Consider the following 133,885-nt stretch of genomic DNA (forward strand, 5'->3'; position numbering starts at 1 on the left):
AAACATCCAAAATCATCTAATTTTTTGGCAAACCCTTTTCTACATAGCATTTGAAAGGGAATTAGAAAGTCGTAAGTATCTAGACTGATCCCTAGCTACAGGAATATGAGAAAAAAGTTGCTCTTCCTGCTTTTCCTAGGGTGGCCCAGGGCTCCCTGTTGCCCACTGCGCACTGGGGTCTGCCCCATGGCAAGGGTTTCTCCAGAGACCAAACCCTTTCAAGTGAGGGGGGTGGTGTGGCTTCTGACCTGCGACAAGGTGTCACCTCCCCACTTTTCCTCGGCTGAGCTGTCTGTGGGGTGCCACTCAGTTGTAGGTCGTTGAGGTGGAGGGGTCATGCATATTTTGTGGAAGAATCATCCTGTTATCGCATGTGCCGTTTGACTTCAGTGGCGGTGGTGGAATTAGGGCCCTGGAGAGGACTTCAGTACCCTGTACCTGCATGGCTGTCATGAGATATCCAACTCTTGTCGAGGATTTTACTGCTTGATGCAGTACAGGCATCCAGAAAGGACGGTTGTTGATGCTGTGAGTTGAGTTCGGGTCCCCTCATCCTTGCCACTTCCGTGTCAGATGAGGTGTACTGCTCTGTCTCAGCCTGTCACCCACCCCGCTGCTCCCCACGCAGCCCAGGTGCGAGGCACTGCCCCTCCTCGCCCCCCATTAAAAACAGCCCTGACATCAGTAAAATAAAATGCCAATGCTTTGGGCTGGTCAGGGCAATTTTGGAATAGCAGTCCTTGTCTTCAGGGACAGATTTATTTTCTCTCTCGTAGCACTCTGGCTTTTCTTTTCCCAAAAGGATTAGCCTTTCAGTTAATTTACCGAAAGAGCAAGGTGACGGGAAGGCACTCGGTGAGAAACTGGTGGCTGCAGCTGTGCTAGTTATCTGGGAATAAGCAAGCGGAGCAGCCCTGTCTCAGTGGGCAGCAAGCTCTGCCCCTGCGGGAGCCCCCGACCCACGTGTGGACCGAGCTGGGCAGTGGCCACCCCCAGGGGCTTCTTTGTGGGTATAAAAAGGAGGTGGCCTTTAAGGCTGTGGCATGAAAAATCCCTGGTACTTCACAAACCATGCACTTTATGTTGTTTTTCTAAGTTACCTAAATTTTCCCCTCAGTTTCGGGTGGAAGTGAAACTCTACTTGCTGTCAAAAGTTGGGGGGGGGGGGCGGGGCGGGGAAAGGGGGGCTTAATTTTGCACGGCAACATCTTTTTCTCAAATGGGTTATTTGATCAAGTAACTGCAACTCACAGGTTTCCAGTTGCTCCTAAAACCACCCTCTGGCCTGTACCACAAAAGAAATAAACACATTCAGCTCCTTTCTCTTACAGGAGAACATCTGTGACCCATTAACGTCAGATCCTGGGCTGCAAAGTCAGCTCTGGAGCCAGGCCTGAAGCACGGCTCGGGCAAATCCTTCATTCGCTTCTCCAGGAGTTTGGCATTGCTGTCCTCCAACATTTTATCGGCATGTTTATTTTCGTTATAGTAGCACTTCAGGAGTTCAAAAAAGAGCTACAGCAATATTTTACTGTGTTTAAGTAAGCTTTTAACAGTAGCTTTTCCAATTCAGATGCATTTTGAAATCTTCCTTATTTTTGTGCTGTGTTTTTTTGATGTCATCAGTGCATCCTTCTCCCTCAAATGTATCTACATATATATGTGGGATGGTTGCATCCTTGACAGCTAAGCTTTTTCCTGACATACTGCACTATTAAACTGATTCTGGCTGCTTTACACCTTTAGCAGGCTTTAACCCTTTGGGCTAAAATTTCCCATGCCAATTATCTGCCTCCAACTGGTTTATTTTCCCTAGTTTTAGTTGCAGAGAAAAATAGCTCCACTGGACTGAGGTTAAGTAAAACTACATCTTAACCCGATTAAAACCTTCTACAGCTACTGAAGTTGAAAATTAAACCACACGGTAACTCTGCCGTGGCTCACACCGTCCCTTTTTCCGCTCCATCAAGCTTCGCCTGCAGCTGCGCCCAATGAAATACCGTGCTCCTACAAATGAGATGCAGCCCGTGAGACACGACGTGGCTCTCCAAGCGCGCCTTGGCACTGGGGTTTGCCCAGCTTTTATTGACAGTGTTTGTCATCCCGTGGCGTCCTATTGTACTGTTTTATTTCTAAATCCACTCCGGACTGATGGCTTCTCGCAAGGCTGGTATTTATTACACCCGTTTGCTATGGACCGTCCTTTTGATCTGCTTATGGGCATCATGGTCTATAAGGTGCTATGGATGATTCCTATTTTTGTGTGCGCTTCCCTCTGCTCATCCTTCTTGCTGCTGTCTGAGGTGGCCCAGAGGGTGCTGCCCACGGCCGAGCACCAGAGATTTCGCTGGGGACCTTCTGTGGGGACCACATGTGACCTTCACAGCCCAAGCAAGTTGGCATGGGTAGAGTGGACGCTTATATTTGGGACTCGAGGGGATGTTTTCCTCTTGCCTTGAGATGTTATTGGTGCAGTTTATTACCACGGTTATATAAACGATGTGCCCTTGCCTAGAAATAGTGACAGGCAGGGTTGTATGTTGAAAAATGAGTGCCTTTCAGGAAAGCGCAGCTTTCCTGACGCCTGTTTTGCAGTTATTTCCCCCAGCTCATAGACAGCGCAGTTCTGTGTCAAATGCTGCCTTTCGCTCAGGCCAGGGATGTGCAAACCACAGACACCAGTGCGGTGCTGCAGGATGGAGGAGCTGCAGAAGCCAGACACCTCCTCTTTGCATGGCTGCTGCGTTGCCGCTTGTTTTATTGTGTGCGCTTCGGGGGTTGTTTTCTTTTATTCGTAACAGCTTCGAAATGCACATAGCAATGGCTTAGAAATCATTCCAGCATGTGAGAATAAATATGCATGGGTACAAATCTCAAGGGCAGGAAAAAACTGAGGATGATTTTCTTCTCTTCGGTGCAGACGTGACCCTCAGCGAGAGAAACAACGCGTGCCCCAGATTTCCTGCTCCCCCCCTCTCTTGTGCCTAGGTACCGCAGGGCTCCCAGAGCAGCGTGTCATGTTTTCTACATGATGCCATCACTTCAAACTGTGCAGTGAACTCATGGGTTTAGGGAGTCCAGCGTCATTGTCTCTGAAGCTTTCAAAGCTTCGCTTTAGTTTTAAATGCCTCTTTAAGCACAGACAATGCTCCAGCAGGCTTGCTGAAACTAAATGAAGCTTATAAAGCTTTGAACGCTATTGTAACATGGTGGGTCCCGCAGGAGACTGCAAAATCCTGCTGTGTGCAAGGATCCACCACGCTTTCAAGTGGATGTGCTAAAAAATGTAGGCAGAGCAGGGCAAGGAAAGGACAAAGAGTGTCAGCATATTTTTTGAATTACCTAGCATTTGATTGATACCGCAACGGTAACATTGCTCTTTAAAATAAAATAATTCTCTATCCTTTCTTCTTATGTACACAGAGAAGTTTGGGATAGAGATATATTATATATACACTGTTTTCTTATTGGAGATTCCAGAGCAAGTAGCTCTTTTTGAATAGATTGCCTAACTATATTATTTTTTTTCTCAATCTTTCATAAGCTGCAATATTAAAACAACTTACTATTGTCCTGCATTCATCAAGTCTTTTATGTGATTATATAGATGTTTGTTTTACTGTGCAAACTTTCTCCAATGAAAAATGCATGAGAGGGGGAGAAATGAAAAAAAGTAGGCCAGGTAAGCACCCAATTTTTCTGGCTGCGTTTAATCACAGCCCAGAAAGTCAAAGCAAGCTGGCAAAAATTCTGCTTAGAAACAAGAGCGCAATTTTTGTCACCCGTGGTAATGAGTACGGTGTCATTAACAGCTTACTGGGGCACTGCTGCGCTGCCTGTTCGCTTTCCCTTCCTCTAACAGGCGATGGGCTGCTGACCCAGATCAGGCGCATCAGACGAGAGCGATTCCTCCCTGACAAGCCCCAACAGTGACAACCACTCATTAATTGTAAAAATTCTGCCAGTGTGAGGTTTTAGAAACAATTTGTACTTCTTTAATTACTCTGCCAGGGCAGGCTTTGTCCTGGGCGCTCTTATCAGGCTGAATTAGTCTTTAAAAGAATTAGGCTCAGCCCAGCAAGTGCTGCACTCACCGTCTTCACTAAAAATCTTTGCTGGGGACGCGAAGGAGGGGGAGAGGCGCGCGACGGTAATTGTCACCAGAAGGAAGAGAGAATCTCTTGTTCCTGTATTGTTTTATTATCCTAACGATGCGGAGGCACCCTGACGGAGATCGTGGCCCCGCTCTGCTGGGAGTTACACAAACACTGGGGTGGCAGGAGAGTCTCCGCTCTCAGAAAGCTGGCAGGCTGAGCAAGCGAGCTGGGCAAATACCAGGGAGAAAAGGGAGGGCTGCTTATCTTCAGTTGTCACACGGGGAACTGAGCACAGAAATTTATGGCTGTGCCCTGCCAGGTCCTCTTTTTCTCTTTTTTTGGTCCCTCCCTGTGCACTCACCCATGAGCTGGTCTTTGGGGGGCACGTAAGCCCCATGGCAGAGGTCGGTGGGACTCTGCTTTCCTCGGGCGGGACCAATCCCCTGGTGATTTTTCTGGTCACCCGGCAGTGGGTCTTTGGGGACATGCTGCCCCTTTGATGAAGAACGAGGTAGCTGGGTGAGGAGATGACCTGAGTGAAGGCATTATCACCCCTCGATCTCTCTTTGGGATTTGTGGCTTTATCAGGGAGGACTGGCCATTGCTGCACTTGCCGATAGGGCCAGCCCCGGGTGTGCGGGGTGGGTGTGGGGATGTGCAGCCGTGGGACGATAAAGTGGAGCCCGGGGAGGGAGGGAGGCAGCCAGGGAGGGCGAGAAGAGGCCCTGGGTTCTGCTGGAGGCTGCTAGAGACCCCAGGACAGGCATATTTCAGACCACGCCAACAGGGCTTATCATTGCTGATTTCCCAGCTGGGGACGGCAAAGAGAAGATAACACTCCAGAGCTGGCTGACCTGGGGCTTTTTTTTTTTTTTTTCCAAATATGTCACTTTCAGCACATACCATCTCTCAAACCGCACCTAATGGAAGACTTTAAATAGTGGACCAGTATACTTATTTTGAGCATTAACTACATGTCATGCAATATGTAGCTGCAAATAAAATGATCGTGTACTTCAACTAGAAAGGCTTCTGCTGGGCTCAATTCCCCCAGAAATTAATTTTGCCTAGTGTTTCCATAAAGTGTCATGTCTTTTTTGAAAGGCAAGTAGCTATTCCCCTGCCGAAAGTAACGGGGATTTGTAATGGTATTTAGGGCTGGATTAATTGCTGTGTGCTTTACGATTTGCAGCGGTATCTCCAGGCTGCTGTAGATAAAACTCACCTCCTTTTCCTTGTAGTTGTAGTTCAAGGGAAACAGTAAAAATAAATATTTCAGCAGCACATCCTACTACTGAAAAACAAGTCAAAGATCTTAGAGTATGCCAGCACAGGGATTTGTTTCACATGAATAGTAAGCATGTGTATAGCCTCAAAAAAATCTTTCCTAGCTAGAAATCAGCATTGTCAATAGGTCTGTGAGCTTTGGAAGAGCACTGACACATTTGCAGGTAGCTGGGGGAGCTGCACGGGCAGGTCCACGTCGGGTTCACGCATCACCTCCCAGCGTGTCACCCGGCAAGTTCCTCATCCAAATGTTTTAGCGGTTGTTTGCTTTTCCAGGTTGAGTAGGGTGAATCTATCGGCTCCAGATGAGTCACTAATTTTTGGGAAATGGAAGAGTACCATGGTGGCCTGTTGAAGGGGACCAGCAGGGACATGCTGCAGCCTTTTCCTTCCCCTGCTGTGTCCTGTGCACTGAGCTCCTTCTCACCAATAGGTCCGCAGCCAGGCTAGCGGAGCGAGGCTGCTCGAAATGAAATCAAGCTGCAGCAGCGAGAAGGCGGTGAATGTAGGTCGGATGCAGCTGGAAAGCTGGCGGTGCCGGCGTCGATGTGCACATAACCAGCCGGTGAGGGATGCGGTGTGAGGGGATGCCCAGGCTGCCTAAAGGTGATGTGAGCAGAGCACGGGGTTGCATGTCACGTGCTGGCTCTTAGGATTGCAGAAGTCACTTAGAGACTTTTCTGGGAAGAAAAGCTTCCCCCTCTGCTTCCCTTCTGCTCTGCCCACCCAGCATCGTCCCTGCCCTGTCTTCCTGTGTTCACTCTGTGGTGGGTGGCAGCTCTCCAGGCTGTCCTGAGGCTGGCCCGAGTATCTCTGTGTATTTAGCAGCAGGTACATTTCATTTCATTTCATCTCACACATGAAGAATGATCCCAGGGATATTTTGCTGGTAAAGGGCTGCACAGAGGCACAAGAGTGGGAATGTAATTAGGTTGCCTGCTCCCATCTGATGTCTGTTATACAACATGTATCTCCCCATCTGATCGCAACATCTGCATCATGGCCTTGATTTCCCCCCAGTCCTGCCTGTCACATCTGAAAAAGCATCTAGAAAGCAAGGTGTTCAGCCCTACTGTTGAATTGGTGTGGCTCTACCATGCCTGCTGAAAGCCCCTTGCTTTTCATGAGGGAAATGTCTCCCAGGGGAGCCCGGTCCCAGCCTGGACTGTGGCTCAGGACACCTCTCTCACCTAATGTTTCAAAAACCCATTTAGCTAAACCAGTCTCAGGACTGTCTAGGAGAGTTTTCCTCTAAACACTGACCTACTGCCAGCCAGGCCACTTTCTGCAGACATTAAAAATGCAGTTGACTTTCAGACCCAGATGGGCAAAATCATAAGCTCGTGCTGACATGTTTTTTTAAAAACTCAGCAAGAAAAAGTTAACAGTTTAAAATAATGCCAGTCTATGGCTTTAACTGGGACCAGTTGCAAAAGTGGTGGGAACAGTTCCCTACTGGATGCGCACTATGTTCATCGTGATTTGCAGCCCCCGGGTGGGGTTGTTATATAAAGTTTGTGCCATTATAACCCTCCTTGTCTCTAGAGCACCCATTCAAGCACCTGTCCAAGAGTTGCTGCACATTTTCTAGCACATAAACATCCAACCCATCCCATTTTAAAGGGTGCTGGTCTGCAAGCTCCGGGGTGCTCAGGGGCACAGGCAGAAGGGTGCTGTGGGGTGCACCCACACAACCGGGGCAGTCATTCCTCTGCCCGCCTGTGGGGAAACACAGGCAACACAGTTAAAGATGCAGAGGGGCAGGGTGGAAAACAAAAGACTTCTCCAACAGGCAGAGAGCAGGAAAAAGGGAGGGGGGGAAGAGAAGAAATTGAGAGGATGTGGGCAGGAGACAAGGCTGCACTGCCATACGTCGGCCATTGTGCAACATCGGCGAATGCCAAAGTCTTCTCCTTTAGGGAAATGTGCTCCCTGCACTCAGAGCTGCCCTCACCCCGGCTGCTCAGTCAAACCTGGGCAGCCTCTGGCTGGGAAAAGCTTTTACCACCGCTAAGCAGAGGGGGCATCGCGTAGCTGTCCTGCTGCTCAGGGGGATCGAGGTCTCAAATGGTCTCATGTGTTGTCTCAGTCCGGGGCTGAAAATGGGTTTTGTCATTTGTCTGCCTTTATTTATGAGCCTTTGGTGAGTAAGCACCATATTTCCATTGTTTATGTGGAGTTACTATGGGCGATCAGTAGGGAGAGAAGCAGATGCAGTTTTGGGGTTGTGCAAACCTCGTTAGCAGAGTTATTTGCTTTCTTTGTTCCTTAAGGTTTGCAGAACTAGTTTAACAACTGTTTTTTTCCTGTAATTTAAGCATTTGAGGGTTTATTTTTTGAACAAAAAGGTCAAGTGCTTTAAAATACGATCAGAAGGGCGTGTGAGACATGTTAAAACCGCATGACCAGCATACGCAATTGCTGGGCCCTGTTCTACGCTTCTGTTTTATAAATGCCATAATTACTGGAGAGACCCATCAGAAAGCTTTAGGCACCAGAACAGTTACTTAAAACCAAAACAGATCAGAACGGCAGCAGTCACCCTCCAACGCACAGTGCTGCTAAGCATTCAAGGAATACCAGGGCAAACACAACCCACTGCCCATTTATTTTCCAAACCTTACACCCGTCGTTTGCTTTGGCAGCATCTTCTCTAAAGAACATCTGCAAAAAGGTCACCAGATCGGGGCTATTTTTTTTTCCCCTCTCCCCACCTCCTCTCTCTCTGCGTTCTCACCTCCCCCTTCGCGCTGCCTCCTGCTTTTCTTCCTTCGCTCACTCTTTTAATGCTTTTTTTCTAAAAGTAATAGTGGGGCACCAGAGCCCTGGCCCCATGACACCCCGCAGGACGGAGGGGAGCTCCCGGTCCCGCCGCAAACCATGCGCCAGCGCGGCAATAAAACCGATTTTGCATTATTTTTCCCCAACGCCCCCCTGCCTCTTGCGTTTCCCTCTCGCTTTACGGGGGGGGGGGGGGGCGGGGCGGGTGTTTTTTTCGGGGAGGAGGGAGGGTGGTCCCGCCCGGCAGCGCGCCATGCGCTCGGCGCCCCCCGCGGGTGGGCGTGGCCGCGGCTGGGGCGTGGCGACGCGCAGCCGCGCGGCGTGGCGGTGGGCGGTGCCCGCGGCTCCGGTGGCGCCGCCCCCTTACCGCCCCGCCCCGCCCAGCCGCAGCACGGCGCGGCACGGCATGGCGGGGCTGCGCTTCCCGCAGCAGAGCGGCTACTGCCGCGCGGCCGCGGCCATGAACCTCCTGCTGGGCGTCTTCCACGTCCTCCTGCCCTGCTTTCGGCCCGGGGAGGCGCAGGGACAAGGTGAGGGCGCCGGCGGCGCGGGGCGGGGCGGGGGAGGGAGCGGCGGTGCCGCCGCTGCCCGCTCCGGCTGTGCGAGCGGGGCCGCCGCCCCCGCCGCCGTCCCTGGGGCGGCTGCCGCGGTGGCAGCCCGGGGACACAAAGGGAGCCGGGACGCGGCTCGCACCCCTGCCCTTCCTCCCGGCCCGGCGCCCCGCCGCGCCCCCGCCGCGTCCCGCTGTCAGCCGCCCCGCTGCGGGCCTGCCCCGGCTCGGGCAGCCCCGGGCCGCCGCCGCCTGCGGGCTCCGGCCCCTGCGAGCGCCGCCGGCCCATCCGCGGTTTCTGTCTCTCTGCCCCCGCAGCCATCGAGCCCATCCCCGGCGTGGTGGAGCTGTGGCCGGCCGAGGAGGGGGAGCTCCTGCTGCCCGCCCAGGTGAGGAGGCGCTGGGCAGGGGGGGAGGCGGTGGTTGGGGCTGGCGGGGGCGGGGGGGCCGAAGTGGAGCCGAGGCCCAGGAGGGTCGGGGGCTATTGCGGGGCCCTGAGGTGCCGGGGGAGGCGTTTGGGCCCGGGGGGAGGTGGCGGGGCCGCGCTGGGGCCGGCGGGGCGCAGGCCGGCGGGGGGGCCTCGCCCGCTGTCACCCCGCAGCCCCGACCCCGCGGCTGCCCCTCCCCGGGGCTGCAACCGACGGCCTGACTCTTCGGCTTTATTTTTTTCCTGATTTTTTTTTTTTTTTTTTTTTTAGCGTTTTCTATCTTCTTTTAAATTTTTTTTAATTAATGTATTTGTGCACGGTAAATACGGGATATGTGTATAGTGAATATGCGTATGTTCATATCTCAGATCTGCTCAGGTGAAGCTATTTTTCCCCCTCAAATGGCACATCTTTTATGATGTTGTTCCCCTCGTCCCAGCGCTTTTTTGGTTTTGTTTAGCCGCTTTTGTCGAGTGCTGACAAGATTTGTGAAATTCTGGATTGGCAAAAGGAGCCAATGTGGTAAAATGCGTGGCCGGGCTGGTAGGCGAGGAGGGGTGCTGGAAGCCGTGGTCTGGAGTTTATGGCATCTGAGGCAGGCATTTAACTCGCGCTGACGGACTCTGCCATATGTTGCGTTGGGCCTTCCTAGACTTCAAGGCACCAGGCTCATAAATGGGAAGAAGCAGTCCTGAGGGACATTGTCTTACATGAGAGAGAAAAGAGGGTAATTTATTTCTCTTAAGCCGTTATATCATTCTCTGCTTAGTGCTCAGCCATTGATACCCATTAACACAGGGGAAAACCAGCAGAAGTGTTGTTTTTTTTTTTTCTCAGCCAGCTAATGGTTGTTGCTGCTTAGCAGGGCCCACCGTTTTATATCATGGTGTTATGAAAGTGTTATCTATTGTATATACAAATAATTAAAATGTTTTGCGGTTCAGAATTTGCCTGGTGAAGATGTGGTGGTAGCCAAGGGAAGATGCAGAGTCTCTGTGCCCAGGGATGCTTAAGGAACTCGGCCTTTTGCTTGTGCATTCTTTTACCATGAAGATATTAAGATGCATTAGGTGTAAAACCATGTAATGCAGTTTTTTATAGTTGCTTCTCATAGCGAAGCTGCAATTGAGTGATGATGACGTGATGTTTACTTCCTGAGGAGATTAGGTCCTCTTGGAAAACACTTTGTTCTCGAGCATCCTCATAAAAATGAGCTGTATCTTGGCTGAAGGAAAAGCAGGCACGGATGGCCCGTGAACTTGGCATGGTTGAGCGTGTGGTCCTGCCGAGTTCTTGCAGCAGTGAAAGGCGAAGGTAGAGCTGCTGCTTCTCTGTCAAATGTTTCTGTAGATGCTGCGTTAGGTATGCAGGAAAGAAAACAGGTCTTCTGGTTTCAGTTGTGACAAAGTGAGAAGTGAAAGTCGCAATAGGCTCACTGAAGTAAGACATGGATATTAAAAGCCAGATGAACCCATCTCTGAGCATGAGTGGTGCAGTGGCTGTTCTGCATGGCTTTCCCCTCTGAGTTTGGGGACCACAGCAGCATCTGATGCGTCAGTGACTGCTCAAGCTGAAGCAGAAGGGCTTGTGTTCCTCAAACAGGTTTTGAGACCAAAGCTTGGTCCCAGGCCCAACCCTGACATACAAATTTATGTTCCCTTGTTGGCTTGGAGTTTACCCAGCACCTCTCAGGCCTGGAGCCTGTGTCTGAGTTTGAAGCCACCTTTTCTGGTTGTCAGAAGGAGGAGGTGAGGAGACTTCCGTCTGTCCCTGTGGATGTGGCAGCGGACCATTCCAGCACTACTTCCATGGAGTGGTGGCACTGCTTTGCCATGACTGGTCATGGCTCTCCTCTGGACACCTGAGGAGTCAAGGGTCACCCACTCTACCACAATTCCCTGCCATGTCTATGAGGTCCTGAAGGCAATTCAGCATAGTCACCCTCCTGGGTGGCTGTTCTGGGTCTGGGGGGGGCATCAGCAGAGATGCGGGCATTAGCTCTGGAGATTTGGAAGCCCGCTTCACCTGTTAACGTCTGACTGACCTTTTTTTTAATAGAGGGATGCTTAAACTTGCAAGAGTTTGTTGCTTGTTGGTCTCAACGCTGCAGAAAAAAACCAGTCTCGCTTACCACTGCAAAAAGGTTGTCCACGTTCTCTTTCTGGCAAGAGTAGACTTCCTGACTTAAGCCCTCACAGAGGGTTGTTGCCCAGCATTGATGTACCACAGCAGTGGTGATGTGATGGTGAGGGTCTAGTAAGAGGAAGAACTTACTGCCTTTAAGTGGATAATAAACATTGCTTGATGGGGCAAATCCAAGGGTTGCTTTGTTCATGTGTTTAAAGATAGGTCTTGGGGAAGACTTTGGGAATGGGAAGTGTCCTGATTCTTCAATCTGGTTCTTCCTGTTCCTTTTTGGAGGAGGGCAGGCAGGAGCACAGCACAGGAAAGTGAGGACTTCATATGCACAAGTGAGAAATCAGAGAAGGAACTGTCCGTGCTCCTCACCCAAAGCACCTCCCTCCCATCTGCATGTCGCAGGATTTGAGCAGGGGTATGGATTAGGTTGCCCTGTCTGGCCAGCCTTTTTGCCTATTTCTGGCAGATTACCAACACTGTCTCATGGATGCTTTTCCCTTTCTGTCATGGCTTTGCACTATTATCTTATTTTTCATGCATCATCAGCTGCCTGTGACAGAGCAGTTTTGAGCATTCCTTGCTGCCTGCAGAATTTGAGGATGAAAGTTGGGTGGGTTGGTAGTCCATTCAGCCATCAGGTTGCCCATGTGTGCTTTTGTTCCAAGAGCACATACCGAATAAAGACATCGTGTTAAGAAGCAGGGGCTGGGAGTGGGGAGGAGGGCACAGGACCACAAAGCATTTTAATATTTGTAGTTGCTTTCTAGGCCTCTCACAGCATCGCTTTGTCTACGTGAACTGCATGAATTTGCATGCTGGAGCGCAGCCGCCCTGGGCCCCCACGCCTCCACCCCGGTCCGTCGTTCTACCTTCTGTTTCCTCTTGCTTCCCTTTCATTGTTTGTGCTTCTCGCATGCCACCTCCCAGCTTCCTTCTCACATGTATTTGTGCTTTTTCTTCCCCGCCTCCCCTCCTCCCCTCCCATGCTTGTGATCTTTTGATTTCGGTTTCCTCCGAAGCCTGCAAAGCTGCTGGGGGTGGCTCACCCACCGCTCTCGCTCCGCCACCGGGCCTGAAGGGTGCCTGGAGCGTTGCAGTCGGTGAGGGTGTGCGTGGGCTTGTGCGCCGGAGCTGAGGAGGAGCTGGCTGTATCTAGCATGATGACAGTCTTCCAGTGCTGACAGTCTGCAGCTTCCTCCAGCGTTTTAGTGTTTCTTCCTGGGTTCCCTTTTTGCTTTGAGTCGAGCTGGGTTTCCCGGTCGGATGCGGTGTCCGTATTCCCTTGCGCCCCGTTCCTCTTTCTTGTTGAGGGTGGTGTGAAGTGTGGGGTAGCCGCAGAGCTCCTGCCTTGCTCTCCTACTCCTTGCCCTTGACCTCCTTTATATAGCAAACATCCCTGGGGTGGGTGGCTGGATTTTTGTTTCAGTTTTTCTTCCCATCATTTGTCCTCAATGTGGAAAAATGCACAGTCTTGCCTGCCCTGATGGTTGGGAGATAAATGGAAAAGCAGTGGGATTGTGACATGGAAAATCTCAACTCCGAGAGGCTTGATTAGAGCAGTTGTGGTTTTTATTCTGACTCCTTATAATTTTGTGGTTTTGCTTGTTTGTTTGTAACTTGTTAATACTTACTTAACTAAAATGCTTGGGAGAAAAGCTCCTTTGTGTAGGGCTTGACACCCAAACCCTTCACCATTAAAGGCTGAAAAAGCTCCAAATATCAACAGCCATGTTGGAGCACTTCAGTGCAAAGGCAGTTAGGTTGTTTTTTGTTTTGTTGTGTGGGTTTTTTTTTTTTTTTTTGTTCTGAAAAGGAGAGGAAAGAGTCCAAAGAAAAGCACAGTAAGGATATTAGGCCTGCTGTCTTCATGGCCACAAGTGTTTGAAAGGAGAAGCACAAATGCCATTTGTCTTTCATGGTGAACACCATTTAAAAGAGGTATTGGAGAGTCTTGGTTGTGTGTTGGGTACCCGCAGATGGTTGCGGGTTGGATACCTGCAGATAGGGCATTCAGCCCTTTCCCTTCAGCCCCTTTGGTTTCAAGGGAGGAGCTACTTCAAAATGACATAATGGAAGTTAAGTTCTAGGTCTTGTTATCACAACTGAAAATGACACTAAGTCATCAAAGGCAACTTACACCAAACTTTCTTTTGGTGTCAGTGCCATGTCTGTCTGATATGGTTGTTTTTCTGCTGTTCCTGTATGCTGCATGTATGAGATGAACGAGATGTTTCATTAGAGGTGTGCCTTGTGTACATTTCAATTTGCTTGCAGATACTTTAGAGATTATAGTGGCTGCTTATTTACTGTGATAATGTTTCAGGTGCTTGAATTTTGGAGAAAGACTCCACAATATTTGCTGTATCGTAGTCATTTACAGAACACTGGGCAAATATGGAGCTGCTGCCTGGGTTTTCACTTTAAAAGTTCTGCTCGGTTCTGAAAGATTATTTTATTTTTTTCCCATGTAGTAGCGACGTGACTTCAGTTCCTGTTCTTCAGTGCAGCTCACGGGCTAATAAGGTTAATTGTTCTGCTGGTTTCGAGAGCTGATGAAGACCTTGATCTTACATATGTGTCCAAGATATGTGGCACTGCACTATGTCATTAACAGAGGTGCATCCCATCAGATATGCACAAATTGAATGTATGGAGTCACCTACTTCAAAGTGGAGTTCGTCTGAAGGCGCACAATTTGTGTGAAAGCCCGAGATAGACTTGGGGTGGGAATTGTGTTCCTCTTTGGGCTGTTAAAAGGCTACTGCAGCCTCCCAGCTGAGCTTCTGGATGGTGCTGATAGGACTTGGGGCTGGTTGGCCTTGCAGATTATGCAGAAGCTGTCAGCTCAGGCTCTCATGATTTGTGTGACACGAAAGGGGTGCTTTCAGGGGCTTTCTAGTGCAAGATAAGCACCTGCCTGTATTCAGGATGAGGTTAGGAGGAAGAGGATTTTTTTTCCCTTGGTGTGGATAGGCTGCTGGAACCTGCATTTTAGCTTCAGGAGCTGTTCCTTTCCCCCCATCCTCCTATAGTACTTATCTGACTATACGGTAGTTTGAGAAGGCTTGCTTCTTTTTTTTTAGACTCCTCAGTGCAAGCGTACTTGTAGCCTGTGGCATACAGAGGAGAGAGAGGAGAGGAAGTAGGAGAAAGCTGGATGTGGGGCTCTGTGTGCATGTTCATTCAAGGGTGATTTGTTAAAAAAAATTTCTTTTTTTCCTTGCACAATTCCGATTTCATGCTGTGGCTGTGCCATAGATTGGCAGGGTTTTCTTCATTGTCACTTAACAAAAATGAAGAAGCTGTCAATGCTAGGATAGCTAGGGTTAAGGGTGAGCACAGTGTAATGACACAGTCACAGGTTTCTGATGCTTGGCAGATATTAAGCCATTTAAAGTAGGAGTTAAGCTGTTTAAAATGAGGATGGCTTGCCAGCCTGTTGTGGCAGAGAAGCTGTTTCAGGAAGAGGTGGATGGGGAGTCCTCGAATTTTGCTTAGTATCGTACAAGTGCAAAAGAAGATTGGAGAAGCTGGGAAACAGATGATGGATTTGTATTGTGCCTTACTGGTAGAGTCTAACAGCAAGGCTTAGCTTAGTCATTAGAGGAGATGGCCAGGTCTTCATGAGGGCCAGATGCTAGAAACCCCGGGCAGGTTTGTGCTGAAGGACCCAGATTCTGGATGATCGTCACGGTGTCTCCAACCTCCCTTTAAGGGCAGGTATATAGGAAGATTGTTGAATCCTCAAATTAACTTGTACTTCCCTGTCATTCTTATTACAGATTTGGTTACGCTATGGTGAAAGCTGTGCTGGTTTTGTTGGATGAACTGCTTGTGACAAAAGATTGAAGTTTAGATGCATCTGGTAGCTTTTGGCAATATCTATAATAATGTTAGCCATAACATCATTATTTTAGCCATAATGATGTTAATTTTGATTAATGATATTAACCATGTTTGCTGTCTTAGCGTAATTGTAATTTTTTTTTCCCTTCACGCGGCTCAGGTCTCCCGAAATCCTGCTGTCTGTCCCGTTCAGTAGATGAATAGGGCTGCCTGGTCTGCTTAAGCATTTGAAGCCTGTAGAAAGATGTTCAGTGTTTGTGCAGGTGAAAATAGGAGTATGTAGTGAAAATAGGAGCTGGAGTCAAAGCTGGTGACTTGGGGCATGTTCCGTGATGCACTTCTGTGGAAAATGTGTAGGAGGGGTGGTGGAAGGTGCACCCTTTTAATTTCAAAAGAGTTTTTTCCCTACCTTTTCATTGCCAAGGTCTGTAGCTTGTGTCTTGTGACACCATCACCTGCTTCTGCAGTAGATGGGTCAAGTTACCAGCTGTGCTTGGTGGGATAACTATGACCTCTTTTTGAAAAATGTTAATCTCCCTAAAGTTGTCCCCAGTTTCATCAGTGTGGGTTGGGTGGCTATAACACGCTCCATTTTGAGTTGTACCTAAAGCTTTCCTGGAGATCTTGGCCGGTTCAGAGCGGCTACCTGCTTGTTTTAAATGGATTTCCTGCAGGGAGCTCATTGAACCAGCGCTTGAGTTCATTTCTGCAGACAGCTCAAAGCCGTCAGTTGCAAACTGCATGCTGGCACAGTTTGTTAACTACGTGTCTCAGAAATGACCTTAGTCCAGTAACCGAGCTAAGCTGTTGTGTTTAAAGCTTCTACTCTCCACAGTTTCTATATGTGTTTCTGATCATTGGTAAGATCTGGGTTTGGAATCTCACCATCTCCATTGGAACGTGGTACCTTGGCCTTTGCTTTTGGGGTTACCATGTGGTCCGAATTTCAAGGCATTCTGCATACTATTTTCTCAGGTACTGGCTAATGAAATTTGCTGACATGGGGCAGATAAATTGAAGGTGAATGAATAACCTTCCTGTAGTTTAAGGACAATTGATAGTTTTAGATTGAAATTGTGCGTGTGAGCAGAATTTTGTATAGGTGCATTTGTATAAATGGAAAATTAGTCTGTTCGGTCGATGTTTAGAAAAAAAAATAATGGACTAGCCATGTTAAGTCACCATTTATCTTGGCAAAATGAGCTGAAACCTCAAGTGGGATGGCCAGCATCTACCTCACATGAATCGTAAAGGAATCGCTGAAGGAATTTGAGATTTGAGTTCATTTTGCAAGCAAGTCATGCGAGAGTCCATCTTTGGAGCTGTTAAAAGTGGTACATATGTCCAGTGCACCCTGTCGCAATTCTGAGATCCTTACATAGTGTTTTCTCTGTTTGTCAGGCTGACTCAGAGGAGGATGTGGAAGAGCATTCACAAGAGCAAAGGTAAGTAAAACTCAAATGGTAACAAGAGTAGTGAAGCTCATTTTGGATTTTGCTTTAGGAAATAGTGAAATGTAATTGGGCAAACTACTAAAAATGATTTTTTTCTGCTTCATATTAAATACACTTCCATTACTTGTAGCTTACAGTTTTCTCAACTAATGTTAATATTGTTAGCAAAGCCGGAAGATAGTGTGCAGTGTATGCAAGACTGAACTGCCCTCTTGCATCTTTCTCCTTATTTTATCTCTAATCCGAATTAACTTTTAATTGCTTTTACACACATACACACAAAATCTGTGTTTATTCTGCTTTAATTGCACATTTTGTAATTCATTTCTTTAAACTAGAGTGCAGTTTTCAGTTCCGAAATTTGTAAACTTAAGTAGACTTGGAGTGTTAACGGGTATGGGGGCGGGGAGGGACGTAAAGAAGATTTAAAGCCAAAGGCTTCATAATGTATTGCTCTGGAACAATAAATATCCTGCCTTGTTTCTTGAAATCAGATAAATAATAAAGCTCTTAAGAACTGTAGCCTCAACTTTGCTGTTTCTGTTAATATCAGGCCTCCTCTATTTTGAAGGGCTGGGTAAATAGCATCACAGATTATTTTTTAAATACACATTTTGCTTCCTCTGAGCGTCCAGATTAAAATGCTTGGACATCTACCAGTGAAACACTTCCTTCCTTTGGTACGTGTTAATGTGGGTACTGCTTTCGGTGCCATGCCAGCCAGAAAGATCACAAGACTTAAAATAAACACATGTAACACCACTGCGCTCCGATGGCTGCAGCTAGCCAGAAATGCTTTTCTCGTTTATCTCCCCTCTTTGCCCTTAGCTTGTGTTTGAGTGCGAATAGATCTGATAAAACACAAGCCTGGCTGGGAGCTGGCAGAAGGGGCAGATGTGGGGGTTGGAAGGGGGTGGTCAGGATGAGTCTGTCCTGCGCTGCGACGCTTTGTGCAGCTTTTCCTCCTTGTTCTGCCCCATTGGGAGCTGTCTAGTCCGAACCCAGCACTACATTAGGGCTCCTGTGCTTCACGTCCATGGGAATGACAAAGAGGTAGAGACACAAGGTGGGAGAATTACTGCTGCCTATGACAGCTGGTGCTGATGGTTTCTGCTTACTTACCTATGTCCCCCAATTCCTAGCTGCATAGGGGAGTTGTTTTTCCCCTCCTGGCCTTGCAAAAAGAGGGGTGAACTACTGAAAGCTGGCATTTTCCCTGCACAAATACAGAACTTTCAGATTTTCAGCTGGAGACTGCTATAGTTTTGATGCAAAGTTTTCACTGTGTGCCTAAGCATGCTCTCCATATTGAGAGGCAGTCAGAAGACGGCAGTCTCGAGTGCTGTGCTTGAGGTGGTTTCTGTGATTTTTTGGTTAGTAGGCAGAGAGATGCAGTTTAGGGGAAGAAAAAAATCTCCACCTGCCTATTTTTCTCCGGAGGTAGATGGAGTAACTGGCTACTATGGCAATAATAAAAATATTATTGAAAGAGAAATAGTTCTTGAGACTCAGATAAGAAATAGGAAAAAGTGGTTTGAGTATTTTTTTTTTTTTGTCATTCAGGTGCTTAAAATTTTTCTAGTAATTATTCATTTCCAAAAATGAACTTCCTTTCTGAAAGTAAAGTTTATAAAGTTCACTTGCATGGATGGAAACATCCTTCTGTTGTCATACTGAAATGCTTCAGGAAGCTTGCCTAAACAGACACTGTTTTGTGTGCATCTTTTAAACTGTTTTGGTTTGCTGCCATATGTAAACACCAATCTGTGTGTGCTCTGTATACTGAAGGAACACTATCGTGAGGAAGACCTAGCAAAGGTATGATAGAAAGAGTAGAATTCATTAGTTTATTTCCAGATAAGGATTAATTCCCTTGGCTTATGTTACTATATGGTGAAATCATGGGGATTTCCTTTTCCTGTAGCAGCAAAACCTGAGAGCTTGCAGCATCTCCGCCTCATTGTCTGCCAGCGTGCCCTAGGGAAATCAGCTAAAGCTACTGAAATTTGATGTGAAGCCCCTAGAGCACCAGAAGCAAAGCACCTTAAAGTAGCAGTATGAACAGAAGTTAATGGAGATAGAGAATTCTGAATTTTCCCCAGAGCTGAAGAAAGTAAAAACAATTCAGCATCTTGGGGCATAAAGGAGAAAGTCTCTTCCCCAAACATTGTTTTATTCATTTTTTTTTATTCTAGGTTAAAGGGCTCTCTTGGGAGCTTGCTAACCTACTTTAAAAAAAAAAAAAAAAGTAAAGTATTAACTTTCTGTTAACTGACTTCTTGTGCATGTGCATCTCAGGACCTTCCATTTGGGGCAGGCTTCTTGGCTTGCTATTGTTGGCAAGTGCACAAGGAGGATGGATGTAGTCTTGCTATTTCTGCCTTAGGTTTAGCTTTAACAAATACAGAAGTTTGCATGGAGGTGAAAAAGACATTGTCAAAATAGCAAGTTTTGAAAAGAGCTATTTTGGAGGTGAATGAGAAGTGATTGATTTGTAGGTCTGTGGGTTTGCAGCTGCCCTGAGTGAGAAAAAGGTAATTAGCAACTCCTTAATTTCCAGCCTACAATTCCTGCCTTTCTGATTGCTTGGATGCTACCATAGGTTGCTTTCTCTCTGAATCAGACTCTGAAATAAGAAATGCTGGACAGTAGATACTTGAGTTGCTGGATGTACTACTTCAGGCCCCAGTCTTTGACAGAATTAAAGCCATGTGTGTTTGGACTAGCCTATTAAAAAAGCTTCAAGTTTCCTTAAAAAACTGTTTCCTACATTCGAAAGTCAGCGGTAAAAAGATGCCTTCTAGAACAACTTTGGATTAGGAAGTTTTGTTAGAAGAAAGTCAATGACAGATATTGACAGAAAGGTTTTTTGGTTGTGTGTGGTGGTGTGTTTGTGTGGTGTGTGTTGTTGTTTTTGTTTTGTTTTGTGTTTTTTTCCTTCTTGCTGGTGACTGTTCACTTCTGTTCACTTGCCACAGCAGGCAGTGGCAAATTTTGAATATGTAGGTTCTTGCTTTTTTATTATGCTTTTGCTAAAGCAGCAGAATGAGTCAAATGCAAACGTCTGACACAGATAAAGGGACAATACTGTTAGGTGATGTGGACAAATAATGCTATTGAAAGTTTTAGTCTTCCACTTCAAGGAAGCAGATGTTGGATTACCAAAACTAAAAACAAATTTCCACATGTATGGCATTCTTAATCCTTGGTTTTGAGGACTTCTGGAGAAAGGCCTTTGAGGATCCAGTTTCCCAGCTGACATTTTAAAGAACATTTGCACCAGAATAAACTACTGTACTCAAGATGTGGAGCATGTACACTTAATATGTGATGGGCATTAATAGTCCATCAAAAAAGAAAGCCATACAATATTAAGAGTATGGTATGTAATTAGCGTTTTCCAGCGTTTACCTGTGACAGTTATGGCATATTTTGCTTTGAGTAGATAGATATCAACTGCTAGGAAAACTACAAGTGTGATGCAGTTAGCTCAGTGAAGCGTTTCTGTTGGACCTTTGCCTTTGATCACCGGGAGAGTGTTTGACCCCATGGACTGGAGCTGCTTGGGGCAGGAGATGGTATTGGCTCCTAGGGGATTCCTGCCAGGACCGGGGTGCAGCCCCGGAGTGACAGCAGAGTGACAGCTGGCACCCGGCACTTTGACCTCTCCTGATTGCCAAGTGGGATTACTCCTAATCCTGTGACTTTTGCCGTGTCTGTGAAATAGTGCTCCAGACATGGAAGAGAAATTGGAAGGTGCAGGTAGCAAGGGGGTAGTTTACTAATGGCGTGGGAGACAACAAAGCCATTAAGGTGCACAAGCTGCAAAATTAACCAGGGATTTAGCGGATACTTTCGAGATGTAATTATAACTTTTGCTTCAGGAGAAATTCAGGGTGGCTGCGGGGAATGAGCCTGCTTCATGGTGTGAGATTGTACATGGCAATTTCTCACTGGCCACAACTTCATCCCCTCTCCAGTCAAGAGGCACAGATGAGTCTGGTGCTGTGGATGGGCTGTTAAGACACTTCAGAGGTCCAAAAGGTTACGAGTGACTCGTCCTTCAAAAAAATCTGTGGTCTTAGTGCCATAATTTCTGACAGTCCAGTTCTTGGAAACTAATGGCATGGGACTGGTGGTAAACCTGTCTACCAGGTAACTGGCTTGTGTGGCAGCTAGGCCAGGAAAATTGGTTAGGATCAACCAGATTTTTTTTTTTCTTACTGAAAAGAAAAAAAGATTTTATGCCAGAAGAAATATCCAAATAGCAAAAAACCTCATTGTTTTATGTTGTGATTACTTTTTAAACATCTTTATTGAAGTCAAATCGAGGAAGTGTTTCAAAATGAAAAGCTGAAAGGTAGTTCTGAGAGTGTCAGTGAGTGCTTAAACTATGTGAAAGGAACCATCCTAAACCAATGTTTTCAACCTAAGCTTGTATTGGGTGCCACTGATCATTTAGATTGTCATTAAACTTAGCCCCCTAAAGTATTTGGAAAATTTTGTGAAGACTTTTCCTAGGATATATGCTCGGTCCTAACTTGTAATAGCAAAAGTTGCTTTTATTAAGTTTTTAATAGTTTTAAAAAAGATGTATAAAAGAAGCAGAAATCCATGTGTGCATTAAAAAGAGCTGCATTTCTTGGGGAAAAAGCTTTTTAATCACCATCAATACATTTGCGTAAAGTAATACATTTGTCCAGTGTGCATGGAATGGGTGTTTCACTGTGTTGCACCAAAACCTGCTTTGATGTTGGTTGGCTTTTCTTTTTAATTGCTCACTGCTGTTGTATCCTACTTACGAGTTCACCAAATCACCAGGGGACTGCTCATTTTAAGTTTTACTGGAAGCCTAAAGAAACAGATTTCACTTTATATAATCCTTAGAAGTAGAGGAGTGGAAATGAGATGCACAGACCTACCTGTTCTGCTTGGGTGAAAATCCCTAAGGACACACCTGTAGGGAACACAGAGGATACTGTTAAGCTAGAATTTAAAAACAAAACAAAACACCAAAGCAACAAACAAACTACAACTTACTTGGGAAAATTGTTAGGTCAACAAAGCTGGAGGAATCTCCTGTAGATGAAGAAACATTGTTTTGGAAGGAACTATCAGTGTTACTCTTCCTCTCCTTCCTTGCACTCCTGCCAGGTACAGCCGGGGTTGCAGGCTGAACTCTCGCTGCTTTAACCTTTTATCTCTGTTTTATGTGTTGTAATTCATTCACTGATGAACTTTACCTTGCTGAACTTTGTATTACATGCCATTAGGGATAGCTGTGCTCTCATGTGCATTGCTTATTCCAAAATATTGGTGCTTTTGCAAAATTTTGTCGCTTCTCCACTGATAGAGGGAGTAAAAAAAAGCCTTTTTTCTTGTCTTTTTTTTTAAATTTCTCTAGGACATTGCATGCCAGTGCTGTGTGCTAGCAAATGAGCCAGCTATCCGTTTGTTTATTTCTAAGTTGCTTTCAGGCATTTCTGAAACGAGAGCAGCAGCCTAGGCCAGCAGTGCTGTGTTTGACACCAGACTGAGGAGCTGATGCTGTGGCTCTCTGGGGTCTGGAGTTAATGGCAAATGAGACCATCCTGCTGCGTTTTGCAAAGAACTGTCAAACTTCTGTTCTCAGATTAGGTCCTAGTTGACCTTAACTGAAATATTTTAAAGGTGATGCATGGCTAGATTTAATTACTCTTTGATATGCTGTTGCAATCTCTGCTTATCATCAAAATCTTGTCTGTTTGTATTGAAAAAGCCCTGCTGGTATGTATATATGTATTTCCCTGGCTGTTGTGAGTCCTCTTGGGCTGGAAGATGCCCATGACCAGATCAGTGACTGATCTGTAGGTCGGCTTGTACACTGGCCTAAAATGGACTTTCTTATCTATGGGTGACAATGTGACTTGGAGAAATGAAGACAATCTCGGTGTGGTGATTGAGAACTAACACTTGTGCTTTCATATGGCTCATGCTGCCTTGAAAAGCCACACAGGCTGTCTTCACCCCAGTTTCTGTACTGGTAAAAATAGCAGGCAGTGAGAGTCTCCTCCCAGTTGGGGCTGTGAGGTTATTGTTTGCTCAGGGATTAGTGAATGTGAAGAAGCTGTATTTGGATGTGTGCTACTGGAGTAAACTTTTTCACATGTAATGACCTATTTTAAGTGGACAAATAAACTTGGCTTTATGTTTTGGTGTCCTGGATCTTCTTTTAATTTCACCTTCACTTTCTTTTCTGACTTTCTCAGCTGTCTGTCTCTCCTGCAGACCTCTTGTGTACCTCCTTATGGCATCTCTTCTTTCTGTTTAGTTTCTCTCCGGGCCTGAAACAGTTGTGGTTTCTGTACTGCAAGATGAAGAGACTGTCTTGCCATCTGCTGCCACGGTGCTGTCCCCTGCCTTGTGCAGCCCTGCGGGTCATATCAGAAAGCTCCTCTGGATTAAAAGCACTTTTTTTGTTTTTCCCCTTCCCAGGTTCATGTTTACTTGTGGTCATTCTCTGATCAGATTCCCTGTTGCTTTCTGTGGCAACGTCAGCTGAAAATACGCACGACTTTGCTCCCTTGCTCTTTTCCTCCTGCTGTGCTGGATGAGTGCCGGACCTGGCACTGGAGCTACGTCTGGCAAGGTGGTTCACCTGCAGGACAGCATCTCTCTTGTGCTCCTCCCAAACTGCTCCCAAGGAGCCTGCCTGTGTCTTGGTGCACCTCTGCTCCAGACCTCACAGTGTCATCCTGCTTTTTCTTCTGTCGCCTCTCTTCTTCCACCTGCCTTTTGGCCTGCAAGTGGGGCGGGTGGTTGTGTGGTGGTACTTGTGCCAAGACTGAATCTCTGCTCCCTTATTTTCTGCAGTCCGGGAGGAGCCCGGCCAAATCTGCTGCTCTGCTCGCTGTTGGTGAGATAGATGAGCAGGTTAGTCCCCAAAAGTGCCGGGCTGAGAGGGGGAGCATCTTGTCGTATGTTGGGAATAATGTCGTACTGAATCAGTGGCTGTTGCGTAGGAGGATTTGCATCTCTCTGATGGATAGCCTTGGAGGCAGTGATGGGTTTTGGGTGGATGGTGTGGCGAATCATGCGGCCTGCCACTGTAGGGAAAGTTGGGGCAGGTGCGTGCACACGTACATAATTTATTGTGCACAGCTTTCATTTTCTTCAGGCTGTTGTTAAACACCTGTAGCCTATGATTTGGGTCAGAGTCCACCCAGCATCCATGGTCTTTAGAGGCAGGACAATCTTGGTCTGAGCAGGTAGGACAAAGGCATATGGTGTCATTTCCCGTTCTGTTTGTTTCAGCACTGGCTGCAGAGCTGTGCAGGAGCAAAGACAGCTCCTGTGGTGGCACAGGCTGTTGGTGATAGTCATTCAGCAAACACATGGGGAGCATCAGCTCTTAATGCCAAGCAGCTGCATGCTGCGAGTGCTCTGCAAGTCTCCTCTGGAATGTGGCATTTTTCTTGTTAAACTTAACCTGCCTTGTTTTGAAAAAAATGGGCTGTTAGGACACATTTTGTGTGTTTAGAGGGGAAAAAAAAAAGAGGAAAACAAACAGCTGCTGAGGCATGTTTGTCCTTGTCCTAATCATTGTAAACTTAGTGTCCCCTTAGTCCATACATGCTGCTTCTATAATACAGGTAGTTCAGAGCAGGACTTCTCTTCTTATGCTTCTACTCTTATATTTTAATACACTAATAATGAATTTCAGATGTGTGTTTAATCTCAAACTGATCCTTCTGATTTGTGAGCAGTAGGCCACACAAGATTTAGCTTTATATCTGTACATTTATTATTAATAAATTATTTTTACTTCCCTAATAGCTGCTTCTTAGTTGCCCTTAAGAGGGCTTAACTTGCAGTCATATTAATTTTACCATTATGCAGTTAAATTATAGACATCTGGAATAATAGACTGTTGTGAGCAATCTGAAAATCGATATCCTGTAAGCATTTAGAGTAATGGTTTTTCTGCTGTTAATCTGCCACAGATTGGCAAAGTAGAAAAACCCAAAATAGCAGCTTGCTCACTTTCAGGAATTTGCAGACTGTACTTTTGCATCATCAGCCCCAACACACTGGAATGATTATTCCGAGCCGAGCATAAAGTTACCTGAGATCTCTCTGACACGGTGTGATAAAGTGTTATAGGTGATGCTGTTACCTGACTTTCATTTTCCCGGAGACTCAAAAGTAACACAAACCTAGCTTATAATGCCTCACGTATTTTAATTGGAATAGGAAATTGCTCTGGGACAGGTACATTCCTGCCCTGGCTGTGGCTCTGAGCGTATGGCTTGTAGGCAAGTAAGTGAAGGAGCCTTTTTAGTAATTTTGGTGTTTGCCGTAGTAACATAAGTAAAAACATGGCAGGAAAACAAAGCACATAGCTCATCTGTAGCTCTTTCAGTTCAGTCTTGGTTATAAATTCAAGCCTAAGTTTTAAACAAATCTTAGTTATGTTGTCCTAAACATTGTTTTTTTAATCCGCTTTTCTTAGTGGCTGCTTTGGGAAGAGACTTCTTTGTGGTGGTGGTTGCAGAATGACCAACTCCCCTCTTCATGACGACAAAATAGTCCTCTCTACTTCAGGGAGAGGAAAAGCGTATCAAATATTATACTTAAATGTGACGACAGTGTGCATTAACTCTTTTACAGAGTTCTGAGTACTCACGGCAAATGTTTGCTTTGTATTTGTAGAAGAGTTGGCTTTAATCAAATAATCTAATAGCCTAGGAGAAACACCTGGTTGGTATGATTAATTTAGGTGTCTGCTTGTCCTCTGAGGGTCCACCATTCTGTGTTCTGTCCAGGCTGCCACCTGAGACAAAGACGATAGAGGGCAAAGCTGGGGTGTGTTAATAATCACCTGATCTCCCTCTCTACCTTCCGACCCCCAAAGTGGTGTACAAGTGTGGCTTGGTAACTTCTAGAAAGTGCAATTAGACGAGGACAACTCGGTATTTTTTGCATGTGTATGAACAAAACAGACCTTGCTTTTTGTAGAATAAATGAACTTTATATGAATTTTATACATGGGAATTCCTCAATCAGAAACAATCACTGGGAAGAAAATGTTGGTTTTGGGTTTTTTTTCCCCTCAGAATTATGAGGAAAAAGACGAGAAAAGGGAAAATGTTTTCCAAGAGGAGGGTGAGAAATAGCCCTCTGTTCTTCTTTTGTGAAGTTCTCATCCTCTAGTAACCTTTTGTGTGCTTCAAGATATCTGCTGCAGTACCTAGTGGGCTGTAGTTGGTGGTTTTACCATCTCCCCCACCTATACACCAGAAATCCACAGACGTCAAAAGTAAGAAATTCGAAGTGCGAAATAATGCTTTTTGGTTTTGCCAGATAAAAGCCAGCTTTTATTTCAAAACTTTGTGAAGACGCATGAAGAAGCTGTAAAGACTTGGAAGTAAAAAGGAGAAAGTTAAAATGGTGTATAATGTTCAGTGCTGTTGAAAGTACAGACTGTGGTGTCTCTGGTTCATGGTTTTGTTGTGTTTACATTCAAAGTTGGGCTTTCTGAGCAAGAAAATTTTTGTTAAAATGTTTGTTCGCAAAAGCATGCTCCTTAGGAAAACATGAGAAATGCAGAAAACAACTCACTATTTTATAAGCCTAGATTGGTTAGAAACTGTTCTTTTGGGTGGTGGGATGGTGACACTTGAAGTAATGTTGCTGTGCGTTCATTATAAATTACCTCAGTTCATTTACAGTCCTAAGATTTTAAACTGTTCTGGCCTTCTAGAGGCTTGGATATCAATAAGGTGATAAATCCAACACACTTCAAAATTCCTGTGAAGACTTTCAGAAACCTGAATGATATATATGAAGAAGAAAAGGTAACCTTAAGTCAAAATTGTTCTGACGTATCAGTATTTCTTTTGCGTTTATAAGTTGCTTTCCAATTTTTTGGATTACTGTTCATTGTTTTAATGTTTCTCTCTGGCGCCTGGTTGTTTTCTGTGAGAGACCGAAGGATAGTTCTGTTGTCACATACCTCTGCACCTCTATCTCAAAAAAGTTAATGCCGAATTAAATAGGCAGTCTCAGCATTACAAAGTAGATAAAGAGATAAATGACCGGTTTGTAATCTACTTATCTTCATTTCTGCTACTGTCTGCATTGTTGGTAGCATGTATATATTTATCTCTTGAGTGGGAATTTCTAAGCTTTTTTTAAATCATGTGTGAATGCTGATAAGTGATCTAGTGGAAAGTTACAATCTCTCCTATTTTACTGTTCTTTGTTCCTCTCTGTGCCCCCTGAATGCTACCATGTTCTTATGGCCCTGTTTCCCCTCCTGATCTACTAGATGGCTTCTCCCACTCACCCATACGGTGGGTGCATGCTTGAAAAGCTTTTGCGAGTCCTGGGAGAGGGTCCAAAACAGGATAGTTGCACAGACTCTCAGGCATGCAGAAGCTCTAGAGACTGGCTTTGAGTCACTGCAAATGCTGCCATCAACTTCTGCCTGCTTCTTCTAGAGCTGACAGTGTTTGGCAAGCAGTGGATCCAAATGTTAACTTTTTTTTAAAGTTTGTTGGTGTACTGAGGTCTTGACCTTTCCTGTGAAGCTGCTTCAATTATTTCTGTATTCTCTGGTTATGAAAATTAAGCAAAAAAAAAAAAAAAAAAAAGCCACGTGTCATCCTGCTGGTGCTCTTTTCCCTGTGAGCACTTCTGAAGAGTTCCTCCGTGGGCAGCATGTGGGTCTGGTGGGATCAGGCAACTTTTTGCAGTGCTGCAGCTGTGGGTATGTTTCTTATCACTGAGAACAGAAAGGGCTTCAGCAGTTGTGTATCAAACTGAAATTAGACCATATGAATACATGTGTATGTGCTTGAATGCCATCTCCTGGCATTTCAGACGCTGGTCCCCGTTTGTCGGAGCAGCGTGTTGTGGGAATACACACACCGTTGGGAATACACTTGGAACAAAGAGAGACTTTGGAGACTTCTTTGACTCTGAGCCAGCAGTCTCAGTGTGATGTGTTTAGCACTGAAGAGAGAAAAAACAGATGCATGCTTGTTTTCGGATTATTTGTGAGGAGGATCCTTTGTATGGTTTCCAAGGTCTTGAGGTTCCTGTATATTGTGCTGCCTTTCAACTCTGTTGCTCAGCGTGCTCGGGTGAGAGGTGCAGTTTCCACAAGCAATTGAAAATGCACGCATGTGGTTTTTTTTAAGGCTCTCGGACCTCCTCGCTCTTGTGTGTTGGAGTGCCAGAGCAAAGTGCACAGTGCTCTCGGCTTTTCTTGTGAATATGTAAAAGCTGTTAATTACTCATCTGTTACAGGCTCGGTGTTTATAAACAGTTGAGGTCTATGGGTAGATTTCACTCAAGTTGAAACCCATCTTGTACATTGTAGTGTTAGCAGTTGTTGCACGACAGAGCTGAATCTTGAGAGAGCTGTAGGATAAAAAGCAAAACTGGTTGACTTTTAGTGAATTATCTACCAATACAGTAGTTTTCTTCGAGGGTAAATTACTGCAAATCATTTAAAAAGTTGGCTATGTTTGGTAGAAAATAAAAACAGTAATATTAAAGTTTAAAGCAATTATACTTTCATGACTGTTGCTGCTGAGGCACTGCTTGGAGCATGAAGATGTACTTTGCATGAAAGTTCAGAGCTTTTGATACCAGATATTGTTCTGAAAGGTCTGACTGCCTTTGCAGCAGTTCATGCAGAAATTGCTGCATGAAGATGTTTGCTCTCTATTTGAAAAGTGAGACAGTCTGACAAGGATTATTAGGAGCGTCTTAAATGTAAAAGGTTTGTGTTTTTAGCTTAGGACTCTACTAAAGTTATTGGCAAGTGACTGTCGCCCACAGGGCTGGACACCCACAGTTTTGGTGCAGCCACCTGGCTGAAGTGGTGATGGGGTAGCAGGTTGGCTCCTGCACCGTGCACTAGCTGCAAATCCCAAGTATTTCGGAGTAGTGATGCTGTCAGTATTAATGAGTACTCCTCAGTGTCATGGTTACCTTGGTGTCTTGAGATTAAACCTCTGGGTGGAGAGGCAATGGGGTTTTGATGTGTGATGTTGGAGGAGGAGTGGTTTTCTTTCTCTTCATTCCGTGCCCACTGTTTGGCTAGGTATCCAGTGGTGCTCACCTCATAACTACACTGCAAGGTTGTACTGAGTGCTGTTTTTTTCCCATTTTGGCCCCTCGGGGCTCATTGGACCCTTCTCCCAGCACAGCCCTCTACAGAGAGACAGCTGCAAACCTGTGGATGCAGCAGCCCAGTCCCACTCCCTGGTGGGGGAACAGAGAGCCCGAAGGGCTGCACATCCGAGGGGAAGGAGGTGGCAGCAAAGTAGCAGCTGACAGGGGAAGCCAGTAGTGTCACTGAGGCCATGAGACTATCGCAGTGTTGTTGCCCTGTAATTATAGTGTTGTGTGGTATCCTGTACACTTACAGTGCCATCGTGGCATCTGTGTGTTCCCCATCTGTTGCTTGAAAGCAGCTCAATGTAGAGGGTATGGTAGTCGTCAAATTGCACCAATCATGATTTTAAAAAAAAAAAAAGTGTTTCAAAGCAACAGAAGAGCTGCAAGCACAGCAGCTGGGCAAGGTTCACCTGCCCTGTGACCTGGAGCTGGCCCTTGGTGACTGGCAGGATCCATCCCCACCACCAGTAAGTGATTTTATCTCTTGGGAAGCTTCCTCCCCAGGCACCTGAGCAGTGGTGAAGGAGTAATTTCAGAACAGAGCTCTAGATCTTGGAAGGCCGATCACCTCCAGCTCCTTCTGCAGTGAGAGAGAGGGAGGTTTTACCAGAGAATGGCCAAGGAGCTTAATTTAGCTCCTTTGAATCATCCTTGGGAGCAGCCTATTTTTCCCAGTCCTTCAGAAAGAGAAGTGCCAGGTTTCCTAATTTCAGAGCCCAGGGTGAGGGAGTGCTCACGTTCCCCACCAAGCTGTCTCGCCCCCGCTGCTTCCCCTGCTACGTGCAGCTTCCCCTTGCTGCAGAGGGCCAGGCGGCAGGTGAAGTCGCAGTAACTTTTTCAAACCTCCAGTGTTTCTGACTTGCACAACAAGGCTGACCTGCCCTCTCTAATTAGGTTTTCATACAAGTTTAGAGACTTGAGATGGCCGGTGTCCATCTGTGCTGTTCAGGGGCAGAGACTGTGGCTGGCAGTCTGCACCTCGGGTACTGCAGGGCTTTCTGCTGTAAAAGCAAAAGACACCTGTGCAACCACCAGACCTTTCTTGGTGAGCGGTGCAAGCTTGGGACAGCTGGTTCACATGCCTCCTGTCTGCTTCGCTGCACAGGGCGCAACTGTTCAGCCTGCTGCCTCTTACTGAAGCTCAGAGCAGCGTGATGGTTAGGGCAAAACCTTACTGAAACAGGATGTCACCGTCCACGCGTGGTCGCCTGGCTGCGGAGAGGGACGCTGGGCATCCGGTGAGTCCGCACGTGATGCTGGCGAGACATCTTGCCTGACGCTGTGCTGGAGGCCGCTCAGGTGCTACGCAGAACCTGTCTGGGCTAGAATTTGGCAGTGGGGAAAGGACAGGGTGTAATTGCCAGAGAGGCGGTGGGGGGGAAGTATGGTAATAAGAGAAAAAATGACTAAAGACTGTGAAGAGAAGAAAAAAAAACTTGCCTCTGATAAAAATGCAAAGTGAACAAAGATACTGGTAGGAAGGGAAAAATGAAAGCTTGCTTCTTTCAAGTGATAGGCAAAACTGATAAGGGCCAACAAGAGATTGCAATCTAACCATGAAAGATACACAATAGCAAAAGGGAAGTGAAATAAGAGAAAGGAGGGAGCGACGGATTCATAACTGATTTCACCTTGTGCAACCACCACCTCAGTTTATGTAAAATTATTTTAAGGGTCTGTGCAAAACAGAATCAAATCTCCCTATTCTGGCTGGCAGAAGTGTGCAACAGTCTTGCTGCACGGTCATTTAATGTCAGCTATTACACAGGGTACAAAGCAGTCAGCATGTCATCTCCGTGGTGACATTGTAGGTCACCCCTTATGTTTTGCCTACATATATATTTTTTGTGCTGAATTACGTAGTTCTATCAACTGAAGATGTGGGCTAGCATTTTAAAATTAAGGCCTCTGCAATAAACACATTGATAAATACACAAACAGTAAAGACCTGAACATGGAGGTGATGCATATCATAACCATACATAAGCATAAACCATGTAATTCACGTTTGTTGGTGTTGTGTGGTTTGGGGTTGTTTTTTTGTTGTTTTTGTTTGTTGGTTTGTTTTGGGTTTTTGGTGGGTTTTTTGGTGGGTTTGTTTGTTTGGGGTGTGTGTGTGTTGTTTTTTTTTTTTTTAAATGAGACTGGAGCAGCAAGGAGTACTGTGCTGCTCCTGGGAAGTAAGCAGCCATGTAATACTGTAGAATAAGTTTTGTAGTTCCTTATCGTTGGATTTGACATGCCTGCTTAAGTTTTTGTGCCTGCCTGCTAGTGCTGTTTGCCATGTGCATCGCTGGTTTGTGTCTAAATCTTGATTCCTGGCAACTGGAGGAGGGAAGGGAGCTGAAGGGCCTGTACTTGACCGACTCCTTGACCCGTGCTTTACGTGCTTTGTTGCTATTAACTGCCTTTCTTCAATAGCCATTGTCTGATTTCTGTCTTGGCGTGTTCTGTCTTTTATTCCAGTCCTTTGCTGCAAGCCTGCTGCCTGCAGCCCCCGAGGTGCCTGCTGCATGCTTAGGTATTTCTGTGGCCTGTTGCTGACCCAGTTCCTGCAGCATAAAAACTGCCTTTTTGAAAAGGCGGCATTTCTGGCCTTTGTGAGCATTCCCAGTGTTGCTGGTGTAATGTGGCTGATCCCACAGATGCGGGTAGTCACTTGAAAACAAACACACAACCCGGTCCCCATGCTTTCAGTCTTGCTTGGATTTTTTTTTTCTCATTGTAAATAAAAACAATTATTAATGCTTTCTGGTCATTGAAGCGGTGGGCTGCATTTTGGTGTATGCTTTCTTCTTGGAATAATTACTGAAATGTTTGCTCTGCAGGGAGGGGAGGGCAGTGCCCAGCCATAGAGAGCGTACACTTCCAGATTATAAGATGGAGACCTTTGCTTTTGTTACTGAGGAAGCTTGTTTGGGACTTGAAGAACTGCAAGTTGCCCCATGTCTGTCGTGGCTTTGTCGCAAGGTCTGGCTTGGATGTCAGGTCATGCTGCGTGACAATGACACTTGCTTTGAACATTTGCACCTGTGTTATTTTACCTCTATCGGCTGAAATTTTACGAGCTGTGGAAAAGTGAGATGAGATGTTGAAAACATGACTCTGTGGTAGCTGAAAATTCATGTGTTACCTACTGCTGGCCGTGGTTTGGGGCAGCACCTCATGTGTACTTATTCCCTTTGTCTTTTTGCCATACTCCTGGCAAAAGCCACATCTTCCATTTTGAAAGAGGGATCTGCCTTACAAAGCCTCACTGCTCCTTTTTTAGTGTTAAAATACTGCCGTGGAGTGACATGAGGAAGCCTGTTCAGAGACTGAATGCACTTTTTTTCATGCACTTAGGTCACACGTGGGTCCGTACTTTCAAATTTGCCCCTAAGAAGGGGGCAAAGCTCCAGGCTGGTCCTGCTCCCCAACCCAGCCCCTCTGCCCGCAAAAAGCCCTGCTGGCTTCACCAGGACTTTGTGCAGGTCCCGGTGGGCTCCCATTTATCTTGCAGAGGAAGAAGCAGCGAGGGACACACGGCCAAGCTCGGTTAAATACACCTTTGGGCTTTAGAGAGGCCCTTGGCCTCGCTGGAGGAGCTTTTCCCCTCATGGGCAGCTTGAGAAACTCCATGTCAAACAGGTTAATGTGTGGAGCATGCAGAAACAAAGTGCATCCTTGCTTGCAGTGGAAGCACACCTCTAGTTTGAGGCTCGTTAAGAAACTAAAAATGGCATTGCTGATTCTTTGCCCTTAGTTTCACAGGTGAAAATTTCAAGTTGGTGAACTCCACTCAGCTTCTTAGCTTTGAAATAAAGGAGGAAACGCAGGAATCTAGGGGAGGTGGAGTCTCAATATAATACTTGATTGCGTGTGTGGTGTGTGGTGTTTTTTTTTTTTAATTAATACAAAATAATCAAAAGCTGACTTCCTCCTATTTTTTTTTTAGCTCATTTTTCTCCTCTTCCTTCCCCCACCAGCTGTCCTGCTGAAGGAAACAAATGTTAACCTGTTGGCTCAAGGTGCCCCTTGCTGGAAATCAGAGCTCTAGAGTTTAACGTGCCAGCTGTAACATACCTGAGGCTTTTTTTGGTGGTAGACATTTTGTTAATAAACCTGTGAAACAGGGTGTGTTTCATATGGTTCTGCTTTGTTTAATAGCAGAAGGTTGCAGCATTTTGCACGTCAGAAGAAATTGTCTCAGAGCATATGCTGTGCATTGGCTTTGGTAGATCCCAGATGTTTTGTAAGGGCCTGGTAATTTCTGCAATAAGCATTGTAAGTACTAATCCTGGTAATGACAAAATTTTTGAATTTTTGCCAGTTCGAATTTTCTGGTGTCAATTTTTTCTGTATCTATGTTTTCTTTAACACTGTAATCTAACGAAGTCTAAATATACAGTGGTACTTAGGAGTAGGTCACAAATACACTGTGAAAGTGCTTCCTTTTATTAATAGCACCAAATGATGGAGCTGCCTTTCCATTTTGCATACCGCGACCCAGAGCGCCGAGTGACACAAGACAGGCGAGTGCAGCAATCTGCTCATTTCCAAAGGGGCAGCCAGGGGAATTCGGCAGGCTGCCTGCCTGGTGTCCTGCCACCATAGGAGTTTACCGACTTTGGGTGAGAAGTGGAAGTGATCTGATGCTGTGGAGGATTCTCCCTTTTTTTGCCCACAGAAGGGGAGGTACTTGAAAATATAACTGGAGTTTTGTATGGCGAACTGGGAAGGAATTTGACTTTAAGAACAGGTGTATATAACATGACTATTGAAGCATATAGTTGATGATGAAAATACACAGTGCAATCAGTTAAAATGTGAATGAACACTAAAAGTAGTCTGCAAATTTTTATTGCTATTGGAATTTTAAAAGGTTCTTCATAGGAAAAAGTTCTATATTTTTCTATAGAAAATACATGTCCAGTGTAATAAATAATACAATGCATCACTTCTGTAAAATAACGTAGATCCAATAGGTTACTGCACCAGTACAAAAAGCTTTGTCAAGTGACACAGAAACATTTGGAGGGCGACTGAAGAGGATGTAATACATCCCAACTGGGAGGAGTGGAAAGCAAGAACAAAAGATCTCCTGTGAGATGAAGAGTTGATGATTTTGGGCTGAAGCTACTTTTTTGGTGTTGCCGTTTGGTTACTAACTTAAATCTTTAACTTTTCCTCCTTAAGATTTGGTAGTGGCCCCTGGGGTGAGCAGCTTTGTTCCCCTGCTCTACGTGGGATGACTGTGTAACCACAGCTTCACTGTGCAGCACCGTGCTGAAAGTACCTTTAAAAGGGGTGTAGCATTGCTCCTTCTCTTTGTATTTCTTTCTCCTTTACATTATATTTTTGCAGTCATATAGTATGGCCTGTGAAAATGCTGTTCAGTGACATGAAAAATTAGGTGTTCCTAGAAAGGTACTATATGTAGTTTAAATTCTGGGTGGTTTGCACATGCTTCAGAAAGTCTTGTATGAAGTTTCATCTGTTAGAGGAGGGAATTAAATTTTAAAAAAGTCATGCAATAGCAGTAATTTTTTTTTTCTCCTTATAAAACTGAAACATGCACTGAGAAGGGTGATCTTGGTGTGTTACTCAAACAAACGCCTGGTACAAGGATTTTGAAGGAGATGTGCGTATCTGAGTTTTCAAGAGGGACTTCCACAGTGTCTTACCAGTTTGTAAAATAATTTACTGCATAGTGCCTCTGAACTGTGTATTGTAGTGCTTGCTTTTCCACAGTAGTAGCATTTTAAGCTATCTGGTAAAGTACTGTCTAGCTAAGTCGCACAGTTTTCTGCGTTGAACCCATTTTGGTTGTCTGTCTTCATATGCTGGCTTGAGCAAGGAGTGGTATTGGATACCCATAGGTAAATTGCTATGCTTAAAGGTTGATCCCTCAAGATTATACTTTGTTTTTCAAGATTTGGGCTGAAATTCACAAGAGAGAAGAAATGCAAAGGCCAGGCTGATGTTTTCCGCTATTGTGTCAAACTTGGTTTTTGCACTTTGAGACATGAACTTACTGACTTTTCCATGGCTTCTTTTCAGGGCAGGTGGTATTAGGTCCATGGTCCAGATCAAAGACAATCAATTAAAAGCAGAAATTATTACTGTGTCTTTAAGTCCTAGCTCTGAGTTTTCTTGCATTTGCTTACTTTCCTTTTTAGTTAATGTTCTTTTTTTTTTTTCCTGTTTCAGAGGGCAGGGGAGGAAGAGAAAGGGATTTTTTACTATTTAATGGGTTCAATGTAAAGGTTTCCAACGGGCTGTTAAGATCTTCCAAGCAAATCTGTGCCTTACCTGTCCCACAGGCCTGTACTCTTTCATTATAAAAAGAAACTAAAAGACTTGCATTAATGCAGAATGAGCACTAGGCAGTCACGTAGGAAGATTATCTCTTAATTGCTGTAGGAAGATTATCACTCTTAATTATTAAGCAGGTCAAGCTTATCAGCAACCACAGAGCCCTTTCATGCATTTGCTGAACTCTTCTAACATAAAATGGTTTCTGCCAAGATGGAAGCTTTTGGCTGGGGCTGTAAATAGCGAAAGGAAATGTCTGGGTGCAATGGTGTTTGACAAGAATGCAACTTCCTACTGCCGTGAGCTTTGCAGCCCCACGGTGCTTCCTGCCTGTGGCCTCTTCGCTGTGCTCGGGGCAGGAGCCAGATCCCCCAGACACAGAAATGCCAGAGAAATACCGCGTTGCCCCGGCATGTGAAAGTGAAACACTTGAAGGAGGGTTGCTGCTGAATTGACAGAAATTGGCCCTTTGCTCTTTGGCTTGGGGAGGGTTTTTTTTTTTTGAGTAAAATTGTGTGTGGTTGATTAAATGAATTTTTCTTTTAACCAATGAAACTAGAATTGCAGTTGATACATTAAAAAGGCAAGGTCCTTTTTCATTTGGATCTCTTCCTTCTATACTGCTAATTGTCCTGTAGACACTCTGCAGGAACAGAAAACAAGTTCATTGTTATTTTAAAGGGAATTAATTTAGTTGAGGCAGGTGTGATAGAATCGGGATTTGTTTCTTCTGGAATATCTGTCTCTTCCTCTGTTAGATTCCTAATTACGTTAGTACAGGACTATGCTTAAAAACAGCCCTTGCCACTAAAATCTTCTGTCATGGTTTCACCGTTGCAAGGACAGAATTAAATACTATCTAGTAAGTAAAAATAAGTGTGCTCTCCTTAGGTAGAAGGCAGCTGGGTTTGTGGTTTATCTTCTGCCTTTCTTAAGGTTCTTTTATCCTACTTCTTTCATGGGGCCATGCTGTGAAATTTGACTGCTTTCAGTGAAAAATGCTTTGAAAACTGTGGGCTGGGAATGGTCGTTTAAATTTCATGGTATTTCAGCACAAGGTTTGCACCTAGTGCTGTGGTTTGAGCTGGAGAAAGCAGCGTCTGACACAGTGCAAGCCTCTTCTCTAGGTACTTCTCTCTCTCTACAATTCATGTTTTCGATGTGTCTGAAAAAGGCTGTGCGGCAGCACATCTCTACTTGAAAATCTTTCATTTTGAGTTCAGAGACTCTGAGCAGGGGCTTGGCTAAACAGCATGTTCTTTCAGAGGTGTGGAGTCTCATAGCTCCTCTTGAAGTCATTTTTGAGTTGCGAGAGTTGAACAGCATTCTTCAAAAAGCAGCCACTTATTTACATGTATAAAGCAGGCCAGCGTGCTTTCAGGTTTGACTGCCTCTCTCAATGCTTGTTCATTAAGATAGGCAAAAGTTAACATCGCAGAATTATTTGTGATCTTAGCATTAGTTTTTTGAAGAACAAACCTGGTGGTTATGCAGGCAGTTCAAACGTTGGTTTGTTTGTTGGGGTTTTTTGGGGGGGTTTGGCAGCTACAGGGTAAGCAAATTACTTGAAAAAAAGTAAATTTTGTTAAAAAGCTTAGCGGCTTAAAAAGTAAAAAAAAAATAGCATGAGCTACTTTGTATGCCTTTTGAAATTTATGTTTTTATTTTGCATACTCATGGACTAAAAACATTCTTGAAAAAGACATGAAATGCAGTATTTCCTCATTACCAGGTCTCAGACTTCTGGGGTTATTTGAGATTAAAAGTCAAGAATGCCAAGGCTCCTTGTGGAGCCTAAAGTGTATATTTGTATTAGACAAGCAACTCTTTTAATTTGTTTTAGGAAGAACTAAAAAAGAGTAAACTTTATAATTTCTTCGATTTTAACAGAAGATTGCTGACTTTTAAAAGTTAAATTGTAAGGAAGCTTAAAAAAAGAAAGGCAAACTAAAGGGTTTATTTCAGAGCAGTTATCATTGTCTTAAGTACTTGGAAATCACCTTATGAAATATTGCAAAAGGAACAGGCAATTATTAAATTATATAAAGCAAAAAGGAAAATGAAGGTGGATGTTCTGCTTGCCGGGATATTTGGGATTTGCTGCCAGTGGTAGAGATGCTTCAGAGAAAAATGTTTGGTGTGCATTTTGAACTAGTGGGCCCCGTACACTCATCCAAAACAAATAACTTCGATATTTCTCAGCCTAGCTGAAACAAGACTCCTTTTTTTTGTGTGTGTGTGTCTACAAGTAGTTGCAGGTTCAGCTTAGGCCACATGGGTGCCCGGTTTGCATGCCCAATTCACTGATAAGCCACTTGCTGTTCTCCCAGATGTGTGCTGGGGGTTTCTAGGGATTTATATACTTTTTGATGCTTAAAAAGTCTGCCTTTTTTTTCCCATCCTGTTCAAGCAGACTGTCTGTCCAAGATGCCTAAAAATACAGGGTCCCCCTGCACCATCTCTAGAGAGCGTTGGTTGTTGCTTGAAATCTGGGTGGCTAAAGGATTTTGGAAGAAGAGGTTTCAGGAAACAATTTCAAATGAACTCAAGTCATTGTGAATTAATTTCTTAATTTAGTACAGATTTCAGTTATTTCAGAAGTTGAGGACTGCTTTATGGGAGGGAGTAATTTGATTCTGCTGTTACACACACTTTATTGTGCTGCTGCTGCTGAAGTACAAACCACAGGCACATCTGGAGAAGAAAGCCTTTTCTTTTCACCAGGTTGCTCACTGTAGTTCTTTGTGCCTTGCTGCTTATCCTCTCCACTAGTTTTCTTCGTGAGTCTTATTCTAATTTTTATCGGGGTCCACATTTAGCTTCTTTGGACATTTTTCAAGGCGACTGGGTGTGAGCATAGGCAGAAAAGCCATTTTTTTAAATCTGTGTCTTTCAGTTTATCTCCCGTTGAGAAGTGTGACTTCATAAGAGCTATACCCTGAAATACTGTGAGTTTGGTCATTGCAACTTTGTTGTTGTTTTGTAATAAATAGAACTGAAGCACTGCTGGCTTAGGTAACTATTCTGCGAAGGGTTTGTATAAGCCTTATTGCAGAATTTTATAGGAAGAGGGAGCGCGGGCAGCGAGAGGAGAGAAAGTGACCCAGAAAGACACCTGATGGCAGTGGAGGGGGCTGCTCAGGTTGCTGGAGGAGAATGATGACCAAGGGGCTGAGTGGAAGCAACAGAGAATAGTTTGTCCTGCACACATTGAGCTGAGTTTACCTACCTCTTCATCTCTGTGCTTTTTGAAATAAACTAAGTATTAGCCCAGTGAAACTTTAGTGAGCAGCTCTTGGCTATATGCTGCTTTGTCAATTTCAGAAGAGTGTGTGTGTGTGTGTTTGTTTGTTTTTTAAAGGAAAAGATCGCTAGATCTGTCTGCCCCCTTAAATCATGACCTTGGCCATAGATCATGGGATTTGTTTTTAGAGAGATTATCTGGTCCATTTCACTGGCTTATTTTGGTTTAGCTCCCCTTTCCAATTTTCCCGTAACCAAAATAGCAGGCACGCGTGCACACGTTATTTGATCGGTAACACTGTTCTGGGCTTTCCTGCTTTCCACAGTCTAGGTGGCAGTCCTTGATGTACATAGTGTCGTTCAGAGGAAATAAAGATGATCATGCTTCTTCCAGCAGCAGCACAGCTCTCTGCTAAAGCATGCAAGTGAATTCCTAAAGATGGGTCGCAGATCCCAAGCATTCAGAAGCAGTGAGTCAGTCCTCCTCCTCTTCCCTAAACAATGCAGTGCTAAAAATACTGGAGTTTTTTGCCTTTTAGGTTTCCAGTGTTTAAAATTCACATTTTTGTTCTTTTACCTTCTGGACATTTCTTTTTCTTTAAAAAATAAAAAAATCTGCGAAGACTGAGTGGTTCATGTGCTATCACCTGAGTCCTAGGTCAGTACAGGGCTTCGGAAGTCTCTGGAGCTGAGGTGACAAGCGTGGCAGGGCTGAGGGAACTTTGCAGGAGCTTCTCCACATGTCACAGCGCTGAACTTATTTTCTGATTTCTAAGGACTCTTTCTGCCTCTAGGAAAGAGGTTAAATTTGGTTACAAAAAAACCATAATGTAAAAATATTCCTGTTCCTGTTTGCAGCAGAGTTGCCTTGATCAAGTTGTAATTTCATGTTTCCAAACAATAGTATCAACTCTTTCAAAGCTGCTGTGTGTCCTTCAGGAGCTGCAGTTTGTAACCTTTCTAACTACTGCTTGGTGCCTTTGCTGCCTTTGGTAAATTGGGAGTTTAAAGAAGGGAGGGACTAGGGACTGTGATAAACCAAAGCTTTGTATCTGCTCTGCAGAAGACTTTGGTTCAGCTGCTGTTTCTATTTCTGTGTCAATTTCCTCTTCATTAACTGTTTGCATTTTTCAAAATAATTTCTTTGCATCAGCTGTAATCAAAACTATTAAAAAGTGTTTGGGTTTGGTTGTTTCTGTGTGTGTGAATCTTATTCTCTTAGTCTGCTTTTTGTTTATCAGGTGTAATCTAGAGGAATTAATCTAAAATTAGTCAGTAAATGAAGCATTTTAAATTTCATTTCTCTGTTTCAGTTTACACATAAAAATTGTGCTTTCCTCTACAATACCTACATGCTTTTGTACCTCAAAACCTCATCCTGTGGGTTCATTAGTATTCCTACACTGAACAAGTGGCAAAATGCTTAAGTCAAATTTTATTTAATCAATATACTGAAAAATAAAACATAGTGCTGCCTGAGCAGAATCACTCAAAAAGGCCCACTCGTACATTAAATAATCTAGTTCTTTTTGTCTGCTGCTTCCAAGAAAACCCTGCAACCATAAAGAAAAGACCTGACAATAAAATGCCTCCCCCGACTTGCTTTTTCTTCATCTGCTGTGAACAAAGGGCACAGAAAGAAAAGATGAAGAAAGGGCACCAAGTAGCAAGTACAATTATTTTCAACTACAGATGTTGCTGTCTGAATCATCAGATAATATGCATCCTAAGATAATCTAAGGTAATTGATTAAGGAAATAAGGATATGAGAAAGACTTAAAGGAGCAGATGGAAGAAAAAGAGACACTGGGATAAACTTCCAGGAAACTTTCCTCTATTTCTGCCCAGATTCTGCTGATTGCTGAGTGTTTTATATGCATAATTAACTCAATCTTGAAGTTTTCTTTAAAAAAACCCACATGACACCAAACAATTTATTCAGAGTAGATTTGGTCTTTTGTTTGAATTTTTGGGAAGAATACTTCTCTTTTGATTTTGGTCAGTGAAGTATGAATAATTCTGTTGTGAAGAAAGATCTTTTTTTCTGTTGGACTTTGCAGGAGGTGAAAGGGGCTTTACTTATTTGGAACAGATGTTTTTGTATAATATACATTGCATATATATAGATATATTAGAGTTTAGGGCTATAAATAAATATATAAAAATCTGACCTGGTTGTTTATCTGTTTTCACTAATTACGTCAAAGCGTAACAGAACTGAAAGAAGAACAAACCAATTTTGTCTATGTATTTAACAGCACTCTCAACATCCCTGTAGTAGTGTCTCATTTTTTTAGTCCTATGTCAACAGGACACCAAAATGTTCCTTCCTGGAGCAGGAAATGTAAAAGGCTGGAACTCCTCCATGATCTCTGATGCCTTTTTCCCTACAGAGAAGCACCTCTGGGGCTTCTCAGTGGAGGGAATATGATGGCTTAAGAAGTTACAGCTCAGGCTCCTTTTAAAAAACAACAACAAACCAAAAAAACCCCCAGACTGCTGCCCACATACTTTGCTTGCACAGACGGTCAGGGGTTCTTGCATTCCTTCATCCTGCTCTTCTCCCCTGGTGTTATTCCTCCTCCTCACCCCATCTTCCCCTCCAGTCCCTTTTTGTCTGCTCCACATCCACCCGGTGCTGCGAGTTGGGTGCCCAGTCAGGATTAGTCCCTCTCTGCTGGGTGTTTTCTGTGAATCGGGGTGATAGACTGGAGCTGTGGGTCTCTGGGGCTCACCCTCTCCCCCCATCCTCCCCCAGAGCCTGCCCCCCATCTTCCCCTTGCCCTGGGCTCTCTGGGTGACCTCTGGAGCCCTCCCTCACCTCCCCAGTGTTTCAACCGTTCTTACTCTTTTTTTCCCTGGAGATGGATGGTCCAGGGTGTCAGCGTTTGAAATAAATTGTGAGGATGGAGAGGAATTGTTGGGCTGGCGAGTGATAATGGGACAAGTTAAACTACTTTTTTGATACAAAGTCAATTACTACTAAGTGTTCAAAGTGGATGCCAGGATCTCTCTTCCCTCTTCTGTTTCTTTCTCCCATTTCCCTCCAGTTCTGTTCACTTGTACTTAAAAATGTCCCCTGAAATGCTGGAATTGACCTGCTGTGTGGAAGTTTAACATTCAGAACTCGATGTGCAACTGGTCTGGCTGCAAAAGCAGAGATGCCATTGAATGTGAAGTCTGGCTTTGTTAGATGGTGTGCTTAATGTGATTTTAACTGATTTTAAAAGCAATTAAAGAATAGTTGGAAAACAGGCATTTTCAATTATGAAGAGAACTGTTTCTCCACATTTGTTGTTTCAAGACTTCCATTCCTCCTCTAATATTTGTGCGTCTTTCCCAGGCCTGTAACATTCTCATGAAATGACCCGTGTACTTTTTTGGACATGTTGTCTGAAGCCAAAGAAAAGTTTTTGGCATAATTTGAGGTGAATCCATTATTGAGCTGAGTTTAAAAAAGAAATCCAAAAAGTAAATGTTTTCTTTTAAAAAGTAACTTGAACTTTTAAATGTCTTAATAAATTGCCTTTGACGTTTATTTCCCTGTCAGATCCCCTGCAGAGATCTGAATATATTGAGTTGTGTTTGGAGAGCGAGGATACAGAAGGATGTTCTGCCAGCTTCCAGCTGGCTTTGAAACTTGTGGTAATACATTGGGGAATTACACTTCTAATGTATTAATAGATGGGCCAGTCCCTTTCTCTATAGTGATGGGCTTTAAAATGCATCCCAGTTGTTCAGGTGCAGTGGGCAGAATGATCCCCTGCTCATTCCTGCTAGTCCAACCTGTTGTCTTCTCCTTTTGGGGAAGAAGAAACCCGAGATGGTGGTGGATTTCTTTTTCCACTAGTCCTGCTGTTGAATAAGCTGAGCTCTCAGGTTTGGGGCTTTGGGGCTGCTGATCAGTGGTGCAGATGCCCTGGAGTGGGCCAGCGGGCAGGTTTATGAGCACAGCACCATAGGAATGCGGATGGTCTGCTTTTAAGGCCAGACTGGGGCTTGGAGCAATTTTGCGGCTTTTGTGGGGTGCAGAGCAGAAGCTGGATGTGTTGTAACCATGGGCCCGTTCCTGGGCCTGCTGGGGAGTGGCCTGCAGGGATGCTCTGAAAGTCACCTCGATGCTCGGGAGTCAGAGCCTGCAGAGTTCATCAGCTGAGGCTTAGCTTCAGCCATCCCACGTCCAGGCTGCCTTCTCCAGAACGAGTGGGATGGCAGGCTGGGGTTCCTGCTGCTACTGCTCTTCATTGGGCTTTTTCCGTTTTCTGGCAAGCAGATTGTTGGCCGTGATTGTTGACTGAACAGTAATATAGCGCTTTTTTAAGAACCAGTGCTACAGCATGGCCTTGTTCACCCAAACCAAATGAAACAGAGTCTCCTACATCCACAGCTGGGTTTGCATCCAGTTGGTGCATTGAGTACCCGTTGCAGAGAGTGAGGGTTGAGAGTGAAAGAGCCAATGCTGCTAGAGCTCCCCAGAAGGGAGATTAGTAAGTCTTGGAGAGCCGCTACCAATTACACAAATTGGCGCAGAGGAGCACTCACCTTCTTGCCCTTCTTAGCAAAGATTTTTCTGGTGGGAAAAGGTATTTCAAGCAGTACCTGTAAGATGTTAGAAACTGAAGCAGTGACAGGGTTCAAGGTGATACTGTAGCGTGTAAACCACTGGCTTAACTTTTATTTTGCTATATATGTGTGTGCATATAAAGAAGGGATCTGAGGACCCTTGGGAAATGTGCCTTCCCCCACTGAAATAGTAACTTTAATTTGTGTGTGTTTACAACAACATTACTCAGACTTTCCTTCTGGGTACGTCTCCGAGGATGACTTTTGGAAGGGGAAGAAGATGCTTATTGCTGTGGTTTTTTTTTTAGAAATGGAGCAAGAGCTGGCCAGGGCAGAGCTGAGTGCTTAGAAGGACACCGTCATTCACCTGGACTTTGTAGTTCTGCATCATCTGTTCTCTTGTTATTTTCTAGCAGCTCCCCAGGAACGCTACCTGGATATATTGCATTCCTCCTGCTACAGCAGCAAGAGAGTTTGCTCCCTTCTGTGAGAAATGTTTTAATAATAATAATAATGATACACCTGATTTTTCCTGGCTAGTAATAAATTATGATGTCTCTGTTGGTTTGGAATATAACAACAGAATTATGTAGGTACTTTAATATATTAAAGGTGTAATATTACACAACTACATTTTTAAATTGGGAACCAATTAACTCTACTACTACACATTATACAAAGCAGCTGGATAACTAATGAGACCATAGTCCGTCCTTCCCTTCTCAGACTCATCCTTCCTAGGATGCTTATTAGCATCATCCAGTAAAGATGAAACTGGTTCTGACTATGCAACATGCAGACTGCTTCTGGGGAAGTTTTTAAGAGCGTAGCACTGGGTACGTAGATGTAATGAACAAGTGCTGGGCTTGTTTTTTACCGCTGTGATTGTTCGGACTTGTGGAAGACAAGTTTTAATTGAGAAAGTGGTGAAGATATCCTGGGCTTTCTGTCTATGTTATAGGGCATCGAGTCACGTTGAAGTAAGTTAAAAATGTGCTAGAACTGATGGGAACTTTATTGTGAATTTTCCTGGGGCAGAGGGAAGATGATGATGTGTGTGTTTCACATTATTTCTTACTCTCTTTTGCATATAAGAAACGAGTTGGCTTTTGCATTAAAGCCACAGCTAGGCAAGCACTTCTTTTGATGTTGGCTTTTGCACAAGCTGCTGTTTACTCCTCTACCTCTGCAGCTCTCAGGTGTGCTCGTACCAGTGCCTGTGTGAATTTTGAATGGACAAGACTGGGGATCTGCTCTGTGCTGACATAATTTTAATTCCCTGGGACTTTTAAGTTGTTTTCCCTCCTGTAGTTCACTGTGCTGCCCCCCAAAGAGCTGTATCAGCACGACTGAGGGGATATGTGCACGGAAGGGAGGTTGCCCAAGGCAGCATTGCCTCTAAAATGGGATACTTCTCAAACTGCATATTGATTGGCATGAGCTTTCCAGCACGTGCCATTGTATGGAAACCTTCTTAAAAGGCTGGCCTTACAGCAGCGAGAGGAGTGTGTGAAAAGATTTCTAAGTCGAGTGTGTTTAGAATATAAAGAGTCAGAGGCTGTAACTTATGTTCTTCCTCTGCAATGTGTAATGTCATGCCCACTAAATATTAATTGTGGCTTCTTTTCCCTTTTTTCCAGCTTCTCAACAAAGGTGCCTCCAAATGGGAAGGCCTTACATTTTCACCCGTCAGTTCTGCATTTTGGAATGCAGTGAGTATCTTACATTATTGTTATTTTGATTAAAAACAAAGTGGGGATGAACAACTATAGTGGGCTACATTTGGGTAAAGAGCATTAGCCAAGATTGTGCCACCGTCTGAAAGAAAGAGAAATAGTAATTAATTGCCACAGAGTTCAAACTGTGTTTCTTGCCTTACAGTGCTTTGTAAATGAAAATCAGCATAGTTCTAGGAAGAAGGAAAAGGGAATAGCAAATGAAAACACATTCTGTGTATATTTCAGGTGGTTCTGCCTGGATGTCAAATCAGTTTTTCATGCTGGTGGTTCATTTCTTGAAAAATTGCCTTCCAAGTGGAGGAGAGCTTGTTACTTCCTTTAACTTCTGAAAATAAAATCCAGAAAGTCCCAGGCAAGACACCCTGGTAGAATACTTGAGATTTTATTTATTTAGTTATTTCAAATTCTCCTTTAAGAAAGCTTTAAAAATTATTCTTAAATGATAATCAGTCTTTGGTCTATCAGTAACCGAAAAGAAACATGGTCCCCTTGTGAGTTAAAGGAATGTTTCAGAGGATGCATAGAATGAATGTATGGGATGCTGGGTTTTAGGGTGTATTAGCTAAAGCAAAAGCGTTAAGAGAATAATTTCTTTAGCTGACAAAACAAGGCTTTGGTTATTTAAGCTTGATTATTCAAAACTTCATGCCTGGTAAGGTTTGTTCTTTTCTTAAACTTGTGCTGAGTCAAAGGAGTTTTGGCTAAGTGCACCTCTCGCATCCCAGTGTTACTTGTCTTTCTATACTAAAGAACAACATTTGTTTGGCATGTTTCTGAAGAATAGTTACAATTAGGAAATTGTTGCATATCAACATGTTTTAGAGTGATTTGTGTTTGTTGCTTTTTTGTGAATTGCCTGTGCTTATAAAGTGAATAATTTCTTTCTTTTTCTTTCCCCGCTGCTTTAGATTACTGGGGTTACCCAGAGCTAAAATGCTGCATGCCTACAACCCTAGTAGAGATAGAGAAGTTGTAGTGAATTCAGTGTTTACAGCTACTAGACAGTTTCATGTATCTCCTCCTCATAGCCAGGTGAGTGTTGATGTACTTTTGGAAACTACGAAATGGCCAAGCGCCAAGCCTTCGTGCTTCCTTGGGCTGATGTGGTTTCTCTTCATGCTTTTTTGTAGGACCTCCAATTTTTTTCTGGTTTTGTTAGCATTTTTTTTTGCTCACTTTTACTTAGGCTGGTGAGGGAGAAGACATCCAAAACCCTACAGTAGGAAATATAAAGAGAAAGTTTTTTCAGTGTTACAGAGGCTGTTTTAATCTCATTCTGCTCTGTGCAGTATTATGCAGTGATCCACAGGCATGTGGGTGTTTACAACCTTGAATTTTCAGTCTTTTGAATGGTCTTGCGCATTCCTCAAAAAAACCTGCAGTGAAATGTTTTATGCATTTTGTACTGCAATTATGAGCATAATTGCCTTATGATCTAAGACTATTATTTTCACTCTGAATTTTTTAACCATTTATAACAATATAATGCATGTTAAGAATGAATTGCTGGGATCTCACTTTGATGAAGCCCAGATTTTGTCCTCTGCTGATGTGCAAAGGGTGTTTATTATCTGATCTGATCTGCGTTTTTACTATGACTGAATGGGTGTTACTGTGCAGACATAAATGCCATTGTTACTAATTGTTTTGCCCAAGTTCAGCTTTGACTCATTTGACTATACATCACAGGGGGGACTGATTCACTTCGTAGTGGGTATCTGTATGTGGGGAAGTGTCAGTGCTGCATGATGAACTTCTTGTGCAAAAAGGCGTCTCGATTGACAAGACCCGAGCTAGCCAAAAGCTCCAGCCACAATACGGCAAGTTGCTGCGTGGTCTCAGTTCTTCTCCACAGTGAGAGTTAAGAGTTGTGGACAGATGAAACTACTCTGGGCTGAGGTTCTGCTTAGTGCGATCTACGGACAGGGGCGTATAACATGTGGAAATGTCTCTTGGGCCCTGTGACTGAACGGTGGGTGTTGTGATCACCGGCACCAAGCAAGCAAACTGCTTTGTGGTCTCTGCAGGTGATTCCAGCGATGGGAAAAATTTCTTTCAGAGTACTCTTCCTGCCAACGGAAGAAGGCAGTATTGAAAGCTCATTATTTATAAATACCTCATCTCACGGAATACTTTCATATCAGGTAACTACTCTTTTTTTTCAGCTTGAGTTTTGGATTTACTTGTGTTTTAAAAAGTGATTTTCATGCAGTTTGAACGTAGAGACCTTCAAAGTTCATTGAATTTCTGATACAAATCAGGTGGGGTAATGTTTACAATTCATCCCTTTTACCAGATCTTGCCAGTCTCATGATTCCTCATACATGTATACGGTTAAAAATACTACTATTAGAGGGACTACTTGCATAGTAAAACTAAGTGTACTGGTGTATATGTACTTACAGGTTTGTGGTCCCGTCACTACTAGTTGGTTTCTAAAACCTATTTAGGAAATATTTGAGGTGGTTTTCAGCTACTCTGCAGGATTTTATGTAAACACATTGGGGATGTAACACAGGGTGAGAGGTTTAGGCTTTTAAACATGGAAGTCAAAATGGTGGTTGTTCATTAAAGCTGTCTGTTGTCTAATTAACTAGTGAATTCAGACAAGTCTTAAGGGTTTTTTTAATTATTATTTTTATAAGGGACATGATATTCTCCAGATTCCTTTTTTTTATTAATTTCTTAAAGAAAAGCCTGCATTCAGTGATTTAAAAACAATGCCAGCTTTAATCAATCATCCAGCTTTTCCCATACTTTGAAATTGTACTGGAAAACAAAGCTCCTTAAATGTAAGTACAGGTAACTTCAATTGAAGTACATGGGTTTTAGTACAAATTTTGCATTTACCTAGTGTTTATTAGAGGTAATGCCAAATTTGGCAGAAACTTCTCATCATAGATGATGGAAGAGTGCATTGTGGAGTGACTGACCTTTTTTTCTTCGCATCTCTTCTCTCAGTCTCTCCTGACTCCTTGATTTATTGCCCGGTCAGCTCAGCCAGGGCCTGTTGTCAACAAGTTCTGAAGAGGCAGTTGTCAGTGTCACAAAAAAATCGGTTTGTCTCCTGTTAGACTGCTGCTAAAATTGGTAATAGGCTCGTTTTCATGGGCAGTTTCACCAGCCACCTGGAACAGAGGAAGTAGCTGCCCATGATTTCAGCTTACATTAGCTTTAAGAGTTTCAAAATCAGGCGTAACTTGAGTGGCTGATACACAGTTACAGTGCTCCTGAGAGCCCACAAGCCTTGAAATATTTTCCATGTTTCTAGCAAGAGTTTGTACAGAAGATTCACCCAAATGGAGAAGTACCACCCTTGTAGTAAAATGTACTTTGTAAATGCCTCAATTAAAAAAAATGGCATGTTCCCTTTGATGTGATATTTTCTATTGGTAGATAGATAGATCAGTAGATAGATGATCCGCATTGCATTGTTCTCTTAATTAAAAACTATTTAAAAAATTCTAATAGAAAATATCTTTGCGTACAAGTGAAAAACCCCAAGGCATTTTCCTTAACCTCTAGTGGCTTTTTTTCTCCCCCCGTTATTTTGCATCTCATTGTCATAAAGTAATCTTGGTGGAGCAGAATATGAATGCAGTAAAAACACTCAACTTGCAAATCTTGTAGTGCTCTGAAAACTGCAGACTTGAAAAAAAAACCCCAAATAATAAAAAATTATTTTATTGAATTTTTAAGGCAAATTAATTGAATTAAATATGCGATTGCACTAGTAACAGTTTTTCCAGAAACTACTGCACTGCCAAATGATGATATGTGTACTGTAATTGCTTGAAGAATAGTAGAAGAGTTTAGATACTTTCTTTTTGAGATAGCCTGGTACTCTGGTGGTGAGTGCTTTGCTTTGTTTTTGTAATAGTCTCCTAATGAGTGAAGATGCTAAAGTGCCATTGATGTGTATAATTACTTTCCACATTGGAACTTTATATATATAAATTGTCTTTTAAAAGAATCCAATGTGAGAAACCAATATATTTCTTGAGAAGGTTGTTATTATTAGTAAAATAGTTTTGTAGGTTGCTGTGATAACTGAAATACTAGTTGTTGATGTAATGATTTTTTTTTTTTTTTTAATAACAACAGTTGTTTGGAACGGGAACTCTGACGTCTTCTGCAGAAGAACCTAGAGTGCAGCTAGCAAATACCCACTTAGTGCTTCCACACATTCAGAACATCCAGGTGTCACACACACTGGTACGGTATACATTTCAAATGGAGGTGAAACACAAATCTTCTTAGCCATAAAAGGCTTTTGTCCTCAGTTTGTTGGGATGCAAGATATCTTAACAAAAAATCCAGGTCCCAGTGACTGCAGGAGAGAGGTCCCAAGATATGGGGCTACTGTGATGAGCTGATGTTCTGGTTTTATGAGACGGTCTTTGGCATTTAAACTATTCCCACTGGTTCTTTTTTCTGCCTCTGTGGTGTGCTGTCCTCTCAGTCGTGCCAATAAAACTATCTGTGAGGCCCTGCTCTGAACTAAACTGGAGAACTGATCTGTCCTAAATAAAATAAGCTTTGTACTTTAACGCTGGGAGGGAGGCTGTTTTGGTATATTCTATTTTTCACTTGAGACTCGTTCCCCGTGCTGGTTCACAGTGGGGCTGTGCCAATCGTTTTCTGCAGTTAAAAAGCATTGGGTGTGCTGTGTGGGTGAGAATGAGAGCTGGGAGTGTCCCCTCCTGCCCATGTCACTGCTGAAGGTATCAGCTTTGCTAACCTCAGCTTGACTAAAGCAGGGAGCTGTGGAAAATACAGCAAGGTGGATTCACGAGGCATAACTATTTCAATTGAAAGAAGCTGTAATGACTTCTCTCACTTGGTTGCAGTTGCAGGTATCTTTGTAGCCTTCTGGGCCATAGGGGTACTTTCAGGTGAATAAATAGAAAAATTGATCTTTCAAATTTCTTTTTGTATTGTACACAGATTTAGTTTTCTCAAAAGCATATTTAGAATATCTTAGCACATAACAGAACTCAAGTTTTTATCTAAATGCAAGCTGCATTGATTGCCTTCATGATGTCGTCTTCTGTTCTAACTGAGAAAAATTCTCAGCTCAGATTGTATCTTTCAGTCTGTTAGGTCAATCTTACCTCTACCTGAGGATGATGCACGATTTCTTTTCCTTTCTTCTGTACCAGTCTCTTTCTCTAAGTACACAGATGTGCTTGCTTGTGGGTATACGCAGACAGACTCTTGCAAAGGAACCAAAAATCTTCAGGTTTTGTAATTTGGGGTGCTAAGGGTAGAACTGAGAAGGAGTTTTTGGATTCTGCTTATGACGTTTTTCTGCATCTTCACATCTAGCTCAATGGGTTGTTGTCGGGTACTGAAAGTGAACAACCAGAATCGTACGCAGGGATATGGATGAAATTTTGCTTCTAAGAAGTATTGATGTCGGAAATATGATATATCCCTGGGGACTATAGGTGAAAGTTTACCTCTACAGTAGTATTTCCATTGGAAATAAAACGTGACAGGTTTGTGTTTCCATTTTTTGTGGAAAATTAACTTCTGTTGATTTTTTGTGGGTTATTTTTATGCTTTAATAGGCAAAGGTATGCAGGTGTTTCTCTTTTCTCCATCATTCCCCCAGTTTTTTTTTTTAGCAGAAACTCAAAGGATTAATAAGAAAAGAAAAAGACAAAGTTGCCTTTTCTAGTGTTGAATTTCACCCTCTTTCTGTTACTCTTTTCAAAGTTTCAGCTTTTGAAGTGTTCAGGATCGGTGTACTCTGGCTGTGGTCCTGGATCCCAGGATTTCTGGGCTGGCTCACTCCATCAGGAGGAAAGAGCAGCTGTGTCCAACACTGTGGATTCATAGTATGTCCACGTGGCCATTCAGCAGTGGCTAGTTGCCACTAAGCTATAACAGATGGTGGAGCCCATATAGGTCATCTTTGTTTATCCAGCTTCTGAATGTAGTCTTTGCTCCAGTTGCCTGGTTTTTGGCATTGTTTAGTATTTGGCCAGCACTAACAGGGCAGCCACATCACTGCCTCGTTGTGTTCAAAGTGCTGTACAAGTGCACTGGAAGTGCCAGTGGAGGAGAGACCTGCAGGGTGGGATGTCTTTATCATAGGAGACACGGGCATCGCTTGGCTGACTTGGCAGAGGAGTTTGGAGTTTATGAACCAGCAACATGGGAAACACTGCAAGTACTGGCAGGAACCCAACACTCCTTTAGCTGTGTGTTGTGCCAGTGGACAGAGGATCAGAGAAGCCGATGTGTGCAAGTGTGGTGCTCGGGTGTGGAGAAGGAAGGTAGTAGGACAGTAGAGTTTTCTTGGTGTGCCGTCCTGATAACTGCCTGCAAAAAAATGATGAAACTCTGCTGAATCATTATTACAGGGGCAGCTTATTAACACCGTTCAGAGTGGAAATAGCTTTTTAGGGCCAGGGACTGTCCAGGACAGAAACTTTGAAGTATCAGCCTGCAGGAAGAAGGGAAGGCTTGTTCAGTGTTTGTTCCTTATTAATTATACTGTGGCCAAAATACAGGAAGTGTTTCGAACTCTACAGGCCTGATAATAATGCAGTAATATCTCTGTGAAAGTCTTGTATAGAGCCATGTCTGATTGACAGGGCATCTAAGGCAGAATAAGGAATTCTTCCTCTAAAATTGACATTGGGTCTGTGGCTGCTTGGTGGCTGTGTAGCTGTCCTGTGCCAGCTGTTCTCTTGATGCTCTATCTCTGTTTTGATGGATGAATTATTTCCAAAGTAATTGCCTATTGTACTGTCCTCCAGCGAGAATTCTAGACCTTTGCCAGGAGAGAGGGGCTGCTTGAAGATCAAAGGGTTCGGGTTTTTAGGATATTTTTTGAAAGAAACCTCTGTTTAAATGTAAGATCTTAGCAAAACTGGTAAGAATTTCATTCGTGTGGCTTCTGTCAGACTTCTATATTCAGTTCATGTAGGATTTGTGGATGCTGAGTGTGTTCGTGTACGTGCAAGGTGTATGGGTGCGTACCTAATACAAAATAGGGGCACAATGTGACGAAGTGGCCATGGTTGTACTGCTCTGCAGCGCTCTTTCTGACTTTTTGCCTTGTGCCGTGCCTCTCCCTTTCAGTTTGTCTCTGGTGCAAACACAGGCTGCATAACTCGGCTCTCGGCTCGGATTAATGGACAGTGATATTTACAGTGTAAACGAGTGCTTGGGCTGCTGGGGGATGTGAACATGGTCCTGGCTTTGTCTGCTTGGAAGCTCTGCTTCTGACAGTGTTTTCTTCTCAGATGCTTTATCTTCTCTTTATGGTTAACACAGCCACCCTACCAGTGTTGTAAGGTAGTAGGCATGACAGTTATGCATCTATTGTCTGCCTTAGATAAATAAAACCCCCTTTCCTGTTCCGAAAATAGCTTTACAGAGAGCAATAAAAAATTCCTATAAAACCAGATCAACATCAAATACACTCCAATGATATTTTTTCCCCCCTCTGTGCATGTTATATTAGCAGCTTCAATTTTAAGGTGACAGCCGTTTCCTATGCAGACCTATGCCAGGTCAAGAAAAGAAGTTAAAAAGAAGTGTTGAAAAAATATGATTTAGTGGATTTTTTTTTTTATATGGGTGAGGGTTCTTAAACTAATATAAACTACAGTGACATTGAATAAGGGTTAAAAACTTCTTATTTAGGACTACAAAAGCTATAGTGTTCTCTCAGAAACCATTGAGAAGGGAGGTCTAAGCATCAAGGTTTATCTGACCAGAAAAGCAACCCCCGAAGTTGCTCTTCATGTAATCTTACTGTCTCGTTAAAACTCCACTAGCACTCCTGGCTGTGAGAGGTTAGTAAGTGGTGCATGTTTTGGAATCGAACTCTTTTTTCCTGCTCTCAAAATTTGATGAGTACAAAAGCATTAATAAAAAAGAAGGTTGCAGGGGTTCGTGTCCCCCAGAGAACTGCACTGGGGACAGGGTTTGGGTTGCTGCTAGCCACCTTTGCAGAGGTTACATCGCCCTCTTGTGTGAAGTCCTAGTCATTTTGATATGAAATCCGCTTGAATCGGGAATAAAGAATATGTGTTGGCTTCCTCTTGGCTGTGCTTTTATAAAACTGGATCCAGTGAAATGCCACGTGTGTGGTAAATCTGGTCTCTGCTCAGATACACTCTGCCCCCCTCTACCTGTCCTGGGGAGGTACGAGATAGGGCATTGTATACTTTAGAAACTTCATAGTTTTGCTTTTCAGTGTCAAGTTATTGAAATTCTTTAAAGTTAGTTGTATCGACATCTTCAGAAACTTGAACCTGAAGTTACCCCACTCAGATATTTAGTTCAGTATTGCAAGAGAAACGGGGGTGGAAGGTGTCCACATCAGTCTCAAAGTCACCAGGTAATTTTGCTGTAGTTAAGGCATTGATAGAGAGACTGAACTGTCATTATGTTTTTGTTTTTCCTTTTTTTTTTTTTTTTTTAAATTTAGGATCAAGGTACACTGGCTGAGCATTTTGTGCAAGTAATTTGGCTGTCCAGATTTCTAGATAGCTTTCATGAACTATGCTTGGCTTTGTCAATGCTATTGCCCTGTTAGATTTATGAGTGCTTTACAAGCTGGCACAATCAGTGTACTTTTGTTTTCTTTTCTTTTTCCTTTCCAATCGATAAAAATGAGAAAAAAGTATTTTCTGTCTGTCCATTTTGGCATGAAGCCTATGTATCAGACCGTATCCAAGAAGCATTATCGTCTTGGCCTAGCGACTGTATTTCAGTATCCAATCAGCAAAGAAAATACACAGAAAACAAGGAAAGAAGCTTTTCTGTTATACAAAAAAACTCTGTTCATACAGTTTATTGACATATGAAAGTTTATAAGGTTGGTCATGTTGATGCTGTATAAATATTTCATCATCATGTATAATAATAGTTGGATAAGTAAGTAGATGTTGATGGAGATTCTGAGAATTGTAGATTGATTGCTGGCCCACAATACAGAGTCGTATTTATTTTTAAAAAATTCCTAATGTTACTGTGTCACGCATATGTGGAAACAGTCCTGTTATCTTTATCAATTGTAGTGTGTGAATCGGATTTATAAGATAAAGTCTTTCAAAGCAACGTGCTTGATATTTTCTTCACTTTATTACAGGCAGAAACTATGAATGCCAGTCTCTTACGTGTTCACCTTGAATGCAGTTTACCTAACAATGCATATCAGCAATCCCAGGTATGTTTTATTATAGTTTTTCATCTATTTAAGTCTTCTTATTTTAATCCAAGTTCAGAGGTGTGCTTTCCAGAGCACTGGAAGTTTTAGCAACAATGCAATTTCCAATGTCTCAGTTTAAAGGGGAATTGTGCTTTTAGCTATTTTCTATAAACTGTACTCTGTGGTATAAATTAAATGTCACACACATAACGCTATCACCTTTAGGAGAGGGGGAGATGCAAAAAGACACCCAGCCCCCCTAAAAAATCCAAAACCAACACAGCAGGCTAGATGTTTTCATATGTAGGTGTTGCATTACTTATATGGAGTACAAAAGTGATTAGTTTCCTGTAATTTCCACGAGTTTCTGGTTCACACTGACAAGAGATCAATGAAGTGAGAGGCTGAGAAGGTGGCCTAGGTGTTGGGCAGAACTGAGGAGGAGTGAGCTCGTTGGCACAAAAGCTGTGAATGTTCAAGGCAGTAAGTCTCCTCCTTCTCCTGGGCAGTGCCATCCAATTTCTTCCCCTCTCTCCTCAAATGTCCTTGTGCAGTACGTGGGTGTTGGTTCACAGTGATGGTCCTCCGTGGGGTGTTTTGTTGGATCAGATATGTAGGCTTGCGCTGTGGTCTATGGCACCTTTCTCTCATCAAGTACGACAAGGCCCAGACTCCATAGCTCTTTTTCTGTACATTACACATCACAGTGATCCTGTGCTGCTTTACTCGCGTGTTGGATTCTTGCATTGCACTGGTGAAGAAGGCCGAGCTGGAGGTGCACCTGAACACTGGAAAATGCACCTGGTGCCAGCTGCCTGCTCTTAGACGTGAGCTTCCCACAGGCACACCGTGCCTGCGCTCCCGTCTCCACAGCGGCCTCCCCTCCTGCTCCTGGCAGCCATTTCAAGTGCTGAGGGTCTCTTCGATGCTGTGTGAGCGGTGAACTGGCATCTCATTCCCAGAGACGCTTCCGCACTCCCCGTACCTCCTTGTAGCACTTCACGAGAGTGCTTCGTGTGTCAGGGGTGGAGGTTTTCTCCTCCTGCTCCTGAGCAAATTAGTCCTCTTGGTAGGGCATCGGAGCTTGAGTTTAGCGACCTTTGTGGTGTGATACACGACAAATTTATGTTACTCACTGTTGATTGTCTAGTTTTGTTTTGCTTTGTTTGGTTTAGTTTTTTGCAAAATGGTGTCTGTGTCTTTGTAGTAGCTAAGACTCAGCTGTCTTAACAGCAGCCACTGCTTAGAGAAGGAAGTAAGATCCTATTTGTATTTATCTTGAAGTATTCTGGCCAGACAACAGTTTTTTCTATTAAGAATTGTACGTGTATGTTTGTTTTTTTAAAATTACTTCAGTGAGACATGGAGACAAAAAACACAGGATTTGGAAAAAATAACTATAAACAGACCAGTGAACATGAACTGTCTTCCTACCATTAAGACACATGCATCAGTCTGTTTATGGCACATTTTATTGAAGGCAGAGGATTTAACAAAGGAAACTGTTTTGCAGTCCCTGAGGTGAGACTGACTAAGACAGTTTATAAATTTGCATTCTTTCAAGATTCAGTGTCCTTTTAAGTTGTTTTTTGTCTTTGTTTTTGCTGTGCTTTCTGTACTTGCACTGTCTTTGGTTTCTGCTGAGATTTTAGGAGAGGTCCTAATTGCTCCTTTTTTGTCAGCACTTTGGTGCTGGAGACCTTGTCTGTTAGATAATACCTTTGGTTAACTTCTCAAGATACTTTACTGAAATGAATTTTTCCGTTCCCTCCACCACCACACACACACCATATCCCCTTGTCTCGCTCCAGAGTTGCTGTTTTACGTCCGGTGACCCAATGCTGCTAGAAATGAGCTTAACGGTAAGAATGGAAAATGCCCAACAAGATTTTGTGGAGCACAGACAATACTTACTGGAGAATCTTTTTGTAGTTTATGTAACAATGGAAAAAACAAAGACCTCAGGTAAGTCCTAAATATGACTGTTAATTGTATTAGAATTTGCTTTTATACATATGTTGTAATGTGATGTGCTAAATTGAATCAAATTCAATGACAGGTAAATTCTGCCAGTAAGGGAAAACAAATAATTTTAGTTGAACACAGCTTGTCAGTCATTTTGTTTAGGGCGGAGTTAGTGTAAGCTCAGTCCTTTGCATAAAGGTAACAGCTGTAAAGTTGTGAACTACATCTGTTTCAGTCTTCAGTCTCACATGCTGATGTATCTGCTTAAATATTGTGGAAAGGTGTAATGGTGCTTCCATTTCTACAGCTGTAGTTCTAATTTCCCATTAATTACATTAACCGTAATAGTACTGTGAAGCAGAGTGGTTTGTTCAGCAGTGGACATAGTGGTCATTGTGGCAAGTAGGGTAATGACATAATACAGATGGGTACATCCTTTGTTCTTGTAAGCCAGAATTCCACAAGCAAAACAGTCAAATCTTTGCAGTTTCTTTATGCTACATTTATTGGGTGAACAAATCCTCTAAATCCAGGAGTTTTTAAATTATTTGTAGAGCTTTGCAGTCTGTTTGGATAGCTTTTTTTTTTTTAGACATTTCTGCCATTTTTGCTTTCTGATTGAAGAAAAAGGAACTGCTTAAGAATCCAGATTAAAATAATTTTTAACGCACTAGTGAAAAAGAATCTGATCTCTTTGTCTTTTGAGAAGTTCAGTTCAAGATCAGGTCACAGAGCAATGTGTGCTGTTCCCCCCGTGTCTGTTCTGTGGTGCTATATTTACACAGAGCTGAAGCGGAAATACCCACGGTAAACCCAGTTCCCCTGCTGGTGAGATGCTGGTGGTTTGTTATGTTAAGTTGTGGATGTACGTTTATTCTGATTCTGGTAGAGAATTATTCACATCTGTCACGTCAAGGGTGCTTGCCATTAGCCCTTTTGATGGGTTAAAGTACTAGAAGTATGCTTTTAAGGCTGTTTTCTATTAAACATAATGCAATTATAAATCCTCACTGGGTTAGCCCTTTCGACTTGCTGTTAATGTGAAGTTCCATTGGTACTGGTGGTGGCTTCACCATGTCAAACAGCAGGGTTTGCTTGCTTGCCTGCCATTTTCGTAATTAAATGAGAGAGATGTGGTCCTGAGGGTAGGAAGGGCCTGACGAAAGGGAACAGAGTGCTGTGCTAGTCGTTGTACAGGGCATGTGTTAGCATCTAGAGTGGGGCAGCAGGTAGGCAAGGTCTGCACGGGGGAACCAGTCAGCTGGAAAGGTTGGAGAGGAGTATGTGCTTTAAATCTCACAACTGTGAGTATATGGAGGATCTGCTCACTCAGAATCAATGTCCTGAATTCTCTTTTGGAAGTTGGCACCTGTAGTCTTGCTTTCAAGCAGCTGAGCAAAGCACACTCATTATTAGAAATTGTGCTTGGTGAATTGGGAGAGTGTCCTTTTATGTCAGCCTGCATGTACTGATGTAATTCAAGTATAAGCAAGAGCAAGAGCTCAGGTCGTTTGCCTTCATGGAAGTGTGATGACCACTCTGACATAATAGTCATGTCTTGTTCTGTCCTGCTGCTCTTCTTTTGGTCGTTTACATCTTTGTGGTGTCCTGTGGATGGGAACATAGCTTTGCCAGTGACCCTATATAGCCGTACCACTGTATTGGCTGGTGAAAGCTGTTACATCCATCTCCTTTTGCACTAGTCGGTAGGTTACTACACCACCAGGTGATCGGACCGTTCTTGTTTTAAGCCCAAAAGCTGTTGAGCACTGAATCTAGCTTCATGTTGTCTCCTGAGAATGTTGGCTGTTCAAAGCAGACAAGCCAGCATCTTGCATATGCAGGGCAGTTTTTACTGGACTCTCTCATGCTATTGATGGTTTGGTCCCTAGTCTTAGAAAATTGTGTCTGTATCAGCTGTCCTCCTTTCCTTCAGCTGTGCCTCTTGTCTCCCTGCCTGTAAGAAAGAGAGGAGTTGTGTTCCACCTTGGACTTAGGAATCTTCTTTCATTATCTCCTTGTTGATGCTTTCCTTCATGTTTGTGGCCAAAAATCTTGAGTGGATTTCTACTCATTTATGAAATGATTCAAGAGCCTACTCCTTTTTGAAATGATTGCCAGCTCAAGATGTGAATAGTTCTTCCTTTATACAGGGGTAGCTGTCACACAAGGAATTTTTAAATTTAAATGGGGAATGCTTCTCATATGACAGAGATTCCATCCTCTGTGAACTTACCTCTGTGTTCATTCTTTTGGACAGGTGATTCCTCAGTAGATGTGTACATCTTACATTCTGGGAACAGCCTTGTGCATATACAGGTAATCGTGGGCTTCATGAAGCCATGCTTTAGGGCATTGGATTTAATTGGGGGATTAATTAGCCCGCTTGCCTGCTCTCTATTAGCAGATTGATTTTGCTGATGAGAAATGTCATGCTTCTATATTTTTAAAATGTGCCCAAATGTCTAATAGATCTTTTAGATGATGAGTTTTAGTTCAGTGATGGATTTTTTTTAAGTTGTAAGAGCTGTTAACTTGAATAAAAATCCATTAATTGATTAGAAGATGTGAGAAAGTGACAGATATTGGCTTGCAAATCTGACAAGAAGATGCACTAATACAGGAGCTACAATAATAATGGTAGCACTGCTACAAGGATCATTGTGTCTTGTCTTCATGCAGGAAATACGGCAGTTGTCACAAAAAGACACATCACCTGTGGAGTTTGAGCCAGTACTGCTGTCTTCGTCATCTACTAACTTTACAAAAGTTGCTTCTATTTCTTGTAAAGGTACAGGATGCATATAGATAATATTATTAAACAGGATTTGATTGTAAAAGGGTAGCTTTTTTCAGCAGATAGAGGCCCTGAAAGATCTCAAAATGAACTTATCTGGACTTTTTTGAGGAGGAGGATGAATTTTTTCTGCTAATTGCTTCAACTGTTTTTGTGTATATATGCTTCCTCGTGGGCCAGCCAAAGGCTCTAAGCTACGTGTATTTCAAAAAGGGGAAGAAAACATTTGCTAAAATGTTAGCTGATTTTACAATAAGTGTAATTATTGAGTATGCTTTTTCAACATACTTTTATAATTTGTGGTTGTTTTTCTGTTTCCAATATATTTTCTAAAAGGCTATTGTGCTTGGGTGGTCATTTTCTATGACATCTCTTGGCAGTATCATTGAAGAGGCTTGCCAGAGACCAGGTGTGTTTGTGGAAGAGCAGAGACTAACATTTAAGCATTCCTGACTCCAGCTTCTTTCCTATTCTGACCACTAGACTGCAGTGCATAGACTTTAAACATTTATGAAACAGGCTGGTTTCGTAATGACATTGGGACTTGTTTTTCCTAGCAGAAAAGGGCAAATAAGAAGAAAGAAGGGACTATATGTTAAGTGATTTTTTTTTTTTTTTCAGACCAGTTTTTCATTTGTTAAAGGAGGCAGTGTGCACTGATAAGTAAGAATGCTGTGTTAGTGACACGGGGTTGCTCCTTGCAGCCTCATTCTGCATGTGTTTTTGAAAGTGCGTAGCATTCATAAATTCTTCTTAAAGCAAGGCTTGGAACCTCTGGAAATTAGGACATAAGCAATTAGATGCTTTGCTCACTTGTGTGAGAATTGGGCCCATCAAGTATTCCCCTTTGTAGTGTTCTTCCAAGTCCTCACATGAAAATCACTGTGGATGGGCTTTCGTTCTGGCTGATGTTGTATTCTCCCGTCTGCCTGTTCTTTGCCCAGCTGCATCCTGTGACAGTGAAAGTCCGCATGCTGACAACAGGAAGAATAATCTGCTGGAAGACATTACGACACTAAAAGCTTGTCTTTCCTGTCCTGTGATGGAAGGGTAGGTTCGCAGTGGATTTTTGTTTAACATTCACTGATATTATAAGAATAATATTGTACCCTAATTTAAGAGATGAGGTTAGCTTGCTTTGTCACTGAACAATTCCAAGGACAATGAAGAGGCTTCTTCCTATTGTTGCTGTGTCGTTTGCCAAAACACACCTGTGACACTTCAAGCAATAGTTCCATATTTTATCTGGGAAGTATTTCAGAAGCCAGTAAAAAAGATATGGCTGAGCAGCTCCTATCAGATAAATGTTGCTTAGAGTCCGTGGTAAAATTTCCACTGTCCTTGTTAATCCAACGCAGAAGCAAGATAGTTATAGAAAAAATGTGAAGTCTTTTCTTCAGTCGTCTTTGGCAATTGCATCCAAACTACCATATTACAAAGCAGTAGACAGTGTTGCATAGCTAGAGGGTAACATGATTACCTGCCTACCTCTCTTACATGGTTATTGTCAATTTTTATTCTGATACTATATTTAAGTATTCCATGGAAATAATTTTGTTCTTTCTCCTTAAAACCTGATCAGAGCCTCTATGCAAGAATACTGCCATTATCTTCTCTTATGTGGACTGTTTATGTATGCTCAAGGACAATTGCAGATGTATTTATTTTTCTTCTGTATTTACTTACAGGTATTTTGACATAGATCCTTCTGCAGCATTGTTTCATATAGAACCACATCATAATTCTTCAGGATTTTGGTCCATATGGTTTACAAACAATTTTGACTTCAGTATTGAACTGAACGAAGTCTTCATAGCCAGAGAAACGAAGAGCATTTTAAAGGTAAGCTCTATTTCTGCTTCATACAATGTTTCATCCTTCGTTTTAGGATGTGGTCCTTTGACATACAAAATAGATTCTTTGAAGAACTCTGTCATCTCAAAGCTGTTTGTAATCAGTTAAAAACAAAGGTATATGTACACCTCTAGCTGTTAGATCCTGAAAAACTTGCTCTCTTGATAGGCCTTATTCACTGTCCAGCTTGTCCTTGTGTTATTAGCAACCGTTCTTTCGAGTTGCAGTTACAGATACATCAAATTATAGACCATTGCTCTGTTCTCAGAATTGTTGCATGTGCGAGCTCTATAGGATTCAGCATTTCTTCATACGCTGTAATGGAAGTCTTTAGTACATAGATGAGCTTTGAAGTTTAGAAGGCAAAGCCAATAATTTACTTGCGCAATTGCTTGATTTAAACCAGAGAAGTCTGGTTTATGAATAAGCACATGATGTAGGCATCTAATTGACTCTTCGTATATTTAGATAGGAGATTTACGTATGTGCAGTGTATGGATCAGTTATGGGCACATATGTGTGTGTAATAACAGCAAAATCATGAAAGAAGAAAAAGTTTGCATTCTTCAGGGTACCACTTGCAACAAAAATACTGTACCAATTTTAATTCAGTTGTTGTTTGATTCTTTTTAGATTCTGAACTTTGCTGAACCTCTGACTCTACCTCCAGGCTGCTGGAATGTACTTTCTTTGAAGCTCAGTGTGAAAGACACTGTAACAAATGTGCTTTCTAGTATTTGTTTGGCCACAAATGTGGGAGTAATGTTTGAAATACCTCTGCAGATATACTCAACTGTGTCAAAGGTATCGTAATGAGTTGTGTTGAACTGTTATTATGCACTGCAAACCAAACTATAGCAGCCTCTTTCTTAGGCCAGAAACGCATCCCTTAGTCCTGGAAGAAAAACTCAGTACCAGACTACTCTCTGAAACCATTCTGTAAGCTTGAGAAGTTAAGCCCCCAGAGTTCAACAGTGGTGGAATTGCAGTTCTCTAGGCAACCTTAATTCTCTTCTTTGTCACGTCCAAATTATGCACTGAGAAACTGGAACTTGTCCTGTTTTTTTGTCATATGGTCAGTTGTAGTTTTTGTTTTGTTTTTCCAGCAGGGAGATCTTCATTTTGAAGCCATTGCCCACTGTGATATTCAGTGTTACTTGGGAAAGTCTGATTCAGGTAGGCAGCTGACAGTAGTTTTATTGTAGAAAATTCATTTTATGTAACAGGATTTGTAATGAGAATATTGAGATTGTTCATACAGGTACTTAGTCTTATGTCTTTTAAAAACATCCACTTTTCTGGGATTATATAAATGGCTTTGAGTAACCCATACTGAGTACACTGTGCAGTTTTTTCAGACCTCTAATGCCATAGCATGACCTAAGCTATTGTTCTATCTTGCAACATTTTTTTGAATTTAAGACTCTCCTATAACTGCCCCTTGCTTGCTTCATATGCATGTTCTCCAGAGCTGTTGAAGTAGAGTGATAAAGCTGTCAAGTAGCTCAAAGTGATTAGAAAATGTGCATAATCTGGGTCCAGATCTGGAAAGTCTTTGAAAAATGAAAAATAAATGTTGACCAATATCCTCCCATTAATCAGAGTTAAATTTGAAGGCCTTCTCTGTAGCTGTTTCTCACAGCAATAATTTCATAGATAACTGCAAAACACCATTTATCAGGCTTATAAAACAGCATCATTAATGCTGTATCATGTGAAACAGAAAGAGGGGTCTCATACTTTGTGGAACTGAGGAATTTATCTCCAGATATGGTAATGCTGGGAGCGGTTTTAAGTCCATGGCTAAAATAAAGTGTTAGGTATTACATGGCCATGATACTGCCTGAAGGATGTTGAGTCTGATGAAAGCTGATTCACAATAGTGGTTTTTTTAATCACTTCTCAGTAAGGAATTTCAGTAAGCAGCTGGGTACCATAGGCTGTAAATGTTTGAGTTCTCTCCTGAATGTGTTTTCAAGATGATGCTTTCCTAAAATGTGTTTTTATATGAGGATATGAAAAGGCAGTAGTAGTCAGTCAAATGTAAAAAAGAGAATTGAGGTGACATGGAATCACGTGGCTTGAAGAATTACTGATACATATGCACACTTAGGTACCTATCTTAGAAGCAAGTGTTTGGCTTTTGGGGCTTTTTTGATGTATAAAAAAAGGAATGTTGCTGATACATCTAGTCCTCATTGCTTACTTTGTTTTCATTTTAGTACTACACATAATGTGTTCTGCCTTCTAAATAGGATACTAGTACTTGTTAAATAGAAAAGTCTAGTGCAGAAGTCTGAAAATACTGACCTAAAGAACTTATAGCTGGATTATTCCAGTCGTCATCAATTGATTACTTTAAATACTAAGGATTGTAAAATAAAGTACATGTACTTTCAAAATAAGTAATTCTTTTTCTTCCAAAAGAAACTTGCTTTCCTAACTCCTTTCTGCTATTTGAAAATGCTTGAACCAATGAGTCTAACTTTATAAAAGGCATTAATTTTTAGACCGATATAAAGCTTTACAATTTTATCTTGAGAAGAATTTGAGAAAATTATCAGCACTTCAAAAAGAGAAGCTAAAATGAAAACACCAATTCTGCCAAATTGTGGGATTTGTTTTGCTCTCTGCTGTGCTGTGATATTATAATTTTGTACCACTATGTGCAGAATAGAATATGGTCTTGGAACTTTATTGGCATCAGTGGAGAATTCTCTGTAAAGGCTACTGATAACAGAATGACTTTTCAATGGCATCCATCAGAAATAGCAATAGTAATAGGGCTTACTAGAGCATCTAAAGCTGGTGCAATACCCATACTCTTGTTTGCATGTAGAATTACTGTGGTTTTGCAGATGTATTTTTTTAAGCAAATCAGATATGGACAATAATATGTATATCCTCACATATGCTTGCTTTGAAGGGAAAAAGTGGGTTGCCTTTTTTATTTTTGTGTCAGAACCTGTTGCAGATATTGGTTACTTGTGTACAAAAGTAGATTGATGGAAGAAGTAAAAGTTATCTCTCTAAAATATGAAAAATCTGTTATCGTTTTAGCAAATATGCTTTGGCAGAAGAGTCTCTCCCTGGACCGTTCTGCCTGGGATGTGGACTCTGAGCTTGCAACTGAACTTTACGAAAGATGGCAAAAAATAAGACGTGGTGAAGCCTGCAGGTCTGTACAGAGTCTGTTGAAGCTCTTAATTCAAGCCAATACGGTGTTGTGAGAGAGAATATTTCTCTTCTGAAGTGTTCCTAATTAGAACAAACATTTTTTACCTTTCTGCACTTAACTATCTTGAAGCACCTGGAGTTTCAGAGCACCCCTGGGACCCCCAGCTTCCATTTCAAGGCACTGCCAGCCATAAGTATACAGTTCAGATGCCCAAGCTTTAGAATGTAAATAGTGTTCTGACTATTATAACCCCACCACCGCTACCTGGTGTGAAAGCAGTGAGAACATGTTTTACCAGATCATGGATGGATTTGCCCAAGTCTTTCATCAACAGGTCGTATAGCAGTCTTTTCAGGGTCTTTGAACAGCTTTTAGGGTTTGTAGTTCCCAGCCTAATGGATTCTGCATGCTGGGGATGTTAGGAAGGAAGCAGTCACTGTGACTGAGCAATTCTTGTAGAGATGCTGCATCAGTGATATCAGCTCCTTTCCTGAATGAGGAGTTAAAGCTGTGAAAACCAGAGTTGTGTTGCGGGTGACGAAGTGGAGACTAAAGGGGTGCACATAAGTTACACTGATTTTCAATTACTAGATTACAACTTTATGGGCTTTTTTTTTCTGAGGAACATTTTGAATGAAAAATTAGTTGATGTAGTCCTGGCAAATCATAATCTTTTTTTGTTCTCTGTTTGAAAGAAAAAATAAACCAAAATTAACAAAGCGTTCTGGTTTTGCCAATAAAGCAGGCGAAGTATTTTAGGATCAGCTCGCTTTATTCACCAGAAGAAGCCTGAAGAGGAGTCCTTTGCCTTTTTCTTGCCACGGTTGACTGCAGAGCCTGGCCTTATGCTCAACTTCAGTGCCACAGCACTTAAAAGTAGCATGGTGAGAATGGTGGTTGTTACGCTTTTTCTGAGTTGATATATGTTTAGTTTGTTTAAATAACAAAGCCTGCGGCTAATATTTGTTAATGCTTAGTGTTTTCATACTGCTCATAGATCAGTGTTTTGAAGTCTAATTTGAGACACCGGGTTTCAGTCCTTTTGTCTCTTTGATAAGTTCTCTAGCTATGACCTAGTTGTAATGTTTTAATGCAAGGAAAGGAGTAAAGCAGTGTAGGTCTTAACTGACAATTGGTGGTTGTTAAAGCTTTCTTTGCATCATTGCATATGTTACATGCTTGTGGTAAAATAATTGAACAAGGGACTAGGGATAAGATGTACTCTTGTTAATGATGCATGTGGTTACGGGATGGCCATCCTCATGCCACTGCCTTCTGTGGCAGAAGTGCGTAAAACATTTGTGTGAGTTACAACAATGGAGGGATCAGCAGAGCAACGTGTCTTCCAACCACACTGACGGTTGTGTCTTTCTTGTTTGTCAGATTTTCATCGCTACTAACCTAGCCTGGGCCAGAACCAGTCATATGGAGATAATTTTCAGATGCACATTTTGTTAATTACCTTATTATTCCATTTGTGCCATTTGATTTTCAGTCATTATAGTAATGCGTATAACCTGCTTGCATTCAGACTTCCGTAAGAAAGGGTGGCACCTCACTAACTTCACCTTCTTCTCTGAAGAGCTTTGTTTATATCTGCCTGCGTAAATCAAAATCCGAATGAAAGGCTTGTTTGGGGGGCGGGAGAGTTCTGTATGTTTGCACATGCGGTTCTTCCTGCAATCTCAGCTGGTTTTGCAAATGATGGCATTGTAGTGACATGTCCTGCTGTTCCATGCAGTTTTGTGCACATAAGATTTTATTGCATTGAGACAGAAGCCAGGTCGAAGTCCCTTGAAAACGCAGATCATATTACCAGTGCTGAATTATTTTATCTTCCAGTTCTCAAGTGTGTAGTTTTTAACTTCTTCTTTTCCCCTCCAAACCGTTTAGGTAAAATATTTCGTACTAAGAAACCCTTCATCCTTCCCAGTTACGTTGCAGCTTCTGCCTCTTTCTTACTACCCTGACCCCCAAGCTTCACTGAGTCTGCTCAACAAATGGTAATGAGAATAACTATCTCAGGATACTGCTTTCCCTTTTAAAAGTTGTATTCACCATGCCTTATGATTGCTCCTCATTGTTTGTTTTGATTTTTCAAAGCATGACTTAAGTGGGGACAATATTCTGACCCATTTTGGAAGATATTGTGTTCAGAGCAGCTCCCTATATGACACATGACTTCATAATTTACCTGGTCATTGATAAAACAAAATTGAGCCTGTTTTTAGCAAGCTTATGTCTGCCAGCTGTAAACTATAATTGATTATCTTCTAAGATCTGAGGCTTAGGGCAAGCTTGTGCAAATTGCCCAGATGAGGGGAGCAACTTGCAGAATTGGGCATGTGCATCTCCCTGCAAGACTGCTTGGGAAGCCTACAGAGTCTGTAGTCTGATCAGTGAGGAGGAAGGTGATTGAACCTTCTTACCAGAAAAAGTTTCCTTCTTAGCTCTTTCTTAGGTAAAAACCCTGGTTGAAGAAGATGAAACAGGAGGCAGGAAGAAAAATTTGGTTCCAGAGCCAGGAACCCCACCACAAATGTTTAGGGCCAGCTGAGCAAGTGTTTCTACATTGTTTTGAACTTTGTTTTAGAACTGAGAAGCTCTAATGAGAAATCTAGACATGAGTTAGATGAACAGTATGAAGCGGCATGGTGAGGTGCACTGAAGCTCACCAAAATAGGCACTGGCTGTCACTCTTAAATTAGAAGAGCTGTGTAGTTGGTAGGACTATTTGCTTGGTTGGAGCCAGTGAGACTACTCACATGTGTAACTTGCTTATTTGGGGTCCAAATCCCTGTGTAATTGCTTCCTTAACCTCATTTCTTTACATACATATGTGTATGTGCATATAAATATATACATGTGTATATATATTTTCACATTAATAACTACATCTGTTTCCACACTAAATATAATTTCCATGTAGACTCTTTCTAGTGGTTTGAAATTACGTTTTCTGTGTATTTGCACACTTTCATTTCTGTAGATCTTCTAGGTTTACCATAAATCACAGCCACTAACTGGTTCTTTTTAAGCTAATATCATAGAAAGCTACGACAAGTGAATTTCCAGTTCAGTGGCTGGAGGTCCATTAGTCCTCTATAATCTAAATTTTACCTATTGGTTTTCTTATTTATGTTTTTAATACCTTGATGTCAAATGCTTATAATTACTCTCAGGCAAATAATAAACTGCTGTAAGTGAATTCGATTTGCAAAGTATGTGAAAGAAAATAGGAATTTGTCCCAAACAAATCATGAGCAGAAAGAGGGATATTTGAGTAAATTAATGAGACTCGATAATGATTATTTCTTAACAGTTATGTGGACAGAAGCAGCTTTGGGGCATTTGTGTTTCTGTGGCTTAGAAACTGTATTTCTTGATTGTGGTATTTTGCAATATTGTATGCTGAGAGATCTAAAATGCCCAGCCACTTGTTTGTTTTCCAAATGTGTGGAATCCACATAAAATTGATTTGTAGTGTATTCTGTTGAAATGCAGAGCTACATTCTCCATATTTCACATCTGCCAAAATGCAATTGTAAAAATATTCTTCACTTAAGAATAAATGCCAGCATGTGAAAATAAGTCAATGTAGTTCTGACAGACTAGGTTTGAAGTACTTATTTGTTTATTTTTTTTTTTTTTTAGGTTCGGCATAAACATACAAGCTATTAATTTCACAACCACTGAATTCAGGCTCATGGATGAATGTTCTCACAGGGTAAGATAGCAAATTCTGATAAAAGTGGTCTGACATGCTAGAGAAAGCCTTTTCTAGCCACACTACACCTGAGTCGTTCCCAAGTCCTATTCAAAGCAATTTAATGGTGTTTTCTTGATTCTCTGTAAGGCTGGTATCTTTGCGGTTAACTTTTTTTTCAGAGTTGAGTCTGTTTTGAAAACAACTATAAGGTGGGAGTATGTGCATGCCTGCATGCGTGTGCATACGTGTTGAAGAGGCCACAGTTCGCATGCCGTGTGGGGACTTAGATTTAGCCCCAGGTTGACCATGAAGCGTCAGGCTTTTGAGTTGGTGATGTCAGAAGTTAGGTGGTCATTTTTTCAGTCTGATAGTTCAAGGGAGGTAAAGGCTGGATTTCTACACTTCACGTCAGTCTCATTGCAACCCCCAGGTTCAGGTTGGAATGTCATGGTGCTCTTGGGTTCCCAGTGCCTCATTTTTAACATGGGTGTGGTAACACTTGACTGTGTCACACCAGTGCTGAGATGTGTTGTGTCATGGATGACAGAAATAGAGAAGATGCTGTATCGGGGATGTTGGCTTGTTCTGATGACCAGAATACTGTCCAGGGTACCCAGAGAATTTCTTCTTAGGCTTCTAGTTTGTGCCAAAGCTGAGGATTGACATATTTTCCTTGCTGTTTGGGCATGCTGTAGCCACATCTTTAATGTCCTTTGTAGATACATGTTTTTGCACATATGCTTTAAGACCTTAATGAAAGATTAGTACCTTATAAAAAGAAAAGACTGTTTGCTACACTAATCAAAGCTGACCTTTCCTTTCTGGCAATGGTTGTAAGAGTTGCTGTAAAAGAGAGGAGACAGCAGTTCATAAATCCTAGCCTGTAGGCACATGCTGAAAAAGAGAGAGTAGTTCCACTAGTACGTGGGTAGGACTGAATTTCCACAGTCCCATACACCATTCTTTAGACCAAATGGAAAAATAGCAGTAGATGTCAACATCAGTATGTGTAATATCTGTTTTTCATTAGACACTTGAAGAGCTAGGGGGAACATGTATGGTTAGATAGATATTCGGCATGTATGAGATGGGTCTTGGCTTGTCAACCAAATCACCAGTTGTTAATATTTACATTTTTGAATTTGTCATCGTTTCCTTAGTCACTTCATATACATGTGTAATGAATTGCTAGGCTCACATCTAAGTGCATGTGTGTCTTTGTAGAGAGTGACAGGGCGAAGTTTGCAAATGCAGTATGTGGTTTGCTTTTAATAAATATTGACTGTTAAATGCAGGTTTTGAAACCTTTTTTATGTTATTTTTTTGTAAAATAGACTAAGAACAAAAGCATTTTGGACTGGAAGAGATCAGGAAAGCCATTAGTATAACAGCCATGAATTGAAAAGCACCCAAGCCAAGAGCCCATTTTGTAACATTTATGGTTGTTTTGACTGCTGTAAGTGTCTGATCACCCCTTTCTAAGAGGAGACTCCAGTTCTAGTATTCTGGAACTGTTTTTAGACCTTAGAAAGCTTTAGGGCTATTTTTTTTAATGGGAAATAGAATAAACAGCAGTATTGAAAAAAACAACAACAAAAATATACATTCTTTCCAGACTTAGTGAACTTCTGGTAGATGTGGACTTCAATTAATATGACAGGGAGTTCACTCTGGCTTGTTTCTAGTGACTCAAATGATCAACATATTTGCCAACAGTCCCTTTCTCACTTAAATGAAGTTGCAAGTCTTATGCTGAGGGTATAATGGTTGCTACATTTCCCCATGCAATCGATATACGGTCAGATCTCCTTGTGTTATGAAGCCTTTCAGGATTTCTTGAATATGAAAGACACTATATAATTTATTTTCCATCTGAGCAAATAAAAGCTTTTTTAAAAAATGAAGTAATACATTCCTCATAATAATAAGTGCAGTAATATGAACTCTTGCTCAAATAAACAACATTATCTGATGTGTTATGTTGTCAAATTGAAAGACTTTTGTATAAGAAGTTAGTTAGCAGTTATTGCACCTTGCCAAAAATGTCTTATGTGGTGCTAAGTAAAGATGTAGTGCTTTCTTTATTCAGAACTTGAAACACATATGTTTTCTGTGAATAAGAAGTGCATTTTTGTTTAACAGAATCCACATCAAGAGGATCTCGTCAATAAGAAATGCAGTTCTGAGCTGCTTTGGTTAAGTTTGCAGCCACTGGAAACCAGAAAAGTTGGTGTAATTTTTACACCAGCTGACTACAAAAGAGTAGCTTCCCTTATTTTAATCAGGTAAGCCAGGTTTCAGTTGTGAGAATCGACCAACTCAGTGTAAAAATGAATTTGCCAAATCTTGGAGCAAAGACAAATGCCCAAAATTCGCAAGTCAGAATACCTCCAGTTTAATAAAAATTGCTTTAAAAGTCTTTGTGCCTTATGGCTCAGTCATTAAAAGATAGGACCTTTTTTTTTCTCGATGTGTATCAGTGGGGTTATAAAATGCATGTGAATGTACTAAGGCAATTTTTGAGCTAAGGAAGCAACATATTGGGTGGCTTTGCTGTTTTCAGCTTAACTCCGTAATTATAGGATTTAAGTATCCAGTGAGTCTAATGTGCAGCCACACGTTGGTTATCTCTAGAGGAAAAGAGAGTTTATGGAAGAAGCAACCATTTTTAGTAGGTGGCACTGATGTTATCCAGTTGCAGTGACCACAGAGCTTGTTCCTTCACTGGTGACTGGTTCCAGAGTGATCCTATCTTTATTTAGGAGAAATCTATCCAGGTGTGGCCAGTGGTTCTGTTACTGAAACACTTGTCTTGGATTGGCACCTAGACAGCAAAGCTGTGATTTTTCAAACTTCATTTGTGTTTTAGTGGCTGACTGCTTGATTTTTATATTATGGCAGAAACAACTTGACTGTTCTGGATGTGGTCAGTGTAGAAGGCTTTGGAGCCAAAGAATTACTCAAAGTAGGGGGAAGACTGCCTGGTGCAGGAGGATCTCTTCGATTCAAGGTGCCAGAAGCTACACTAATGGACTGCAGACGACGTGAGTAAGAAGAAACAGGTCTCTGATTTTGTAGCTGGCTGTGTTACTCCATAGTGATACTGATATGGTACAGTAATGTTAAGTAAAGAGAATGTTGAAATAGAAAAAGCTGAAGAGCTTGGTCATAAGAAGTGTAGATTCTGTTCTCTCAAAATACTGACTGAGGATAGTTACAAGTCTAGCAATGCCCTACTGCAAAACAGTTTGTCTTAAAATGTTGGTCACTTCTGAATTTTTATTAGATTGAAAGTAAAAATAGCGGTTTCTTTCTAAATGTGAGAACATAATTTTTAAACACCGATTTTTTTTTTTTTTTTCTTTAAGAACTGAAAGACAGCAAGCAAATTCTATCCATTACGAAGAACTTCAAAGTAGAGAACATTGGGCCTCTTCCTATAACAATTTCATCAATGAAAATCAATGGATACAGTTGCCAAGGATATGGATTTGAAGTGTTAGACTGTCAGGAATTTTTCCTGGCTCAGAACTCATCACGAGAGATCAGCATTGTGTAAGCACTGACAAATTTGCTGACAAATTAACTTAAGTGGAAATTTGAAATAATAAATTTCAGTAACAGACACTCCAGTAGCACACCCCCACACAGAATTTGGTGAGCTTTGAATATAAATTTCATAAGCATTTCTCCTTCTCAGTAAGGGTAGTACTAACAAATTGATAATATAGTAGTTTTTATCAATGTATTATTAACTAATACATTAAAACAAAAAAGTAAGAAATGCTCTCCACTGGCTTTTTTTAATTTGATGTTTATTCTCTAGCTTGTTCCAAGTAACCTGACCACAATCTAGTCATGTTTTCGTAACATTACACATAGTCTAAAACTGATTCTTTTAAAAATCCTGTCGAGTTAGTCATGACCGAAATGTAAGTATAGTTAATATTACTGTATTACAGTAGCTGTGGTTTCATATACGGCAAGTATCACCTCTACTGATTGGAAAGGCAAGTCGTACCTTCAGGCAGTATCCATGGCAGTCAAATAGCACCACGGTATGGGTCAGGGAAATAAGCAGAAGAAGAGACAAATCTGATGTCGTCTTCTGGTTTCCCTATCTTCCCAGCCTTGTTCTAGACTTCCCCTAGTACCCAGTCCTTTCCGATATAATGGTGCCTGTATGTTTGACAACTGTGCTTTTGGTAAAGAGTGTTTTGGCTAACATGAACTGATCATGTGCACCTCATTGAGAAAAGAAAAACGAGCCACACTAACAAGAGTATTGTGAAGAGTCACAATAAAAACATGTATTTTACTTCTTGAAGATGACCTCAAAGTCTTACCTCTCTTAGGTGCCAGTGCCATCTGGGTAGTCTAAGTAGACAGTGGCCACCTTTTACTTTGCATTTTTTGATATCAGTGTGACTTCAGAAAATTAATTCAGCCCAATAATGGAAAACCAACACCAGCTCTTGCTGCTTTTCCTGGCAGATTCACTCCTGACTTTACATCTTCATGGGTAATCCGGGAGCTTACGCTGGTGACTGCTGCCGATTTGGAGTTCCACTTCACACTCAACGTGACTCTTCCTCACCATCTGTTGCCGCTGTGTGCAGATGTAGTGCCAGGACCCAGCTGGGAAGAGTCTTTCTGGAGACTCACTGTCCTCTTTGTAAGGTAATGCTTTCAGGGCCCTTGCACCAGTTTGAAAGCACCCACCAGTGAAAGGTCAGCAAGCGCTTTTGGCTTGTGTTAAATTTTTTTTAGTGGTGATAGTGCCTAAATCTCTACTGCATCTGTCTCCCGAGAGTCCTGCCAGCTGGCTGTGACAGCTTAGGTGTGATGAAGTTGTCAAGCATTTCTTGCTGCTCCTCGTGATAAAATTCCATGTTAAGGCTGCAAAGAAAAAGGGCTAGGATACTCCCAAAGGAATACCCAGTGCATATTCCCCTTGCTCGGAGCCTTACTCCCCCTGCAGTGGAGACACACATGTAGCATTAATATCTGACCATCATAAATGGAATCAAGTGGACTGGTAGATTATCTTGAAGTATTTCTGGAAAATTCACATGAATTTTATGTATGGAGTTTCAGACAAAGTGAGGACTTGCTTTTCCTTCTGCTTCTTTCCTCCTTTCACTTGTTAAAAAATATTCGAGTTCATTGTTAGCTTTTGCTAGGCACACTGCTGAGCAGTCTGCCCCAGAAAGATGATTTGGCTTGTGTTAGTGGACCCATTACTTGTATGTGGTAAACTGTTTCTAAGAGCTCCTACACATGTTCTTCTTTCGTCTTTTTTTACTAACGTTTCGCACTGCTTAGTATGAACTGGTTGTTGTATTGTCACAGATGACGTGCAGTGCTTTCATCACACCACCTCTGAGTTCCTACTATCTGTGCCAACAAACAGTGAATGTGAATGTTAAGGTGATAAGTAGTCATGCCTGTGCATACCTAAGTGAGATCCTGATGCACACGGTGGTTCTGCCTGCATTGTTCTTTTGACACTGAAAGAGTCAGAGCACAAATGAAGCAACAATAATGACCACGTTACATGGTTCTAGATGCAGCAGAAGGGAAACTACAGGGATCTCAAAAATCAGGAATTTCTCATTCTGTTTTCCTGCTGACAAAATTTATACTGCGTGTTTGAGAAGGTGGTTTGATAAATTACAAAGATTTTCATTCTGATCAATTTATATTGGGTGCAATTAATACACTAGAGAGAAAGAGAGGATGTTTTTCAGCTTCAGTTTTAGTTCTGAAGTATGGTGGCATTTGTAACCCATTTTATGACAGCATTTTCTCTAGGAAAAGAAAGAGACAGTATTAAATAAATATCAAAATAATGACATAACTGCCATAAATGAATAGAAACTACTCAGAAGACTGATAGATATCAAGAGTTATTGCCATTGTGTTGTAGTGAGACTTACTTCTAACTGATCTTCAAATTGAGTATTAGCTTTTTTAGCATGGATTTTTTCTTCGTTAGATTTTTTCTTTGTAAAGCTCATGACTGAGTTATTTTATTGAGAGAAAAACAAGGGCTATAAGCAAAAAAGGTAAAAAAAAAAAAGGCCACTACAACTGTTACTTATTTTAAACTACATTTTGAGTTTTCCCATCTGTCTTCTTAGCATTTTCTAACAACATGTTGGAAAAGTGCATCTTGCTAGAAGCTTTTTAACTCTTTCACTGAATACTCCTGAAAACTGTAGACATCAGTATCTGTTGTTTTCTTTGGCAGCTTGTCCCTGCTCGGAGTGATTCTGATAGCCTTCCAGCAAGCCCAGTATATTCTAGCAGAGTTTATGAAATCAAGACAGAGGCCAAATCCTAGTTCTTCACTGCAGCAGAACAGCAACTCTGTTGGCGTAATCAGCTCTGATTCCTACAAGTAAAAATACTTTTTTCTTATTCTGATTTGCCTTATTTTGTACCCTGTTTATTGTGGAGTGATGCTTTCTATCTGTTTGTATTTCGATATGGCCGTGGGCTGGTTTAGAGGAGATGGTGTTCCAGGTGACCTCTTTCAGAGAGCTTTCAGTGTGGTGGTGTATATTCATCTCCACAAAAGCGAAATGGATGAACTCAGGGATTTATTAGTCTTGTATATTGTCGGTAGTACCTGGGGTAAAAATTGTGTGCTAGAAGTCGAGGATACCCCATGTGTGGCAGCCATGGAAAGAATGAGGAGTACGTTAATGGTCCTAAAATCTCTTGGGTGGTCAATTAGGCACTTACTCACTGAAGCATATGTTTGCTGTCTAAGCACATACTTAGAGTCTTGCTCAATTCCCGCTGAAATCAGACTGTGCTTAGCCAGTATGCCATATTGAAGACCTAATGCAGTCCCATGGCTTGTAAATATATGCTCCCCTTTCTTTTCTTACAAAAATATCCCATAAACCAATTCATGATAGCTTCATAGATAAAGACAAATCTCAAATATTTTCTTTTTCTCTCCAGGGGAAGCTGCAAGACGTTTATGGATTCGTATAGTTCCTCAGATAAAGGTAAAGGGAAGGGATTCCTGTCTGTAGGCACTTCTTCCAGCCGAAGTCAGAATGCAGCAAAGAGAAGTCCTGCGACCTACAGCCATTCTCAGAAGAAACACAAATGTTCAGTTTACTACAGTAAGCAGAAACCAAACACAGCAGCTGGCAGTGCCATTGCAACTACTGATGAGAAACAAAATCAGATTGCGGAGAACCAAATCTCGGCACCAAAAGAGGACATTTGCACTGATGTTGTCAGTGAAAACTGGGTAACGCTAAAATATGCAAATGGCATAAATGTTAACAAGAATTTAACTCTTCCAGAAAACTTTCTGGGTAAAGAAGAAAGTGCACTGAAAAATACAGTTCTCATTAAAAATACTTCTTCAGAGTGTGATCTGAAGGAGGATCTTCAAACATGTATGTTTCCTAAGGAAACTAACCTTAAAACTTCAGAAAATCTAGTTGAGCTCAAAGAACAGGAGTTCTGTCCTGTGAAGATGTCCAAGAAGCTACCTGAAAGTCACTCATCCAGAAATTCACCTCAGCAACAGCCAGAACTGCAAGAAATTTCTAGGAAAAATAGTGGTAATTTTTTTTGCCGTTTCCGTCAGTTGAAATTATTGGGTAAAATCTTCTGTTGAGTTCACTGTGACAGGATTTTGTCTTTTGTGTGGGACAAGGAGATGTGGTATTTCTTATGTGTTCACTGTGATTTATCTGTTTACATTCCTAAGGAAACAGCTTGAATTAAAAGTTGTTTCATAAATCATAAATTTGCCTGGTTTACAGATTTCAGGCTTGTGCTGTAACATTTTAATGGTTAAAATAATTGATGTTATAGATCTGCTTATAAGATACAAATTTGCCTTGTCAAATACTCAGAAACATCCCAGTGATGCCTGATTTTTAGAGTCACCAAGCAAGCGTATTCAGTACTGGATATCCAGAACACTTTTGATAAAACCATCTAAAATAACAAAAGCTGACATCAGAGTATTGTGAAATTATATTTTGTAGGAATCCACAGATCAACATTTCTTTTAGTAACTGCATAGCTGCATTTTTTATCCTGTCGTTTTGGTTTTATGTTGTGAGGTTTTTTTGTGGTTTTGTTGTTGTCTTTCTAATTGTGGAACTAAGCTGCCCGGGAAGTCTTGCCTCTTAGCTTCACAGCCCAGAATTTTAAGAGCAGCCCAAGAGCACCTGGGGGAAATCAAGAACAGAGTAGGAGAATGTGTCCTCTGGCAGCTTGGCATTACTTAGGCACTCAGCAAAGCAGCTGAATGCTGAAGACTGGCATTTGCTGTAGCTGTGGTAGAGTTTATTTAGTAAGTGAGCCAGCACAGAGGGATTTCAGGCCCCGCTGCGGGGTGTAGTTGTTACCCTGGGGCCGTTGCTTCCCACTGTGTCATTATCTGTGAGATACAGCGAGTGCCAGTGTCCTGTCTCAGGTGGAGGCAGGATAATTTCACTCATACTTGCAGAGTACTTTGACATTCTTCATGTGCTCCTAAACTGCAGAGTGGCGTTTGTTCTTTGTTTTGAACTAGGAAATCAGATGGGGGAAATAAAAAAAATTAGTAATTATATCTTAACTGTATTTATGTGCACAGAAAAGTAACTGAGTACAGGCTGTGAAAATCATGGTTATACATGAAACAATTTGGAAGCACTAGACGTCTTCATTGACAGAACTTCTACCTTGAGAGAGTGTCTCGGGAGTACTTACAGTTACTTGTATTTAGTGGTAAAGGTAATCTGCTGCCTTGTCGTATTAGCAGTTGTGGTTTTCTGCACTATCAGGGATGTATTTCTGTGTTTCAAGAAGTCTGGTAGGATAGATGAAGTCTAAGAAGTACCACGTTGCAGTGTTTGTATCTTGATTGTAGTTACAGACCGTTTTTTGCGTGAGTGGGGGGTCATCAAGACATCAGATGCTCTCATGTTTGCATGCTGGATAACAACAGAGCATTTTTTAGAGCTCTGGCAGCCTCCCTTGCCTGGTGTCTCCCCCAGTGTTTCATTCACATGGGCACCTTTTGCAGCGACCGTGAGTGCCTGCACCAGAGGGCAGAGAGCGGCTGAGTCAGAGCTGGGATGTCATAGCTGGTTGGTAGATAAGAAACTGTAAAAATGTTTGAGAAGACCAGTTCAATGTGATAAGCGATGGTGTTTCTCATGTAGACCAGCCACAGGTCTCAGTAGCAGATCACAGGGGATGTGTTGCAGATACCTGAGATACCTGGAACCGATCAGAGCTGAAGTTAATTCTGTCCCATCCAGCTTGAGGACTGTGACTCGACTGGGCAACTCAGCTGGCTGCTGGGGCAGGCTTCCTCTCGTTTTCTTCATCTCTTGGCTTTTGTTACACAAGAATAGTTCTTCTTTATCACAAGACTCTCAAGAAAATGAGCTTTTAATGCAGAAACTATCCTAAAGAAAGGATGACTTCCCTTTTTCTTCATAGTGAATGCAGAGAGCACTTTAGAGACGTAAAACAAATAAAGACTGTCCTTATATTGATCTATCCATTTTTGAAAAGTAAAATCGCCACTCAGCTTGCAGGGTTTTTTCCTATTTGTTTTTTAGGCCAGTATTCTCTGGCTGCAGATTCTACCTTACGGACCCATGGCTGGGACCCAGATAGCTCAAATTCAGATAAGATGAGCAGGATTTGGGTAATTTATGCATGTGCTAGGATTGGTGTGCCCATGAGCATGAATCAATACAGAGCTACTTCTTGCAACTGCTATAAGAAATTTTTATACAGCATTAGCTTTTGATTTTGAAATTTTCGGCATCATCAGCCTAGAAGTTAGTCTCCTAGTGTTTTGGAAAGGAGCACAAGTCTGTTTTTAAAGAAAGGTAGAAGATGTTGTGGTTATGACTGAGAGCCCATTCTCTTCCCAAGCAAACTGATGTTCCTGTTTAATTGTAGGGAATAGCCAGCAAGTGCCTCTCAGGAATGAAACAGAAAACTGTGAGACTTTAAAAAAGCAGATCAACCTAAAGCCTTCCACAGAGAAAAAGATTAATAAAGGACCTAAGGAAGAGACTCCATGCTGCACAAAAGAGGAGATTACTTCTGAGGTTTGTATTGTGATCTTTCTGCTTTTCAAGTTTAAAAGGATCTTTTTCGTTTTTATTTATATTTGTATACACATATATAGGTAAGTATGTGTATGTGGGGACTCATGTACAGTCACAGATCTGAGACACTGTAAATCGGATGAATAAAGAAATACACAGACGTGCTGTCCCACATCTACTGCATACTAATGCCGCTTTTTTAGAATGATGAACAGTGTTGGTAAAAATTAAAACAGCTCTTGTATTATGATATTGGTTGTATCACAACCAGAGATACTATTTGTTATTGTCAGAGCAGGCACAAACGTGCTGGAATCTAATGCCAGCTATCAACCACAGTAATGATGTGGGAACATACTCTGGAGGAGAGGTGCCCCAGATGGGCATATTGGCCTTCGTTTGCAGACCTGGCCTCTAAATACAGGGCTTTGCATCAGAAATTTGCATTTGAGAATACAGCAGCCCCTTAACAGACTGTACCTTTCTTGTAAGCAGCGTAAAACACTTAAAAGAACATCAGAGTAAACCCAAGAATTTTGGGTTATGTTTGTGTCCTGTCTGCTGGATAGGAATCCCATGGCAAAAAGGTGTAAAGAGGAATTGCTTACCATGTTTGAGGAACAGATAGCAGAAAAGAAAGGGTCTAGTCTTGTTTTGGGAACTGTTATTACAACCTTCTTTCCATGTGTGGCTGATGGTGCTCAGTTTGTTTCTTGCATTTTTAAAAATGACTATTATTTCTTGGTTAAATTACCCCATAATTTCCTCAGTTGTAATTCAAATGAGTGCCGCCCCCCAGCCCTCCAGCTGCTGAGGAAAGGGAGGATTTATTGCTGCTGAACTTACATACAAACTGATCATAAATCTGGCAGATGTTTTTTGGTTTTAGCACATTGGGAATTTTATTGACTGCTTTCCTTTTTCTCCCCCCTATTTTTTTTATTTCCCTGAAAGTCAGAGCTAGATGCTATGAGGGGGAAAATGCTAACACTGGGAATTCAAACATTTCTCTCTCATCATCTGTTGGTGTCTTGAAGGACAGAGTCTTGGAAAGGCTGGTCAAGTTGACGGTGCTGGAGAGAGGATGTGCTGTGGAGAGGCACTAAATCATGGAGTAACTATGCATTTGGGTCAGGTCATTTTGTCCAGGGAAGTTTAGCTAGAAAAATCCAATGGAGTTCATTTACTGAGGTAACTTCATTTTCTAAAGTATGTATTGTCTCAGCTCGTATTTTTACATTTAGCAAGAAGATGCATATAGGAAGAAGAAACCTCAGGAGAAGAAGGAAGGAAATGTACCAAATATGAATTGGAATAGAAATAGAACATCTAGAAAAAATAAGAAGAAGAATGTTAATATATCTACAAGGTATGTATTGCCTCACCAAATCATGAAGAAATACAGAGTTGCTTTAATGTTTTCATAGTTTTTTTTTCTGAGTTTTGCATAGTACAATAGCAGGATTGCTTTATCTATTTAAATAAACACATTTTAATCCTGGCCTGAGCCTTTATTATTAAGAATGTGCAGTACTAAGTATCACCAGCAAAAGAAAAATTTCCATTTGTAAATCTGCATGTGTATAGACACACCCCATTCTGCATAGCAGTGGTCACTCTGTGTTGTACTCTGGAATTTGCTGTCTCTGAAGTTTGGATGCTTACTCTCCTTTGTATTGTGTGGGTAAAATCCAGTCATGTATTCTCTGCAGTGAAAACAGGAAAACAAAATTGTTGAAACTATTCAGCCTTCAGGAGAATTATCTGCTATACTGAGTAACTGAAGGAATGTTGTCTTCTAGTAGTTTAGAAAGAGAAATACATAGAAAAGAGACAGGGGCTTGCATTTTTGCCTTAATGATTAAAAACGTTAGAGCAGCACTAGGCTCAAAAGAATATTGAGAGCGCTTTAAGAAGTTACTTCCTCCCTGCCCCGAGGTTTGTTTAAATACATTTCTAAAGTCAGCTGAACTACTCTTTAATTATTTTTTATTTTCTTTTAAAATTTCTTTTAATTTGTTTGGATTGTTGTTAAAAAATACCAATTATAAACTGCTGCTAGAATAGAAACACTTATGAGGAGAAAATCCTTCTCCTTCCCCTTCCCCAGCTCTCTGAATTAAGGTCACAATTCTACAAAGCCTTCACAGTCACATCACAATCACAATTTTTATTGGGAGTGGTCCTATTGAGGTCAGTGGACTTAACAAGGAGATTGTAAATCTGAAGGGCCTGTTATAACTCATTATAAACAAATTACTATTCATTGCATGGGAAGGCAGCATATCTGTAAATCTTTGCAGGATGCACACCTTTGTAGGTAGGAAGCATAAAAAAAATGGAAGTGAAATACTGAAATTTGGTATCTCTTCCTTGAACGGATTCAGCAGTTGGTGCTTTCTGAGTTAAGAAGTAACCATTTCCTTCCTCTAGAAACTTGACAGCTGGATTTTATTTGTTTTCCCTCAATACTCTCTGATTATGATATTGGATCTGATTATTTCAGTTTTACTTGCAAAAACTTAAGATTACTTCGGATGATGGTTTTATTCTTGCTATAATTGTGCCAGTGAATTAGACGTAGGACATGGTTTTCTCTTTATCTAGATCTTTGTATACTGTAACACCTGATTGCCTTCTGCAAGTGCATTAGAGAATGGAATTAACCATACATGCATTATTTTGCTTCTCCCCCTGAGAAGTAGTAGTCTGTGTGGTATTGCATTTTGGGAAAGCTTTTCTAGGTTTGTGTAAAGTTGGGGAATAAGACTCCTAAACCTATCGCTTGCTCCATATCCTGCCTCAATAGCCATTTGAATTGAAGTGTTTAAAATACAGCTGAAATGTAAAACGCAAACATGTTTCTTTGGGTGTGGTTGTATTAGGGTCCCTGAGCCGAGTGAGTTGAAGCATATGTGCAGTGAATTTGAAAGGCCGGAACTGAGAGCGAATATTGGAGTAAGAGCCTGGTGTCCTCAGGGTAACGGGGAAAATTGTAAAGCAGACCAGAAAGCTGGGAGCTTGTCTATACAGGGAGAAACAGGTACGCAAACGTAATTGTCTTAAATGGGGGAAGAAATGTAATGTGAGTTTTGTGGCAGTAGAGCTGTATTCCTTCCTCTCCCCGTCGAACCCTGACGCGAAGATGGCAGGACTGGTGCGATGCAGTGCCTAAAATAATACGTGCTCATTTCAAAAGGGCTCCATGTGCTTTCTCCGAGGGCTTGGTTGGTGGTGCAGATCAGAAGGTGAATCATTCTGAAGCCATAATCCATCATTCCCGGGTGGAGGGCTGACAGTCTGCTTGCATGTTCAAATTACAGCCGCTGTTAACTGAAGCGACTCTATTGCAAGCGCCACCTTTAGAATAGGCAGGTCATTTTTAAAAACCACCACTAGCTTGGGAACCTGCTTCCTGCCTTTCCATCAGGATTGTAATTAGGTGTTTTTCCTGGATTTTAGGAAGAGGAGGGCTGAAGAAAGGTATCAGTTTATAAGATTGTTCTTTGCCTCCCTGATGGAATAATTAGGAAGTGAATATACCGCTTATGAATTACTCGCAGCATTGCTTTTAGTGTGCATGTTCCCACGGCCAAGATATGTTTCATGTTTAAAATATTAACCATATTTTTCAAATAATAATATGGACTCCCTCTTTCAAACTATTGCCTCTAACTGCACTGTATCCTGACTTGCATTCATCGCACTGGGGATGTCATGTAGGTCATAAGCTCCTCATGGTAGGGGCTGGCACATTTAGCCTGAGGCTAACAGTAAATATTATTTTCTGTTCTGTTATCAAGATATTCAGAGAATCCTTGTAAATTCATGTTTCAAATGACTTTTCACTGAATCTTCAGCTGAAAGTCTTTTTCAAATGTTTTGTGTTGAGTTTTGGTGGTTTTTTTTTCACAACTTCTTTAGAAAGCTTCTATCAACGGTCTAAAAAGAAGTGTTTGGAGAAGTTTTGTTCTGATTCAAGTTCGGATTGTGGAAGTTCATCAGGAAGCGTTCGTGCCAGTCGTGGGAGCTGGGGTAGCTGGAGCAGCACCAGCAGTTCAGATGGAGATAAAAAGCCCATGATCACTGCCAGGCATTTTCTTCCATCCCGTAAGTCCCGCAAATATCACCTCTGCACTGTGGCGGGCAGAGTTTCAGCCTTCCTTCTGAATGGAAAGGGGTACTGTGGCATGGAGCACATAACTTGCCTTTTATAGGGCACCTCTCAGAAACACGAGGAGAGGTTGACAGAACTTGGTCCTGAAAAAAAAGTACCGCAGGTTTTGTGGAGATGAAGATGGGCTGTCAGGCTGCAGAGAAAATGTCAGGCTCCTCACTGAGGAAGCTGCACAGTTAGTTTTCATGGAAAGACACAATAACTGAGAGTCTCTAGTCAAAGCAATTTCTGTCTTTGAATTTGTTACATCACATCATTGTCATAAAAATACAATCCTTTTGTTATACCTGTTTAAGAAATCCACAAATGAGGAATGTGTTAAAGCAGTTCAGATCTGAGGATGCTGAGACTGGGTGGTGGTATTTGAGGCATAAGTAGCCAGGAGATCTGGGCCACTTGACTACTGTGAGAAATGGGAACTGTGGTTCATTTACTGCAGTTTTTTGAATGCCTGAACATCATTAAAATAGTGGAATATCTAAACTCTGTCACCACCATAGCTGTCAAGATTGATGTAGCACTAGAACTAAATTTTAAAGAAAGTGCTGAAGTGACACAAGTAAAACCAGCCTTGAGTACCTGAAAAAAGCTGTTTTGAATATTTTAAAAACGTGCATATACTTACATGCGTGTTTGTACATGTATAAAACTTTACATCACGAAAAGATATTATGTGGTGTATCTGAACCTCCGATCTAATAGATAATGAATTGTGTGATACTCCAGTCTGAGAGAAGACTTGATTAACACCATTGATGAGTCTATTTGTGTGTATGTATATTCTATGCATACTTCTTTTTTTAGGATCTTTGTTTTTCACAGTCATTCTTTTCTTTAGGAGAGAATATTTCACAAAATGATTTTCCATCTGAAACTCCTATCACTTTAAATCTGTCTCATAACATCTGCAATACCAGGTAAAAATTTGAATCTATACCTGTAAGACATTAAAGAAACACCATCAACTTGAAATCTTGTCTCAGTGTGATAAATTATATCTGCCTGTTGTCATTTTTTTACGATCATCTCATTATACTTACTAGCTGGAAGAAGAAGAATCTTCTTCAATACATGATATATGCAAAATGGATTGTGCTGGAGAAATGCGATAAATGCTTCCAAGTATAAAATAAAATCGGGGAAAAAAGGAAGTTGTTTTTCCCCTCTCATTTCTTCCAGATCTTAGCAACTTACTACATTTCTATTAGCACTTAATTATATCAAAGTAAAAATGATTTTAAAAAACCCCCAAAAGGTGGGCGTGAGACTTTCAAGTTGATGTTATTCTTTTAATGGGAATAATGTTCTCCTAGGATATACGGCATGAACATTGATTTCTCCCTCCCCCATATTCCTTTCTACCTCTTCACTGTAATAGAGATAGCATCTACAATTTTTATTACAAGTCCTCATTTCACTTCTCATTCATGACTCTCTGTTTTCACTAGCAAGAGTAATTTAATCCTTTTCCTCTGGGATTCTGGTGCTTGAAAATGTTCCCTTTCCATTCACATTAACTAGTTTCTTTGGGGTTTGATAAATATAAAATTGATGTTCATGTGTGCCTGTGTGTCTTCATGCACATGAAAGTAAACTTGCCTGAGAGTTGTTTGGAACACTGAAACATTCTGAGAGATCCTGCTCATCTTCATGGACTATAACTTGTTTGCCAATTTTAGAAAAGAGCCATTGAATTAATTTGCAATAGGTCGATACTTTGATAATGAAAGTGGGTTAATTAAGATGTATTGATTTTATTCATTTTGCATGTGTAATAAGTAGCTGGCTTTTAATTGAAAAAAAAACTTAAAAAAATGTACAGTGATTAATTCAAAATAAGAAAAATCAAGAAAGACTGGGAAAGCAATAACAATCGTGATGTTTATTAGAATACTTTTTATATCTGTGTATATTTCTTTTGAAATACTTTGGATTATGAAATATAATAGTATCTAGACTTAAGAAATGAAATTTTCTTTTCATTCAGCAGAGACATGAACAGCATCCCCCAATATCCTGAAACCTTATGTCCCAGTTTCACTGACATAGCTGCAGATCCTGACAAAAGTAAAGGTCAGTTACTTTATTAACAACTGGAGCTGTTTTTTTGCACACTTTGTCAAGCAGTTTCAGTGATGTTGCCTGTAACACTTGTATACACCAACTTGACAGACATGTTGTTACTAGAGCTTGACTTCTAAACAAGTTAGGAGCAAAGTTAACAAAGAAAAGCTTATAACCTGGACATTTTTTGCTCCATCTTCTGTGTGAAGACAGCATTTAGCTTTCAACTCACGTTTTAGGCGGTATTTGTTTTTTCCCCCTCTTGCTTTGCACAGAGATATGCCCCAAAATAATACAATTGGGAGATCAAGAGCACTGGTTGCTGTGTTAAAATGAAGCTCAACATCAAATAAATACAACCACCTTTCTCTCTAAATTTCCAGTTGGGACTTCGAAAGCAATAATGAATGAGGTTGCGTTGGGCTATTTAAACTTTTGAGTTTCCATTATTTGTATCTCAAAGGGAAGTACTATTAACTTGTTAAGTGGGATTCATAAAAGCAACAGGCCTCATGGTGAGGTGTAGTTGGAAGGCTGGTGAGGACACATGGTTCTTTGGGCAGCAGAACTGCCTGCCCATGGCTGCTCCAGGTTTAACCTGAGTCTGGTAGGACACAGATGCTGATTAAACTTCTTCCACGGTAGCAATATTCATAATATCATGTGAAATAATGAAGTAGAGCTAACTTTGCAACCCTCGTCTCATGGAAACTGTTAATTTGTATTGTTTCCTTTCTCCAGCTGCCTGTTCTCACAGAGTTGATGGGAACCAAGTGTCTGTGGGCAGTCAGGGCGCTCAGTCCGTAGAGAGCTGCACAATGAATACCTGCCCTGGGGGCTAAATACAGCCATAACTAGTTCACATATTGTTTGGTCATGAATGGCTCTTGTCTATTAAAAGCCCAACCCTGTTCCCACTGCATTCATGCTGCTGGACTTCAGAGATGGTTTCTGACTGATGGATGGGGGCCAGGGGGAAGCTGGTGGGGATCCATGTCCCTGCTGTCCATCCTGCCATTAGGAAGGGTGCTGCCTTGGTGCTGGCGGCTGATGAATTAAGGACTCTCTGTAAGAATTTCTTGCCCTGTTTTGTTGAATTTCAGCTTCGTGGTTCAAATTTATACCTATATATATATACTTAACAAATAGAATGTTTGAGATTTGTTTAAAGACATGACAAAAAATAGAGTGGTTAATAATTCCAGATTTTTTTGTATCTAGCATACAATATTTATTGTGAATCTGAGAATGAAGTATCATTGTGATATTCAGAGTTTCTGGAGCCTTCTTCCTGTTGTTCGGCATTTCATTCCCTTTTCTCTTCTTAGGTCTTTACCCAACAGGAGACTTGTGGCCTGCCCAACCAGTCTGCCTGACAAACAGTTTAAACTACAACCTTGAGAATAACATACCGTGCATGATCCAAGAAACCCCCTCTGTCCATAACAGGCAAGTTGTTACGTTTCAAGTAAACAGTAGGGATAATGCTTTGTTCAGGTTTCGGTGATGCAGAGGACTATACTTGAGCTTATAATATTTGTAAGGCAGATGATAAAGTAAAATTCTTGCTGTTGCTTCAGTCTTAGTTCTAGTTGTTTATGCTCTTCCATTAGTACATTGTGATCAATTTTGCTAAGACAAATTCACTGGTGTTCCTGCTCATATATAGATATTCCAGAACTTCTTCCAAATTTAATTAAATACCTTTTGGAAAGCTTTCAGTTTCTTCCACTTCTTTTGCATAGCCAGGCAGAGGGCCTGGCTTTTAGCTTCATTGCCCTCTTGCTAAATACATAGCTTCTGTATATCATGCGGTGTGTTTTCTAGCGTGTACTCGTGTTAAATAGCAGGAACAGACATTGTTAAATAAAGGCAAATAGTCCCATTTGAAGGTGGTGTAACGATACAAGTTGGTCTGTTTCGGGCTCTGTGTAGATTTGGGTTGATCTTCCTGTAGTAATGAACTTGAATAGTTGCTGTACTTTAGACTCTCCACACCGTAAATTTTACTAATGAAAGATGCACCACAAACTAGTCAGAAGAAATATTCTGCCACCACGTAGCAGTGAAATACGGCCAGTTCTTCAGGTCATATCCTGTCACGCAAAATGACAGAGTGGTAATGCAGAAATTCCCGAGTGATGATCTTGTGATCCCAACCAGCCTGCTGAATTCAGGTCTGGCATGTCAACAAACTGCAGCCCTGACGAGTGGCAGCAATGGCCAGTAGTCTGTCTGACTCTTAAATCAGACGAAATACATGATGATTTGAGGGAGATTCTGTATTATGCGATGTTGCTTTCATATGCCAATCTCAATTTGGACTTCATGTGCAAAACTACATGTAATTATTTATTCATGTGTAGTAGTGATAACTTACGATAACTTCTCACCTGAATAGTAAAACTGAATTAACACAATGTGAAATCCTTTTATATACCTGTCTTGTCCAGACTTGCTCCAGACTTGGCCTTCTTCAGACTCATTGCATAGCAGGGCTTGTTTTGCTTCTGAGATATCTTCAAGCATTACTTTTGAGAAGTCTTCTCGAAATGCTGAAATTATTTTAATTAAAACAAGTGTAATCCCTGCACATGAATGTGTAGTTTAGAAAACATAATCGTTTAACAGGACTTCAACACATGTGGTAGGGAAAGTAGAAATCTCCATTTTAATTGCTATTGTCAAGCATTCAGATGCTTTAGAATGTGTTACATTGTCTTCTGTTTCAAATCACATTATTTCACTTTACCATTACCGTGGTTGTGGGGAAAGAAGTACAGTTCTTTTTTTTTACATTGGAAGAAGTTGAACCCAGTTAGGTGTTGCAGGACTCTGGTAGCCGTCATTACAAGTTGTTCATCCTCCCAGAGGACAGAAAGCTCAGTGAGAGAATCGCCGTGATTATGTAGTGGCACAGAGCAGGTATTGGCAGAATTGGCAAGTGGAATGTGAAAAGGCTCATCATCAGTTACAGGCGTTTTGCATCCAACAGCTTTAGATTAAATAAGTATTTCCAAATAATTTTCAGAAGTTCTGCGAATTGTTTCTGACAGCATGTTTTTCTGTTTCTTGGGACAGCTTCATCGACTGGAATGCAGCTTGTGACAGCCAGTTTTCCAACATGTATTGTCCACTAGAGATGAATGAATATGGTGCTTTCCCAGAAGGTACGATGAAATAAAGCTTATGAATTACCACTAGGCATGGCTTTTTCTCTCACCTTTTGTAGAACAAAAGGCTGAGCTTGTCTATAAACATGTGGGCGTGCATTACTTAAGCGGACTGTACAGTTTCCAGCTGACTGGGTGCTCTGTAGCAATAAATAGTGTCTGCATGTGGTGGATGAGAAGACTGATCTTCGTATGGAGTTATTAAGCCTGAAAAGCCAGCACACAAGACTCTGTTTGAGAGGGAATAGAGAGAAGTGCTTGTGACCACAGTATTACACAAATCTTTTTGCACTATTTTCTTTGTTTCCCCTCTGGCAGACTTTTGCCTTCCAGTGTGTGAAACAGAACACCTCTTGTGACCAATTACCTTTCCAGGCTAGAATTTCTTGGCTTGGGAAGCACACTGGCAGCAACCTAGAATTCTTTAGCATTACCTAAGCAATAATTAAAGGTCAGGCTATAGTATCACAGGCAGCACGGTGATCCCACGGGTGCTTAGAGCTGAGGCATGTTGGCAGTGAAGCCTGGGTAGGCTCTGCCATGCGCGTTCTGTGGCTAATAAAGACTCCGTTCTCCAGTAGGGAGATTGCCAACTCTTTATCCCGTCCTCCTGATAGCAATTTGTTACTGGGTCCCTAATACAGAGCGGTAGCCTTGTTAACAAAAATTGTTATGCTTTGCTGCTGTGCTGCCCTGAAGCTGCCTGAAGTCGCTGAAGGCTTAGGTGGGTTCCAATGTGGCTCACTCTGAGAAGATTCAGTGTTGCTCCACAGAAATGTCAGTACTGTTTATACTGCAAAAACCTTATTCTGTCTTTTCTACTTTTATAAACGGCAGAAAACATGAACTACCCCAGTGGCTTCCCGGGTACTGCAGCGGTGCAGAATACAGCCTTCATTGACCAGAACTGTCCCTCCGCCTGGAACGCACCTCCCAACATGCCACCTACCTGGGAGCCCGCCAGTTACGTCAACTCCACAGTGAGTGTTGTCACTGCGAGGTGCTGCCTTTGTGTGCCTCTTCAAAGCCTTCCCAGTGCATTCCTGTCTTCCTCTCCTTGTTGCTCACACGTTCTCCATGAATCCTTTAAGTAGCCTGATGTATGTATTTGATGCTGGCGTTGGTAGCCCAGCTTTGTCCCTTGGTGGTCAAGGATGTTACTGGACCTTTTCTGTGAAATTTTAGGATAGATCCTTTTGCCTGAAAATTGACTAAAATCATCTTACGTATGGAAAAACATTTTGGATTTACATAGTCTACCGAGACTTTTTCCTATCAAAATCAGCCTTTCCAGATGAGGGTAGAACACAAAAAGTGCTGACAGCAAAACCCAAAGAGAGTTGGAAATTGTAGAGCTGAATGGACAGCTGCTCTCAGTGACTTTGACAGGTTTTTTTTTTTGCTAGGAAATCCAAGTGATTTAAGCTGGATTAGTGCAGATTTCTGAATGCTGACTTTGACCTGTTATGCTCCAGACCAGCCATGTTTGTGTCATCCCATAGTGCAATGTAGTGACTTCAGTTCAGGGTGGTCTTTAATTGTAACCACCTTCTCTTCTGCTCATAATTCAAAATCTTCTATTTCAGATTTTTTTTTTTTAATTTACAGTAGATTTATTTTGAATAAAACTAACCGAATAAAGCAAGAAATATTTCCGACTGCAAAAGTGAAAATTCTGCTGTGTTAAAAAGTGGCAAAACTGGTAGAAGACTGTTTCCTAAAATAAACGTGGCTTTATTTAATATTTTATTCAGGAATGCCAGGAAACACAGAAGGTAGAGATTGGAAAATACATTAGATAATTCAGTTCATTTCCCTGGCGAGCTTTTCCCCACAATACATTTCAGTGTTTCATTCAGTTTTAAAAGTCCCAAGACTTCTATGACCTTCTCCAAGAGACTTCCTCGCAGACTAACACATCTTGCCCTCCAGGAGGTTCTTTATAAGCTTTCGAAATTTTCTAACTAAATTCCCTTGCTCCCAATTAGAGTCTCTTTTCCAAACTGAATATCCCTCTCTGCTCCCGGCGTGCATAGTCTTTCAGTATTGACACATACTTCAGCCTTTTTCTTGTCATTTCTTAGATGTCCTTCTCTTTTAATTTTGAGTCCAAAACATGCATGGAGCTTTTCACCTGTCTTCAGTTTCTCTCTTATTTTTCTTGACAGCCTGACCAGAGCTGAGTATTGTGTTCCTGTTACAGTAATATCGATGCCATGCAGGGAGGAGCTTGTATGGCTTCATTTAGTTAAGTGCCTTTACACACACACAGTAATGCTGCTGTAATATTTTCAGCAGCGACAGTGGTTTTTAAACTCGTGTACGACTTTCTACTTGTGCATTTCCTAAGTTCTCTGCATAAATGCTGCTTCCTTCCATTTGGTACTACATTGCCACGTTTTCTTTGGCAAATGCTCCCATTTTGCAGTTTCCCATGCTGATTTTTATCTTGCCCTACAGCCCTACCTCTCAAGCACCCGAAGCTTGTCTCCCATGTCTGGACTTTTTGGTTCCATCTGGGCACCTCAGAGCGATGTTTATGAAAGCTGCTGCCCTGTCAGTGCCGCGACCCAACACTCGACCCACGTGGAAAACCAGGCAGTTATGTGTAAGCAGGAATACTACCCGAGGTTTAACCCCTTCCGTGCCTATATGAACTTGGACATATGGACTACAGCAGCCAATCGAAATGCAAATTTCCCACTTTCGAGGGACTCGGGTTACTGTGGAAACGTGTGAAAGGAATTTGATTAAAAAATGTGAATAAAGATGCTTGCAATTTTGATTACTAGAGTAAGCTGGTTGTTGAATAGATTACGATGTTGGTGGATATTTTGGCACTTTTTATATTGAAAATAAATTTTTTTTACTGAAGTCTGAGCATTCAGTGCATTTTAAAAAGCAAAGCATATTCAGGATGCTGTTATTGTCAGGTGAAGGCTATAAATTTAAAACTCAAAATTTTTCAAGAATAAGAACAGTATTAGGTTCTTAAAAGCATCCATGAGCCTGTACTGCACATATTTCTTCTGATGTTTACATTCTGTGGTATAAAGCAGGAGTGGTTTAGCATTTGTAGGTACAAACTTACACCTGTAAATAACCACATCTGTACCAAACAGTAGGAGTGGGGTCCAAGCTGTTGATGCGGATCAGAGAATTTCCAGGTGGTGCCACGTCTGCTGCTCACAGAGTTATTTGTGGGTGTAAACTTTTGGCAGTAGAAAAAAAGGCTGAATTGTGGATTGTTTATCTGGCTACAGAATGCAGGCTGTCACTTGGCCCATGTTCTGCTTGTGCAGTGCGGGTGAGTGGCCATTTCTTCCAGGAGCTTTTCCTGCGAGTGACTCCTGACATTTGGTGTTTATATTTTTAGCCTTCATGTTGCAATAGCATTTTCAGTGCATTTAATTGCCCTTGTTTAAAATGTCAAAGATTGAACTGGAACAAATATTTCTTTGAGAGAGGTGTTCACACCACTCTCCGAAACAGAACAGCATTGTGTTAGCTCGTGTTATGAGACTGAATCTTTGTGGTGGGAAGGGCAACCAGAGACGTGCTGCTGAATCTCTCCACGGTGGAAGCTGTCTCTGCTGAGCATTCCTGTTCTGGCATGGCAGAGTGTGTCTGGGCATCTTCACTCCGAAAAGGGGGAGGGTATCCCTTAGATTCAGAGGTGTCCTCCACAACTGGACTTGTTAAGCCCAGAGGGAGTAAAAGGGGATCTGGTAGCAGCCTTGTCCAGCTGCTCGAAGGAGAACCACCAGGACGGCAGAACCAAAGCCTGTGTGGTGGCTGCAGGTGTTACGGCAAAGGGCAGCGGTCGGAGGTTGTGGCGTGGGAGGTTCAGGTTGAACATGCAGGGCTCCCCTCCTCGGCTGGTGCTGCAGGAGAATGGGTTGCCCCGAGGGGTGGACAGATCTCCATGCTTGGAGGTGTTCATGATGTGACTGAACAAAGCTGCACGTGGCCTGATCTAGCGGTGGTGGCAGTCCTGCTCCTCGTGGGAGGTCAGACTAGAGACCACCAGGGTTCAGCCACCATTTTGGGGGTTCTGTGAACTTGAGCAAGTTCCTTACTTTTTGCTACTTCAATTATTATCCTTTTGCCCAGATTGACTGGAAGACAAGAACTCTGTTTGACAACAATGTGTTGAGGCATTCACTCTTTTTTTTTTTTTTTTTGAAGGCAGAGCAGAAAAGCCACTGCAAAATAGCTGACTGCCCATGTGCAAGGCTGCTTAGCAATCTGAGCTCCCAGACCTAATTCTGGCCCTGCCAGTCTCACCGCATTGCTAAGCTATCAGACCAGCCCCTCTGACCTGCTGGTTTCAACCAGAAATGCCATCCCAGGTCTTGAAATGTTTGACCAAAACCTGCATGTTTCTGCAGAAAGTTTGTTTCAGTAAATCACCAGTTTCTGCCAAGAAAGCTTTGTTGAAAGGTGCCCTGCCAGCTCTGCTTCCACATGTGTTTGGGTTAGCGACTGAGTGGGATACTTAAAAGCTGCTCATGCAGAAGGTGCTGCTAAGCCTTCCTTTGGTTTCGATGTCAGAAAAATGGGACCATCACTGAGTGTTTTCAGAACTGTGGTGTTTCAATGGCTTGATCAGGAACTACTTCTTGAAGTCTTTGGCTGCTTTCCTCAATGGGTTGTGCTGGGAGGGAATCTGCCTCTGGAGTTTAATCGTAATTTCTTGTGATTTTGAAGGAAAGTTTGCATGTTCATATGAACTTTGATGCTCCTGAAATCAGTACAAAGCCATGAGAAGTAGTCATAACCACTGACATGCTTTCTGTGCACCTCTTGCCTATGGCAGGAGATTTCAGGAGGAATAGAGTTTGCGTGCAAACACAATAAATATGGATTAAAAAAAAAAGCAATCATTTGGTTTGAAATGCAATGAAGTTCATTATTCCCTGGATAATGTTACTTGTGTTGCATATTCACAGAATTTTGGACGTGCAAAGGCATAGGAAAGAGGACGTGCAAAGCTGTGCTTGGTTAGTTTACTCAGCTCATACTGTTAATTCTGGTAACTGTTTTAAGGAGATCTGTATTTTCCATGCACCGAAGTGAAGCTTTGCTTCAAGTACCAGTGTAAGGACATGCTTTTCTTATATTTGCAACAAACTGTAACGACAACAAAACCGCACTGAGTTCTCATTGGCCCTGTGTCTGTGTTGTAAGTAACGTGTATGTTCCGGATAGAATAAAGCACTGGAAAAGAGCGGAAAAAACGATGCAATAAACCAAGCAAAGACACTGGAGGGCTCAGGGAGAGCAAAAAAAAAAAGTTCAAACTGTTTGGAAAAGAAGACCTCTGTGTAAAAGTTGTCAGTTGTTGAAGTGTCAGCGAAAGACAAGGGAAATGAGCTGCAAACAATTTGAGAAATATTGCTAAGAAAGAAAACAATTATTCTCCTTAATCAAACCAGAACATATCAAAAAGTAATTCCCCTGGGAACTGTGTAGTATTAAGCAAAGTATTTAATGTAACTTTTCATAACAATAACTAAGGAATGTAACAAGCTCATTAAGGTTACCAGGAATAATTGCTGCCATCAGGAGACATCTGTAGCTTAATTAGCAATCCACTGAATGCAAGTGGATTTGAGCTCAGTTAGCAATCATTCCTGCTACAGTAAAGATGAAATAAATAATTTCATTACAACTTAACTTTCTATCAAAATTATTGTAATTCTGCTAGAGTGAAACTAGAGAGGTTGCTCTAAAGACATGTCATTGTCGTGAGCAAAATAACACTGAATTTCTTGCCTTCTTCCAGGAATTCCCTGTAGCAGGACCTGGGGGCTTCACTGATCCCTCTGAAACTGGTATCAATTTTTTTGAGAACTTCAGCAAAAGAAGTTCTCAGTTAACCCAAGAAATACTTAAGATTGCAAAGGGAAAAACAAAAATACCAGTCTAAAAGATGAATAGCTTGCACAGGTCACTAGTAGGGCTGGTGATGGAGAAGGGGGGAAATCATGAGCAGTTCCAAGCAAACAGTGTTGATTTCTTGTCCCAGTGCGAATGCTACAGAAACTGAGGACATTCAGTGTTTTCCCAAGAAGAGACCTGGGAGAAGTGACAGCCACCGCTTCTCCCCGCTCCCAGCAAGTTCGTGGCCTCTTATATGCGCTTTGGGAACTGGGGGTAGCAAGTTATCACTGTCCTTGATTTGCACAAGGTGTCTTGGCCAAGCCTGCCTGGTTGGTCCAGTATTTCCATCCTGGTGCCAGAGAGTACTCCGGGCACATTTCGTGGAGGTTTATAGGTACTGTGAGAGACAGCATTTGGACAAGGCCAGCATCTGCCGTGGGGGTGTTCAGCTGCCTTCACCTCGCCAGGCTGCAGCAAGCCCCTCACAGCTGGAGAGCAAAGGGAAGAGGAGCATCCAACGCAGCTTCCCGGTAGGAGAGGACACGGCTCTGCTGGGACCTTGTTTCGTGGTAAGTGGGACTGGTACAGTGTGGAGCTCGCTTCTGCAGGGGAGGATTTGGACTGCCACCAGTCTGGCCTGGGAGCTGGGTTTGGACTAGTTGTGAGCAACAGAGTGGCCAGACCGAGCTGCACATCTCATGTGCGGTTCGAAGCACGTGGGGGACAGCACAAGTCCCTGAAGGCAGGCTCAGCTGGGGAGCACAGGTGTTACTCGCTCTTGTGACTTTGTCATGAGTGTGGTGGCAATTGGTGGGTCTGTCCTACAGCTCCTGCATCTGGACCTGGGCGTGCAGGACTGTTCCTGCTGCTCGAAGGAGCGACAACCAGCGAACAGCTTTCCATTGTGCTTGCAAAAGTGAGCCTGAAAATGTGGCTGAGATCTCTGATTGCCAGGGGGCAAATGAGCTTGTTAGAGAGAGCTATTAACTATCTTAATCCGCTGCAGAGGGCAGAAGGGGAGGAAGCAGGTGAGGGAGGTGCTCACCACCCACGCTGGGGCTGGCAGTGCCTCCAGCCTCAGCACCCAACTTTCCTGTGCGTCAGGAGAAGCCCCAGTGCTGACTGGCAGCCACGGCCTCGGCAGCACTGCAGAGCCGGTGCCGCCGTCCTGCCAGGTGAGCTCTTGGCCAGGCTTTACGGTGGTGGGTTGGGCGTTGCTTTCCAGCATTCGCTTTCCTCCCTTCCAGCCTCAGGAAACACACGTTGTTTATTTTTCTTAGTCATAGAGTCACCTCCATCTTCTTTTGCCCTCTCCACATACTTGTTTTGCTTTAAGCTATTTGTGGAAAAGGTGTGTGGCGGCACCTCCCCATCACCATGGGCACGTTTTACATGTACCTTTAGTTGCCGCATCCCATTTTTCAGTCTGCCTGTCCAGCTCTATGGGGGAAATGGCTTGGGGCATGGTTTATCACATCCTTTTCTGCAGCACCCTCGGCCATCGTCTGTCACAGCAGCGATGTGACACACTCTGCCTTTCCGAGGGGCAGAAGGCTGGCAGAGGTAGGTGTCCTGGCTGGAGAAGGAGGTCCCTGGCATTGGTAGGGGCAGTTGCCCAGTCGTGCACCAGAGGAGGCTCTGGTGAGTGTGACCCAGTGATGGGAGGGGATTTATTGTCCCAGCCCTACAAGCAGCATTGCAACTGAGGTCGTGGGAGCTCACGTCCACCTCTGCAGCTCACCGCTAGTGCACGGACACGGGCGCTCCCCCGCTGCTGAAAGCTGGATATTGCTGCTCCTCCCTCCATCTCTGGGGAGTGGGTTTCCCTGCAAAAGCCGTCTGTCCGTGCCTGCCAGAAAAAAACGTCTCCTTTGTCGCTGTGGGTTGCACACCATGTGGCTCGCTTTCTCCGTGACCTCTGCTGTATTTTATTTCTTGCTGCTTGCTCCAGCAGCAGCAGCAGCAGCACAACCCCCCAAACCTTCTCCAGCCCCCCGGGCTGCTCCGAAGGACAGCTGCTCGTAGTCACTCCCCTGGGTGTGCGTGTGAGCTGCTCCCTGAGCTGTTTCAGGGGTTTAGCAGCTTTGTTCAGAGGAAGTGGTGGTTTGGTGTTTCCACGTGGCCCCACGCACCTCTCTGGAGTTTTTATTGCTTGGAGGCTGCCAGCAACCTGAGCAAGCAGGGACCACGCTGGCCTGGAACAAGGGGCCTCCCCAGTGTACAAACCCGTGCCAGATGAGCTGCTTTAGCTGGTGTGGATCAGCTTCTCATCTAGCATAACCCAGTTATTTCATCATTGTCAGCTAAACTACCAGCAGCTAGGCTTGGCTTGCAGCTGAGTGTGTACGTATACATCTCTTGGAAGGGGCACGTTGCCTTCGTGAGTGACCAAAAAGCCCCCTTCCCAGCTCCTGTGCAATGATTTTGAGAAGGTGATGGTCCATACCTTGGCTGTCCCCACCATGCTCTGGCTGCTGTACCCATGGAGTGACAGGCTCTGCCAGACCGCGTTTCTCCAACCTCGCTGGCAAAACGCTTGGTTTGCTGGGAGCCATTTGTTTGGTTTTAATTTTGACTGAATGTACATTTCGCGGAGGGAAACTAATGCTCTCGCACGTCTTCGTTAGCACAGATGTGGAGGAAGCCTGTGTGCTGGACCCACTCCGGCTCCCAGAGATGGTGACGTGGAAGGCTGGTCGCCTTCGCCGGGCTGGGCGTCAGGGAGTGCTGTGGTACGGGGCTGTCTCCAAACTAGCAATAACCTCCTCCTCACGCAACGTTCAGGTGCTGCTGCGAAGCGCTTGGCCATTAGCGCCCTACGAGAACCTGCTGCGATTGCTGGTTCTGATTTAGGGAGAGAACTGTTTCACTTCATTTGCTCGACACGGCCGTGTTAGATGAAAGGTGTTTCGCAGTTTTGTAGGAAATGCCGAAGAGTGCAAACCAGATGCTGAGGCTGATAGGGGAACCTCGCAGAAATGTCAGAAAACACTATAATCTTCCCACCGCTCTCCTCAGACCTGTGAGGCGGTGGCGTGGCCGTGGGAGCTTATTGCTTTCTTCTCGGCCGTGCTCGCGTGAGAAAGGCGGCGTCTCAGCGGCGTTCCTCCAGCCGCTCGCACACGAGCTGGTTCACCCTTCTTCCAGCCCGGCTCCTGACGGCACGTGCGCCTCCTGGACGGGCGCGTGGCGCTTGTGAGGGAATGGAAAATGACCTCATTGCCGCCCTGTTTCCAGAGCACTGCGGGGAGCCCTCGCTCCCCGTCGGCTCGCCTCGTGCTTTTCAGCTGCACGACCCACCGTTTGTGGTGTAAATGGTTCCTGGAGCTCAGCAGCGGTTCCATATCGATCCGCGCTTCCCATAGCTGCCTGCAGGTCTATCAGTCATTCTGTGAGCAGCTAGCAGTTGTTAACCGGAGGAGATGCCAGACCTACTTCTGTTGATGAAATCCTCTGCTAAATCACAGCTTGTGTTCCTCCTTCAGTTATTAGCTTTTAATCAGGCACCAACCACCCCTTGCCGTTGGCTAAGGACATCAGGCACACACTGCACGTGACTTCAGGCTCCCACTGCTGGTCCTACGTTCAAGATCATGCACTCAACAATTGACTTTGAGTACTGAGTTTCATTTTTTCCCATCTGCGTGTCCTTGGTATGTAACACTCTTGCCAGGGCTGCAAGAAATCAGACCATAGGTATCTTCTGCTGAATCAAGGCTCGGTTGTACAATTTTCCCATGCCATCAGTCTGGTGAACACAGATGCTGCTGAGCAATCTTCTCCTGGTATTTTGCTGTCACTTTCAGCACTGCTACATCAAGGTGAGCACAGGTGACCTCCCTCTCTCCTGGCCTGCAGGGTTTGCTTCTGCTTTCAGTTGCAGCCTTGAACGCCGCAGCTCTGCGTGGCCTGGCCTGAGCCATCTGTGGCTTATGGGGTGGGATGCTCCTGATTGCAAGCAGAAACCTGGGACACAAATTAAAGACCTGATGGAGATGCCAGGGGTGGACAGCCTGTGGAGCCTGAGCTCGTGGTGACACAAGCTTTTCCTGTCTGGAAGTATTTCTGCCTTCTGAGTGAGGTTCACAGGCAAAATTAGAAGTGTTCTGAGCAATAGTCGAACTTCATGACCAAGATCAATACCCTACAGCAACAGGCAACTTTTGGAAGCCCTCAGCTCACGGTGTCATTAAGGAGAGATATCTTTGTGCCTTTTATAGATGGCCTGCACATTCACTGGTTGGTGAAGGGTGTTTTCCGTTTTTTGTTTGTTTTTTTCCTAAGAAAGGAACCTTTCTGTTTACTTGAAAGGTTTTTAATAATTTATCAGTTTAAGGACTAAAATTTTTTACACAATTTGTTGAGGATCGAATAATGACTTACAGAAATGCTTCAAAATCCTTAAGTGAGATACGAAGTATGTTAGCTCTTATTCATTGGTTTCCTTAGTGAAATGTAAGCCTCTGAGCACCCTCCAGAATGACTTACATGACTGAGGCTCAGCAAGCCGCAGGTTTGGTGTTTGTTGCAAGAACCTCTTATGCCATTTGCTGTAATAGAGAAACCTGGAGCCTAACCAAGACACTGTTCTTTTTTCTGAAGAGCTGACTTAAGGGATGAGCGAAAGTCTCCTAGATGGCCTTCCTCCTGTCCTCCTCCTTGCTTCCTCTTACCTGAGTAGTCTTTTGTTGGTCGACCAGCTCCATCTGCAGACCTGTCAAACAGGAGTTCGGCTCTCTTGGCCAAAGCATCACTGATATTTCATATAGAGAGAGTTTGTTAGAGAAGTCCTCAAGAGACTGAGTATCAAGTCCTATAAATAAAAATAGGGAACAGATGGCATCAGTTTCAAAAGTTAAGTGGTTTTTAACTAGTCCGGTAACTAATGTTTTCATATATCTACAAAAATATTACAGTCTTATCTTTGCAAAGATCAAAAGAACAACTTTGAAGCACTTGCCAGGCACACGCAGCCATGCATTTTAATAGATGACAGACCAAATATATCCTTACAGTAATGGGACTGACTTGCCTATTTCAAATTCCCCCATGTATTCCTGCAGAGAATAATGTACTGCAGATACTAAGAGAAGTCTGCAAGTCTGGGGTCTGACGGAGCCTGGTAAGGAAGAATTTCATGTGAAGAAGAAGTAGGAAGCCTCTGGAGCTGCCCAGGTTTCGCCAAGGGGCTGAGTATGTCAGCAGGTCAATCTGCTTATTCATGGCTATCTGTTTTAACTTCCAGAAAGAGACAGGGAGAAGTAAGACCATAGCACGCCTGGCTTAGATTGGCACAAGCTGGCTCTGCGCTGCAGTGTGGTCACTCAGACAGGTTGTACGTACGGTATCTAAGGTGATCGAACCCATGGGAACTGCAGCACTGCCTAGAAGCAAGCGGTAATGTTGTGTGCCAGCTGCTACAAACTCAGAAAACTGTGTTCCATCTGTATAATTTATTCTGAAGATGGTTTTCCAGTTGTACAATTTACTCTGATGGCAGAAGAGGCCGTTTCTGCCAAGCTAAGAATAAACCTTTTGGTGTCCAGACTTTTTTAGAGTTACAGTTGAGCTAAAGCTTGCTCTTATGTGAGACGATGAATTTTATTAGTTTTTCTGCAAAACAGTTGCTTCTGCTTCCACAAACACTGAAGACTGGTTTAAAGCCTGCAGTCTGTCCTGTGCGCCGCTGCTCCGCTCCGCAAGCCGGACCCTGTGCTATCAGATGGGAATGCTGCTGCCTGCGCTGTGACGCTGAGCTCCTTTGACCTCACCGAAACTTGGCTTCCCAGGACACAGGCTTCTGGTTTGTTTGTTATGTGCACGCTTGTTAGTTTTTAAGGCATCTAGCCCTTTACGTAGCTTGATTGAAAAGCATATTTTTGCAGTGGAGACAGAAATACAGAACACAGTTAAGAAACCCCTGCATCTGGTAATGGTACCCTTCCTCTGCCTTCTCCACCTGGGGTCAAGTTTCCAGAAGGCCTATGCAAAAAGCTGGAGGTCAATGTCACCTCCAAAATCTGTGCAAAAAGTCCGCGGCAGGGATGTTTTCTCAAATTTGGTTCTATCCATTAGACCTTAATGTGTCTCCTACAATAAAGAGACAAGGAAAGTCAGCTTTATTTTGGTAAGCAGATCGTCAGCAGGTCACATTTAGTGATGTTTCTAATGTGCTTTAAGAATTAGACAACACAGTCTAACCTCATTGACAACAGAGGGAGAGACTTGGGCAGAATTTGGGATCCCTCGACCCCTTTAGGCATGTAAGAATTTAGCATTTAGTTCTGGGGTGTCCCATATTCAGATGGCACCTGACGTTTGGAGGCCCTGGGGTTTAGATACCACAGTTCCTGTTAAGTCTTCTGCCTCTGCTTCTGAGGATGCTCAGGATGTCTCAGTGCAGCTGGTGCCGACCATCCCTGCCGCTGTCCTGTGGTTAAGCTCTTGCTCTTATCTCTTCTGCCAACCTTTTCTGCAAGGCTTAATCCACTTCCTAATCACCTGGCTCCTTCAGTAAACACGTCCAGAAGAGGACGTGCAGAGTAGCACCTCCTTTTCTTCTGTATCTCAGTTGTAGGAGCATTTACAGATCTCTGGGGAGCCCCTGGCTTCCAAAAAATTCCCCTCTACCACAGGACTGGAGCAGGCATGGGGTGTCTACCCTGAATTTCTGTACGCATCCTGCTTACCGCAGGAAAAAGAGCAATTGTGACAGCTTATCTCAGTGGTTTCCCCTTGCCGCAGCCTCTCGGCAGAAGGTTACGGCTTTCCAGAGCCAGGCAAAACCCGTGCCTCTGCCTGCAGGAGCACTCTTGTCCTGCTGCCCGGCAAATGCGCAGGCTGGATTAAATGTATGTGCTTGCAGAGACCCAGCTCTCAGCTGCTTCCACACCGGCGGGGCCGGGAGATCTCGTTGTCTCCCGTCTGTCCCGTCTTCTGGCTTTCTGCTCTGGAAGAGGGGGACTGGAGCAAGGAGGGGTGGATGCAAGACCCCTCCAGGCAGACGGCCCTGCAGCACCTCAGCGCCTTCACTATCTGTTTTCTTCTGCAAAATGCGGTAGGGGGTCCTTATAATTAGAAAGTAAATACACCATTAGAGGCACAGCTTTAGCTACAAAGTTATTCTCTTTCATGCCAAAAGTTACAGAGAAAAGCAAGGGTTGGAGGGGCAGAAAAACCCCTGGCTGAACTCTGGAGGGGGAAGCACGAAACTTTCAGGACAAAACAGGACAGAGATGCCTCCAGCTGCGGTGGAGAGCCTCTTGTCTCCCTGTGCCTCCAGGGCAGCTGTGGAGAGGCCCTTGCTCAGCCTGCGATTTCCGAATGCTTGCGCAGCCGGGCGCGGCGGTGGTTGTGCAAGGCTGGCGGTGCCGAGTTCGGCAGCACCCCGCCAGCCCCCCAGCAAGCCCCTCCATCCCCGCTGCCTCCCATGCTGGGGGTGTCCTTCACCCTCGACAGGTCCCTGGGGAAATTTTGCACCCTCTGGGATGGCAGGATCTCGCCTGAGTGATGCTGATCCTTGGGAAGACAAAGGTATTAGTAATCCCCATTTCTTTATTTATTTTCGAGTATTTCCTGGTTTCAGTGTTGTGAGATGTTTACCAAGGACGACCAGCCAAAGTAAACCACCCGAATGAAATATTGCAAATGAAAAAGCCAGCCGCACGGCAAAGCTGGTTCCTTGCCCTCAAGTGCTTTAGTCATTTCAGATGAGGTGCTGGCTGGTGGTTCTCTAGGTCTGTAAGGAATCGCCCTGATAGAAACCTGCCCCTGTGCGCAGGCACCGGCAGAAAGCTGAGTCGGGTCTGGAAAGACTCGAGCAAGAGGGGGGGATCAACGTGCCTGCTTGTTAACTTTGGCAGTGTGTGTAGCTGTTGTGCCAGCAGAGTTAGGGAAAGCAAGTGGGGAGGGATTATTTTATGATCGGTGGTGTTCGTGGGGGATGAGGAGGTTTGTTTTGGGGACTTGCTAGCCGGAGTAAAAGGCAGAGCAGAGCACAAAGAGGTTCCTTCATGGCCAGAAGCCTGTTTCAGCAGGAGGAGTCAAAACGGATGGGAACATTCCCTTCTCCCTTAATCCAGCTACAGACCTGGTTTACCCAGAGCGAGTCAGTGGTATCAATGTTGTCCTGTTACTCGGTGAGAAGTTATGAGCTCACGGGGGGGTTTTTTTGTCCAGTAAACCAGCTTGCCAGCTCCTGGCTGAGTTCCCTGTGAAAGTGAAGGGGCCGCCTAGCCTGAAGAAATGATTTCTCCTCCTGCAGAAACAGGGAACAAGTCAGACTCATTCATAGGCTGTGTTTCATCATGACAAGTGTAGGGAACACTTATTTTACAAAAAAAATTTAGACCTCTGAACAGCAGAGGAGTCCAGCCAGCCTTCACCTTATCCATCCCTTCTCCCCTTACTCACTGCATTTTTGTTAGTGATTCTTGAAAGATAGTATTCAACTGGAAGGCTTTGCAAAGATAAGATGGAAACATGGAGATGCCAGAGACATGACCGAGAGGGAGTCCTATCAACAGAGGGTTGTGCATCTCAGTATGCTTTGCTTGGCCTTTTCTTCCCAGAAATGACCTGTGAACAAAAAGTTCAAGGAACCAACCCCAGACGAAGTACTCTGAAGGACTGACTTTAAAGGAAACTTGTTGAACCTATTAATCATGGAACATACAGGAAATTAAGTTAAAATGATGTCATAAAAATAGCACATGAAAGAGGTGCAAATGTAACATAATTTCTATAAATAGAAAATAATCTTTATACCAACGCTTGTGTAAGTTATAAGCTGAAAACAAGCCAGGTGGCCAGTCTGTTGGGTAAGTGTTATTAAACATTGGATGTTAAGATCCAACAAAACAAAGATCTTCTTGTGCCTGCAGGTGCAAAGCTCGTGGTGAGTTCAGTGGTGGAGGAATTTCACCTGAATTGATACAAGGTAAGGAAGTGCATCTTTCCCATAGTAGAGCAGATGTAAGGTAAGGTAGCCAAATTTTATTATTCTGTGGTTATCTGTGAGCCAACTTATGATTGTCCTGTAGTTCCAGCTGTTGAGATGAAAGTTGGTTGGTTGCACCTCTTTTTTGACTATGGTATTATTTCCTTTCATTCCTCTTCCTTTGATATTTCTTCTGTCCAAAAGCTGCAAATTACAGAGCAAATTATTTGAAAGCATGAGTTACCATGCACCCTACACTTAGTAGAAAGCCAGAGAAGTCCTTTTAGCATTACTACAACCCCCTGTTGCATTCTTTGTACGTTACCTACTTGCTTCCAAGTCAAGAGTGGGGTTTTTTTGTTTGTGTTCTCTTACCCTGTGCTTAGAGTCACCTATTGCACCAGGGTTTTGGTCTCTGCTGGAATTCCTAAGTCTTACTAAAACGCCTACAGGTTCAGCAATGTTTCTAGACCATCACTGTTGGAGTAATGGGACATTGCTGAGAAAGGGCTACTCCTTCTCAAGTCTGTGCCAAAGCTGCCCAGCATGTGCTGCCTTTCTTCAAACGGGCGCCGTGACCTGGCAGAAACCGCTGGGTGGAAACAAATCCTGAAGGAAGAAAAGAAAAGCATTTCTCATCCAAGCTGTTGGCTAATCACAACGCTCTGGGAGAACATGGTCGGCTGTGGTGGGGCTTGTCGCAGGTGTCTCCTGACCACCCTGGCCATACCTGCATTGCCAAGGCACAGCCATGCCTGATGCACCATGTCCAGGTAACTGCACTGGGGTGTTCCGGCAGAATTTGACTGGTTGTTTGTAAACGTGGGTATTTCACAGCAGTAGAAGGCACCTTGTTTTGGGGGCTGATGCCCTAGTATGGGGTGTTTCTTTCTGTAGGTACTGCAATAAAGACAAAAAGTCATATTGCAGCACAGGCACAGGATTTACACGGTCCGTTTTGAATCTATCGTTACTAAGCTGGTACTGCTACACTCAGGAAAACTTACAGAAGAGCAGGAAATGCAATCTGAGGATAATTTAGGAGGAATGATTAAAATATCTGAGTTTGTACTTGAAAATCAGCTTGTGATATCTGTTTTCAATCATCTTCAACTGAAAAATCAGAGAATGGTCAGATATTGGAAATACCTAGTTATTTGAAGATGCTTTCGTGGCTGTGTCAGAGTCAACACATTTTTCAAATACTTACTGACATTTTATGATCAAGACTTTCATGTTTAGCAAAAAAAAAAAATTCATGGATGTTTACAGCTCTGCTGTATTTAAGCTTCTAAAAAGTTGGTTTCAAAATATACAAATGTAAAAGAATACAGCAGAAATAATCTCTGCAAGAAACTCACAAAACACATCATTTTCCCAGTGCAGAGAAACTTGTAAATGTCTCATAAGATTTGATTTCTTTTTTTTTAAAATATGGAGCTTTGATAAGAGGTAAATCAATAAGAGTACCTGCACTAAAGAAAGAGCTTCTGAAGTCTTGAATAACTGCGAACAAAGATTTGGAATGGGCTGCTTTTCTCTTTCTGAAATGCACTGTCACATCTGAAATATTTCAGGGCATCAGATACAGAGGAAGGCAGCAGTTGAATGCAAAGCCCGAACTACCTGTGCAAAATATATCTTAGCATTGTCTTTTTTGGAACAAACACAAAAATCTTGATATTTTTCTGGCATGTGATAATGATCTGATTCATTTCCTGCTCAGATTCTTGCCCAGCTCTTCAGCATGATTTTTTCGTTGTTTGTTGGTTTTTTGTTTGTTTGTTTGTTTTGTTTGTGGTTGCGGTTGTTTGTTTGTTTTAAATAACAAGCAGTTAAATATCCATCTCTGCATCCCAGCACAGTGTTTTCTATCTCTGTACAGGAAACAAACTCTAGCTGGTTCTGCAATTACTTGGTCCCATTCCCAGGAATGCTTCTCTTCCATTAAAAAAAAAAAAAAAAGAGAGAGAGAGAAAATGAAAGCACTTTTTCAGTGTATTAGCAATAGACAGACTGAGGCACAAGACGTGTCCACGCACTGCTCTCAGTGAGGAAAGACAAGGTTTGTTGGACCTTTCCTGAACTGAAGTGCACTGACACGCATGTCCCTTTGCCCAACCTCTCTTGAAGGAGCTTTTCCTTGGAGCTGAGCAAAGCCATTTTTCCTCCTCACGGGAAATTCCAGTGCCGTGATGTTAAACCCCAGCTTCCTCACAACAGCCTGCTGGTGATGGCTTGCACCCGGTGGGCTGTGACAGGGTATTTTCTCTCCTGGCGAGCTGAAATGAAGCAGAAGCTGTCCAACAGGGAGCATAAGGGATCCCATTCCTCTCTCCCAGACCCCCCGTAGTGCAGCTTGTGCCTTGTAGGGTACATGAGGACCCCAACCCTCGCCTATCTACAGCAGCCCCGATGGCTGGGGGGATGGTTCCATCTCAGCAGAGGGAAGTTTGTTACCTCCTGGGAGGCCAGAGCTGAGGGAAACCTGCAAAATCCTTGTTTTCAAATAGGAATGGCACCTCATTTTCTTCAAAACTGGAAATGTGTTTTATGTCTACAAATACCTCTCTGGACAGCCCAGGACAGATTACTTCTGTCATATAGTTTGGGATACAGCAAAGCAAGCTGATTGACACAACAAGAGTGTGATATATGGAGAGTAAACAAAGTCGTCCTTCGAAATACTAAGCAAATGGTACTTTGGGAAGCTTCCCAGGGGTATTTCCTGAGGATGTCTAAAAAAATTGAAGAAGTAGCTTTGTACATTGGCAATACTGAACCAATTAACAGTATGAAATTTGCAAAAAATATATTAAAAGAAAATGTGATTTTCGGATTAAGTCTGTTATAGGGAATGGATCCTTAGCAGCAGCAGGCTGGGAGCCAGTTTGCTCAGGTCATGAGAGGCACATTTAGGCTGAGCTCCAAGGTCCCAGTACCATGATATTTGTGTTTCAGGATCCTATTACTACAGACTGTTTAACCTCCATGTGGGAGCACCTGTGGAGACCCAGGGTCATGAATATGGGAAACCTAAGGGCTGATACAGCCAAGCTAGCCTGTAAGAAAAGCCGAGCTCAAGTCTGCTCTGAGCAGCCTTTTTATGGGTCTTGGGCACCTGCCTCCACGTGCAGTTCCCATCTCTGCATCTTCTCTGGGAGCTAGAACCCATCCGCAGGGATGCAGGAAGCCCTGGGTGGCGCTCAGAGGAGGTTATGCTCAACCAAATGTAATTCTAGACAGACCTTTCCCCCACATGTGCCGAGGGAGGTTCCGTAGTTGTTGGCATTTGTTTTACGTTTTGCCTTACTCCCCACGCCATGCCAGGAAGTCCCGTAGCAGACACGCTCGTGCACAGATAGATGCCTTTGATCCTGCTGCGTGTCCAGCGTCCATGTGCGGCTGAGCTACCCGTCAGCGTGCTTGACTGGTGTCCAGCCCCACACAGGTCCAGGGAGCAAGCAGTGATGGCTAGGTGGGGGGGAAACCTGTTCTGCATGAGTTGTCTCCAAGTTCTCATTTTGGAGTAACAAATTCGTGTGATGCCGTTAGCGGGGTTTTGCGCGTTTGCTATACTGGTCTTCGGAAAAGGGTGCCAAAAGTTGCTATAGCATTTGCTGGTTTATAGCTGTGTAATAATGGAAAATCCTAACACTCTTCTCAGAAAAACATTGTTTTCACCCCACCTGAAACAGTGCAAAGTAGGAAAGGAACTGTGTTGTCCAGCTTTGCCTCGCATGCATGCTGCTTTCTGTTGATGCAGTTTTCTTGTGACTCAAGAACTCTTCAGGATTATTTTGGGAGAAATTAGGGATTTTCTCCTGTTGAGTCATGCTCATGCAACCATTCTAGAAAAACAAAACTTTCCATATTATTAGAATAAGCTTTGGCATCTTAGCATGCAGACTTCCCTGCTAGCTGTTCCTCTGTTGAGGCAGCAAATCAGCGTCGTTTTATTCTGATTGAATGCTTCCGGAAAGGATATGATGAAAAAATACCCGTTGGTATTGATCCCATTTGAAAAATCTATTATTTATTTTATTATACTTCCTTGGCAGAGGCAGTCCCAAAGGCTGGCTTTTGAATGAGTAACCATTTACACAGCATTATCACGCTCTGCCACAATCGCAGGGTGAGGATAGCCCAGAAGAAAAATAAGGGGAATTTGCTCCTCTGCATTTAAACTTTCAGTCTGAAGATCTACCCAGGGGATTGAGCTGCTGGCAGCTGCTGGCCTGATACAGAGGAGGACAAGTTAAAATTGTTTATTTTTCATTGTAATGTTCCTTTTTGTTGTAGTCTGAAGATGGATACCTGAAGCCCTGCAAGTCGGATTAAAGTACAGGCACCAGCAGTGTATGCCAAGGCTCTGCTTCCGGGACCATGAAGGCCATTCTGCTTTCAACTGCACGAGTATTATACCTCCTGCTCCAAAGACTGCGAGCACAGATCTGACCACTTTTCCTTGCCAGCCTTTTCCAGGGTGGGGGTAGGAGAAGAGACCCCCGGGCTCAGCCCAGCTGATGCGCTGACACATCCTAGTTACCAGGGGTAAGTCTCAGGAAGCAGTTTTGCACGACTTGCAAAGATTTGGAAGGTGTTTCTGCTCATATCACGAGCCAGCCGGCAGATTTATGACCCTGCTCCCTCTTCTACTGCTTCTACCTTTTCTTCAAGGCAGAGGTTTGGGACAGAGTGTCACCTGGGCTGGGCCCCTCCTGCACTGCTCACTTGTCCTTTCTCAGTGGAAAAGCAAAGAGCAGCTCTGAGCATGGATGCTGACACGGGAAAGAGAGGAAGGAAGGGGATGGGCTGCAGGATGCTCTCATATGAGACAGGGAAGGGAAGTGCTTTAAAGAGCGTGACGTACCCAGATGCTGCAGGAGATGGAGGAGTCGATACCTCTGGCTGGCAGAGAGAAGAGGGCTGCTGGGTTTTAGCAACTGGAGCCTGAGCCTGAAGCCATGTCCCCCAGATGCAGAAAGAGTAGGCAGTGGGGGTATAACTGTGCAGTAACTCTGATGGCAGACTGACTGAAGACTAGTGTTGCCACTTGGTTCATGGTTTTTGATCAGCAAGTCCCTTCCTGTGGGCTTCTGTCCCACATAAATATATTTCTGTTTCTACATCTATTTTGGTCAACACCCATCTAACAGAGGCTCCTATCACACCTGGCACTGAGCCGTGGGAGGCAGGTGTGCTGAGCAGGCTGTGGCTGGGGGTCAAGGAAGAGCTGGCTGAGGAAAATGTGTGCTGCTTGTGCTGCTGTCAGATAAACAGTACCGTTTAAAGCAAGAGAGCATCAAAAAGGGCGACCACAGCTCTATTTCAGCCCTATCTATCTGCTTGTATGGTGCCTCTGATGGGAACATCTGTAATTACAAAAGCACAAGCTTGCTGTGGACCTATGCCCTTCTGCTGGGAAAAAAAGTAATGTACCAACCAGCACAGGTGGAGGTAAGTGCCTTTTTAAAACACTATAAAAGAGGAAGGATAAGTGTAGCTTGAACTTGGAGGAGAGAAAGCACCCACAAGGTGCAACTTTGTTCAGTGCTAAACATGCAGTTACTCTGGAGAAAAAGCAAATTAAAGGTATTCTCACCTTAAAAGACAGCAGTTTTCTCCTACTCTAGACTCTTTGATTTCAAAACTTGTTTTGAGTCCAGGCTGCAGCTCAGTTTGGAAGCTGATGTGCTGGGAGGCAGCTGGCTGGTACCTCACCTCTGTGTGTGGGGCAGCCTGCGGAGGGCACTTCTGGCCACCTTGAGCATCCTCAGGCCTTCCTGACTCTGGATAACCTGATAAATCCTGACATATTGACCTGGAATGAGAGAGAGAGAAGTTGTGCTGCTTGTAGACTTTTTTCCCTACTGATGGAATCAAGCAGAAGTCCCACCCTGATTTCTTGTTTTTTTCAGCAGCTTGCTGAGCTGAACCGCTTGGTTTGTGAACTGCAGCATGGGAAGGTGGGTAGGGTCGCTCTGGTCTTCTCTTTCTGAGAGAAATCAGAAACCCAGCCCAGTTTAGAAGCGTAATGAGAGTGGGCTGAGCCTGGATGTTAGGAGAAAGTCAGTGCTTCTGAAAAAATAGCACCTACATTGATGAAGCTGTAACACACAAAAAAGTGTGCCCGCTATACATTCAATGAAGTACATGGCCTTATATGTGATCTTCTTCAAAGCTCTTCACAAATTTAACAAATTTTATCAAGGAATTGCAATTTTGATGACAAAAAGATGTAGGAATGAGTTACCTCAAACCTAGAACTAACATTTTAAAACATTTTGAAATCTGAAGGTCTTCTCTTTTTTTAAGAACTAGAAGCGTTCCAGCTGAGAGGTACGAGAAGGAAGAGGCAGCTTTTGGGAAGTTGATGACATCCCTTCACTAAAACTCCTTTTCCCTCCTCTGCTGTGACTCACAGCCTGCTCCACCTCTATTCCCCACACCCTCTCAGTAAAACTGCATTAAAAATGTTGTTAGGCTTACCATCTATCCCCTGTAACAGACAGAAAATACAAGGGTATCTCAGTCTTTTGGTTCCCTTTTTTGGAGAGCGTCGAGTTCTCAACCAAATGTGCAATGCTAATTTTAAGGTAGTGGGACTGAAGATTATTATGAGATGCAGTCAGGCTTCTGCCTGGGCTTTGCCACCCTTAAGCACACAGATGCCACCATGGACCCTCTGATACATGGCCAAGCAGCTGGCAGGAATCAGTCTGTCTGTCTGTCTGCTCCCAGGCAGATGCATCTTGGTGCAAGTAAGCATCAGACCACGACAATTTTTGTGCACAGAAAAAATTCAGGAACTGAAGCAGGAAGGTTTGGTGTTTGAAATTAATGGTTTTCCCTTTCAGAGCCGGTAGGAAGACCCCCCAACCCCTTTATGCATGTAGCATACTTGACCATTTGACCAGCTGTGTGTTTCCATTCAGTCAGGCTAAAATAACTATCATCAAACCCCTCCTCTCAAAATTGCCTTGGATGCTTACAGAGGAATACTTTCTTTCAAACTATGTCTTCTGTTTGAAGTAGAATATTATTCCCATTCTTATGCGTTTTCTGTTTGTTGATAATGTATGACTGTGATGTCCTAGGAAATGAAATGATAGAGAGTGTTTCTCTAGTACTCTGTTTGACTAAACAATTTGACTCCAACATTTATATCAATATAATATATATCTCAATCTATACATTGATAACATTTTACAGAACCTACACAACAAAATAACTTGGCTGTGCTGGGATGTTTTGTTGCTCAGTGCAGTTAACACCCTCCCAAAGCATACCAAATAATAAGTATCAAAAGCAGAGACACGGGGAGGTGAATACAGTTCTGCTTAGGAATTATTTCTGCAACTGATGCTGGAGGAAGTAATTGTGAAAGAATGACTTACGCAAAATGGTTGCATAAGCCTTTCCAGTGATGGGCGATGACTGACAAGAGAAAAGAGATCTGCTTTCAGCTTGCAAAGAAGCAAGTGCAAACTCAATCTATGCTCATTTTTGTGTCCCTGGTCAGCAGCAGCAACACACGTGGCTGAAATGTGAGTTTGAAGAGCGTGTCATGTGTGCTAGACAACGCTGAACTCTTCAGAAGCCATGGTTTCTCTAGCGGAGCAGACATGAAAGAAAAGCCATGCAAACTGGTATGCTTCACTGGATGAGTAGTTAGAGGACACTGGGAAACTGTAAACATAAAGTTTTATTTGAGGAGCACAAGCTGAAATATTTTCTCACTCCAGGACTGTCATTGCATCAGACCTGCCAAGGGGTTTCCAGCTTGTGTCGTTCTTTCAGGTATGAGGTGACCACTTGGATCCCAGAGTACACCATCAGCACCTGAGGAGACTGAAACACAGCATGCAGTGCACAAGGTAAGTATTTAATCTCGGTGTATTCAGGATTTGGGAATGCTGTTTGTCTGCAGTACTGGAGCTGTTGACAGCAGCTTGTGAGCTTTGATAAGTGACTTACTTCCTGATCTAGCCAACGGCAAAATGTTCCTTGGCACCCACGGCAGGAAACATAGCCCTTCTGTGTATTAAAATCAGATTAAAATCCACGGTTTATAGGCTGATGGTAATATCTAATTCCTATCTACTATCAGTGCCGATTTACAGAAAAGGATGATAGACTTGTTTGGTTGCATATCAACTTGTTCTGCCTTTCCAGTAAAGAACGTAAATTGTTTACACACTGTATAAAAGGGTGTGCCAGGGGACTTAGAGTTCTGCTTTTTAGAAGCCTTGAGGCTGGTAAGAATCCATGCAGAGGACCTCAAAATCTCTTCTGGGAAAGTTTGCAGTGTCAGAAGCCACAACCCACCTGAACGGGCAAGAGGGAGGACACGCTCTGTTTGGGCTTCTGCCTCATGGGAAGCCATACTAGATGGATGGGCTAAGGCTGTGAAGGCTGTGAGCATTTAGAGTCATAGAGTCATTTAGGTTTGAAAAGTCCTTTAAGATCATTGAGTCTTATTGTTAACCTAACACCGACAGGTCTATCACTAAACCATGTCTCTAAGTGCCACATCTACATGCCACTTCTCTGGGCAGCCTGTTTCAATGCTTGATAACCCTTTTGGTGAATAATTTTTTCCTAATATCCAATCTAAGCCTCCCCCGGCGTAACTTGAGGCCATTTCCCATCATCCTATTACTTCTTACTTGGGAGAAGAGACCAATGCCCTCCATGCTACAACCTCCTTTCAGGTGGTTGCAGACAGCGATCAGGTCTCCCCTCAGCCTCCTTTTCTCCAGGCTTAACAGCCCCAGTTCCCTCAGCCGCTCCTCATCAGACTTGTGCTCCAGACCCCTCACCAGCTTCGTCACCCTCCTCTGAACTCTCTCCAGCACCTCAATGTCTTTCTTGTAGTGAGGGGCCCAAAACTGAACACAATGCGAAGTGAGACCTCAACACTGTGTAGTACAGGGGGACAATTACTGCCCTAGTCCTGCTGGCCACACTATTCCTGATACAAGCCAGGATGCCCTTGGCCTTTTTGGCCACCTGGGCACACTGCTGGCTCATGTTAAGCCGGCTGTCAATCAACACTCCCAGATCCCCCTCTGCCAGGCAGCTTTCCAGCCACTCTTCCCCGAGCCTGTAGCGCTGCCTGGGGTTGTTGTGACCCAAGCTCAGGACCTGGCACTTGGCCTTGTTGAACCTCATACAATTGGCCTCAGCCCATTAACCCAGCCTGTCCAGATCCCCTTGTGGAGCCTTGAGCAGATCAACACTCCTGCCCATCTTGGTGTTGTCTGCAGACTTATTGAGGGTACGCTCAATTCACTCATCCAGATCATTTATGATCCAATTGTCTTCCTCTGTTTACACCTGAAACATCCAGCTGTAGCTTTGTTGCTGGGAGAACTGTAATGTGAGAGATGTGAGAGGCAAGAGCCATCGCCAATGCGCATATGAGAAGGCAAGGACATTGAGAATGCTCCTTTATGATTGTTGAGATATAATGTGGCTGTACTCCAGAGATGACTTGCAGGCCAATTAGGAAAGATATATAGATGTCACAGGATGACTCTTACAATAAAAAAAATTAATCTGAACTTCCTAATAGAATTGCACAGGTTTTCAATTGTTTTCTGTTGCTGTTCAAAACTAAAAGTCAACACTACCGTCTCTCATCTCTGTTTTATACAGCAAAATGTCCAACCAAACAAAACAGAAATCAAGAACTACACCCACCTGGCAAGTATGGGCCATCTGCATGGTCTTAGCTGGAAACCTCTCTGAAGAGCAAGTGCTGAAGCAGGCTTGTCCTTCATGTGATGCCACTCCACTTTGCAACTGCTCTTCCATGGGCTTGGACTTCATCCCCCCAGGGCTCACAGGCAAAATCACAACGTTAAACCTGGCCTACAACAAGATAAAGCACATCCGATCCCAGGATCTGCAGCAGGCTGTGAACCTGAGAACCCTGCTGCTGCAGTCCAACAAGATCAGCTCAATAGATGAGGACTCGTTTCACTCCCTTGGGAAACTGGAGCTCTTGGACTTATCAAATAACAGCTTGGCTCGCTTGTCCCCTGTGTGGTTTGGGCACCTTTTTTCACTCCGGCACATCCACCTTCAAGGCAATTCCTACAGAGACCTGGGGGAAAGTCCTCCCTTTTCCAGCCTGAGGAACCTGAGCTCTCTCTACCTGGGCAACCCATGGTTCTCCACGATAAGGCAAGGGAACTTTGAGGGCATTGAGCTTCTTGACAAGTTGTGGATTGATGGTAGCAGTCTTGTTCAGTATGAGCCAGAAAGTTTGAAATCAATTAAGAAGATAAATCACATGATCATAAACCTAAGAAATACGGATGTATTCTCAGCAATTGTCAGAGACCTTCTGCACTCTGTCACTTGGTTAGAAGTGAGAGAAATCAAATTAGAGATTGAAAAAAAAAGCTTAGTGCAGAACTCTACACTTCCTTTTAGGATACGAAAACTTACATTTAAAGATGCTTGGTTCACAGATCAATATATAAGCCGAATACTAGTATTACTGAAAGAAATCACATCTTTGCAAGAGTTAGAGACAATCGATTGTGTACTTGAGGGAAAAGGAGCATGGAATACTAAAGAAATCGCAAGCAGTGGGCAAAGTTTTGTTGAAACAGTATCAATAATAAATATAACGATTCCAAATTTTCACTTGTTTTTTGACCTGGAAGGTTTGGAGTCACAATTAAAAAACCTGAAAAGACTCACCATTGTAAGCTCTAGAGTTTTCATGGTACCATGCAACATTGCAAAACATTTTTCATCACTTGTGTATGTGGACTTTCATGATAACTTACTTGTAAATAATCGCTTAGATGAGACGATCTGTAAAGATGCTTGGCCTTCGTTGCAAACTTTAAATTTAAGTCAGAACTCTCTAAAATCTCTGAAACAGACAACAAATTCTGTAAGTCGTCTACCCACACTAATTAATCTTGACATTAGCCAAAATAAGTTTGGTGAGATTCCACATGTGTGTGAATGGCCAAAAAACCTGAAATATCTGAATCTCTCCAGCACTCAAATTCCTAAACTAACTACTTGCATTCCCCCAACCCTGGAGGTTTTGGATGTTAGCGCGAACAACCTGAAGGAGTTTGGGCTGCAACTGCCATTTCTCAAAGAGCTGTACCTCGCCAAAAACCAGCTGAAGACCTTGCCTGGTGCTGCACCCGTTCCTAACTTAGTGGCCCTGTCCATCAGAAGGAACAAACTCAACAGTTTCTCCAGGGAAGAGTTTGAGTCGTTCAAGAAAATGGAGCTGCTGGATGCCAGTGGCAACAACTTCATCTGCTCCTGTGAATTCCTCTCCTTCGTCCACCACGAGGCCAGGATAGCCCAGGTGCTGGTGGGGTGGCCAGACCAGTATGTCTGTGACTCTCCCCTGGCAGTGAGAGGGATGCAGGTTGGAGCTGTGCACCTCTCCCTGATGGAGTGCCACAGGTCCCTCGTGGTGTCATTGATCTGTGTCCTGGTGTTCCTGGTCATCCTCATCCTCGTGGCTGTCGGCTACAAGTACCACGCGGTCTGGTACCTGAGGATGACCTGGGCATGGCTGCAAGCCAAGCGGAAGCCCAAGCGAGCTCCCCCGAAGGACATCTGCTATGACGCTTTTGTCTCCTACAGCGAGAATGACTCTGACTGGGTGGAAAACATAATGGTGCGGGAGCTGGAACAGGCCTGCCCCCCATTTCGGCTCTGCCTCCATAAGCGGGACTTTGTGCCCGGGAAGTGGATTGTGGACAACATCATTGACTCCATAGAGAAGAGCCACAAAACGCTCTTCGTGCTGTCCGAGCACTTTGTGCAGAGCGAGTGGTGCAAATACGAGCTGGACTTCTCGCACTTCCGCCTCTTCGACGAGAACAATGATGCAGCGATTCTTGTCCTCCTGGAGCCCATCCAGAGTGAAGCGATTCCCAAGAGGTTCTGTAAGCTGCGCAAGATCATGAACACAAAGACCTACCTGGAGTGGCCTCCTGGTGAAGAGCAGCAGAAGATCTTTTGGGAAAACTTGAAAGGAGCCTTGAAGTCATAGAACACATCAGCAGCCCCCATTTCAGCATATTTTCACAAAGGTTGTGTGTCATTGTTTTTTCCTGCTAAGAATTTTTTCTTTCTTATTTTTCTGCCTAAGGAGAACTGGCTCTGTTTTGTGTAGAAATAATTATGATCTTACTAAATGAGAAAGACCTACTTTAGGCTTTCCAGTGATTTGATACTCTGATCTTTCAGAATCCCTGCCAATAACTATGATGTTTGAAAGCTATATTGGACTTCATATACTTTCCTAAATACATTTAGTTGAATGTAGGGTATTTCTGTACTCTTTATTCCTGTTACCACATCCCCAAATAGTTCCTAACAATGTCATTGTAATTTACAAATGAAAATAAAAGCCAGGTGCTTCAGTACTCCCCTGTGTCTGTTTGGTTTATTTTCATTGCCATCATGCATAGCAGGGGAATTAAAATTAAATTCTGAAAAAAAAATGAGGACTTACATTAAAATATGCCCTCCGAAGCCCTGCCATTGCTGTGCAACACAAAAAATGACAGTATTGAATACGTACCTCCATTTACAAGTCTGTTATTCTGACTAGTTACACCCAAATCCATACCACCATGCACAGATTGGAGTTTACTCATTAAATGTGAAGGAAGCACCCCTGCACCTTATACAATGACTGTGGTGAAATCCAGAGAAATTGGGTTTGGGTGTGTGTGGTGGTGTGGTGTTTGGTGATGGTTTTTTTTTTGTTTGTTGTCATTTGTTTGTTTGTGTGTGTTTTGTTTTGTTTTCCCTCCCTGTGAATGCTGGTTTATCCCTCCATTGTTATCACCATGTTCCTTTTTGTCTACCCACAGAAACAGCTGAAGCCTTTTATTTGTGGGGCATGAGGCTGTGTTTCTAATGAGTGGGCTAGGTGGTGTTGCAGACTGGCTCACTTCTTGTTTCTGCTCTTGTACTTTGCATAGCACATTTCACACAGAATCACAGAATGTTAGGGATTGGAACGGACCTCAAAAGATCATCTAGTCCAATCCCCCTGCTGGAGCAGGAACACCCAGATGAGGTTACACAGGAAGGCGTCCAGGCAGGTTTTGAATGTCTCCAGAGAAGGAGAATCCACAACCTCCCTGGGCAGCCTGTTCCAGTGTTCCATCACCCTGACTGAGAAGAAGTTTCTCCTCAAATTTAAGTGGAACCTCTTGTCCAGCTTGAACCCATTACCCCTTGTCCTATCGTTGGTTGTCACCGAGAAGAGCCTGGCTCCATCCTCGTGACACCTACCCTTTACATACTTATAAACATTAATGAGGTCACCCCTCAGTCTCCTCTTCTCCAAGCTAAAGAGACCCAGCTCCCTCAGCCTTTCCCCATAAGGGAGATGCTCCACTCCCTTTATCATCTTTGTGGCCCTGTGCTGGACTCTCTCCAGCAGTTCCCTGTCCTTCTTGAACTGAGGGGCCCGGAACTGGACACAATATTCCAGATGAGGTCTCACCAGGGCAGAGTAGAGGGTAAGCAGAACCTCTCTCGACCACCCCCCTTCTAATACACCCCAGGATGCCATTGGCCTTCTTGGCCACAAGGGCACAGTGCTGGCTCATGGTCATCCTGCTGTCCACCAGGACCCCCAGGTCCCTCTCCCCTACACTGCTCTCTAATAGGTCATTCCCCAACCTATACTGGAACCTGGGGTTGTTCCTGCCCAGATGCAAGACTCTACATTTTCCCTTATTATATTTCATTAACTTTTTCCCTGCCCAACTCTCTAGCCTGTCCAGATCTCGCTGGATGGCAGCACAGCCCTCTGGCGTGTCAGCCACTCCTCCCAGCTTGGTGTTATCAGCAAACTTGCTGATAGTACACTCAATTCCCTCATCCAAGTCATTGATGAATATATTGAATAATACTGGTCCCGGAACTGACCCTTGAGGGACTCCACTAGATACAGGCCTCCAACCAGACTCCGCCCCATTGACCATGACTCTCTGGCTTCTCTCCTTCAGCCAGTTTGCGGTCCACCTCACTACCCGATCGTCCAGTCCACACTTCTTCAGTTTAGCCGTGAGGATGCTGTGGGAGACGGTGTCAAATGCTTTGCTGAAGTCAAGGTAGACCACATCCAACGCTCTGCCTTCATCAATCCACCTTGTTATGTCTTCATAAAAGGCTATGAGGTTGGTCAAGCATGACTTCCCCTTAGTGAAGCCATGTTGACTGCCCCTGATGACCCTCTTATCCTTGATATGTCTTAAGATGGCACCAAGGATAAGGTGTTCCATCACTTTCCCAGGGATGGAGGTGAGGCTGACAGGTCTATAGTTGCCTGGGTCCTTCTTCTTGCCCTTTTTGAAGACCGGAGTGACATTTGCTTTCCTCCAGTCCTCAGGCACCTCTCTTGTTTCCCAAGACTTGGCAAAGATGATGGAGAGTGGTCCAACAATGACTTCAGCCAGCTCCCTCAGCACCCGCAGGTGCATCCCATCTGGACCCATGGATTTATGGATGTCCAGATTGCTTAACTGGTTCCTAACCCAGTCCTCATCAACTGAGGCAAACTCCTCCATTGCCCTGCCTTCCTCTGGGGCCTCAGGGGTACGGGGCTCCTCAGGACAGCCTCCGGCAGAGTAGACAAAGACAAAGAAGGCATTCAGTAATTCTGCCTTCTCTGTATCTTCTGTCACCAGGGCACCCACCCCATTCATCAGTGGACCTACATTGCCTCTGGTGTTCGTTTTATCTGCCATGTATTTGAAGAAGCTCTTTCTGTTGTCCTTGACCCCTCTTGCCAGGTTTAACTCTAAGGAGGCCTTAGCTTTCCTAGTTGCCTCCCTACATCCTCTGACAACAGCCTTATATTCTTCCCAAGTGGCCAGCCCCTCCTTCCATGATTTGTAAACCCTCCTCTTCCACTTGAGTTTGCCCAGCAGTTCCCTGTTTAACCACGCAGGTCTCCTGGCTCCCTTCCTTGACTTTCTGCATGTCGGGATGCACTGATCTTGAGCTTGGTGGAAGCAGTACCTGAAAGTTAACCAACTATCTTGGGCCCCTTTACCTTCAAGCAGCCTTGCCCACAGGATTTCCCCCAGCAATTGTTTGAACAGGCCAAAGTAATCATTTAAGTAATCATTGGGCCACGCACCCTTACAGCTCTACTTAGCTTCCTCTATAACCAGTGCAGAAAATCACACGAATAAGATGCAATTCATCTTTCTACTTCAGTATGAGCTATCTCCTAGAATTGCTCTATTGCTCTTCACCAATTACAATTGGAATCCAGATAAGCAGACAGATACAGAAGTTTGTATTAAGATAGCTGGTCCTACCCTGAGTGCCTTGAGTCACAGTTTTGGGTTTCTTGTGCTTCAGATATTCTTGTGGAAATCTGAAATTGTCTCTGAGGAGATAAAGTTAGATGTGGGTTTCTCTAACTTCACAGTTCCATGCTCTGCTTTGCTTGTGTTGCTGAGGCTTAAGTACAGCGGAGTCTAAATGAATCTTGATTAAACTTTATACGTGCAATTATTTTGTGGTGAAGTACAAACGCATTGGCATATGAACTGAGTGAGTATTTGAAAAATGGAGAAATTTGCTTATACACATGTCTCTGTGATGGTATATGTGTACACGGTCATATAGATATATATCTGTGTATGTGCCTATGCATATGTATATATGCACACTCTGGTGTGTATAGGTATATACACAGACACAAGATGATAGTTTCTGTGGGTGTAGCCTACAAACACTGCTTTCAGTTCTATTTTCCTGTTATAATGTGCTATTTCTGTGGTGAGTCCAAAGTCTGCTACAAAAAGATTTTTCTATTCACTCTCTTGGACAGGAATAGCTCAAGGGCGAGTCAGGTCTGAACTCCAGGTAAGTGATGACTGAATAATCTGATAGCAAACACCGAGCACTGATGAAACAGATTAGGAAACTGCATGCCTAGAGATAAGAAGGAAAATATGTCCGGCTGGTCATTTTAAAGTGAAGGTCAGAGAGAGAAGTAAGAGAAGCCTTGGCTTTTACACAGTATGTTTTTACCATAAACCCAGACTTTTATGGGTTGGAACATTTAAAAGGACTGATAGTGTTACTGGTCTTATGCCCATGACGTCTAGGTGGGAATTCCCCTGCTTACATTGCGAGGCTGAGAGGTGAAGTGGGAAGGAAACAGCAGCGTGAGAGGAACCTGGGTGAAGAGCGATCAGCAAGAGAGAGGTGAAACACGACATAGGGTAACCAGTATGCAGGCACCAGAGCTGGAGCTGGCATCCCTGGGAATCTCTTCTGCACAGAGGTGAGTTTGCAGGCGGGTGGAGGCTGGAGACGCAGGGAAAGAGAGTGGAGCTGGAAGGAGCACTGGGAAGAGGCTATCTAATCTCTGCCACCGAGTCCTCCTCCTCTGCGTGGGGGTTCCGGGTGCTTGGGGCTGCCGGCAGGGGCCAACTCCTGCAGAAATGAGGGGCGGGGAGGAATTTCTGGCTGCCAGCAGAAGTGTAGCAGGCAGGTGCAATCGCAGGCAGCGAGCGGGGCTGTGTGGTGGGCAGGCAGCAAGAGGAAGGCTCCCTGAGAGAGCTGGGACGTGCTGGTGGGAGCAGTGGCCTTCAGGAAAGAGGAGAGAGCAAAGCAGCAAATGAGAAGGAGACAAGTTGGGTCAGACTGCCATTTCTGCTCAGTTTCCATGTGGGTGGGTACCTTGTATGTGATTTGTCCTGTTCGTATGTTTTCCCACTTGTGTGTTGATACTGGCTGCCCAGGAAAGGCTGGACCTGAAGGTGGGCTGTGTTTGGTTTAGGAATTCAACCAGGAAAGTGCTCATTCAGCAATGGTCTTGGGGCAGTGGGATCAGCTAACTCCTCACCTAACTCTGCCCAGTTGCACATCCTCTGTGTTTGAAACAAGAAAGGGGCACATGCCTGCACGTGTGTCTGTGTACACACATATACACTAGTAAGGCAAAGCTGGTGGGTGACAGCCAGGAATGTGTAACCCACACACAACGGAGTGGAAAGCAGCAGCTTTCCCCAGCCCGCTTGCGGATTGATCCTTTCACCAACCACTGACTCTCTCACTGCAGACTCCGTGGCACTGCTCCAACTTACCAGCCTTCGTTTAGCTTGATAGCATTCCCCAAGCTAGAATCAATTTGCACACTTTAATTTTAGCAGTTGTATTAGCCTTTAGCATATGGTAGCATTTATAGAACCTCACTCTGTTGGCACTCATGGTTTTGTCTAAGAATATGCGCATAGCCTGGAGAAAAGGAGGCTGAGGGGAGACCTTATCGCTCTCTACAACTACCTGAAAGGAGGTTGTAGAGTGGAGGGTGTTGGTCTCTTCTCCCACGTAACATATGGTAGGACCAGAGCAAATGGTCTCAAGTTGTGCCAAGGGAGGTTTAGATTGGATATTAGGAAAAATTCCTTCCCAGAAAAGGTTCCCAAGCATTGGAACAGGCTGCCCAGGGAAGTGGTTCAGTCACTGTCCCTGGAGGTATTTAAAAGACATGTAGATGAGGTACTTGAGGACATGGCGTAGAAGTGGACTTAGCAGTGCTAGGTTAATGGTTGGCTCAATGATCTTAAAGCTCTTTTCCAAGCAAAACAATTCTATGATTCTGTGTTTCTTCAAATAGTTCCACTGGCCTGGGCCCGGGAAGATAATCCTGAGCGTGCTGATGGCTCAGACGCTTCGTCCATAACCCAGAAACACTTTGAAAGTCTAGTTCATCGAAGCGGTCTATGGCATAATGGCATCTGTGCAATATTCCATATTATTAGCTGCATTTCAATTTCTGCGTGGCTTTTTTTTTAATTCCCAGCACAACAGGGAAATGTGATTCCTTGGCAGGGTGATGATAATGTGGAGTGGGGCAGTATTTATGAGTGGGTGCAGAGAGGCCTGAAATAACACTGTAAGTCAGGGTCTTAAGTTGAATTATTAGACAGGAATGGGAAGGGGAAAAGAATGGTTGAAAATGAATGAGGGCGGGAATGGGATTTCCCTGAGTGTCTGTTCACATTAAAGATAAGCAAAAAATCTGGAAAAGATGCTCAGGGAAGTGACAATAAAGAAAATCATCCTGTACTACCAAATAGGGTTCAGTCCTGCAGTCCCTGTTTGGTTTCAGGCTGGAAAGGTGGAGAGTCATTAGGCTTGGCCAATATTTCCAGTGCAGTACCTGCCCAGTTCCTTTATGTGCTGCCAATTTCCCACCTGTGAATAACCTACCTATAGATAGATTTTGATTGGCCAGGTCATCTGCTTGTTTCTTTTTCTAGCAGTAAGCATTTTGATGGCAACTTTAAAAATCCCACTTAAATGTGTTGCTTGTGAAACTCCTCTTACTCATAGCTTTGTTCCTATGGCCTACAGCATTGTGTTATCCAGCCAGACTTGCAAGACCAAAAAAGCGCCATAAAAGAGCCTCGGCTGGACAGCAGGTGAGTGTGACTACAAATCGCAGTTCTTTGGGTGGGATTCGCATATATAAATCTCTAGGTACCTTAACTATGGTGCTCCATTTTAAGTTGATGGGATCACTTCTCTCGGAATCATCATATCTTAATGTGACTGTCTAAGAGACACGATGTGAATTGTTTGTAAGAGTTATTATTTCTCTCCATTGATGCTGGAAGACATGGTGGGTGACCAGCTCAGCTGTAGGCTTCTAAAGAAAGAGGAGAGGACTCTGTCCTTCGAGACCCAAAGCGCTACATCAGAGAGAGATAGAGATTAAAGGAAAATAACACAAGAGGTCAAAATGTTTACAATCCTTCAGGTAGGAAGAGATGGAATTATGAAAAGAAAAAAATCTACAACTTTTATTCCTCTCTCCATATGCTCAAACAATTTCAGCTATTTCTGTCCCTTTTGAATAACTTCAAACAGCTCTGGCTAAAATAAATGCAACTAGGAGAGTAGGACTTTTCTGTATGGGTCAGCTATTGTAAAACAAATGAGAGTATTAATTCTAACTACTGGAGATTTTCTGCACAGAGCGTCAGTGGGATGACTGAAGGAGAAAGTACTCCTCAGTGAGGCAATCTAACCCATTTAACCTGATACAGAGACCATGATGATCTTTGGAAACCTGTTCATTAGCCTCTTTGGGGTTGGTTCACTCTTTTCACCCTCAGTAAGATGCCTACTGAGAGCGATTGTGACACACTGGGGAAAGTTATACTTTAAAAGTGCTCTTTCATGCTTGTCAAAAAAGCATCAATAAAAAAGGAGTTATGATTCAGTATGTAACAAGGGTTTTGAAGGGAACACAGCCCTCTCAGGCTTCAAGAATTGTTTCTCCAACTTCTCAGAGGTACAGAAGAGCTGAAGTCACCTTGCTGGGAGTAAGAACAGGCTGGGTATTGCAGCAAGCTCTGTAACACAAAAAGCCATGTCAAATCAGTACTGTGAAAGACATGACTGTGAGAGGAAAGAGAAGTGACACAGCTGTGTGGCTTATCTTGAATAATTTCAGTCGAGAAGATGAGGAACAGGCAATGGGGCTGGAAAAAGCTGATCTAGTCCAGCCGGAAGCTGGAAGTTCCAAAAGCCCCTGGCTCTTCCTCATGGCTGGGCCCGAACTTCTCTCTGCCGCAGAGACCCAAAGCAGAAAAAGCCACTGACAGAGGAGAAGGATGTGGCAGTAAAAAGGAAGAACTAAGAGTGGATAGGTTACAATGGTCGGTTTTGCCAGCTTGAGTTCCATTAGCAAGTATCACACTGGTAGCAACATGATAACGATGGCCTACACAGACATCCAGGCAAATACGTATTTCCCTGCTACAGGCACATTTGGAACCAGAATAGCCAAAGGCAGACAAAATGAGGAGAGGGACTGAAATTTATGCAACCCTCTTCTCTCTATGGTCAGAACTGAGATTAGACATATATTTGAAATGAGTACTAAATGTAAACACCACTGTCTCCCACAGGGCGCTGACTTTTCTTGATGTAACCACAATTTGAAACACATACAAGAGGCTCCTTATAGTAAAATATGAACATACAAAATAATAGTCACAGATACAGGAGACAAAGACCTAAGGTGGGGCTAAAGGGGATGTATGGGGACTATTTTCTAAACAAAGGATCAGATTAATAATAATATTGTGATTAATCAGATGTTTTGCTGAACCTGCAAAGGATTTTTACAGGTGTTCATTAATTTGATAGTCCTCGTTACAAAATTAGAAGCCACAGGAAAAATAAGAGTAAATTCAGTGTACTTAGCATTTAGCAAGTGATTCTGGAATATTTAGCTACACTGCACCTAGTTTTGACTGGTTTTTTTAATCTCTGAACAGTATTAAAACCAAACATAGGTAGAGTGCCTTCAACAGGGCAGAACAGTAAGGGTTATGTTTTAGCTATATCTAAAATAGAGCTTCTTCAAAACTATTAATTTTATATTTGATCTGACTGTGTTTCAGATTTTAGACAGAATAATGACTACACCCACCTGGCAGGTGTGGGCCATCTGCATGGTCTTAGCTGGAAACCTCTCTGAAGAGCAAGTGCTGAAGCAGGCTTGTCCTTCATGTGATGCCACTCCACTTTGCAACTGCTCTTCCATGGGCTTGGACTTCATCCCCCCAGGGCTCACAGGCAAAATCACAACGTTAAACCTGGCCTACAACAAGATAAAGCACATCCGATCCCAGGATCTGCAGCAGGCTGTGAACCTGAGAACCCTGCTGCTGCAGTCCAACAAGATCAGCTCAATAGATGAGGACTCGTTTCACTCCCTTGGGAAACTAGAGCTCTTGGACTTATCAAATAACGGCTTGGCTCGCTTGTCCCCTGTGTGGTTTGGGCACCTTTTTTCACTCCGGCACATCCACCTTCAAGGCAATTCCTACAGAGACCTGGGGGAAAGTCCTCCCTTTTCTAGCTTGAGGAACCTGAGCTCTCTCCACCTGGGCAACCCATGGTTCTCCATGATAAGGCAAGGGAACTTTGAGGGCATTGAGCTTCTTGACAAGTTGTGGATTGATGGTGGCAATCTCAGTCAGTATGAGCCGGGAAGTTTGAAATCAATTAAGAAGATAAATCACATGATCATAAACATAAGAAGTATTATTGTATTCTCAGCAATTGTCAGAGACCTTCTGCACTCTGTCACTTGGTTAGAAGTGAGAAAAATAGCATTCAGTATTCCTGCTGAAATGCAACTATTGAGAGTCATGCCGTCTTCTTTTGCAAAGAAAATTTCTTTTAAACAGGCCTTATTAACAGATGCTACTATGCCTGAGATTGTCAGCATTTTAGAAGATATGCCAGAATTAGTGGAGGTGGAGCTGACAGACTGTAGGTTCTTGGGAACTGGAAGATGGGAAATACAAATTCAAGCAAAACAATCACAGACTCTTAGAGTTCTGACAATAGAGAAATTATCTATAGAAGAATTTTATTTATTTACAGATCTTCGGGATGTGGAAAGTCTACTGTCTCTTCTTACCAAAGTCACAGTTCAAAACACCAAGGTCTTTTTGGTACCATGCAGCCTTTCGAAACATCTTCAGTCATTAGAGTATCTTGACCTCAGTGCGAATTTGCTTGGAGACCAGAGTTTGGAGCATTCAGCCTGCCCGGGTGGTTGGCCCTCACTACAAACACTAAATTTAAGTCAGAATTCACTGAGTGACTTAAAAATGACAAGTAAAAGTTTGTCTCATCTAAGAAAACTAATTCTTTTAGACATTAGCCAAAATACTTTTGGTGAGATTCCACATGTGTGTGAATGGCCAAAAAACTTGAAACATTTAAACCTCTCCAGCACTCAAATTCCTAAACTAACTACTTGCATTCCCCCAACCCTGGAGGTTTTGGATGTTAGCGCGAACAACCTGAAGGAGTTTGGGCTGCAACTGCCATTTCTCAAAGAGCTGTACCTCGCCAAAAACCAGCTGAAGACCTTGCCTGGTGCTGCACCCGTTCCTAACTTAGTGGCCCTGTCCATCAGAAGGAACAAACTCAACAGTTTCTCCAGGGAAGAGTTTGAGTCGTTCAAGAAAATGGAGCTGCTGGATGCCAGTGGCAACAACTTCATCTGCTCCTGTGAATTCCTCTCCTTCGTCCACCACGAGGCCAGGATAGCCCAGGTGCTGGTGGGGTGGCCAGACCAGTATGTCTGTGACTCTCCCCTGGCAGTGAGAGGGATGCAGGTTGGAGCTGTGCACCTCTCCCTGATGGAGTGCCACAGGTCCCTCGTGGTGTCATTGATCTGTGTCCTGGTGTTCCTGGTCATCCTCATCCTCGTGGCTGTCGGCTACAAGTACCACGCGGTCTGGTACCTGAGGATGACCTGGGCATGGCTGCAAGCCAAGCGGAAGCCCAAGCGAGCTCCCCCAAAGGACATCTGCTATGACGCTTTTGTCTCCTACAGCGAGAATGACTCTGACTGGGTGGAAAACATAATGGTGCGGGAGCTGGAACAGGCCTGCCCCCCGTTTCGGCTCTGCCTCCATAAGCGGGACTTTGTGCCCGGGAAGTGGATTGTGGACAACATCATTGACTCCATAGAGAAGAGCCACAAAACGCTCTTTGTGCTGTCCGAGCACTTTGTGCAGAGCGAGTGGTGCAAATACGAGCTGGACTTCTCGCACTTCCGCCTCTTCGACGAGAACAATGATGCAGCGATTCTTGTCCTCCTGGAGCCCATCCAGAGTGAAGCGATTCCCAAGAGGTTCTGTAAGCTGCGCAAGATCATGAACACAAAGACCTACCTGGAGTGGCCTCTTGAAGAAAAGCAGCAGGAAGTATTTTGGTTTAATTTGAAAATAGCTCTAAAGTCCTAGACAAGGACAGTAAAGACTAAATATGTAGGAAATGTACATTGGATTTGTTTGTCTTGCATGTTCGTCTCACCATCTATCTGAATCTCGAGAACAGCTACTGTAAATTCCAGTACTTGCTGTGAGATTTTTTTTCTTTTTGTAGCTGTGGTCAGGAATTGTTGTACTGGTTTGGGTTGGAACTGAGTTAATTTTCTTCATTATTGCTTGTATGGTGCTGTGGTTTGGATTTGTGAGCAGAACAGTGTTGATAACACAGGGATGTCTTAGTTATTGCTGAACAGTGCTTGCACAGCATCAAGGCCTTTTCTGTTTCTCTCACTGTCCTGCTGGTGAGTAGGCTGGGGGCGCATGATAATTTGGGATGAGACACAGCTAGGACAGGTGATCTCAGGTGACCAAAGGAATGTCCCATACCATATAACAGCATGCTTGGCAGTAAAAGTTGTGGGAAAGAAGGAGGAAGGCAGGTTGTTTGGAGTGATGGCGTTTGTCTTCCAAGTAACTTATGAGTAACGGAGCCCTGGTTTCCTGAAGATGGCTGAGCATCAGCCGGCTGACAGAAAGTAGTGAATGAATTCCTCGTTTTGCTTTGCTTGCATGTGCAGCTTTTGTTTCACCTATTGAACTGTCTTTAGGTCAATCCACGAGTTTTCTCACTTTCACCCTTCTGATTCTCTTCCCCATCCCACTGTGGGGGGAGTGAGTGAGTGGCTGTGTGGTGCTGAGCTGCCTTCTGGGGTTAAACCACAACAATTGTCTATACACATTAATCAGCAGTGTTAGCAGAAGATGTTTCCTTTAAATATTTAATGGTGAAAAGTTGTTTAGATACACAACTATGTAGTTTATCTATCTTTATCTTTGCAAAAGATAGGAGAGAGCCTGCCTAGCCAGAGGTTTTTCTTCATTCTTTATATAAATTACTTCTAATCAAATGCAATAAAACTCAGTTTATGCTGCAAGGACTTTTGTCCTAGCTCTCCTAGTCAGTGGACCTAAAGACTGATTCCTAGCAGCTTGAATCTGGTAGGACAAATGGACAACGAACTACTGGATTAGTTCAGGGCTTCGGCACAGTGTGGGACGTCTCCAGGCATGGACAGAAGCAGACCTGAAAAGGCTTCACATGGAAACACCTACAGCATTTTGCTGTATCTGTGATGAGATCATGCCCAACTTAGTGTTTTTATTGTTGTGTTTTGGTCTCGGGCATCTAACATGTACAAAATCTCTGTTCAAACACCTCAATATTTGTAATCGAGTTTGTATATTGGAATTTGCATCTCACAGCTAGTTACCTGTCATGTTACTGCTTTTACGAAGTTTTCCGCACGGCCAGTGTATCAGTGAGAGCAGATGTCTCCCTGTCCTTTGCTAGCCATTGAGGAGGCTGAGGACAAACATTCTTCCATTATACCAACAATTAGGCAACTCTGACAGTGTAATGCAAAGGAAAGACTTATTTACATGCATTATTGAATGAATACAGGCATAACACATTGTAAGAATTATTAACTTTTCTACTTCGTGTAAGCAAACAAAGCCACCTTCTTTCCATGTACTTTTTCATTTACTTAAGGTTTTTTTAATTGCGTAATTTCCTATTCTTAGCATTTAAATCTCACCTTCATCTGTAGATGGCTTCACACAATCTCTACTTTATTCCCATATATATTAAAAGTGTAAGTTAAGCTAATTCGTATTTCAGATTTCTAATAACAACGTAAATATTCTTAAAATACTGACCAGATTTCATCTGCTTTCAAAAGCTACTTCAGCTGGGCTAATTACCTTTTTTGACCAGCTTCTCTGAATCCTAAGTAGAACTGCCCATTCATGCATAAACACTCTGCATTTCAGTTCCTCACAATGTGGTCAGGGTACTATAGATGTCAGACATTTGACCACTAAGCAGCAAGACTTCTGCATCCATTTTGATCCATTTTTTGTTTGTGTGGGGGTTTTTTTGTTTGTTTTTGTTTTGTTTTTAAATGTGCCTGTTCAGGACCAGAGTGGTCTCTTCCTGGGACCGGCTGCTTGGTGCAGATGGAGTTTGTGAAGAATTGCATTGAGTATCTTTTATTTTATATTATGTTTTCCATTTTATGTATATTAGCAGTAGTAGTAGTGGTATATTAGTATTATTTTGTTATTTTATGGACAAACTATGTGGGTACTATTTTTTCAGAATTTGCTGTATACAAAGCCGTTATCTGACTTAGAATTCTCCTTACCTGCTGTACAACTTTCTCTAGTCAGAATTGCAGCTAGAAGCCACTACTAATATATTTAATAATGAAACAAATTTAAATATTGGCACTTTCTTTTCCTTTTTTTTTTTTTGAAGGATGTTCAGAATAAGAAAATATGTCCTATTTTTTCTAGCACAATCTTCAATCTTCCCATTAAAGGCAGCAATTTCTTTCAATTCTTACTTTAAGAAAATAAAAAAATGCTTTAATAGCATGCTGTACAGTCCTGCTGTAATAAAAAAAGAGGCACTATCCTGCAAAAGGGTATATAGTACACCACAGTTCAACCCAATGCTATTTTCTCTAGTCTTTTAAAACTGGGTACAGAACATGCACATCATTGTAGACATGTAAATAGCCAACATTTCACATTCTCACTAATAATCTGAGTCCTGTTCTGGACCCAGTGAGTAATTAATGCTTTTGACGATGCCTATAGCAACCAGTTGCCAAAACACCAAATAGCAGAGTCGGTCCAAAAGCTGTCCATACAATACGTGTGTGTTACCACCTAATCTGTTGTTAAGGAAACTGGAGAGAAAATGCAACAAGAGGTAAATCTTGGTGTTTTTCTCAGCCAGAATAAAAGAAAAATTATTGGGTTAAAATTTTGAAACACTTTATTTTCAGCTCTTCTATTTTACTTCCTTTTTTGCTGTGGTAAGCTAAATTTAAATATCCTCCTCACATATAGTTAAAATAGGCTTCAAAAAGTAAGCCAAACACTTCTGCCACTCAAGCAGGTTTCTACAGATGCAGCAGCAGATCTTCAACTATTATTTCATTTGCTAAAGGAAAAATGTTGTTTACTAACTACTAAGAGAAGGGAGAAAGAACAGGACTTGTTCTGAAAGTGGATTATATCAATTTTGTTATTTCATTAAAGATCAAAATCCACTGCAAGGTCTTTCTAAGACTGCAATTTACGTTCTTTAAAATGTTCCTCTCATTATAAAAATGATTTCCGGATGTCTTAAAATCAAGACGGAAAATACATACGCACTTTTCCTAGCTTGCTTGGAGTCCTAGATAAGATAAAGCCAAACAGAACTATCATCTTCCCTGAATATAATTGTTCCTTAATAATAATTGACCTCCAATTTATTTAATGCGTCCATCTTATCCCTCCATTGCAGATCAAAACAAGAATTAGCAAGTGGAATTAGGCTATGGTTTAGAAAATTCAAATCAAAAGCACACTTGTTAGGGAAAAGGTATGGGTTTAAGGATATGGGCTTAACATCCTCTTCAAATCAATTTACTCAGGGCAGTATGGGCAAGGCTGCCTCTTGCCAATGATGCACCAACCACAGCTGCAGAGTTCGTGAAACCTCGCATCAGGTGTGTTGTTAGGGGATCTTTCAAATATAATCAAGGTCCAGTTCATACATCTGCAAACCTAGTCAAACCATCAACAGATAATTTTAATGACTGATTATGGATAGCCCCTTGGTTTACAACTGATCAGTTTCAAAGGACTTAAAATATTTAGAAATATTTAGGATTATTTTAAAGTTGAATGCAATGTCCTGCCACAGCTACTCAACTCTGTTATAGGAAGGCCAAGCTGACATATTTTCTTATAGAAAGAGACTTTGCTTAGAGTCTTATTATACAGAACAACGAGGTTCTTAGGGACATGGTTTAGAGGTGGACTTGGCAGGGTTGTTAACAGTTGGACTTGATGATCTTAAAGGTCTTTTCCAACCAAAATGATTCAATGACTCTATGGTTGTTTTGCAGAAGCAGCCAGATCAGCCAAATCTCAATACTGTGTAACATGCCAGTCAAAGAAATGTTAAGTTTCTATAGCTGAAAGAGCCCACTGTCCTCCTGAATACAAATTCCTCAGAATAAAATATTTGCTAAATTGCAGCAAGCGGTATTTAACTCCCTACCCCCCAAATCCCAGCCTACTTGAGTCTGCAAAAATATTAACATCTCATCTCTCTGAGATTGTATGTGTCACAGGTCCTGCGAGACTGAAACCTGGCTACTAAATACTCATAAAACTGGAGCTTCTCAACATTAAAAAGGTCTTATCATTTCTGCTGCAACAGGGCACAAAGTAAGAACCTTTAAAATAGAGCTAACAAATTTTGTAGTTATATCTTTAAAATACACTGGTGGGGGGAATTTAGCTGGTTAAATAAAATACCTCAACAGAATAAAGCTTAACATTATTGGTAACACAAGATTGTTAAGCTTCTGCCAAGAATTTTCTATCAGAGCTACGTACTTTTGGGTTAATCAACTATACAATGTACGGGCAACAAATCTGACACTTACAGGAACGGCTGATTTATGTATGTGTGATATCTCCAATACCTCCAAGAATCATTGGACTTACAGCAGATGCATTATGTAGTTGATCTACATGCTCTTGAGGAATCCCTGGAATTTGTGGTCAGACAATGTCTCAAACAGAGTCCAACACAGTAGCTCTGACTAGGCTGCTAGTCAGACAGAAATCCTGGACAAACATGAAGAAAATTCAAATTCTACCCAGACAGAAATTCTGTCTGGATTAAGAGGTTAGTTTGGCAATCATCTGGACATATAGTATTGTCTTTGGCAAGAGCCAAAATAAAAAGAGGAGAAGCCTCTAGCCTGGTAGAGTGGGAAATCGTAATTGTCAGAAACAATTATAATGTGTTTTTGATATGAATGCATTTATCTATTTTTATCCTTTATGTCAAGCTGGTTTATGTCTCATCTCTTTCAGGTACATAAATGAAGGACTGAGGATTAACTCAACAGTTAAATTAGGGGATTAAATGAGTGAACACTGACTGTATGAAGTTTAAGGTTTTTCCCCTCCTCTCTTCACACCAGAAACACAAGTTGTAAAATGACTAAACGTCGAACTTCAGACCAACTACACAAGAATAAAAATCAAGAAGTAAGAGAACCTGCATGTACACAACATATGTTGAGGTGGGCGATGAAGAGACCAGCCTGGGGCAATTTCATTGCAAACAAAATAAAATCTATCAAATAGGAAATCATAACAGTTGCCAATCCCAATTTTACCTGAAGATACCTCCAGAAAGAACAAATTGAATCCAAACATGGTAAAAATTATGGCTAGATAACCCACAATTCCAATTGCATAGTTCAGTTTATAGATCAGGAGGAACCATTTGTACACCACCCTATGGATAAGAGAAAAGAAAGACTGCTCAAGACTTTGGTATTTTGCAGAGTGGTACAAAATGCCACATACGTAGCTTCTACTGAAAAATTAATATAAATCCAATAGAAGTTTTATATTTCTGTATTTCTCCTTACTTAAAGGTGAATAAAAACGTATAATACAGGAAAAAAGTACAGGGGAAAAAAACAAACCAAACCAACAAACCAAAACAAAGCAAAAAAACCCCAGCCAACCAACCAACCAAAAAAAAACCTCAGAAAACTTTTTGTTTTGCTTGAGTCTTCAGAAGAAATGGTAATTGTGATTAGATTGCTAACATAATTAAAGCTAACAGTTGGGAATTGTGAAGGAGGAGACATATGCCAGAACAACTGAGGTGAGTTAGTACAGTCAAGTCAGTTATACCACAATTAAATTTATCCAAAATACTTAAAAGTTAGCAGAAGAAATCTCTGAACCATTAATAATTGTCTTTGTGAGCCCAGGGTGGAGAAGCAGAGTTTCAGAAGACTGGAGAAGGAAGAATACAGACCTCTCTTTAGGGAGGCAGAGTGGGCTCTAAGGAATAAATTCAAACTATTTGCTATATATACAGCAGATTGAGCTCTTCAGGTTCAATAACATCCAGGATGTTTGCTGATGGTAAGAGTCTGCAGAATGAAAAACGAAGGTGGAGCTGATGGAATTAATTTAACTTTTGTTTAATTCTTTTTCATTTGCATATTATGTTTGATAAACACTGTTTCGGAGAAACTTTTTCATGATGCAGTTGGAAGATTCCTTCAAATTCAACTGCTAATGGCCCTTTTTGTAATCTGTGAAGATTTGTTCTGGGAAATTCTTATTTGTTCTTCTCCTTCTACAGGCTTCCTTCAAGAAACAACACCAAAAAACCTCAACCAACCAACCAAAAAAAACCCCAAAACACCGAAAAAAGGCAAAACTGACCAAAAAAGGACATATGGTGGTGTTCTTGCTGAGAGAGGCTTGCGGGTTGCTCTGAAAGTGATGTAACAGGTAATAACCCCATGTGGACATGGATCTCCACCAGTGAAGTCTAATGGTGAAATGGTGATACATCTTCAGCAGTCTGACCAGCTGTTAGCAAAACTGAGACAGTCATTTCGAAGTAATGACATCCTATGTTTCCATTTTGCATGGTAAGGTTTGATTAACAGATTGCCAATTTGTAAAACTCATATGAAAAAATGTGACTTGTACAGCATCTGACACCGAAGGGCCTTTGGCCCTAAAATAGCAATGTCAGCCTGCCTTGCAACCTGTAAATAACTAGTAATCCCAGTGTAGTAAATAGTTATAACACTAAGGTACAACTCATCAGACCCCACATCCTATCCTCAAAAAAATAAACTATCTACTGATAGAATTAATGTTACTGAAAAAAATTACAGTTAGATTTCTAACAAGCTATATATGGTGTCCGCAGGGCTAAAGCTTTGAGAGCAAGTTTTTCTGAAATAATTGGAGATGGTTTGGCCTTTAAGCATTAGAGCTGCTCTTATAAACTTTCAGAAAGGCACATTTGGCTGCATTAACTTGGGATGCTGCTCAGTTACATGACCACAATACTGAAGGTTTTTCTTAAAAACTCTACAGCACAACAAAATACTGTGGTTTAAACCTCGAAGCCTTTTTTCTAAATGAAATTATACCAAACTTAATATGTATATTTGCTTGAATTGCCCACAGAGATGAAAGATTTTATGTCTTTTCCAATATGCAAATATTTGTAACCCACTGAAGTGTCAAAAGCCCTGCAATGTCAGTTCTCTCCATGATCACGTTCATAAACCATGGATTTGGGATTGTGGAAGCCTCATGATAAGACAAACAAAGCAAGACAGCCTTTAAGATGTGTTTGTAGAGTTAGCTCATGCATCTTTACAGAAAGGTTACTAAAAATTTTTTAAAAAAAAATAGGAAGGGAGATGGTTTTCAAATTTTTGTTGGGTTTTGGGCAAGAGGATTCCTTAAAAGCAAACAAAAAGAACAATTCACTTAGAGTAAAAAACTATTTCTATGGAATGTGAATCTTTTTCCTTAACCCAAGAAGGAGAATTCTGAAGGAATTTGTGACACTCCCTGTGAAACCTAACAGAGTTTTGCCACAGATTTCAGCTGAAGCAAGACTAGATTCTTCTTATTCTCCTAAGAAAAAGGAGAAACTCTTAAAAAAAATCCAACCCAGGACCCCAGAAAACATGCAACTATTGAGCAAACTGGTGTTTCACAATGTAAGTTTAAATGAATTAACAGATAGAAACACCTGTAAAAGATGACACAGCTCCGCCCCGGAGCCCTGGCTTTACACGACCACAGGCTGCTGCTGGTGACCATAAAAGTGACAGAGCTCCTTCCATGCCTGATCATGGAGCCTGAGGTCTCCTGGACTTCACTAGAGGCCACCAAAGGCTCCCTGTTGCCTGCCCGCCTTGCTACCATCCAATGTGATCCCCATCCAATGTGGGTTGCTTTTTTCTCAGTAGACTGAAAGTTTGAACTTAAGTGACAAAGCCAAAACCGAATGGGCACACATCTTCAGTAAGTAGCCACTTTCTAATACAAATCTATAACAGAACTTTCTTATCATGTTAGCTGCAAAATGAAATTATAATTAATTAAAAAATGGTATCACAACCTTCTTTCGGGTGATGCTGTTTTCAGATCAATTAGTATATATTATTTGCAGTAATTGTTTCTAATTTCCTTACTGATTTTTACATCTTCCAGAATGTTAATTTTAATGCTATTAGCCTCTGCATGAAATGCACGAGTATTTTGTAATGTAAATGAGGATGAAGATAGGAATTGAGTCATATGGATGAAAAACCCAGTATTGATTTATTATTAATACTGGAAGGTCACCATCTGGATAATTCCATAAAATAATACATCTACATTGCTGCTAAATGGGAGCTTTAACATCTGGATCATATTATTCCAAATTTTCCTCATCCACCCATCATAGCAAGAGGAATTTCCTGACAAATCAGATTGCTGCCCAAAGGTAAAATGTTTTTCTCATTACCATACTTTAAATGAGCTCAAAAAGACCTAGAAGTGAAGTCAGCATCAGCGTCATAGACAACTTTCTTGTTTCCTAATTATGCAGATTAAATAGGTCAAAGAAGCATCAGCTGAAAAATGTCCATCTGTCCTCTGCTTCCCTCACAACATTCACCCCACTCTGAGCAAGTGAGATTGCCTATCTTATCCATCTTATAGCATATGGTGAAAACTGCATACATAAAGAAAATAACTGGGTAATAATTAGGTTTATTGTGACAGTCTGACCTTACCAGAACTTGTTAACTTGGCAGTGCAAGCTAACTGGATCTCTAAAAATCTAGCTTGTTTTGATGCAGACACATTCAAATACTAAAAAACATATGCATGAAAGAAATAATAAATCAGCTGTTTGGGTTTTTAAGGTTTAAACTAGTATGCTTATACTTGATAGAACATTGGAAATTGGCAGGGATTTCTGTATTAAGTAAATCAAACAACCTTATTTTCAAGATTTGCCATATTACTTATGTATAGAAATCAGTGCTGTCATAAGTATGCCACTTCATTTTTCAACTATATTCCAGCGTAAGTTCTCATTACGTGGCTGCCACATGATACAAGACATATAAATAGTAAAATGGGCTGCCACCTATGGGCCCAGAAGTAAGGCTTTTGTGTTTGAGATTGTTCTGAGACCATGACAGATCTGCCTTTCTATCTCAAATATTTTAAAATTTCTATTATGCCAGGGGAGAACAATTTTGTCCACATATATCATATTTATTTAATTTCCATCAATGAACAGCTCCCAATGGCAAAAAAAAAAAAAAAAAAAGAAAGAAAAAAAAGGCATTATAAGAATCAGCTGAGTACCTGATAGTCAGAATTTTCTTTGGGAAAACACGGAGTCAGAACTGCCGTACTTCAGGCAGTGGCTGATGGTAACTGGAGGCTTAATGACAGTGCTGTGCTTTTTCGTGTGTGGAGCTGCTCCTGTACTGCACATTGA

The 133,885-nt window shown here is 42.8% G+C and overlaps 3 protein-coding genes across 6 annotated transcripts; all 3 read left to right on the forward strand.

Moving 5' to 3' along the window:
• The first annotated feature begins 8,556 nt into the window (after positions 1-8,556).
• TMEM131L (transmembrane 131 like) lies at positions 8,557-89,617 on the forward strand. Of its 4 annotated transcripts, none has more exons than XM_065634516.1 (35): positions 8,557-8,695; positions 9,034-9,104; positions 16,530-16,573; positions 44,497-44,568; positions 45,504-45,627; positions 46,623-46,739; positions 48,700-48,810; positions 53,711-53,788; positions 55,582-55,735; positions 57,996-58,054; positions 58,418-58,526; positions 59,477-59,582; positions 60,221-60,374; positions 61,020-61,190; positions 61,493-61,562; positions 63,447-63,564; positions 64,307-64,448; positions 65,458-65,567; positions 67,219-67,291; positions 69,416-69,558; positions 70,175-70,317; positions 70,642-70,828; positions 71,768-71,953; positions 73,527-73,676; positions 74,249-74,865; positions 77,219-77,370; positions 78,615-78,739; positions 80,256-80,413; positions 81,295-81,480; positions 82,386-82,464; positions 83,535-83,620; positions 84,940-85,060; positions 86,693-86,781; positions 87,622-87,764; positions 89,245-89,617. In XM_065634516.1, exons 1-35 carry the CDS (start codon positions 8,572-8,574, stop codon positions 89,521-89,523), a joined length of 4,851 nt encoding a protein of 1,616 aa, XP_065490588.1. In that variant the 5' UTR covers positions 8,557-8,571; the 3' UTR covers positions 89,524-89,617. The 4 variants fall into 4 exon arrangements, with proteins under 4 accessions (XP_065490588.1, XP_065490591.1, XP_065490589.1 ...); XM_065634519.1 differs by having other exon boundaries at positions 83,538-83,620; XM_065634517.1 differs by having other exon boundaries at positions 64,310-64,448.
• A 19,620-nt stretch (positions 89,618-109,237) lies between these two features.
• Positions 109,238-113,974, forward strand: LOC135988089 (toll-like receptor 2 type-1). Its single transcript, XM_065633710.1, has 2 exons — positions 109,238-109,488; positions 111,272-113,974. Exons 1-2 carry the CDS (start codon positions 109,475-109,477, stop codon positions 113,655-113,657), a joined length of 2,400 nt encoding a protein of 799 aa, XP_065489782.1. The 5' UTR covers positions 109,238-109,474; the 3' UTR covers positions 113,658-113,974.
• An 8,111-nt stretch (positions 113,975-122,085) lies between these two features.
• On the forward strand, positions 122,086-124,437 carry LOC135988233 (toll-like receptor 2 type-2). Its single transcript, XM_065634036.1, has one exon. The coding sequence runs from the start codon at positions 122,086-122,088 to the stop codon at positions 124,435-124,437; it is 2,352 nt and encodes a 783-aa protein (XP_065490108.1).
• The last annotated feature ends 9,448 nt before the right edge of the window (positions 124,438-133,885 follow it).

This window comes from Caloenas nicobarica, chromosome 4 (genome assembly GCF_036013445.1).
Source record: "Caloenas nicobarica isolate bCalNic1 chromosome 4, bCalNic1.hap1, whole genome shotgun sequence".
NCBI classification, from domain to species: Eukaryota; Metazoa; Chordata; class Aves; order Columbiformes; family Columbidae; genus Caloenas; species Caloenas nicobarica.

Bases quoted from the DNA above. Each gene is read 5' to 3' on its own strand.
- LOC135988233 (XM_065634036.1), top strand. From the start codon at position 122,086: ATGACTACACCCACCTGGCAGGTGTGGGCCATCTGCATGGTCTTAGCT.
- TMEM131L (XM_065634516.1), top strand. From the start codon at position 8,572: ATGGCGGGGCTGCGCTTCCCGCAGCAGAGCGGCTACTGCCGCGCGGCC. The intron at 71,954-73,526 runs GTAATGCTTTCA...TTTCTTTGGCAG, and splicing joins CTCACTGTCCTCTTTGTAAG to CTTGTCCCTGCTCGGAGTGA. The intron at 78,740-80,255 runs GTATGTATTGCC...TGGTTGTATTAG, and splicing joins AATGTTAATATATCTACAAG to GGTCCCTGAGCCGAGTGAGT.